Below are 121,896 nucleotides of genomic sequence, written 5' to 3'. Positions count from 1 at the left end.
GGGTGGGCTGCAAGGTCTGGCTGCCTTGAGGGAAATGACTGGCACCAGCCCAGAAGGATTCTCCTGCTGGATGGTGGGAAGGAGGACCATGCATCAGGCTGGGTTTGCTGCCTGCTGGCCATGAGCCTTTGGATGTCTGGAGTCCTCAGTAAAGGGCTGTAAAGGGCTTCTGTTGGGTTCCAGGAGGAACACAGAAAAGATGGCCAGAGAGTTGGGCTGGAATGGGCCTTTCGGTGTGTCAGACAGGTTTGGGTTCAATTCTTGCTTTTGCTGATCACCAGCCAGGCCCTTTCCTTCTCTAAACCCCAGTTTTCCACAGGGCATCAGTGCTCTGAGTCAGGGTCAGTACAGTAGGTCTTCACACAGGACTGGGAAGCTAATCCAGCCAATGACACTTGCCATCTTTTTTTTTTTTTTTTTTTTTTTTTTTTTTTTTTACCTTAAGTGAGGTAACTGCACCGATCTTCAGTGTTTGCATCTGTAAAAAAGGGGGAATGACAGCTGTGGATTGAGACCCTGGGTGTAGCACATTGTTATTATCCTTTTTTAAAAAAAAGATTTTACTTTATTTTTTTAAAGTTTGCTTATTTTGAGAGAAACAGAGACAGTGCTAGTGGGGGAGGGGCAGAGAGAGAGTGAGAATCCCAAGCAGGCTCAGCCCTGTCAGTGCAGAGCCCTAGGCTGAGCTCGAACTCATGAAACTGTGAGGTCATGACCTGAGCCGAAATCAAGAGTCTGGCGCTCAACTGACTGAGCCACCCAGGTGCCCCAAAAGATTTTATTTAGTAATCTCTACACCCATCATGGGGCTCAAAGGTACAATCCTGAGGTCAAGTGTTGCATGCTCCACTGACTGAGCCAGCCAGGTGTCCATTATTATCCTTAATGTAACTGTCATCCTTGTCATAGTTTGCTGAGCGCCCACTTTGGAGTAGGCCCTGGTCCCTGGGCCTCTCACTCTCCACTCCCCCCGCCCCGCACTCAGGCTCCAGACACAGCCCAGAGGTCAAAGAAGGCAGAGAGTCCAGTGAATGCCTCTGTCCTGTTGCGAGGGCCCCCAGTCAGTGCCCCTTCCCACCTCTTGCTCACTTGCTCACCCATTACAGCTCAGGGTGGGCCAACTCTTCATCCTGGGGCCTGGACCTGTAGATCGGCCTCCGGGTGGGCTCAGAGACCACGGTGGCTGGGTGGGTCCGGAGAGCCTGGTCCAGGGTTTGTCCTGAGTGTGGAAGGGATTGCAGTAGGGAGGGAGGCCAAAGGCCAGAGTGGCAGAGGCTGGACAAAACTGAGGGCCATAAAGAAAAGGGTGGGATGGCAAGGTCCAGAGCCACGAACCCGCCTGAGGGATGGGTCCGGAAGTGGGCATCCTCCTATAGCTTCCAGCGAAGGCCGCCAGGTAGGTAGGTGACCTACGGCCCCTGGAGCTCAGGCCGCGTCCCTAATGGGCCCCCGAAGGCATGCTCTCGGGCCGCTGCAAGTGGCGCGACCTCCTGAGGGCGTCCTCCAAGCTGGGGCGCCCGGAAGGCTGGGAAAGCCGCGGGAGCCCCGAGGCCACCACACGCCCACGCAGCCCGGAGGCTTGGCGCAGCCCTGGGGGCGGGGCGCCGGGAGGGCTGCAGACCCCGAACGACAGCGCGCGCAGCCAACGGTGGTCCGGGTCGCGTTATGTCGCCCCGCCCCTAACGGCGCAGCCCAATGGCGGGCGCTCAGAGGGCGGGGGGGCGGGGCCTGGGCAGCGGCGGCTGCGCGCGGGCGCGGCACCCGGAAGTCTGTGGCGGCGGAGGCGGTGAGTGCGTGGCTGGCGGCCCGGGCCTGCGGACTCCGCTCCCTGCAGGGCCGGCCCGGGATCGGGGGCGCGGGGCTCCGGGGGCGCCGGTAGGGAGGAGAGGGGCGGGGCCTCACCTCCCCGCCCTGCCTGTTTCCCCTTCCCGAGGCGTGGAATGGAAATCCAACGCCGGGTCCTGAGAGACTAAACCGAGCCGGAGGAAGCGCCCCATGCGTTACTGGAAGGCGTTTCTAGTGATCCCCGCCAGAATGGGAAGCCGGGTCCACTGGCAAGGCAGGGCCGGTCTCGCTGCAGGGAAGCAGAGACTGGCTGGGCTGGGAGCTGCGTGGTCGCTGCGTGGTCGCTGCAGGGTGGGTGGGCTACGCCCTCAGACAGCTCTGAAGCCCTGAGTCACGGTGCCACCTCCATGTGGCCTGCTGCGGGGCAGCCAGGTGACAGCTGATGTATGTCTGAATAGGCAGCAAGTGCTGGGTCATCCCTGCGCTTGGACACGCCTTTTCTGGGGTGGAGGAGTTGGTCAGACCATCTCCCAGGGCTTCGGGGGTGGGGGCTGGGCAGGGCTGCACCCAGGGCAGGGGCTAGCCCTGGTGCTGGGCTTTCAGACCCCCTTCCCTGACTGCAGCGTGTCAGGTGCTTCATGGCCTACCCCTGGGCCACAGCTTTAGACAGAGTCTTCTGCCCTTGGACCAATCCCTGAGCCTCAGCCCTTTTCCTCCAGCAGGGATATCACATGCTGGGCTCAGGCCTGGCCTGGCGTCCTGCTCCTGACCTGCTGACTGCTGTTTTGCTGCTGCTGTTTAGGCTCAGAGCTTTCTTCCGTGAGGCAGATGTGATGTGATGACAGCTATAAGAGGTGCCTACAGCTGGTAGCACTTTGGAATGCTTTCTCAAACTTGCTTGTTAATCCTCTGGGCAACTTTTTTGGGCAAATCTTCATTGATTGGATGCTGTCCACAGCGAAGAAAACTCAGGCTGAAGGGCAGATGGTGTTTCCAAGGTCACGCAGAGCCAGGGCCAGGTTCCAGTGCCTCTGTTCCACCTGGGCCACTGTCTCAGGATCCTGCCTGCTTTGGGTGACCTGTCTGGTGGCCTGGAGGCAGGAGGACGCAGTAGAGCCTCTGTCCCCTCCTCTCCAGGATCATAGTGCTCCTGTGTGGTGGGTGGGCTACCCTGGTGCGCCCCCCCCCCTTATCTGGCCTTTGATCATTAGCCCCATTCCTGTGACTTCATGATACTGATGTGTCCACAGACCGCAGGCCACTCTGACTGGGTTGCTGCCACTGCCTGCTTGGATATGTGGTGACAACAGCCTTCCCTGAATGAAGGAAACTGGCCATCAGCTCTGCCCTGGCTGCCCAGTCCCTGAGATGTTGTTACTGCCCTATGCTTCTTTTGTGACCTCATTTTGTGGGCTTTTAGTTATGTTTCACTGTGGATGTAATTGTGCAATGTCTTGGGGTCTCGTTCTTGTGTCTGGCTTCTGCACCAGAGGGCAAGCTCTCTGAAGGCATCCTTGGTGCCTGCCCGTGGAGGCTATTTCTCAGCCTGCTATTTCTGAGGATTTCTGTGGAGAAGTGAGGGGCCTCCAGAGTATGTCTGGAGTTAAATGGCCTATGGCAGAGAGGCTGGAAGGGCTTTTAGAAGTGGTGCCACACTTGTCATTGACACACCAGATGTGTGAGAACTGAGTCCATCCTTTGGTGACATGTCTGTTCGTGAGGACAGCACCATGGAATCTGTTGGTCCAGACCATGGGGGTTGGGTGATGGATTCCATGAAAACAAGGTTGCCTCAGGACACTGAGCTGCCTTTCCAGGTTATCAGTGCAGCCTTTTTTTTTTTAAATCTCTCTCAACTTTTCTTTTTTAGATTTGCAAAAATGATATATATATACTTAAAAGTAAAAAAAGACGTCCACCATCTCTTGGTGGCTACTGACACTCAGGGTACATCTGTGAAAGATTTCAGGACCACACTAATTTTAAGTGCTTGCTTTCACCCTCTTTTGATCTTTTGAGGGGTTGGTGGGAATACTCCTTTGTCCTTTATTAAGCATGGGGGCAGTGGGGCCACTGTGAGGCTGGGCTGGCCCCTGGCTTGTGGGGAAGCCAGGAAGGGTTAAGGTACAGGGGCTGTCCTGTGTCCAGGGCTTTCTGTAATATTCATTGTTCCCCTCATGTGTGTCACTCCTTTGAAATGCAGGGACAGTGACACTTGGTGTGGGGTTGAATTAGTGCTCCCTAAGCATCGTGGAGATCTTAGGAGAGAGTATCCCTGTGGAAAATTTGTCACGGTGAAATGCCACTCAACCAGAACGACAAAGCATAGATTGTAGAGTCTCAGTTGCTGAGCTGAGCTGGGCTGGCGTGCTGGCGGCGGCGGGGCGGGGGGGGGGGGGGGGGCATGTTGCAATGGGCCGCTGCTCAGAATATTTACAGACGTCAGGGCTTTCTCAGCCAAGGCCCCCAGAACAGCAACACTGTGTTCCCATGTGTGTTTACCTCCTCTGCTGGCAGCTGCTGGGAAGACATTACGCATCATGCGAAAAGAGCAGTGGATGCTTTCCAGCTCTGGCCCTGGGGGCTGCCACAGTGATAGCCTGGGCCGCATGGGGCGAGGATGAGGTGTCTGGCTCCTCAGCCCTGCCGTGTGAAGCCGGAGGGCCCCTGTCCTCTGCATGCTCTAAAGAAAAAGTCAGGCTGTCTAGCCTTAAAAATTATCCCAAAACGTGTAAAGTGCTTGGCAGAGTGAAATGGGGCTGCAGATTCTTGGGTCCAGGTAACCTCTGTGCAAAGCCTTAACGTGTGCAGCCAGCCTGGTAGGAGACTGATGTGATGTGAATCGGAAGCCTCAGTTTAACGAGTGTCTAGGCCCCCTCGGCTCTGTTGAGGCCAGAATACCTTCCCATTCATTCATGTGCATTCCTGTCATCCTTTGCTGCATTCTGGCCTAGCATGTCGTCCAGAGGCCTGTTGGCCTTTTTTTTTTTTTTTTTAATTTTTTTTTTTAACGTTTATTTATTTTTGAGACAGAGAGAGACAGAGCATGAACGGGGGAGGGTCAGAGAGAGGGAGACACAGAATCCGAAACAGACTCCAGGCTCCTAGCTGTCAGCACAGAGCCCGACGCGGGGCTCGAACTCACGGACCGCAAGATCATGACCTGAGCCGAAGTCTGACTCCCAGCCGACTGAGCCACCCAGGCGCCCCCCTGTTGGCTTTTTTAATTGACAAAGGAAAGTGATCCCACGGAGGGCTTAGGCTCCCCTCCTCTGGCACCCCGGTTGTCAGGTGTGGCTTTGCTCTCTGCTCATGTGGGTTGTGTGTCATGCGGAACTCACAGCAGCTCAGCTGCAATGGGTCCTGCTTTGAAGGGTTTGAGCCAGGGCTGGGTCCACTCTTGCCCAGTCTCTCATAAACAAACAGCCTCTTCTTCAGCCTTTCCGGAATTCCTCCCCACGCCAGCCTGCCTGTAAGAGTGCATATGCTTTAAATGAGCACCTCCATGGGTTGTACAGTGGGCCCAGCCATACCATTAGCATCCATGTCAAGAAGCTATGCCAGTACCCCAATGTCCCCTGTGTCCCCTCTTGTCCCCCAGACCAGGTGGCCCTGCCCTGACTTCTGTCCTAATGGATGAGTCTTGCTTATTTCTGGTTTCTGTACGAGTGCTGAGCAGTGTGCTGTCTGCCATGGGGCTCGCTTGTGTCATTTCCTGGACACTGGCACACGCACAGTGCCAGGTGTGGTAAGCAGGGGTGGGGCATGGCCCAGCACAATTTGTTAGAGTTTTAGAAAATTCAGTGACTAGCCAAGAGGGAGACTTGTCCTCCAGACAGATACCAGAGCATGTGCCAAAGCTGAGAGGCTTCATGAATGACAGGGCCCTGCAGAGACCTGGGACTGGGTGTCTGGGTATGGCTGAGGTAGGAAGCCCAACATGGACCGAATGGACGCCCAGTAGCTGGGAGGCAAGGGGGTCCGTACCACACAGTACCCACCAGAGCAGACCACAGGCTGACCTGAGAACTAAGCCAAAATACAACCATACAAGGAAGCCCAGGGAAATGGGCTCTAACTTGGGGACAGGGAGGGTTGCTGCTCTGTAGTAGGAGTGGGAAAACTTGTGGTAAAGTAACACAGTTTCCGATAGGCAGTGCCACAGGCAAGGCTACGAGGCAGGGCAGTACGGGAAGAAAATATTTGCAGCTCCTGGAGCAGACAGGTTGTGAGCCTGCCCACACCACATGTACCTCACTACAGATTGCGCAATAAAAGCCCAGGATCCTGTACCCAAATTGGTGATTTGTGGACAAAGGCGTGCAGGTGGCTGTAAGATGCACAACCCCTGGGATTTGCCAGTGAAACCATGGTGAGGGTGTTTCCTGCCACCCTGAGGAGGGCTGCCATGGCAGGTTGTGGTGCTGGTCAGGACACTCCTCTTGCACAGCAGATGGTACCTGTGCCGGATATTTGGAGGGAGTTGGGCTCACCTAAGAGCATCATCCTCTCACTGGCCATTCTGCCTCCTGGGTCTCTGTACCCTCTTCAACCCATTTGCAGAGCATGTGCACACGGCTCCCCTGTGGCATTCTGCAGGGGGTAGAAACTTGATGGGACCAAAACACCGGGCAGAGCCAAGAGGTAGAGTGAAGGCACGTGTCCCCTGGGAAAGCTGTGCAGCAGCTAGCAGGCTGGGGGTCATTGCCCCTCAGTGAGGACAGGTGTGCACGGCCAGTCAGCAGGAAGACAGGCCGTCAGGGTAACCCCACAACGCATACCCATACTTTGCTGAGAAAGATCTGGAAGCATATAGCTGACCAGATACGGGGCTCTTGTAGAATGTGTATGCTTGGAAACTTTCCAGATGAGAGTGTGCTCCTGGGTAACCTGGCTGTGGAAACCACAATCATAGACTCCGCTGGTCCATGGGAGCTGCTGGTTGTGGCTGCAGGGGGCATGGAGCCTTGGGCTGGGGATGGATGAGAGGGCAGCAGATGTAGGAGGACAGGTGGGACAGGAGGAAGGGAAGGGAGCAAGCCTTGGTGCAAACGCTGGAGGAGAGGATGCTGGTCGGTGTGGGGTGAGTGGCTGGCACAGTCAGTGTGTGCTGCCCATTAGCCCCCAGGCAGTGTGGGGCCGGCGGCTGTGTGGCATCAGGAATACATAAGAGGGAGATGGGCGACCCAGCAGTACTGAGGTCTGTCCCATCCCCCTGCCAGGTCCTTCCCCGTCTGGGCTGGCAGTGACAGTGAGGTCCTATCAGTGTGGCCCTAGGCCCCTCTTGCCTACTCTCCCAGTGAGCCTCCATGAGGTTGCTGACCTGCCCTCCCTGGCCAGGGAAATAGATCTTCACCATTGGTCAGTCCAGGTGCCAGGCCTTGTCCCCACATAGCCCTCACCTGAGCCATTGCAGCCGTCACTACATCTCTTGGCATGTGGCCCTGGCCCATCTTTGGCCAGGCTATCTGCCTGCCTGCTTGAGTTGTTTTCTTGTCACGCTCTTGTTAGATGCCACGTGGAGTGAGGTTTCGGGCTTGACTCAACTGAGGAGCCTGGTTCTTCTGAAAGAGGGAGTTTACCTGGCTGAACTTGGCCATTAGGATAGTGCTGTTGGTTTCTCTGGGAGGCAGGGGAGGAAGAAGGAGGCCTCAGCTGGAGAAGGCAGGTTTCAGAGGCAGCGGGTGAGCAGGCAGAATGGAGCATGCAGAGAACTCTCGAAAGCCTTATCAGCAGATGGGCTGGGAGTGCCTGGAAAGCTTCCGTGCTTTGCAGCCAGCACCGTGTGCTAAGAATAACTGGTGCCGAACTCATGACCCATTCTTCCGGTTTTGCAGAATTCTCAAGTGGTTAGGGCAGAGGAAAGCAGGAGTTATGATCTGGGAAGACTTCCTCTAGGTTTTTCAGAGAGAAAGGGGAAGCCCTTGGCTTTGGTTTGAAGTAAACTTCTTGCTTTTGCCTCACACCTCGTAGGTCCTTCAGGCTGGGGCTCAGGTGTGCTGAGGGGCTCCAGGGGTGTGCAGGGAGCGCAGGCCTGTGCTGCACAGGTGCTTACCTTGGATCCGCCCAGGCTCCCGGTGGAAGACGGGGCAGAGGTGCACCCTCAGGCTGTCACCCCAGGGGACATGGTGCTTCCTTCCACAGGGCTGTTTCTAGGCAGGCCAAGGACACAGCAGGAGGCCGAGGCTGAATGGGTAGGTGTGAGGCGGGCGGTGGGTGTGCTGCTCCCAGTACAGCCTCATGCACCTGCTTGGCCTGAGTCACAGTCCCTGGGCTGGGGGCCTTTGTCGGATGGCATCAGAGAACGTACTTCCAGAGCTGCAGCCTTTCTGTTTGCTGCAGGACTTTATGCTGAGCCCTATTTAATGCCAGAAAAGTCCTGGGTAGTTTTGTACAACAGAGTTGTCTTGGCCATGCTCACAGATTTTTATGTGAAATCTTGGTTATGACAAAGATTGCCTGGTTGCTGTGTGCAGTGAGGAGAGTCTGTGTGAGCTGTGGAATGTGGCGTCGCTAGGAACCCGTGGTGAGGATGCTCCAGAGGCATGGAGCTTGAGCAACTGACTGCTGATGCCACCTCCTCGCTAGTGGGGCCCAGCCCCGTGGTTTTCTTTACCGAACAGTCCAGGCCATAGTAAGTGTCTCTTCCAGTGCACACAATTAGCATGAAGTGATTTGTTCCCACCCCCGCCAGCCACTGTGCCATGCAGGTATCTTGGACACTTGTCAGGACAGTTGGCCACCTGACAAGCTTCACTCTCTAGCCCCATTGCTCATGTGGCTTCCCCTGCACGGCCTGGGCCACTGTCTGGGATCTTCCATCCCTGTGGGCAGCTCTGAGGCCCGGCTGTACCCTTGAGTGAGACAGCAGCCCCAGTGGGACCGTGTGTGGACATGGTGACTTTTTTTGTCACCGATCACTAGCTTTCCCAGGGGCTTCTCAGGCCCTGGGGTGGGTCGACCACTGGGAGAATGGTGAGGCCACCAGGGCCACTGCAGTGGGCATGCCGGTTTCTGAGCATTTCTGTGATGTGGCTGGGTGGAGGGGGTTATGGATGTGCCAGGGCAGTGAAGATGTGCGGTGCTGGGGGTGTCTGGCCTTCTGGAGGCCTTCCTGGGAACATGTGCAGGGTCAGGAGGCCCACTTGATTCCAGCACCCCACATGTGCCTGCTCCTTCCCTCTGAGTACAGCATCAGATGGCTACCCCGTTACCAAGGCACATGGGCAAGGCTCCTAATCGGACCCCCTCAGCACCCTCCTGCCTGTCTCTTCCTCCAGCTGTGGGCTGGCCCTGGCTCTCTGGGGTGAGCCTTGGCTTATGGGCTTCCATGGGCATCCAGATACTCCATGAAGTCTTGGGCTTGCATGCCTCATAGAGGTGGGGACCAGTGGGGTGAGGATGTCATTGAGCCCAGGCATGCTTCTGCCCAGGACACCACCCTCCCTTACACATTTTACCAGCTCTGGTGTCCTTTGAGGGTAAGCTCCCCAAAACAAGCAGAGAAGCCACCTAGCATGGATGAACCCCAGCCCCACCTGGCATGGTGGGGTCTATTGAAGCCGTTCCCCCTCCCTTTCCCACGGTGCCAGCCTCAGAACTGTGGAAAGTGGAGAGCAGTGTTTTCTTAGTGTCCCAAGTTGCCAGGCAGGCAGGCATACAGCAACGGGGGCAGGATACTGTTTGCCACTGTTGGCGGTTCCAGCCTCCCGCCTATCCTGTGTTCAGCCCGTGGTGGCTGTCTCCAGAGCTTGCTCTGGGAGCCCGGAAAGTCAGCCCTGAAGGTGGCCCAACAAACAGAGTGTCAGGTAGCATTTCATCAGGGCCTGGGTGGGGGCATGCTGGGAAAAGGGCCTTGCACCCATGGGACCTGCCCAGGTGAAGGAGGGTGCTGGCATGGTGGGAAGTGAAGCCGCGAAGGGGTGGGGCCGGTGGGCAGCGGGCCTGGCTTGAGTGGGGGGTGAGGGATTGGAGAGAAAGGCAGTTCCTGATGGTCCCCTCCCCAGGGGCTGGCTTTCCTCTGGTCCTTCCCTCCCAATGACCACGTCTTCATCGAGGCCGCAGCCCTGGGCTTTGTGCCCACAACTCTGGCGCCAGGCTGCCTGGAGACTCATCAGTGGCCTTTCCTCCAACCGCAGAGCCCTCCCCACTACCACTGTCTGGAGGGCTGGTCTGCCACCCACACAGGCTGGCTAGGATGGTGAGGTCCTACAGCCAAGTTGGAGGGCTCTGCTTCTGGCTTGTGAGCTTCAGTAGCCAGAGCTGCTCCCGGCCAATGGCCTTGCTCAGTAACTGGGCACACAGCCCAGAGAGGTGCACAGCAGGCCAAGACATGATGACCTCTTCTGACAACCCAGAGCTGCATGTCCCTGGTGGGGCAGCATGTCCCTGGGGGAGCAGCCCTCAGAACAGCCCTCTGTCTCGGGGCTTCGGGTAGGTGGGATTTCAGAAGTGATGGGCTGGCAGGGTTTCCCCCACTGACCATGGTTGGTCTGGTTGCCATAGACAGTGCCAGTTGGCCTCCTCACCTGGAGAATTCTCGTTTGTGGGAGAGACCAGCTCCCTGGGGGTGAGAAGGCCTACGTCTTCGGTGCTGGGCTACAGCCATGTGGCAGGTGGGACACTTAGGTCCCCAGGAGGTGCCACATGCTTCCTACCTCCCTGTACTGCGTTCTGGACAAGTTGGTCTGTCTCATTAGCTGTGTCTAATCTGCTAATTTAGAACCCACCGCTGAGGTGGGGGTTTTTTTTTTTTTAAGTTTATTTATTTTGAGAGAGAGAGAGAGACACAGAGAGAGAGAGAGACAGAGAGAGAGAGACAGAGAGCGCACAGGGGAGGGGCAGAAAGAGGGAGAGAGAGAATCCCAAGCAGGCTCTGCGCTGTCAGCACAGAGCCCGATGAGGGGCTTAAACTCACAAATGGTGAGATCATGCCCTGAGCCAAAGTCAAGAGTTAGGCACTTAACTGACTGAGCCACCCGGGTGCCCCCATTGCTGAGTTTTAATTCATGGTTACTATAGCTTCTGATTTCTCAAAGTCCTCTCCAGTGCTTTGTGAACCTCCTGATTTACTCTGTCTCATGTACTTTTGCTGCACATATTCTCAAGCTTTTTCTGCAGTCAGAGCATGGTTGGTTTACTAGACATGTGGGGATCACTTTTTGCTGGCTCTTATGGTGCTTTGTTTCATTATGTGGTTCTTTCTGACTGTCCTTCTCTTTGTCCTTGAAATGATTTGTGAGCCTTCTTGGAGGTTTAGCATGAAGATGAGAACTTTGGCTTGCCAGGTGCCTGAGGGCACTTACCCGTGCAGGAGCCACTCAAACCAAGTCTTGGCATGAGGATCCCTGGACCCCCAGTGCGGACTGGCTGTGCTCATGTGGCTTCTCAGGGATTCTCTCCCCTTCTGTGTGCTGTCCCTGTGGCCCCTTGGGGTGGCTGTGGATATAGTCCATCCTTACGCTAGGAGCATTGCCTTTCAGGGGCCCAGCTTCACCCTGACGGGGTGGAGGGAGGGGGTGGGTTTCCTACTTCATTCCCATCTTGGGGCAGCCCTGGGCCTTGTCTTCGGTCTCACTTAGCTCCATGGTCACCAGAGTCCGGTTTGCCCAGATGGACCAGTGCCTCAGGACAGGAATCATAGCCAGGGTACTCTGCTTTCTTTCCTCTCTGGGTCTTCATGTTCTCTGAGATATTGCCTAAATCCTGCATGACTTTGTTAGTTCTTGGCTGCTTTTAAGATTTTTGCATATTGTTTTAAGCATTTTGAGTTGTTTTTGCTACAAGGGTCAGTCCCAACAGCCTGCCCACCAGTATTGATATCAGGTGACCCTACGATGATGGCCCTAGTGGGCACTACCAGGGCACCCAGGGGTGGGAACCCAGCCTGCTCCTGTCAACTTGGGGCCCTCTTCCACATCAGGCACTGCCTTTGGCTCTGTCCTGTGGGGGCCAGTGGCCAGCAGCCCATCTCACATAGCTGTTCATCTCCCAGCATCCTGCACTTCTGCAGTGGCACTGGTCACCATGGTGACGTCTCACCTGCACAGCCAAGGGCTTTGCTGAAGATAGGGATTGTTCCCCTGAGGTATCACCAATGTCTGTACCTTTGGGGACAGGGAGGAACTTGGGGCTGAGTTGTGGGGGTCCCTCGAGGGCCTGTGGGAGCCAGTGGTGGCTAGCAGAGTGGATCCTTTCTCCCTGACTCCCTCCCCTCACTTCCCATCCCTGCCAGACCAGTAAGCAGAAATGAATGGAGAGGTAGGGACATGGTGTCATCCACACAAAGACCTACAGGTGGCTCTGAGCTGTGGTTGTGTCCATAGTGCCAGCCTCAGGCTTTGGCCCCTCCTTGGCTCTTCTGTGTTCTGTCACCAGCTCCCTTGCCACCTGTCCACCCACCCTCCCACTCTTGGGTACTGCCACAGCTTCGATGGCAGGATTGTTGTGGTGGGAACTTCCTTCTGTGAGTCCTGAAACAGAAAATGTTTTACTTCACAGACCCAAGAACTGGGAGCAATTGCACTGGCATCAGAGAGGGGCTCTAAGCTCTCTTCAGTTCCTACCCACCCCCATGGCTGGGGTAGGCTTCTCTTGGAACTGTTGTGTATGGATGGAAGGGACCCTAGCTTGGGGCAGTGAGCTGGAGCCATCCTTGGCCTACTCCTGCTGCTCCCATGCCTGGGGGGTGGACTGTGCCAGTGCCCCTCATAGCAGGCTGGTCCCCTCCCCTGTGTGGCTGCTCCAAGGCTTGGGGGCAGAGGGGCAGGAGAGGCAGAGTGTTCATGGTTTATGTTGAAACCTGGAGCGAGGATGGGCAGTGTCTGGGCATCTCATTCTACCTTCTCTATGAGCTGGGGGCCAACTCATAGACCTTCTTTACAGATGTGATCCCTCTCCCACCCAGGGCAGAGCCCAGACCTTGCTCTGGTAGGCACTGTGTGCTTAATACTCTTGGGGGACAGGCTACTGCACAGACCCTCCCCAATCCTAGGGCACCCCAGGCTAACGTGCTTGGAGCTCAGTTGCCTCCTCTAGACACACACATGCACACAGTCACACACACACATGCAGATGTGCAGAAGCACACATGTGCACACATACACAGACATGTCCTTATACTTACACATGTGCACAGACCTTCAGGCCTCACATACATGCACATACTTGCCCGTGAGGTTCTTTTGGGGGCATCTTTTTGGTCAGGGCATCTATGCAGCCTCTTTGCTATCCATTTCATGGCTGTAGGAGCTGGCTGTGCCCTGGAGTGGTGCCCTGGCTCATGCACACATACAGGACTAGAGACCCTCAAAGTCACCTCATCCCAGGTCAGTGGCCTCAGGATCTCATCTCTGTTCTCAACTTCGTTTGGGAAAAGACCTGCTGGTCCTAGAGGTCCCCAGGCACAGGGCCTGCGTGTGCAAAGGTATGCACTGAGTCCCCACTCCCCAGCACCTGGATGCATGTCCATATCACTAGCACATGTGCTTTGCCTCTTGTCTGCACCTGCTTACATGGGTGTGCAGGGTCCTCTGGGTCCTCTGGGTCCCCTGGCTCTGTATGTGCTGTCATGAGGGCATGTGCTGAGGGCCTGCTGTGGTCACTGCTGCAGAGCATCCCCAGGCCGGTTAGATATGATACAGCCCTGCCTTGAGGGGCTGGGGGGCTGGAATTGGTGCCATTTCCAGGGGCTAGGATGGATCAATCTGGGTGGTGGGCATGGAGCAAACCACAAAGCCACTCAGGTGTGGTGTGGGAGGGTACCCACCTGCTGCCCCCGCCTCACCACCCCCCCCCCCCCCCCACGTGGTTCTTGTTCTTGCTGCCATGGCCACTCTCCTGTGGTGTGTCAAGGGCCAGTGAGCATTGTAGGCATCAGGGGACAGTCTGGCCTGTGCTGATATGTGTGAACATTTAAGGAGATGGTTATGTAGTGCTGGTGAGTGTCACAGTGTCTGGCACGTGGTTCTGCCATGTCAGTGAGGGTCAGGGATATCACAGAGGTGGTTCTGTTCTGGGCCAGGGAGCATTGCAGGTTCGGGAGGGGGCAGTGTTCTGTTGTCTGCCATTTACTCAATGCATTTTTTTTTCCTTTTTTCGCAGACTGTGTGGCCCCGTGTGAACAAAGCTGCTCTCAGGGACCCATGTGCATCATCTTCTTTAAGTTTGATCCTCGCCCTGTTTCCAAAAATGCTTACAGGTAACCCCCTTGCTCTGTGTCTTCTGTCCTCTGTTTGGCATAGTGCCTGTGTAGGGACTGGCTCTACAGCCTGGGCCTGTCCTGTCCAACAGTGGTCACTCAGTGTGGGGCACAGCAGAGAATACCCCTTGCTGGTAGGAGCTCTGAACTGACGTGCAGAGGTGCTGAGACTTTGCTAACAGTCACTGTGCAGGCAGGACAGAGGAGCAATGGGGTCCAGGTGGGAGTGCAGTTCTGTGGTCTCTGTAGGGGCACCAGGGGCAACAGAGCTGGCATGATGATGACTAAGAGCCCAGTTTGGACTGGCTGGTCTGTGTTTCCAGTGGGAAGTGTGGGTGCTGGTGCTAACACATAGGGTCTGTCAGTCCTGAGCTGGAGAATGAGGATGGGGGGGGGGGGAAGCTGGGGGACCAGCAGAGGAGGTGGGGAACTGAGGCCAGAGAGGGGCGAGACGTGATCCAGTTCTCCCTGCTCCTCCCCATGACCCTGGGCTCTGGATGGTGCCCCTCCATCTCCCAGGTCACCCCAGTGGGAATCCATCCAAGTTTATCCAGGCTGAGGCTGAGAGGTAGCCCACAGCCAAAAGTGACATTCGAAACTGATCACTAGTACAATTGCCTGGGAAGTGTTCATTGTTTTAAAATCTGTACCAGGAATTATTTGAACGATTTTGACTAACTTCTCAGATTTGAGTCACCATGCAGAATTACACAGACACCATGCTGCCTAACTGTGCTTAATGAAACTCATTCCAGGCCAGGGGCTGGGGAATGAAGAGTTTCCAGTGTTTCCTTCATGCAGAGGAGTGGACAGAGGGGCCAGGCCAGAGTCCTGGAGCTGACCCTGATTAGCCCCCAGCAGCATGAGCTGTATGAGTCAGGATGCAGTGGGTGGGATCCAGGTGCAGTGATTTAAGCAGGGAAGTGTAACAGACAGAATTATTAACTGTAACAGGATTGGAATACCCTGGGCAGAGCCCTGTCCTCGCCCCCAGGCTGAGATTCAGACCTTGCTGGGGGCACAGCCATGGCGCACTAGATAACAAAGTAATCTCTGGGGTGCCACGGGTAGCAGAACTTGCTTGGAGTCTGCCTTCTAGGGTGCTGGCAACTGTTGCAAGAGGATGCTGGGGGAAGGCGCTGGCCACTGGGTGCATGCGGGAAGCCACAAGTGTATCTGGACTGATCTTAGGGAAGCCACACATGTTGCGGGAATGTCCTGAGGAAGCACATTGCATCCAGGAAAAGAAGCCTCTCCACCTGCGGTGTCTCTCCAGTGCCCTCTGCTGATAAAACCTAGTATGATACTAGCCACAAAGTTCAGCTCCTTTATCATGAGGAGAAAATGAAGGGCAAATTTGGGGCTGAGACATAATAAATGGATAACTGACACAATCTACCCCCTTGCTACTGAGGTTTCATGTGTGCCCTTCTATGCTCACGTGAACTCTTACACACTGATAAAATGACTCTCCTTCCACCTGACAAATGCAGAATTTCTCACACATTTTGATAGCAGTCTGACAGTTACTGAGTCTGTTGCTGGCTATATCATTACTTCTAGATTTAGGGGCAGCCTCACTAGATATGCTGTTTCTGAAGGTTACCTCCAATCTCCTGCAAGTGTGGGAGGAGGAAGGAGGTCTCTTGCTTTCGCTCAGGACCTGTGCATCACTGCTAAGCCCTCTCCTTATAGTGATTCATGGGTTGTGATTCAAGATGGCCTCAGTGTTTCTCTCCAGTGTATTTCAAAGCTCTAAGCCAAAAACTATATATGCCACCTCTGGTGACTGACCAAATACACTTGGTGTTTTCCCTGTTGTGGGAGGGCAAGAGGGGCTTCTGGTGGCTGGTCCTGTTCTTGCTGTGGGGCTGTCTGGCCCATGAGAATGGGTGGGCTGCAGGCCCTTGGTATCTGCGCTTCTGTACATTTGTGATGTGAGAAAAGGATGGGAGGAGCAAGGAGGAGGCTGCCTCGGGAGGTACACTGCAGCAGGGCCAGTGAAGAGACACCTGGTGAGCCGAGCCTAGGCTCATCAGAGATTACAGAGGGGCTCCCGGTGCCTGCAGTGAAATGGGGAGCAGGCCAGGCTCTGGGGCCATCAGCGTGGTGGGGAGATCCTGGCTATGCAGTGCTGCCAGGAGCCATCTGGGCCAGCAGGGCCTGCCCCATTGCCCCTTACTTGGGCTCCCTCCTGCTTTAGCCATCCCTGTCCTGGCCTGGGATGCACCAGCCTCTGCCTGCCGCCTTAACATCCGCTGCTGTGTCTTCATCTTACCCCCATCTATTAACTGGCAGGAATGGGAGTGCGTGCTGTTCTAACCATTTACAAGTGTCCAGCACAGTGGCATTAAGCACATTCACATTATTGTGCAAGCATCCCCACCGTCCATCTCCAGAACTCTTCATTGTCCCCAAATGAAACTCTGTCTCCACTGAACACTAACTTTCCATTGTTCCCACCAGCTCCTAACAACCACAGTTCTAATTTCTGTCTCTATGACCTGGACTATTCTGGGGACCTCATTAGTGGAATCATAATATTTTTTTGTGACTGGCTTGTTTGACGTGGCATAGTGTCCTCAAGGTCCATCCCTGGTGTAGTATTGTCAGAATCTCCTTCCTTCTTACGGGTGAGTAACAGCCCATTGTATGCATGGACTGTATTTTTATCCATTCATCCATTGATGGACACTTGGACTATTTTCACTTCTTGGCTGTAACGCTGCCGTGAAGATTAGCGTTCAAGTGTCTGTTCGAGTCTTGCTTTCCATTTTTTTGTGTACGTACCCAGAAGCAGAATTGCTGGATCATATGGCAAGTCTGTATTTGACTTTCTGAAGAACTGCCCAATTGATTACCTCAAGTATCTTTGATGGCCATGCAATAGGCTTCCCAAGCCATGTCAGCCCGTGTCCTGTTTGGTGGCAGAGTTATGTCTTCACAGTGTGTCATCATTGAGTGCTGTCCAGACCAAGTCCTTTTGCGCCAAGCCAGACAAGCCAGGTGCTAGTGCCACCATCCACTTGGACTCTACTGCCCATAAAGCTGGTACACAGGGCTGGGACCCATTGAAGACCCTGTGCTCCATGCGCTCTCTTGGGCGCCCTCAATATCATCACGTGTTCAGTAGCCTCTTGACCCTCAGTGTAATGGGAAGTACCTGTTTTTATTTGTGGGTTACGCTCATCCCTGAAGTCAGTGTTGCTCCAAGGTCAGATGATTGTAGAGGGGACTTTTTTAAAAAAATATTTATTTATTTATTTTGAGAGAAAGTGTGCATGAGCGGGGGAGGGGCAGAGAGGGGGGAGAGAGAAGCAGGATCCATGCTGTCAGTGCAGAGCCCAGCATGGGGCTCGATCTTATGAACTGGGAGATCATGACCTGAGCTGAAATCAGATGTTCAACTGACTGAGCCACTCAGGTGCCCCAAAGGGGACTTTCATAGCTGGAATGGTGGCCATCATTGCCATATAAAGTTGACCTTTAAACAACATGGATTTGAACTGTGTAGGTCTACTTACATGCAGATTTTTTAAAGTACAGTACTGTAAATGTATTTTCTGTTCCTTATAAATATTTTTAAGATTCTTAATTGAAAAAAAATTTTTTTAATGTTTATTTATTTTTGAGAGAGACAGAGCATGAGTGGGGGAGGGGCAGAGAGAGAGAGGGAGACACAGAATCCGAAACAGGCTCCAGGCTCTGAGCTGTCAGCACAGAGCCTGACGCGGAGCTTGAACTCACAAACTGCGAGATCATGACCTGAGCTAAAGTCGGATACTTAACCTACTGAGCCACCCAGGTGCCCTTAAGATTTTAATTTTTTTTTTTTTTAAAGTAATCTCTATACCCAATGTGGGACTCGAACTTATTGCCCCTAGATCAAGAGTCGTGTGCTCCTTTATTTTCGGTAGCTTACTTTATACTAAGAATATGGTATGTAATACACATAGCATATAAAATATGTGTGAATCAACTGTTTACATAATTGGTGAGGTTTGTGGTGAACAGTAGGCCAGTAGTAGTCAAGTTTTGGTGGAGTCGAAAGTTATATGTGGATTTTTGACTGTGCAGGGAGGGAAGTTGATGCCTCTAACCCCTGTATTCAGCGGTCAACTGCATATGTAAATATTAACTTAAACGTTTCCTCTCTGCCCTACAGAAAAGACTGAAACATCCTCACTTTTGATGCTGTGGGCAGTGTCATCCATGGCTCTGCCGTTGCCAGATGCTGATCTCATGGGAATGTGTTTTTTGGCTTCCCAGAAGTCAGTCTCTGGAAGACGAGCCTGTCCCTGTCATGCCCTCCTAGGACTGACCCAGCGATGTTGCCACTTTGCTGGCCTGTTGTGAAAGATGTGGCTCCTGAAGCATCTCTTCTTCTCTTGGGCCTCATTCAAGCATCATATCCTCTGTTTTCCCACAAGAGAAAGTGTGGCCCATTGCACAGCATGTATCTTGTGATCTGTCTGCCCAGATGTAGCAGTTATAGTCTGTTGCTGAGTGGCACTCAGGGGGCCCAGGAAGGGAGGGGGGAGCCAGCGCAGCACGTGCTCAGGGAGTGAATGTGAGCATGGCACCTTCTGCAGAACATCTCCAGGCCTGATACTGGGCTGGGCCCTGGTGTCATGGATCCCACGGGTCTACACCTCCCATCCGCCATGTCACTGCATCTCGCTGTTGGGGATGCCCATCCCTCCAGAGGTGGCAGCCATCCCCATGTCACATTCCACTGGTCCCTCCCCTCCAGGCACTTCCCTGGCATGACCCTCCAAGAGCCCTTGGGCCTTCCTGTCTGTCTTCTTGGTGCTGAGCTGGCCCTGGAAAGGTGGGCTCCTTGAGTGTCACTCTCTCCTGGGGTCACCCCTGACATGGTGCATCATGACCCCTGCCAGGGGTGTGATTCCCCTGGGTGGTCCCAGCCTCTGCCTTCCATGCCTGTTGTTACCTGCCACTTAGAACCTCCATTTTTTGGTGACAGTTACCCAGTGTGAGGACTGTCTGAGTGCCTGTTGGTTCTGCTTGTTTTTAATTTTAGTACCAATATCTGCAGCACTCCAGCAGGGAGCATAACAGATAAGAAATTATGTTAGCAGCCTATAAGATGCTGACTTAGAAGTTTTGTGTGGGCTGCAGCCTTGCCCCAGGGTCCCAAGTGACCTTACTCCATAGAGGCAGCTGTATTCCCATGGGATTCCAGTTATTTCCCTGATTGTAAAGGGGTATATCCTCTTTCAAAAAAAAGTCATACCCTACAAGCTATACAAAGTAAAATGGGAGCTCCCATAACCCTTGTGGCAGGCTGATGGCCACCAAGATTTCTGCCCCTGCGTACATACCTGTGTCATCTGTTCTCGTAGTTGTGTGTGGGACCATGGGGCTAAATGTGAAGGGATTTTGCCAATGTAATACAAGTCCCTAATCAGTTGACTTGGAGTTCATCAAACGAGAGCGATCCTGGATGGGTCTGACCCAGTCAGGAGAGCCCCCAAGTGGGACCAGGCCCCTCCTGAAGAGGTTAGCTGCCATGCTTGGAGGGGCCCACAGCCGGGAACCGGGGGTGGCCTCCAGGAGTTGAGTGTGACCCCAGCCAAGGATGGGAATTCTGCAGTAACCTCAGGAACGTAAGGAGGATGCCAAGTCTCAGTGAGACCCTGCCAGTCGGCACCTCGAGTGCCACCTCAGGGGGCCCTGAGCAGAGTACCCAGCACAGCCTGGCCTGCACTCCTGACTGCAGACTAAGATAAGAAGTAGGTGTTGCTCTAAGCCGCAATGTTTGGCAATTTGTTAGGCCACATAGAAAACCAGTACACTCCTGATCAGGTAACACCGTCCTGGCTATCACCTAACCACCATCTTTATCAAAATGTTTGTTTAGACTCCAGAGCTAATTCCCTTTATTGGCTCCAGACTGTAGAGGCTGCTGGGTGAGCTGTCACATCCTTCTGGGGGCTTCCATGTCACTGCTGGTGACATCACTAGGCCATGGGCCCATGCAACTGCTACCTGACACTGAACTGTCCCCAAATGGTGCACAGACTCACCCCCCGCCACCAGATGGTGCATAGGCCCACCCCAGATGGTATACTGACTCAGCTTCTAGAGGTGCACAACTCATCCCCCAGATGGTACACACCCCTCCCCCAGATGGTGCACTGACTCACCCCCCAGATGGTGTGTAGACTCTACCATCCCAGATGGTGCACAGACACCCCCCCCCTTCAAGATGGTGAGCCGACTCCATCATCCCAGATGGTGCACACTAACCCCAGATGATACACAGACTCATCCCCCCAGATGGTGTGTAGACTCACTCCCCCAGATAGTGCGCAGACTTACCCCCTCAGGTGGGACACAGACCCACACCCAGGTGATGCACAGACACCCTCAGTAGCAGGGTGAGGAGTGCCCGTTGGTGATGAATAATTAGCAGTTTCAGTTATTAGAACAAAACAAAGCCATGGGTGACTTGCTGTCCTCAGAGCCCCTGACTGTGGTTGGCCTGTGCCCTGCCCCTGGGTGCTATGGCACAGATAGACTTTTATTGGTATTGAAGTACCCAGAAGTGGTGAGTGAGGGAATACTTTCTCTTACTTGGAGCCTTGATGTGGGTACTCATCACACCCACATGTTTCCGAATTAGGTATTTAATGAAATCCCCAGCAAACCACTAGAAATTGAGCTAAATAGCGACTCTTGCGACAAAAATAACCCAGCAGTTAATATTTCTAGTTAATAACAAATGCATGTCACTGCTCCATGTTTAAAAATAGGAATTGAGAATCATAGGACAGAAGGTTCTGCTCAGTCAGCTTTTTTTTTTTTTTTCCCCTCAATTTTTCCTTTTCTGGAGACTTATGTAAGAATCAGAACCAGAAGCCAACATCACCAGTCTTAATTCAGGTGCTGCCTTCCTGGTCTCCCAGCCTCCTGGCCTCTGCAGCCCCCTCTCCCCACAGGTATCGGGATGAGTGAGCAGAGGAGGGGTGCTGGGTGTCTGAAGGAGAACACTGTTTCCTGACCACAAGAAACAAGCTCCACCCACAGGGGTTGGTGGGATGCCCGGCCCACAGAAGCAACCTGTGGGAGCAGTGCCAGCCAGGTTGGATCTGAAATTCAGTCGCAGAAGAAAGGGACAGAGTAGATGTGGCAGGAGGCAGGGGTCTGGGCCCAACTGGCTTCTCCCTAAGGCTGACTGCCTCAGCCAGGGGCTGGGGTCTGGCACGTGGAGCTACAGAAGATTGTTCTATGGGTGGCTGGGGTTCGTATCAGGGACAGTGACCTCCCCCCCGCAGGGGCCTATCCCTGAGACCTGGACCACTGTGTCGGGATAGAGAGCTATCGCAGGCCAGACAGGTGTCTTTAAGGTGGTGAGACTCCCAGGGCAGACCCAGAGGGTTTGATGGCCATCCATAGTCCTTGGCCATGTTGGTGCTTGTGGAGGTGCAGAGTTGGGTGCTCACCCTCTGTGCACAGGATGAAGGCACATCTGTGGTCCTGGGCTGTGGTGCCAGTGCCAGTTTCACTTTCAGTTTTATGAACTTCTTTGTTAACTCACATTTCACCACAAGCAAATGTTCATAAAAATCTAAGATTAAAATCAAAAATTATTTTTGGAAACTTTTTAGGATCTGACCACATATTAACCCCAGCATGGCCACAGGCTGCCAAGCCATAGCTCCTGGCTCCACGTCCTCTGTGCACCTGCCCAAGGTGTTCAGGACCCTTTGGCAGTCACTTCCTAGACCCAGAGGTCTCATGGATGTAGCAGGGGTGGACCCCTTCCATTCAGTCACTGTCTATGGCCTTATTATATTTTAAATGGCAAAGCTGACTAGAAACTTTTGAAACTAGAACTAGAACTCTTTTGAAAACACGGACATCTTTTCTACTTGCCCACAAAATACTTGTTTGATTCATAATGCAAAAATCTAGAGAAACGCGGAAATCCTTACGTTATGCGCTTCCTTTCCCCAAACACCCCAGAACACAGGACAGCAGCTTCCAGAGTTCCTGCGCTTGGCTGCCGGCTACACGCGTCCCCAGGGCCCTTCTGAGAGGCATGCTTACACTTCCAGGAAGTTCACGGGCTCACTGGGGGTGGCCTCAGGGGAAGGAACACATGGACAGAGGGGGAGTACCTCTGCCACCTGAGCACCTGGGACATGCTTGGTGCCAGCTGCTCAGAGCCCTCCCCCGAGTAAGCCCTGATCTTGTGGCCCTTTTTGGGTGGGTAGGAATATGCAGGGTGGGATGGGATACGTACCTTCACCCAGCATCTGCTTGTTTCTTTGGCAGGGCCCTGGGGCACAGTCTTGGCCAGAGGCTCCCTAGGAAACAGCCCTATCTGGTGCCATCACTGACCTTTGTCTCCTGAGGGTTCCTGTCCTCACTAGGACTTGCCTATGTTGCTACTGAGGCGAATTCTTTGGTAACAGGAGAAATAAAACATGGCTTTTCTGTTTTCCCCTGAGACCCTTAGTCATCCTTTCTCTTTCAGGCTCATCTTGGCGGCCAACAGGGATGAATTTTACCACAGACCATCCAAGTTAGCAGACTTCTGGGGGAACAACAATGAGGTTCTCAGTGGTGAGTTTTTCCTCCCAGGGGGGTGGCCACAACATGGCAGAAAGTAGGCGCCCCCAAGTGGTTTTATCTGTTCCTGGTGCTGCTTCTGAGTATAAATGTGGAATGAGTAAGTGGACACTCATGGGGCAAGCTCCCAGTTTGGGGTCTGAGGCCAGCATCGGGGCAAGCAGCCCCAGAACTGTTTACCCAGCACTGTCCACATGGTTTCATGTGTTGTGGATTCCCACAAAAGTAGCTGGAAGGATCGGTTGGTTTTATTTGGATTCATCTTTTCACTGTGGGCATATGGTTGGGTGTGTATGAAATGCAGGTTCACACTCGATCACTCTATGAAGCATCATAGTTGTGTGTGTGTGCTTGTATGACTGCACTTATGCCTCCATGTTTTTGTTTTTTGTTTTTTGTTTTTTAAATTTTTTAATGTTTTTTCATTTTTGAGAGAGAAAGAGAGAGTGTGTGTGTGCACGCGGGATAGGGGCAGAGATTGAGGGAGACACAGAATTTGAAGCAGGCTCCAGGCTCCGAGCTGTCAGCACAGAGCCTGATATGAGGCTCAAACTCACGAACCATGAGATCATGACCTGAGCCGAGGTAGGACGCTTAACTGACTGAGCCACCCAGGTGCCCCACACCTGCACTCATTTCTGTTTACACACCAGCACCCCTTGCTCCAGAACTGGCCTGAATTTGGGGAGTAGAGGCTTGGTTGGGGCATATTCAGATGGGAACTGCCTGAGGAGTTGTCATGGAGGTAACAGTCATGTCTCCTGCCAGTCCAGGTGGCAGCCTCCCTGAGTCCCTTAGAGTGCAGTTCCTGCCCATGGGGCAGGCAGGGGTCTACTTAGAAAGATGTGGACAGGTGTTGGCCAGGCCAGGGGTCCATCTGTCTGTAAGCCAGGCATCAGGGAAGCACAAGAGAGCCTGGCACAGCTGACAGGGATGCTCAGGTGCCCAGTGGGCTGAGTGGGTGGCCTCAGAGGCCTGGGGAGGCTGTGTGTGCCCTGCTTTGCCTGCGGTAGCTAAAAGCTCGACTGGGAGCACTTGGGTTGGCTCAGTTGGTTAAGCATCCGACTCTTTGGCTCAGGTCATGATCTCACAGTTCATGAATTTGAGCCCTACAATGGGCTCATGGCTGACAACCCAAAGCCTGCTTAGGATTCTCTGTCTCCTTCTCTCTCTCAAAATAAGTAAATAAACAAAACAAAACAAAACAAAAACTTTAAAAGTTTTAAAAACCTTAAAAAATTTTTTAAAAGCTTGACTGTGGAACTTCTATGGAAGGCCTCCTGTGTAGACTGGTCAGGTGGTTGTGTGAGGAAAACCCTGCCCAGGCTGGATCGTCCTGGTGCCATGTGGGAGGACAGGAGTGGGGAGACTAAGGAAGGCCAGTGTTGTGGACAGGAAGTCTGGCAGGTGGTGGGGAAAGTTGTTGTGAGTCTGTGAAGGAGGCTCCACTCACTGAGTGCAAGAGGGAGAAGAGGCTGGGGCTCTGGACTGTGTATTGGCCTCATCAGAAGCTGCACAGGAGACATGTGAACTGAGGGGTGGGCTGGGACTGGCAAGGAGACCCCTGTATGTAAGCTCTAGGCACCGCAGGACAGTAATCTGTGTGAAGGGGGTGGCTTGTGTGTGGGGTCCTCAGCTGGGCCAACCACGGCTCTCCCAGAAGTGAAGGGGCAGGCCTGAGGGGCTATGTGATGAGGTTCTGAGGGGAACCTACGGGCCTGGCCAGTACCATGCTGGCCATTCTTGGGCTAGGATGGAATGGGAGGGGGTCATGGGGATGGGGCAGTCTGTGCATGTCGCTGTTGCAGGGCATGATTGGGAGGCTGTAGTGGGGGGGGGGGGGGACGAGGGGGATGAGGCCCTGATGGCACTTTTTTTTAATGCTTATTTATTTATCTTGAGAGAGAGAAAGAGCACGTGCACGCGCGTATGGAAGGGGCAGAGAGAAAGGGAGAAAGAGAGTCCCAACCAGGCTCCAGGCTCAACATGGAACCCAACACGGGGCTCTATCTCACTACCCTGAGATCATGACCTGATCCGAAATCGAGATTCAGACGCTTAACCAACTGAGCCACTCACGTGCCCCATCTTACATTTTCGTACATGGTGTGAGGTAGGGTTTGAGGTTCCTATCTCCTACTACATCTCCCCAGTTCTTCTAGTCTTATTTATTGAATAGATACTCTTTCCCCTGTTGCATTCCTAGGGCAACTTGGTTGAACACATGTGTGTGGGTCTATTCTAGACTCTCTCATGTCCCATTGATCTGTTCCTCTGTCTTGATGCCAACGCCACACTGTCTTGATTACTGCAGGTTTTTAAGCAAGTTTTGAAATTAGGCAGGATTAAGTCCTCCGGCTTTGTTCTATCTCAGAACTTCTTTATCCATCCTGACTTCTTTGTGTATGCACATAAATTTTAGAGTCAGTGTAGTAATTTCTATAAAACAGAAAGCTTGCTGGAATTTGAATTTCAGTTCTGTTCACTCTTTTAGTCATTTGGAGAGAACTGTCATCTTACCGATATTGAGTCTTTGGTTGAAGAACAGGACATATTTTTCTCTCTTAATTAGAGCTGCTTGACTTCTCTCAGCGCTGCTCTGTGGTTTTTAGTCTTTAGGTGTTACACATTTTTCTTTAAATGTTTTCCTACTTTTTGGTTTGGTTTGGTTTAGTGCTATTGTAAATGGTATTATTAAATTTTCATTTTCTGATTTTGCTACTATTTACTTACTAGTTCTCGTAGATTTTTAAAAATTAATTTATTATTATTTTTTTTAATCTCTACACCCAAAGTAGAGCTTGAATTCAGGACCCTGAGATCAAGAGTCATAAGCTCTTCCAACTGAGCCAGCCAGGCGCCCCCTAGATATATCTATATCTATATCTATATCTATATCTATATCTATATCTATATCTATATACCTATATATCTATATATCTCTATATCTCTATCTCTATCTCTATCACCTATATCTGTACATCTATATCTATATCTATCTATGTAAATATAAATTTTTTTTTGGTTGAGGGGGTAGATTCCTTTTGGATTTTCTTTATATGTTATCCTGCTGTCTATAAACAGACAGTTTTACTTCTTCCTTTCTGATCTTTATATTTCTTATTTCTTTTATTGTTATAACTTATTATTATAAAAATGACATTTTAATGACTTAGTTGCTTTTACCCCAATCTTCAACTAAAATGATCCTCTAGTCTAGTAAGATGCTTTCCTGTGGCCTTAAGGGCCTCACTGACCCTGTGGCGAGGCCCCTTGGAGTACTAACCATGGCCTGGGCCTGTGGGGTGGGGATGAAGCTCACAGGTGGGCCTGGATATACCCCGGACTCCTAGTGAAGTACCCACCCTAAGGACCTGTGTGTCCTACTGGGAGAGGACAGCCAGTGGCCCTGCACCTGATCCAGGGTGTGGGATTGGGGCATGGTGCCGTTTCTAGGACAGAGCTGACACCGTGCTCCCAGCCCAATGCCGGTCCAGGCACCAGCATGCATTCTGCATGTGCCAGGTTTTACTGCAAGCTTTCAGGGACTCCTGTGGGTATCAGATGTCATCCTAGGGGGCAGGGTCTCTCTCATGTGCCCTGTGGGCTTTGGGGCTGTCTTGCAATGAGGAGTTCAAGCCCCTGTCCCATAGCTAGGACTGCTGGACTGATTATGTGTCTCCCTAGGACATAGGGACAGGGCCGTGGTAAGTGCTACTGGTGGTGACACCGTCATCTGTCACAGGACTTGACATGGAGGAAGGCAAGGAAGGAGGCACGTGGCTGGGCATTAGCACACGGGGGAAGCTGGCCGCGCTCACCAACTACCTGCAACCACGGCAGGACCGGGATGCCCGGGGCCGAGGTACCATGGGGCAGTGGTGGAGCGGGCAGGGCAGGGGGTGGGCTTTCCTTGGGCACATGTAGACACAGGAGGTGGAAGAAGGGGAAGAGGGGTGTTTCTGGTCCTGAGGCCCACTGGCTGCCATTACTGTGGGAACCACCTGCTGCCCGGCCCACGCAGCACCCACCTGCACAGATAGGGTTTGCCCCTCTCAGGGAACACTCTCCACATTTGTGCCCCAACCAAAGTGTCACTTCTGACTGTCGTCATTGTTCCCCACCTGTCAAATGTTTGCAGAGCAATACCCCCTTGGAAGACATACATTGTTCCCACGGAAGATTTTTTTCCCTCATGCTGTACTTCATTAGGGGGTATAATTGAAGAAAAAAAAAATTAAAACCCAACAAAAACAGAGTTCTTGATGCAGACCTCCTTAGCTGCTAGGTCAACGAGACATGGCTGGCATGGTGGTGTTTAGCTCGTACCAGCCCCATGTCAGTCTCCCCATGAAGAGGGACTCAGCCCTGCTGCCTTGGCCACGTGTGTCTGTCCCCTACCCACAGGTGAACTTGTGACCCACTTTCTGACTACAGACATGGACAGCTTGTCCTACTTGAAGAAGGTCTCTGCGGAGGGCCACCTGTACAACGGCTTTAACCTCATAGCAGCTGACCTGAGGTGGGTCTGCTGGGAGGGGGATGGCAACCCACTGGGTGCTGCCACAGAGCTGGGTCATGGGCTTAACAGGAAGTGGGGTTCCCACCCTGCCACTAAGCTTGGGGTACTGTGGTGGCCTCCCCAGGGACATTGCTCCTGTTGGACATGGTGAGGGTCCCGAGGACCAACCGACTATCATGGGGACTCAACGAACAGAGCTCGGGCTTTCTGTGGTGCCGTGAGGGCCACCAGCTCCTGCACGACAGCTGTAGCATGACTCCAGTGGGCATCTCCAGGCATGAGGTCTCCCCATGTCTGTGGCGAAGGAGTCCCCTGTTTTGGCGCTGCCCCTCACATGCCCTGCTCTCTGGTGGCAGAAGCGTCCCAGGCTAGAGAAGGAAGGTCCAAGCACCGCTGACTGGTGTGGAGCCCGGCACCACGGTGTGGTCGGGTGCTGCTGAGCACTGGAGCCTCATGGCGGCTTCTCCAGGGAGGCGTGTCTGAGCCTGCAGCACAGCTCATTTCAGGTTCTGCAAGGCACTCAATGGATAGCTCCCTCGGGAGTTGTCAAGGGGCAACAAAGCTGTCCCAGCTGCCCACGGGCCCTGTCACCGGAGGACATGGACACTCGCCTGTACAGGCGTTTGGGGCAAGTCTTTCCCTACTTGGAGTCAGACAAGTAGGCAAGGAGCAGAGGCAGGTGGAAGGGTCCCCAAGGAAGCACGGGCCTGGAGCCTCAGGGGTGCCTGTGCTGGCTGAGAGTTAGGAGTCTGGCTGCTGGAACCCAGCAGAGGGCCTGGGCCATGTGGGAAAGTGGCATTTGGGGATGTTGCCAGGTCCACGTGAGGCACACAGAGGTGCAGCAGCCAGCAGTTACCTGCCTGGCTGTTTGGGGGATGTGCTGAGCCCTTCATGTGCAACACTTGGCACGTCCTCACAGCCACCACCCTGTGTACACCTGATGTGGCTGAGCTCCGACAGGCAGCTGACATGGCTAAGACCCCTGCTGGAGTGACATAGGGCTGGGGTCTTGTGGTGCTTCTCTGGGCACCTGGCTGGGGGGTCCAGGTGCCTCTGGAGACAGTAGTCACATCCCATCAGGTGGGCACCAGGTTGGGAAGAAGCACTGCACGCACGGCCGTGGTGCCACTGGACACCAGCCGGTAGCATCTGTGTTTCTGGGCCGCCAGTGGCTGTAGCCTGGCTTCTCAGAGTGTGTTTATCTCTGTGACTCCCATGCCTGGACCCTGGCCACAACCCTGTATTAGCTCAGACACCAGCTACCCTGCTCTGGACCTCCACAGGGCTGCCCGTAGCCCAGGGCCTATTGGTCAGCAGCATTTGCTGAGTGTCAGTTGAGAAGCGGGCACTGCCTGTGGTCCACTTCCCACTGCGGACACTGAGCTTTGTGGTGAAGTAATTGTTGGTGTTTGGTGCAGGTTAGCAGGAGTCATGCGGGACCCATGTCCCTGGCGGCGGGGATCCCAGAGCCCGTGCCTAGGGCTGGCGGTCAGATGGCAGGCAGAAGCAGGGGGATGGCTGGGGTTGCATGTTAGGTGCCAGTCTCCCGCCTGGCCCTGTCTACAAGCGTGCAGACAAATGTGCAGACAGAAGAGTAGACGCTATTGACAGTCTTGGTGTATAAGGCAGATCACGTCAGGTGGGGGAGTGGTAATGTCACAGCCACGAAGGATGGCCAATGTGGAGAGGCCCTGGCTGGGTGTTCCCACCTCTGATGCCCCAGGGCCCATGTGCATTTCTCTGAGTAGGCCTTGCAGAGCTGCTGGAGGATTCAGGCATTTGTGGGAACAGCCCGACAAGGTGGGTAGGGTGTCCTGTGCTCCCTTCCACAGGACTTGTGCTTCAGAGATGTGGCCCAGGAACTGTAGGCGTTTTGTGTATTTTGCCCTTCGGTGAAGTGGGCATCCATCTCTCACATTCTCCCTCCCTGCTGCCCTCTCCTTGTGTGCCCCTGCTGCCAATGCCCCAGAGGTCAGTGGAGGTCGTCAGTTTCCATCAGGGTAGGTGGTCAGTGCCCCATGGTTTGCCAATGACCAGATGCCTGTCCTGAGCCTGTTTCCTTCTACAAGGAGCCCTAGGCCCACTGTGCCTTAATTGTCCACTGCATGTGGACACACACCTGCCGCGTGGATAGTCGCATTGATGTGGAGGCTGAAGTGTCCATGGGAGGAGGTGGGTGCTGGCACAGACACTTGTTCCCTTGCCCTCCATGCTCCCCCTGTACAGGGACCACTTTGCCTATCTGTCGTTCTGTGTACATCTGATCCAGTCTGGGAGACCAGTAACCCAGCAGGACTTGGTGCTCAGCAGCCATGTCAAGTGGCTGGGTGATGAGGGCCCTGTGCTCTGAGTGGATGCATGCATGGGCAGGTGGCTCCTATAGGTAGGACTTGGGCCCATCAGTGCCTGAACAGCTCTCCTGGCTCCTGGGGCCACAGGGTTGGACCATATCTCCCTAGACACAGCCCTCAAGGACGGGTGGCAGCCAGGGGAACCCAGCGGGTTATTCCCGAGGGCCAGGTGTGCAGGGCAGAGGCCAGAGGGAGTCAGTGGTAACCAAGCAGCCCTGGCGATAGGTGCCGGGAAGAAGTCAGGGCCGAGAAGAAAAGAATCCCATCATCTTCATAGCTGGTCCCTAACTAGGCATGGGGAGAGTTGGTGTCCAATCCATGGGTCTTCATGCTTTCTAGGTTTTTGCCTACAAACAAAATTCCTGAAGTCATTAGCCAGATAGCTTAAGAAATGAGCCAGCAGCTGTGGGGAGGAAGAAGATGAGCAGAATGTGAAGCCATGTGGGGCCAGAGTGGGCATTGCCGGTGGAACTCCCCGGTAGCCCCACCTGGTCTTTGCGATTGTTCATCTTGAAGGCTCAGGTCCCATGTGTGGTGGTCTCCGTGCCTCCAGGAGGGCGGCTCACAGGCCAGGAAGAGTCCTTCTCCAGTTTGCAGAGAAGGCAATTCTAAGTCTTAGTAGGAAGATTTGCTATGGTATTTAGTAGGAGTGGGAACATTTTCAGCTCTGAGCATTTTGAACTATTTTTAAATGTACATGCAGTGCATGAAAGTAGGCAAATGTGATCTTTGATGCTTTGTTCTGAAGCCTCTGTTACCCTGGGGCATCCCTCTCTGTCTGGAGGTATCCAGAGATGAGCTGTGTGGGTGGTGACCGGTGTTTATGGGTACAGAGCAGTTATCGACACATGAGCCTGCAAGTACCCATGCCACGGGAGCATTCAATGAGGCAGGAGGGTCTTTTAGATGCTGTCCCTCCCAGGCTGCTCCCAAGCCATTGGTCCCTGCAGTGGGCCGGGAGTCAGGAGCCAGGAGACTCAAAGCGCCTACCTGAGAGGCCCCTGAGAGGCTGGAGCCCTGACTAGCTCCTGCCCTGGCTATGGCGAGCCATTGTCCCTGTGCTGGGAATGGGGCCGTGGGGATTGCCAGGCAGTAAGAGATCAGAACCCCCCATGGCTCCCTTCTGACCCTCTCTCTCCTCCTGTCTACAGCACAGAGAAGGGAGATGTCGTTTGCTACTATGGAAACCGGGGGGAGCCTGAGCCTGTCGTCCTGGCACCAGGTAAGCCTCCTCTGGTGGATGGTGACAAAGTGGGGGCTGCTTCTATAGGGACACCTGTATACTTTTCAGAGCCTGGGTCCCTGCCACATTTCTCTCCTGGGACTATGCTCTTCTGCTGTTTGTGTATCTTACGGCCCCAGAGTCCACATGTCAGGCTGCCTACAGCCAAGGCCACCTGCCCACAGCTTAAGCCTTCCCTAGCACTGAGCTCTTAACTGCCAGAGAGAATCAAAAACTAAGAGGCAAAAAAGGACACAGGCCCCTCTTACCTTTCTTACACAGGCCCCTCTTACAATTCTATGCATTGGCTCAGAGGCCTTTGTGGAAGCATCTGGAAAACACCCCTGTGATGCCCTCCCTCAGTTTATCAGTACTTGAGATTCTGTGACTGGAGATGCTTGTTTTCTGCTCAAGAAAGGAAGGATGGGATAGAGGGAGGGAGGGAAATCATTTCAAATACATCATGTTGTTTCCTTGAGCTTGACCTTGCCTGATCCGTGTCACTTTTTTTGAATAGCAGCTTTGTTGGGGCGCCTGGGTAGCTCAGTCCATTGGGCATCCGACTTCAGCTCAGGTCATGATCTCATGTTCCATGAGTTCGAGCTCCGGTTCAGGCACTGTGCTGACAGCTCAGAGCCTGGAGCCTGCTTCAGATTCTGTGTCTCCTTCTCTCTCTGCCCCTCCCCCGCTCACACCCTGTTCCCCCCGCCCTCAAAACATAAATAAACATCAAAAAAATGTAAATAGAAGCTTTGTTGAGATATAATTCATGTATCATATAATTTACTCATTTTAACTGTACCATTCAGTAGGTTTGAGTCTATTCTCAAAGGTGTGCAATTATCACACCTGCTGTTGAACTGCTATTGAATTCTGTCACATTTTCATCACCCTAAAGGGAAACCCCCATCCCCATTAGCATTTACCCCCCACTCTTCCTACCCCTCAGTCCTAGGGAGACGCAGAATCCAAAGCGGCTCCAGGCTCTGAGCTGTCAGCACAGAGCCCAATGCGGGGCTCGAACTCACTAACTGTGAGATCATGACCTGAGCTGATGTCGGATGCTCAACCGACTGAGCCACCCAGGCACCCCTCTTTCTTTCTTTCTTTTTTTTTTAAGTTTATTTATATTTTGAGAGAGAGAGAGAGACAGAGAATCCCAAGTAGGCTCCACACTGTCAGTGTTGAGCCTCATGTGGGGCCCAGACTCACAGACTGCGAGATCATGACCTGGGCCAAAGTCGTGTGTTTAACCAACTAAGCCACCCAGGCGTCCCCCACTAAGCTACTTTCTGTCTCTGTAGATCTGCTTGTTTTAGGTATTTCATATAAATGCAATCATACAATATGTGGCCTTTTGTGACTGGCTTCTTTCATACCATCATGTTTTCAATGTCCATCCATGTTGTAGCATGAATTAAGGCTTCATTCCTTTTTACAGCTGAATACTAATTCCGTTGCCCAGATATTCTATATGTTGTTTCTCCATTCATCTGGTTGATGGACACTCAGGTTGCTTTCACCTTTTGGCTCTTGTGGGTAATGCTGCCGTGAACACTTGTTACAAGTTTTTGTGGGGACCCGTGTTTTCACCTTTCTTGTTTTTATACCTAGGAATGGAATTTCTGGGTGGTAAGGCCCCTGTGTAGCCTCTTTTGGGAGCTGCCAAACTGTTTTCCAAAGTAGCTGCACCATTTATGTTCTCCCTAGCAGCATGTGAGTTTCCGATTTTTCCACATCCTCACCAACAGTTATTATTGTCTTTTTTTTTTAATGTTTATTTTTGAGAGAAAGACAGAGCATGAGTGGGGGAGGAACAGAGGGAGAGGGAGACAGAGGATCTGAAGCAGGCTCCACGCTGACAGCAGAGAGCCTGATGTGGGGCTTGAGCTCATGAACTGTGAGATCACTACCTGAGCCGAAGTCAGATGCTCAACTGACTGAGCCACCCAGGTGCCCTGTCTGTCTTTTTGATTATAGCCACCCTAGTGGATATGAAGTATCTTATGGTGGTTTCGATTTGTGTTTCTCTGATGGCAAATGATACTGAGCCTCTTTTCGTGTACTTATAATTCATTTACCTGTCTTCTTTAGTCCTTTGCCCATTTTTTAAAATTGGGTTCTTTGTATTTTTATTATTGAGTTGTTCTTTTTTTTATTTTTAATTTTTTTCGCATTAAAAAAAAACTTGTTGCTCTTGATGGATAAAGCACAATGATAACCCAGCCTGGTGGCCCAGCAGAGCCAGGGCTGTCTTCCTTGGAGGTGGCTATGGCCACCTCAGACTTAGTTGAGATCCTCACCTGAAAGCTTGTGGCTCCCTGTCCTCAGTGCATCTTTCAGGGTGCATGACTCCGAGTTCACCTGCCACTGCTGCCTGCGGCTCCAGGGGCCTCTTCACTTCAAGGCCGTGCCTCTCCTTTTTTTGACATGAGAAACCCTTTTCTTTCTTGTCACACATTCTTTTAACCCACTGAGAACTTGTTCGGAGAAAGTAGCGCTGAGACTCTATGGCTCCCCCTTCAGGGTCCTGGCCAGTATAGAGTAGAGGTGGGCCCTGCCCACTCTCACTGAGTGAGGCTCTTGTGATGTTGGCAGGCTCCCTAACCACTGACATATCCAGCATATACCCCTCTGGCCTCAGGTTGCTGATTCTCCCACCCTTGACCTTCTCAGGTGGATCCATACCTTGCAGCTTTTTCCAGCTTAGAGATGGCGGTGAGATGGGGAGATGGTTCCTTCTTGAGTATCCCCTTGCCTGTGCCCAGTCGGAATTTAGGTTGTCTATTCCCTATTATTCTGCCTATCAAGGCCCCTTGACACCTGTGCCTCAAGGTCTCCTGTGAATGCCCTGCTATGTTGAGTTCTCCACTCCTTGCCACACAGACGGGTCAGAAATACACATAGAGAAGGTGCTAGAGTATGGGGTGGCCTGGCCTCAGTACCCCCGGACCATACTCTTGGCCCCTTGCCCAGGGTGGGTAGGTGGGTGGGTGGGAGTTTACCCTGAATTCAGACAGTGAGGTCTCTGCACCGGCTGGAGTATCCCCCTTTCTGCAGGGACCTATGGACTAAGCAATGCACTGCTGGAGACACCCTGGAGGAAGCTGTGCTTTGGAAAGCAGCTCTTCCTGGAGGCCGTGGAGCGGAGCCAGGAGCTGCCCAAGGATGCCCTCATCGCCCAGCTCCTGCACGTGCTCAACAATGATGAGGCGTGAGTGGGCAGGTCCAGCTGGGGCAATCAGAGCATCCCTCTTCTGCCCTAGCCCTGGACATAGAGTCAGGCAGACTCTCCTGTCCTGGGAGGCTCATGGAAGGGACTGGGACACGTTCCTCACCCTGGGGTAGCCTGTACGGACACACTGTTTTTTGCTCTTCTCCTACCTGCTCCCCTCCTGGGACAGTGCACTTGGAAGCTCAGTGCTCTCAGAGGCTTGATGCAGGCCTTTGTGGGACAGAGAGTAGCTGGAGGTTCGCCGCGTCCGCACACAGCTACTGGGAGATTGTAGAAAGCTCCCCGGTAGTTCAGAAACCACAGAAACAAGCAGACGACCTAGGGGTATGTCATCAGGTTAACTGTCCTTTCAACATGCTGTCCTATCAGTGCTGTGGCACAGACATGCCTGTCCCAGGAATTGCCTGGGGGAAAGTTGCCCCTGACCTGACTTCCTTTAGGCACTTCAGTGGCCTCTGCACAGGGCACCTGCCCTAAGGACACCACCCCCTGGTGTGTCTTGGCCATCAGCTGGGGGTCAAAGGTGCTGGCAAGCTACCTTCCTTCCATTCAGTAATGTGGCCCATACTCAGGCCAGGCCACTATCCTGCCCAGATGCCCCTGTAGCCCCTCAGAGGAGCCTCCACGGGCTGCCTCCCACTGTTCTCTCCTGGGACCCTCCTGGCCCCTTGCTTACTCTCCCTCTCTTCTCCAAACCACAAACCACGGCTCCTTCTGCTTCAGCACAGCCGCCCCTCAGGAAAGTCCTACTTGGGCTGGCCCAGCATCCTATGCTCAGCTGCAAGTCCACGTGGCCCTTGGTCACTGTCTTCCATCCCCTCTGGCCTGAAATGGGGTCCTGGCTGCCTAGATTGACAGCTGTGGTCCCAGCACCAGCTTCAGTGGCTGGTAAGCCACAGGGCTTGAATGGGCTCCTGTCACATGGAGGGATGCCCGTGGGGTACCTCTTGGAGTAGGCAGGGAGTGTGTGGGGCCAGTGACTCCCTCAGCCAGGCCCCCACCCCTAGCACCCCAACCACTCAAACCTCACCAAGACAGGAAGGTGAGTTTGCTCCGGGAGATGGCTTCTGTCCTTCCTGTGGGTGGCCCTGTACAGCTCTGACTAGATGGACCCCTGACATTTGCAGATTCATCAGAGCCTTCCCCAGTGCTCAGCTCACAGGTGCTCATGTCCCTGGGTCCTAGGGAAGGCTCCTGGTGGTTCTGGAAGGGGGACTGGCCCGGCAATCACTATCTGGCAGCCGGGGCTCAGTGATGGAGTCCCGAATAAAAAATTGGACTGAGATTTGAGGCCTTCATCAGGAAAGTGCACAGAACAGTCCTCATGGATTCCCCAACCACTTCGTGAAGCTGGTGGGCTCCTTAGACACCGCAGGCTTTGAGGACATCAGGAGGGGCTGCAGGTTGGGTGGGTGGAGGCAATGGTGACCCCTCCTCTTTCCTTCCAGGCAGCTGCCAGACCCAGCTATTGAGGACCAGGGCAGGGAGTATGTGCAGCCCTTTCTGAGCAAGTACGCAGCTGTGTGTGTGCGCTGCCCAGGCTATGGCACCAGGTACGAGGGGCTGCTAGGTGTGTTCAGTCCTGTCCCATGAGGAACCCGGCCTTCCCTCAACTCTATGGATCCCAGAGCCTCTGCCCTGTCTAAAAGCAGGTGCTATTTCAGCTTGGGGGGTTGTGGGGCCAGCAGATACCACATTAGTTAATGTTAGCATGAAATGCCTGCTGGCTCCCATGGGTGCTGCAAGAATGGTTCCTGGGCTGTTTCCTGCTCCCTACACAGCCATAGGGGAGCTGGGATGGCTACGGGCACCCTTGGGTTGGCAAATCCCTGTGGGCGCAGAGGTCCCACTGCCCGGCACTTCCCCTCGTTCGCCCTATGTCCTTGAGCCTGTCACATTCCCTGTGTGACCAGGGCAGGGATTATTAGGTTATCTCAGCCTGGGGACATCACCTAACGGAAGGGCAACTACTAGTCTCAGCTGCAAGGAGAGAATGCCTGGGAGGGAGGAGCTGTTGGCATCAGTGTCTCCTGTGCCAGCAAGTTCCTTCCCTGTCTCTCTCCCTCCTGGGCAGAGGAAGATTGGCTCCGTGTGTGTCAGGGAGGCCCAGTCCGCCCATGTGGTTCTGCCCAGGGTAGCCCATATGCTATACTTGGACCTGCCTGGGAAGTACAGAAGAGGGTAGGCTTCTGGACCAGCCAGGATGCTCCAGGAGTGCGCATCTGACCCACCTGGCCTATAGGCCGACTGTAGCCGTGTGCACAGCCACATCTGCCTGGACTTGGCTTACACCAGGCCCCGTGGGTACCAGCCTCCTTCCAGGCTGGAAGCTTGCTGTGACTATGATGGATAGGCCAAGCTCTTAGGGGCCCACAGCCGTAAGGACTCAGGGATGGGGTGCTTGGGTGGTGGCAAGTGCTGAGTGATGCCAGGGTGATGTCACATGTACTCTGAGTGCATGGTGATGTTGCAAGTGTGCTTGGTGTTCGGGTTCAGGTCAGCCCAAGTCTTCCATCCTCCAGGAAATGACAACTTCAAGCCCTCTAGCTGGGGGATAGGATGGTAGGCAGGGTCAGGGTGGTGTCAATGCCCAGCCCTGATGCTCCAGCACCTGAGTGTTATAGACTTGAATGGTGGTCTTTCCATTGGGCAGGGTTTTCCCTTAGCAAGTGGCAGGGCATCAGTTTTTTTCAAGCTTGTCTTCTGTCATAGACTTATTTTCTTATTTTCCTGCTCACGTGTACTCATGTGCATGAGGCAGAGTGCCAGGTCTGCTCCCTGGCTGAGTGTGTGGCTGCTGGGTCCAGCTGCAGCTGGACCAGTCTTCAGCATGTGTGTGCCCACCCTGGGTGTTGGCCTGTGCTCAGCTGCTCAAGGACCTGGTGCCTGCCCTCTGTCAGGGGGAGACAGGAGCTGACTAAGTGAGGTATGGCCTTGGGGAGGGCTGGCAGGAGGAGAGAAGGTGCACTGAGCATTTGGGATGGGTAGTGGGGAAGGAGGACAGGAGAGAGTTCCCGGTGACCGAGGCCTCATTTGGGGCTCTGACAGGCAGGCAGGAGGCTGAGGGCAGAGGGCTAAACGTGGGCCCCTTGCTCTCTTTCAGAACCAACACAGTCATCCTCGTGGACGCGGATGGGCATGTGACCTTCACAGAACGTAGCATGCTGGACAAGGACCCCTCCTGCTGGGAGACCAGCACCCACGAGTTCAAGCTGCAGAGCTAACCCTTCCCCCTGGATGTGGCCACTGGGCTCCAGGAAGGCCCTGCCTCGAGGGCTAGTATGGATAGGAACTATCACATGTACTGCCTGTGACTTGGCCAGCATCCCCCAGGACCAGGGTCCTCTGGTGTTTGTGTGACCTGTCTGTGTTGTCATGTCCAGCTCAGGGTCCACCCTCATGCCAGTGGGAGTGACAGAGTCACATGGCCAGGTCTGAGGGGGGCTCAGGTGTGCTATGCATGTGTGAAGGCACCTGGGCCTACCCCCTGCCCAAGCACAGAGGCACATACTCAAGGCACATGTTTCCACGCATACCTGCAGGTGCATGGTCACACACACACACACACACACACACACACACACACACACATGAGCAACAGAGAGGTACACACACACACTCCCAGGCATACCCACACATGCGTGCCACACAGGCAGAGGTGTGCCTCTCACATCCACATGTGCTTCTGGCTAGTGGGTCTTTGCTTTGACCAAAACAACAGGAGTAGACTGTTATTTAAGAGTGGCTCCTCCTCTCCTGGCTGTAGTCCACTTCTGGACAACCAGACTTGCTCTTAGAGAGGAGAGGCCCCATTTGGAATGAGAAATGAGAACAACTCCAGAAGAACCTGCTTTCATAACAGAAGCACCGCCTGGTTGGTTGTCCTTTGTGCTCTGGGGGATCTCCTATGTGCATGGGGTGGTCCTGTGGGGGAGGGGAGCAGTCTTGCATGCACCAGGGGTCCTGTGTATGCTGAAACACCTTGCCACGCTCTCAGGCACCTACTTGCCTGCCCACTGGGATCATGGGTCCTGAGCAGGCCCATCTCAGCGATGGGACACAGCCAACCCTTGCTATTTCCCTTCTCCTTGGGGAGTCGGACTTCATAGGAATCTGTCCTTGAACGTGAGACCTTGATAATAAAACTCTGAGGTGTGGTGAGTCCATGCATTTCAGATCCTTGTGTGATGGGGGGACAGCTGTGCAGGGGATCAGTGGGGTTGCTCTCCTGGCCTGCAGGAGCTGCCAAGACATTTTCTTCAGAAGGAGCCTCTTCCCACTTTCTTCTTTTGCTCATGGGTTCCTGAGCACCATGATGGAAACCTGAGGGTCCGTTGACCTATCCATCCATCTGTCCTTGGGCAGAGGCTGGGGTCTGAGAGAGCTTGTGTGTATGGGACACGGTAGGTACCAGATACAGGGCCTCCTGAGCTGGACTGAGGAACCAGGGACTCATCTGGGTGAAGAGGAACCTCCTGAGAGTGTAGTGTGATCAAGCCTGCACTTGGGGTGGACTGTGGAGGCCAGGGGATGGTAGGAAGGAGTGGGTTTCAGGGCAAGAGGACAAGTGGAGTGTCTCTTAACCCCAGGATCCTGGTTTTGGACAAGCACTTGGGAATTCTTGTCCCTAGCCCCAGCTGAGTATCAAGGAGTCCCACGTGTGTCCAGTGCTGAGACCCAGGCTTCCATTGCCTTTGCAGCTGACCCCCAACTTGGCCTTTTCAGAGCCAATGAGAGCTTGGGGTAGGGTGTGGACCTGCACTGGGTCCTACTTGCGTCCTCAACCCTTCCCTCTTACCACCTCAAGCACCCCTCAGGGGCCCAATGTCCTCCTTGGCTCATTTTGAACTCAGGAAAAGTGTCTGAGCACGGTCAAGTTTGAATGGGATCCCCAGCAGCAGCATAGCCCATGCCTGCAGGCCCAGGGGTAAACTGGCCCCAAGTCCCACGTTTGCTGGTTGAGCCTACTGAGCCAGGCTCCTAGCCTGGGTACTGCTGATGCCCTTCGTCTGCCTCAGTGGGCCATGCCACATCATGGACCAGTGCTCCACACCAGCACTCACCCTGGCCAGGCGTGTCGGCCCTCATGGGGCACCACTGGGCTGGTGCAAAGCCATCTGAAGACTTTCCTAGTTGTTTGCCTCTACCCAAGGACAGGGCCTTCATGGAATACTCCTGCCCTCAGCCTGTCCTGAGCTCCCCAAGGGCCTGAGCCCTCTGAAGATAGGGCAGCCCAAGATGTAGTTCTATCATTATGGGTTGAGTTGTGTGCCCCCTGAAAGATCTGTTGGTGTCCTAGTGCCCGTGCCTCAGAATGTGACCTTAATTAGGGTCTTTACAGAAGTAATCAAGATAAAATGAAGTCATTAGGGTGGGCCCTAATCCATTGTGACTGATGTCCGTATCAAAAAGGGAAAATTTGGACACAGGGACAGACATGCATGCAGGCAGAATGGCCTATAAAGACGAGCTATGCTGCATCATGCTAAGAAACTACCAGAAGCTGAGAGAGACCTGGAACAGATCCTTCCCTGGTGCCTTCCAAGGGAGCGTGGCCCTGCTGACACCTTAATCTCAGACTTCTGGCCTCCAGAACTGTGAGACAATAAATTTCTGTGGTTTAAGCCACTCATTTGTGGTACTTTGTTATGGCACTCTAGCAAACTAATACAATTGTGACCTTCGCTCTACAGATGAGGAAATTGAAGCTTGGGGAGATACCATAATAGTGTGTCAGTCCCCTGGCAGGTGGGAAGGCAGAGTCATGAGGCCAGGAGGGAGCAGGATGAGGACAAGGTACATCCTGGGGTGTCTTCCCTTGGGCCATGGCCCTCCCATGTTGGTCTCATCTGCTGCCCTGTACCACCCCCATCACCTCACTTACCTTGCCCTTGCCCCTGTCCCCACCCTTGGCCATGCTTTCTGCACAGCTCCTGCCCCGGGGCCTTTGCACTTGCTGTCCCTTCTGGTTGAAGAACTCTTCTCCCCCTATATCCAAACCACACTCTCCCTCACATCCTGCAACTCTTTGGTAAAGTCTTGGGAGGCATCCCATGTAAAGTTGCATTCTGCCTTGCCTTGGTCCCTGCTCTATTTTCTATAGTGGTTAGCACTGTAACGTGCTATACATTTTGCTTGATTGTTTCTTGAAAGTCTCCCTGTCAGAATGAGAGCTCCAGGAAGGCAAGGCCTTTCCTCTTTTGCCCATCACTGTATCCTCATGCTCAGGCCAAGTAGACATTTGAGCCAAGTATGATATTGCTGGCACTTCCCAAACTGCCATTCATTTAGGCCTTGAAGTGAGACCCTTTTGCAGTTAGAAGGGACCCTAGGAAACTATCCCTTCTAGAAGTGCTTTTGATGTGCCACACGGAAGGCTTGGACCTGACCTTGGCATAGCTTAGCTAGTCCTCTCTGCTCATCACCAGATGCATCGGATCCCTGAGTCCCCTGTATGGGTCCTCTTTTCCCAGATGGATGGGGAATTCACTGCCTCTTCAGATGCCCCTTCCCAGATGAGCTGCTTCTGCTCTCTAGCTCTGAACAGCCAGTTGAGGTATGTTGGCATGGAGTCTGGAGGTGTGGAGCTGACCAATATGGAAGCCAAATCTGTGAGTAAACAAGACCAGTCCAGGAATGCAGCTTGGCCTTGGGGCTTGTCTTGGCAGGTCTGAGCTGCTGGCCTTCTACCTGCAGAGACACCCTCCCATCCCTCTCCCTCCCCCGACAACCCCTCCTCTGCCCCCCTCCAACACCTGGTTTTTTGGTCTCATCTGCCAGCAGATAGCATCATCTAGGCTCTTTAGCAGATACCTGGTTCAGCAGATACCTGGTGGAAACAGGAATCCAGAGAGAAAAGTTTCCTCCCACAGCTTGGGCTAGAATTCCAGCTTCTAGGCATCCATCTGAGGATGGAGTCAGATGGAGACTGTGGGAAGCCAGCTGTAGTGTGTCTGAGGTCTCAAGGCTGAGGCAACTTGCCAAGCAAATGACAAAGTGTGGAGAGGTTGCTAAGGCTGGATGGTGCCATGCCAATGGATCCTATGAGCTCTGACCACTGGGCCAGGGCCAGCAGCTTGCCCAGCCACAGGGAAGCTGGCCTCCCTTGGCCAAGTCCAGGAGCCAGAACCTCATGGGGCTCGTTCACATTTTATTGTGAAGTAGCTTGTGCTAACCACTGGAGCAGCCAGGTGAACAGAAAAGGGGTAGGAAGGGACGGATGAGCCTGGGTAGGCCTCTAGCTTCCTCACTTGCAATACTCTCTCTCACCACCTTTTTGTTTTTGTTTTTCAAGTTTATTTTTTAGTAATCTCTACACCCAACATGGGGCTTGAACTCACAACCCTGAGATCAAGAGTCACATGCTCTTCTGACTGAGCCAGTCAGGTGCCCCTTTCCCTACCTTTTAAAATATTTTCATTTTGAAATGATTTCAACTTAACTAAAACCTTGAAAAAATAGAACAAAATATTCCAGTGTCCTTCACCCCAGTTCCCCAACTATTAACACCCTATCATTAGCTCTAGTAATATAATTACGACCAGGAAATTAGTGTTGATATAATACCACCAGCTACCACCTACGTTGAATTTTTTTGTTTTTAATTTGAGAGAGAGGAGAGAGAGAAGGGCAGAGGGAGAGAAAGAGAATCTTAAGCAGGATCCACCCTGGGATCATGACTTGAGCTGAAATCAAGAGTCGAATGCTCAACAGACTGAGCCACCCAGGTGCCCCAGATCTTATTTGAATTTTACCAGTTGTTCCACTTATATCCCTTTCCTGAGTCAGGTTCCAATACAGGTTCCTGAGTCATGATCCCACATCACACTTAGTTGTGTCTCCTGTAATTGAAGACAGCTTCTCAGTGTATCTTTGACTTGAATGATCTTGACACGTGAAAAGCACCTGCCAATTTTTTTGTAGAATGTACCTCATTTGGGTCTGATCTTTCTTCATTCAGGTTTTGTCTTTTGGGTAGAAATACCCACAAGTCAGTCATGCATGTCCCTTCAAGAGGCCCACAATATGTCCCTTTGCTGGTGCTGACTTTTCTCTTTATTTTTATTGAGGTTACATTAGTATACCACAGAAGGTACATTTTAAAAAATGTTTTATTTATTTTTGAGAGAGAGAGAGAGAGGCAGAGAGAGAGAGAGAAAAAATGCAAGTGGGGGAGGGGCAGAGAGAGAGGGAGACGGAATTCGAGGCAGGCTCCAGGCTCTGAGCTCTCAGCAGAGAGCCCTACCTGGGGCTTGAACCCACGAACCATGAGATCATGACCTGAGCTGAAATCCTAAACTGAAGTCGGACTTAACGGACTGGGCTACCCAGGAGCCCTCAGAAGGTACATCTTTAAAGTGTAAATTTTATGTTAGGAGGTGTATACATTTGCTGGTGATCTCTTTCATTTGGCTAGGTGGTGTCTCAGGTTTTTCTCCACTGCAGTTACTATTTTACCTTTGAAATTAGTGTCTCGGGGAGAAACTTTGCAGCTCCCTAAAACAACAAAAAAAGTCCGTGCCAGTTCTCACACTTTTGCCCGCTATTTTTAGCATCCATGACTTTTGTCTGCAGGTTTGTGCAGGCTGCCAAAAGGGAGATGTTCTATTTCCATTTATTCACTGGGATTCTGGTCTAAGGATAAACTGTCTCTTCTCCCATTTTACTCATACCCTCCCTTTTCTTAAGTTTCTGAAACGGTGTGTGTTATTACCGAGTGGAAAAATGCCGGACAGTTTAGCATATGTCTGGTTTTTTTTTTTTTTTTTTGTTTTGTTTTGTTTTCCTCATGATTATGTTTAATGGTTTTAATTGGAGACGTGTAATGCCGGTCTGTGTACTGTGTCGTCCGCATTATCTAACAAAAAATTTTTAACGTCTATTTATCTTTGAGAGAAACAGAGTGCAAGCAGGGGAAGGGCAGAGAGAGAGAGACACAGAATCCTAAGCGGGGTCCAGGCTCAGAGGTGTCAGCATAGAGGTCCACGCGGGGCTCGAGCCCACGAACCGTGAGATCATGACCTGAGCTGAAGTCCGAGGCTTAACCGACTCAGCCACCCAGGCGCCCCCATTTTTTTTTTTTTTTTTTTCGAATGTTTTCCTCCGCAGGATCTAAAGCAGCTAGGCGCCCAGTGCTCCCGGCGCTTCCCGCGCTCTCCCGTTCCCGGCATCCTCTGTGCTCCTCCTTCCCCCGGCATTCCCTGCGCTTCCCGCGCTCTCCTGTTCCCGGCATTCGCCGCGCTCCCAGTTCCCGGCGCTCCTCGCGGCCGCCGCCCTCCTCACGGTGAGCCCCGCCCAGGAGGCGACCGTTAGCGCGGCCGGGGCCTGAGCGCCTGGTTCCGCCCACGCGGCCGCGCTATTGGGCCTAGCGCCGTGGTCGCTAGCGCTGCGCTTCGCCGATTGGCAGCCTCCGCAGCCCGCTCGGCGGTCCCCCCCAATGCGGGGTGGCCGCGCGCAGGGATTGGCCGCGAGCCGCCAAGGCCCTCCCTCTGCTCGCCCCGCGCGGCAGGCGGGTCCCGCCGACCGGAGAGAGCTTGGGCGGCCTTTCTAGATAGCGGTATCCGTGGCGGTAGCGGCCAGGCCGTGAGGGTCTCCCTGCTTTGGTCGGGCTGCGGGCAGCTCGGGCAGGCCGCGGGTGCTGGAGGTAGGTGCGGGGCGCGAGGGGCGCCCCGCGGGGTCGGGGCGGGCGCTGCGGCCTGCGCGAGGGCGCGCCCTTCCCCTCCCTCCTTCTCGGGCCGAGGGCTAAGGGCCCGGGCAGCGAGGCGGGGCGGGGCGGGAGGGCGCGAGGCGGGGCAGCCACGCGGAGTCCCAGTCTTTGTGAAGCATCATGGCCGCGGGCCTCAGAACGCGAGGCGGAGGTCCCGCTGTGGGGGGTGGAGGGGGGGCGGGCCCCAGGCCCAGGTGACGCCGACTCCGGTCGCACTCCCGCCCGGGTAAACAGCCCGAGTGTAAAGAGGCCCCTTACTCTGTGGGCCCGAAGCTGTAGCGTCGCTTTCAGGCGGGAAAGGTATGAACAAGAGTAGTGTTCGCCCAGGACCCTGCCGGGTGTAACAGTTTGGGAAATCTGAGAAGTCGCCCAAGTCTTTTTCTCCACCAAATGCTCATGGATTGAGTGTCACGTAGATGAACGGATTGTGGTTTTGTTGTAACAATGGTCGTGGTAAAAATAAACGGAGCGGGGCAACCTGTTGATAGTGATACCTGTCAAGTATCATTCGATGGACTTGGGTTGCTCATGGTAGGAATTTGATTTGCTGTTCTGCATGCTTGCATGTACCTTGTTATCTGATGCACGGCAGTCCAGGCTAGGGCTGGTGACTGTGAGGACAACCACCAGGTGGAGACCCTCTGTTTCCTGGCCGCAGACTGGACTCCCAGTCACGGGGCTTTTGGCAGACTGGCCCAAACCCTGCCGCAGGCTGTCACTCACCAAAGAGAGTGAATGGCCAGTCAGCGGTGCGCCTGTGAGTACAGGATGTGAGGTCTGTTAGAGGATGACAAAAGGAATGGATGAGGTCATACTGCTGCTGGGTTGGGCGGGAGGCTGCAGTGTGAGAGGCTTGACCGAAAGGCAGCAGCCCCAGCATTGTACATCACAGCTGCTGCCTCGATGGCCACCCCAGCAAGTGGACTTCAGTGAAGGGTGCTATCCAAGCCTGTTGGTTTTACCCTATGTGCCAGGGATCCAGGGGAGCCTGCTGCGAGTCTCCTGATGGCTCACAGTCCACTTGGCAACCAAGGTTTACGTCCATATGTTCAGTCAGCTGAGGCAGTAGTGGGGCCGATGGCAGGAGTCACTCTTTGAGCCCCTTTACGGCCAGGCACTCTGTAGGGCACTTCCTGGGGATGATTTTATAATCTGACCATGACCTTGGGGGTAGGAAGCCTGAATTTCACTGGTTTGCCTGGTCTTGGTCCCTCATAGTAGTTGCCCTCCCCCTTTTGGTGGTCTCATCCAGGTTCCTGGCTTTAATGCCCTCTTCCTGACATCTCCCATTGCCTTCTCCAGCCCAGGCCTCCCTTCTGAGCTGCTGCCTCTTCCATATATCCATGTATTACTTTGATGTCAAGTAGCCACGTCCAAAACCAAACCCTGATCTTCACCCACCCCACAACATTTCTCATGCTGCCTTCATCTCCTCAATGCATGACAGCTTTGTTCTTGAGTTTAGAGTCACCTGGATTCCTCTCTTAGGCTTCCGTGCAACACTCAGGACCATTTCTTAACACCTCCAGCTTATCACGCTGCTCTGAACTGCCTGGTGAGCCTCTTAGTTCTTCTCTTTGCTCTCACCCTTGCTCTTCCCTCTACTCACCCATGGTAGTTTTTCTGGACACAGAATGGTACTTTTAAACTGTAAGATAGTGTAAAACCAAGGAAGTGAGGAGGGGAGCCACCTAGCCTGGGTGGTAAAGCAGCTTCACTACTTTCTAGCTGTGTGACCTTGAGCAAGTTGCTTAACCTTTCTGTCTTTAACCTCTCTCTGTGCTTTGTGAGAATGCCTAACACTCTTAGAACAGGGCCTGGCTGAGTGTTGGCTGCCACTGCTGTCCTTGGATCATGTGACCTCACTGCGTGGACCCTCTTGTCCAGTAGCCCATCTCTCAAGATAAGGGCTACAGTTCTTGTCTCACTCCACCCTTCAGCACACTGCTTTTACCTGCACTTCTGCCCCAGGGCCTTTGTTCTTCTCTGTTAACCTGGAACATCCCTCCTCCCACCCCCCTAGCTCACTCTCTTCTGCCTACAGATGGACTCTGGCTGTGCAGCCTTCAGTCTGCCCTTTCTGAAACTGCTTCCCCTCCCCCAACTCCTTGCTTTGTTTTCTCTGGAATACTTCTCACCATTTCTTAGTTGTTTGTCCATCTCTCCTGCTAAAATGTGAGCTCTGTGGGGCAGAGATTTTGTCCATTGTGTCCTTAGCATCTAGAATGGTTACATGTGCCACATGGAAAGCATTCAGCAAACACTTGTTGAATGAGTAGAACAAGCTTACTAGAGGAAAGTAAGGAACTTACCCAAGACTGCTCCATTGTGAGCTCTGAACCTTGAGCTGCTGCCCGCCCCCTCCCTCCCCCCCCCCCCCCCAAGGGCTGGGCAGGCTTTCCTGATCTCCCAGGGAGAAAGAATGGTCTCTTTCTCTACAGCTCTCTGACTCCACCTTCTGTACCTCTTCCAGGGTCATTATCATCTTTGCTTTGTGCTTTGATCCTGGCAGCTGCTTGGCCTTATAACATGGTGGCAGGTGTCCTCCTCCTGTACCACCCATTGTTTTCAACCCCCCTCCCCCCGCCATTTTCAGCCCCGAGAAGCACAGATTGGTTCTTGATCTGTGTTCTGTAGTACTGAACATGCTGACCTGTCTGTCCTTCTCTGAAATGATCTTTGTTGGTTGCCAGGAGACTGGCCTTATTCCACTTGGTGCTCCTCCTGCCTGTTCGGCTGTAGCCACCTTAGCGTTTACTGCAGTTCTGTGTCTTGTTATCCGCATGCTGTATTCCCTTGATCTTTAGCACCTTTAACAGATAAATCTTTGGGGGAAGTATCATTAAATTTCCATTGAATTCAGAAATGTAAGGACATCTTAGAATCTAGGAAACAAGAGTGACAGTTCAGTGGTCATGGCCCTTCCAACTGCATCCAGGCAGTGGGGACCTTGTTTCTTGTTCGTGGTAGTACATCCCTTAGAGTAGATGGCCAGTGAATATTGATTGAATGAATTAATTAAATCTAAACAAATCTCTGGTTTGTATGTTGCATCACCTTGAAACTACAACCACCACCCTCTAGTCCTTCACTGTAAACTTCTTAAATGTGTGATGTCTGCTGTCTTCTGTTCTATCTGTGCAGCCAGTCAAGCTGCCCTGGGTGGGCATGGGCATGCATGTGCATATCTGCACCCATGTGCATGGCATGTTCATGCGTGTGTGTGTCAGCATGGCGTGGGAGTGTGTGTGCATACACATTTGCGTCTGCACGTGCTTCTCCTGCTTTGATGTCTGGCCCTCCCGCGGACCTCTGGGTTTTTGGATTGTCCCTCTGACCTGCCTTTTCATGTCATCCCTTTTGTTGTCCTTTCTCCGAAGGGAAGCTTCCCAGAGTGACATCCTCAACCCTCTTCTTGGTCTATGTTGCTTCTCTGGGCAGCCTCTCTCCTGTGATTTTGGCAACTACCACCTCGCTGATGTGTTCTGGCCTTCTGTTTCTGGGCCAGTCACAGTTGCAGAGCTGCCGCCTCAGACCTGTTGGACAGGTCTGCCTGGAGGCTCCGTCCATTCTCCTCTGCAGGCTTCTGCCTGAATACTGGAACACGGGGGACCCTCCAGGGGAGAAGCCTCATTCACCTTCAGTTCCCTCTTGTCTCTGCTCTCCACCTCTGCACGGTCAGCAGTGTGGTCAGTTCTGTGTCTTCACTGTTCTTGAGGGCTCCAGCCCTGTCAGCAGAGCCTCTTTCACACCTTTGTCCTCTGGCTTGGAGGACTGCCTTCTATGCCTTGGGCATAGGCACTGGGCCTGGCACAGCAGTCAGTCCCCTTTTTCAAATAGGGACTGAGTTGTGGTGTGTGAATCACTTGACCCTTGGTGGCTCCTTATTGCCCCCAGGATGGAGCCAGGCCCCAGATGGCACCCAGGACTTCCTATGCCTTGGCTCCAGCTGTCTCCTGAGGCTCCCCCGACCGACCCTGGCCAGGTTCCCTTCCCCACAGCCACCACCCCCTCCTCTACTGGGAACAGAACCATGCCACCTCTGGCGACCTCAGCACGCTGCATCACTGTCCCGGTCCACGTGCCACCTTGTGGGCCCAGGAGAGCCCTGGGGTCCCTGGGTAGCAGAGCGCCTGGCCGTATCTCTGAGGCCCTAGTGCCGCAGAGTTGAGCTGAGGGTCTCGCACTCGCCCTCTGACTGACCCAGCCCTAGCAGGTGAGTGGATCCATGTCGCTCTGATGGCCAGAGGGAGGCCACACACCTTATGTGTATTCTGGAAAGGGCAGCCTTGCACCGCGAGCTTGCTTACCTAATAAACTGAGTTAGGGGAATGCTGCGGTGAAGTTTAGCCTAGTTTTTTAAAATCTTTTTTGAGTGTTAAGATAATACTGTTTTTGTGCTTCTGAAGTAGGAATTACAGTGGACAATTAATATATTTAACTTTGGACTTAAATTATAATTTAGGTTTTGAAGGAAAAGCATAGAGCTAATTTGTTTTGAAGCCTAGAAGGTTCTCTAAGGCAGTAGTATTTTAAGTTCTTTACTACACTGTTAATAGCACTTGGTTCTCAGTGCCAATGAAGCAGAAGGTTTCTGTCATTTTGTGACGATGTTTTTAAATCTCTTTGCAGGTGGAAGAAGAAAGGTGCCACTTTGGCATGAAGACAGACTCGCTTAGTCGTCAGTCATTTAAGCTGAGTGCATTGTGATTTCCAATAATTGAGGCAGTGGTTCTAAAAGCTGTCTACATTAATGAAAAGAGCAATGTGGCCAGCTTGACTAAGCCGCCAGCGTGTGCAGCGCGGGCAGGACGGTACCCGGGTCTCAACGGACTTGTGCATGTTAGCTGTATAGATTTATGTAAGGTTTTTTAAAACTCTGGTCTTTTAAAATAGTCTTAACCACTTTTACTATGGAGACATATGAGAGTCCCTCTCCTCTCCCGCGTGAGCCCGCAGGAGAAGCAGTGATGGAGAACCGAGCTTGCCCCCTCCAAGCGCTGCCCCGTGAACAGTCTCCACCACCTCCCCTGCAAACGTCCAGTGATGCAGAGGTAATGGACGTTGGCTCTGGTGGTGATGGACAGGCCGAATCCCCTGCTGAGGACCCGCTCAACTTCTACGGAGCTTCTCTTCTCTCCAAAGGATCCTACTCTAAGGCCCGCCTCCTCATAGACCCGAACTGTAGTGGCCACAGCCCGCGCACCGCCCGGCACGCACCTGCGGTCCGGAAGTTCTCCCCTGACCTTAAGTTGCTTAAGGATGTAAAGATTAGCGTGAGCTTTACCGAGAGCTGCAGGAGTAAGGACAGGAAGGTGCTGTACACAGGAGTGGAGCGCGACGCTCGCGCAGATTGCGGTCTGGCCCTTAGCCCTGTCAGTGGAGACGTGCATGCTTGTCCTTTTGGCGGGAGTGTTGGGAACGGGGTAGGCGTAGGGGGTGAGAGTGCTGATAAGAAGGATGAGGAGAATGAGCTGGATCAGGAAAAGAGAGTGGAGTACGCAGTGCTCGATGAGTTAGAAGATTTTACTGACAATTTGGAGCTAGATGAAGAAGGAGCAGGCGGGTTCACGGCTAAAGCAATCGTGCAGAGAGACAGAGTGGATGAAGAGGCCTTGAACTTCTCCTATGAGGTATGTCGGCGACCCCTCCTTTGGAGCACTCTTAGCAAAACCCAAAGAGAGGTGTTGGGAACTGCAGCATCTTTTGAAAGCTGATGTTGCAGAGAAAAAAAACAAAACCAAAAACCCGTATGAGGTGGAATGACGTTAATGTGGAAAAGAAAAAGCCGTAAGAAGTCCAGGTTTTTAAGTTTTCCAAAGGTTTGGCTGAGTAGTCGACCTTGTACTCTTTATGCAACCTGAGTTGGAAGGTGCTGCCGAGAAGCACTTCCTGGTGGGATGTGCACCTGTATCAAGCATCAAGCATGTTGGTTGCAGTTGTCAGTTTCATCCTGTTTGTTTTTCAGATGATCACGCAACATAAAGGCATACCGAGGCCCCACTTGAGAGTGCCTCATTTCTGTGTCTGTTCTCACTAATGCTGTTAAATTTGCCTACGGTACAGGAACGCGGGCTCCGGGGGCCATGGTGTCTGAACAGCATGTTTTGCAGGATGATTTTGACAACGATGTCGATGCTCTGCTGGAAGAGGGCCTTTGTGCTCCCAAAAAGAGGCGAATGGAAGAGAAATACGGAGGAGACAGTGACCATCCGTCTGATGGAGAGACAAGTGTGCAGCCAATGATGACCAAGATTAAAACCGTGCTAAAAAGTAAGTCAGCCGGTTAGAAAGTAGAGTGTTTGTGGGACAGCAGAAGTGTAGGTTTGAGAGCCCTCGGGTGCCAGGTGGTGGTCTGGGCAGTGGGCACATATTTGATGGAGGACGGCCATGTCTGATGAAGGGGAAACAGATAAGACACAAGGATGTAACAGATGCATGACAACCCAGGGGCAGGTTGGGGTGTCGGCTGTGGATACACACCACAGAGTGGCTGGTGTTGTGGAGAGGAATGGGGAGGGCACTTCTGATGGGGTGAGGAGGAGGGAATGTTGTATGCTGGGAGATGACAAGATAGGCAACTAGAGAGTGTGGAGGCCGAGGCCAGAGGCAGGTACAGCACCACGGCAGGGGATGGTTGCAGTCTGGGTTCTGGATTCAGTAGAGGCAAAGGTATTCCGAAGCCGCACTTGGTTTTTGGGGGTGGTGGAGGGAGTTGGGAGGCACCCAGTGACATGCTTGTGCTGCTGCTTTGCCAGTGTGGTATAGGTCAAAGAGAAGTCGGTGTCAGTTTCTAGCTTTCCTGGCCTGGAGGTACCTGTGAGTGTCCAGGTGGAGATTAGGCAGTGGAAAGGGGCTGAACAGATGCGTGGGGACTTGGACACACAGTTGAGACCTTAGGCTGGGGGCCGGGTTGCAGAAAGTGGCCTGGTGTGATGGGAGGAAATTGAGGGGCCTGTGGTGTCCTGTCTCTGACTAGAGTGGACGTGTCAGCAGTGCTGGCTGCTGGCACGTGTCTGCCTGGGTTAGCTAGTGGTTGGAACAGAATGGGTGTTGGGTTTATCAGCTGTAGATGGGGATAAGCCTAGGGCCTCAGCTTCTGGGAAGAAGGGGTGTGGGGGCAGTCTTTACTTCGGTGCCTCCAGATATTTGCTTTGTACTCTTTCTGTGGTTTCAGCAATCTGAGCAGACAAAGTCCTGTTCATCCTGAGTGGCCCACAGGTTCACAATATGCCTGTGACTGCAGGCATGCCACTTGGCCTGCCTGCACTGGGCAGTCCTGTACCTTTCTCTCTGCAGCCTTCTCCGCCTCACCCACCTGGCAGCCTGCCCCATAGTGCAGCCTCCCAGGAGCTGCAGCATGGGCCTCATGCTCACAGGCGGCGTGTGAGCTGCATGTGAGCTCTTCAGATGGCTGGGCCAACTTTATGACTGCTGGTTGTCACAGATGAGTGATCCAGGTGCACCTGCCAGTATTGCCATGTTCTGGTATCAGGTCAGGGGTTAGCACTGCTGGGTGGGGACCTGGCACTGGGATACCACTCCCTTTACCATGAGAGTCCCTGGTGCCATTTTATTGTATGTGTATTTTTTAGATTTCATTTGCTTTTTTCCTTTTGTTTCTAAATTTCTTACTTGCACCCAGTACCTGTAAGATAATTAAGTTTCCGTTGAATCTTTGTGCTTTTCCCAGTAACCAGGCCTGTCAGTGGCAGATGTCAAGTGGGTAACAAGTCTTGAGTCTTTTTCTATGACTGCATGTTTACATGGTTTAGCAAGAACTGACTTAGAAATTTATGAATTGTGAGTGTTTCACATGCTAGTGAGAGCATGCAGCTTAGGTACAATGAAGGCATGTTATCCAGTCACAGGGAGCAGTGGTCGACAGACATGCAATTTATTAGCAAAGCTAACCCAGTCCCTGGGGTGCCTCTGGCCACAGCCAAGGCAGGCAGTGAGGAATTAATGCCCTTGATGCCCACAGCTGTGCAGGCAGCAGCTGAGGCTATGATTTGTGTCTTATAGAATCTCATCCCAGGCTCCTTCACGCACCACATGCTATTCTAGGTCTAAGAGTACAGCAGTGAACAAGGTGGACAGCTTCCTGTGTTGAGGAGGAACTTAGATTCTATGGGTTAGAGCTATGTAAACACAACAATTGAGCAGCGTTTCATGCATAGGAGGTGCTGAGCAGCAGATGGGGCTGGGACAGGCTCTGAGGAGGGCAGGGTACTCCCCTACTCTCCTAGTTCTTAGAGGTTTTTTTCAATACTTGGTTGGCTTTACTGTTCTCATCTGCTTGTAATTTTGAAGACTTCCATAACTCGGAGAGTTTTTGAAGTGATTGTGGGATGTTCTTGTCTTTATGTAGGTCGTGGCCGTCCTCCTACGGAACCGTTGCCTGATGGATGGATCATGACATTCCACAACTCTGGAGTCCCCGTGTACCTACACAGAGAGTCTCGGGTGGTCACCTGGTCCAGGCCGTATTTCCTGGGAACGGGAAGCATACGGGTAGGGGATGCATCAGTCATGAATTTAGTCTTGTAAGTTTGCAGACTGAACACACACACGTTGCACTTGCATCGTAGCCAAGCAGAGGCAGGTGGAAGGCATCGGATGTTCAGACCTTTGGGGTCATCCTTGTAATCTGTGTTGCAATTTCACTATCCGCAGAAACATGATCCTCCTCTGAGTAGCATTCCCTGTCTGCATTATAAGAAAATGAAGGATAATGAGGAAAGAGAGCAAAGCAGTGAGCTTGCCCCCAGTGGGGAAGTGTCCCCTGTCAAGCCGCTGAGCCGATCTACGGAGCTGGAGTTCCCCCTGGAAGAGCCTGACTCCATGGGAGCTGACTCAGGGCCCCCTGATGAGAAGGACCCACTGGGGGCTGAGGCTGCCCCTGGGGCCCTGGGGCAGGTGAAGGCAAAGGTCGAGGTGTGCAAGGATGAATCAGTTGGTAAGTTTCCTTCCTTCCTTGTTGGTTGGGACCCATCTGCAGGGATGTGGCTATATTCCACGCCTTCCCTGCAATCACATTCCTACTGCTGAAGGCCACTTGTTCCTAGTTATGTTTGTGAGGAAGGGGCTTCTGGGGACCTGTGTCCACTCTTATGTGGCTAGAAAGGTGCGTCTCCCTGATCTTAGAACCCGCCTGGTCTGCAGGCCCCACATGGCCAGTGCTGCCACAGAGGTGGCTACAGTCAGTGCAGATCGGCCTTTTTCTCCAGTCACTTTTGTGACCTTTCCTGAAATTCTGGTTTTTCAGCAGGATGTGCTCTCCTGGCATTGTTTTGATTTACCTTGATGGGCCCAGAGTGAGCTTCGTCAGTCCATGGACTCAGCACTGGGGGATGGCCACTATTCTGTGGACATTTCCTGCTTCAATCCCACTATTGTTTTTGGCTGTGTTGGTGTTTCTCTTCTTTTTTTGTGTGTTTTTTAGCCTAGGCCTCCCCATTCAGTTTCTTTTTCTTTTAATGTTTGTTTTTGAGAGAGAGAGAGAGAGACAAAGTGAGAATGGGGAAGAGGGAGAGAGAGAAGGAGACATAGAATCCGAAGCAGGCTCCAGGCCCTGAGCTGTCAGCGTAGAGCCTGACGCGGGGCTCGAACTCATGAACTGAGAGATCATGACCTGAGCCAAAGTTGGCCGTTCAACCGACTGAGCCACTCAGGCGCCCCTAGGCTTCCTCATTCAACTCTTAGTTTGTCTCTATAGTGGTGGCAGATCCGTTTCAGCCCACCTGCTGAATCTCATTTCAAGGAGGACTTTGTGTTTCTGAGGATTTTTGGTAATTGCTGTTTGGATATTGTCAGTATTGCTGCCCAGCCTGTCTTGTAACTCTTATGTAGGAGGAGCCTAGAAGAGCTGGGATCAGGGGAGCACCACTGCTGAAGAAGGGGAGGGTGTCTCAGAGAGGGGTGGCCTCTGTGGAGAGAGGTGTCTGGGGAAAGGCAGGGTGTGTCACTAGCTCCCAGCTTCCCCAGTGGACAGACTGCGTTCTCCCCACGCCTGCCTGCCTGCTGTCTCCCTCCTTATCCACGTCAGCCTCCCCTGTCTTCTCTCCGGGTGCTGGAGCTTTTCTCAGGACCTGTCTGAAGGGAGCTTTTGCTTTCAGCCTTTATCGTAGAGGTTTTTTTCTTCATACTATCTTTTAGGCACACAAACACCTGAATGTGTTCCTGTTTTTTTGAAAACACCTGCCTTTTATTTCTAATTTCATTCCCATGGGAGAGGTTGACCACTTGTACTTGTTTGCAGACTCACTTCCCTGCATTCACGTGTAAAGAAATATGTGGTTTTGGTGCATAATTAAGTAGGTGCAGGTACGTTGTTTCACAGCTTTGTGTTTTAACCGTATATTCCTCAGTCTTCACACATGGAACTCCTCCCTCCGCTTCCACCGGCACTGCTCTTTGGGCTGGCCATGAGCCATGACAGTCCCTGCCTCAGGGCTTACACTTGAGTAAGAGACCAGTTAGGCTGACATGATTCTCTAGGATGTCCTGGGAGGGAGAGGGGTAGTGGGTGCAACAGTAAAAGCAGGAGGCCCCTGGGAACTTCACTGAGTGGGGTGGGTGGTGAACAGTGGGGATGGGCCAGGGACTGTGTGGGGCGAGGCATGACAGGTGCCAAGGCCCAAGCCACCTGCTTGTGTTGCTGAGTGTGCTTGGGGCCAGGGTGCCGGAGGGGAGAGTGCAAGGTGTGCACTGGGTGCATAGCGCTTTGGCTGCCGTGGTACCTGTTTTGATACAGGGAAAAAAGGCTTGAAGGCCATCTGATTTTTTGTTAGTTTTTAAAGCTTTTTCTTTTTCTCCTTTTTTCTTATTGTTCTTTTTCCAAATAAACTAAAAGAGCATCCTAGAGGTTTGTAACTTGAGTAATTTGAGGAGCTGCCAGAGTGAAGGGACCTGATCCTTTGCTTTCTTTGCTCTTTGAAAGGAAAAGTGAAAGAATGGGGACGGTGTGGTGGGACCTGTTTGATGGGCAGCCCGTTGCTGCCCAACTTAGTGGGCAGAGAAAACATGACTCTTATGTTGGAAATTAGCAATTTTGTTCTCTGGTAAATCCGCACAGATCTGGAGGAATTTCGGAGCTACTTGGAAAAGCGTTTTGACTTTGAGCAAGTCACTGTGAAGAAATTCAGGACTTGGGCTGAGCGGCGGCAGTTTAACCGAGAAATGAAACGGAAACAGGCGGAGTCTGAGAGGCCCATCTTGCCAGCCAATCAGAAACTCATCACTCTGTCTGTGCAGGATGCACCCACAAAGAAAGGTGAGTTGGGGCTTGTAAATTTTATCATTGGCAGATTGATTATACTGTTGTTTTTCACTTGATGGTCTTAGAACATATGCTTTGTGTGTGAATTGCGTTTACTTCAAAGCTTATGTTTACCCTATGAATGCAGAGGTGCACTGTGTTCATGGTGGTGAGCCCCTAATTGTGAGTGAGTCGCTAACTTGGTGGTGCCAGGTCCCAAGTGCTAGCTTGCGGCAGGTCCTCATGCTGTTGCTGAGATAGGCCTTCTTGTCACAGAGTTTGTCATTAACCCCAACGGGAAGTCCGAGGTCTGCATCCTGCACGAGTACATGCAGCGAGTTCTCAAGGTCCGCCCTGTTTATAATTTCTTTGAATGTGGTAAGTTTGACCTCCCCCATCTCAGCCCCGAAGAATCCTACACCTTGCTGGGGTCATGGCTGGGAGGCGGGAACTGACCATTAGCCCCACTCTTTGGGATAGGAGTGAAAAGGCAGGGCAGGGAGAAGGGCACTGCAGGTGGGCAGGTCATTTTCACAGTAGTGTGCCCCTTCTGAGGGCCAGTGCCTCTGCTTCCCCTTCCATTATCCATGCTCCCTCCACCCCCACCTTCCGTTCATTCCTTGCTCCAAGGAAGGCCTCCCTTGCTGTGTTTCCACCTGCCCCCAGGTGGATGGAGTGGCCTTAGGCCTGCACTTCCCACCAGCTGTCTCCTGTGGCCATCCTCATCACACCTTTGTGAAAACCAGTTTATCCTTTTCTTGGAAGTCTGAACCCAGGAGTCACGCATTGTTTTTCATGTTGTTTCTTTGACTTAACTGCATCTGTGTGTCTCCGCTGCTCACAGCCCTCTGTCCATCTTTCATAGACATTGATCCCTATCCCGGCTTGGCCTCTGGCCTCCTGTTTCCCCTCCAGCTTATGAACCCGTAGTCTCCCATTTCCCAAAATTTTCCTGGCATGCTCTTTGCCTGCTGACTAACCCTTGGCCCTGTCTCCATGCCTCGGGAGCCCCTGTCTCTGCCCTCCAGCAGCAGCCCTGACCCTGCCTTGTCTTTTGGTGCCAGCAGATTGTATGTATACGTGTGTGCATGCTTTTAATGTCTTGGCAAGTGTTTTTAAAACAATAATTTTAATTTTAAGAGAACCCAAGTGAGCCTTTTGGTGCCTCGGTGACCATTGATGGTGTGACCTATGGATCCGGAACTGCAAGCAGCAAAAAACTTGCGAAGAATAAAGCTGGTAATGTGCCTATTTGGGTGTCAGAGACCCATGCTACCTACTGTGTCTGCCTCTCCCCTTAGCTGGGGAGGGCTGGGGGTAGAGCAAATCCATTTTATTTATGTAATCATCTACCTTGGTTTTTTAAAAGTATGTGCTCTTTGGAAAAGACTCAAGTAGAGGAAGTGAAGTGTGAGAAATAAAAGTAGAAAATGCAAACCTCTGCTCGGTGGAGGCTGGGCCTGAATCTTCCAACCTTGTCCCCACCACTCACAGAGCTGACTAGGCTGTGCCTAGCACGCATACTAGAGCGGGTTTGTATTTAAACTGAGCAAAACGTGGGCATCTTAGGAGATGACAAACAGGTGGAAACGTATGCAGTCAGCATTCTCCTTGAGTGGTTTTGACATGTGCGAGGACGATTTCCTGAGTCCTTCAAACTGCCATTCATTGAACATAGCCTGTCAGATCCCTGGGAAGGCCTATGTTTCTGGTTAAAATGGAAACCGTTCTGCCTCACCATTAGGATTACTTGACCTCTTCTTGGGAGTAGAGCATATTGCATGGTGCATGTTGGGTGTACCCAGACACTGGCACCCACAATTCCATTCTTGAGGTTTCTCTGTTGTGTCTTCCAAAGCATGAAGCATGTTGGTTTATCACATTCTCACTAGGTCTCGAGGGTGGTGAAAGTGCTTTTTTTGCTCACGTGACTCAGAATTTCCTTTGGAGTTGCTTTCTTTGGTGATGTATGCTGAGGATGATTGGGAGAATACGTTACTTTCTATCCTTTCGTCACGGGTTCTCCCTCAAGGCCTGCTGTCCATCTTAGGCAGAAAACTGACAAAAGCCTTTTTCAGCTCAACAAACTGGTGCTACTAAGGTCATGGGGCACATAACCAGCAGAGTGGGGCTCACTGTGGGAGTGGAAACGTCCTGGCAGTGGGGCTCTGCTCTCCCCATGTGCAAGGATCCACTTCTCTGCCCAGACCCCAGCTGCTCTCTTGATTCCTCACTCGGATGTCTTGCCAGCACCTACAACTCTACAGGGTCAGACTTTTGCCCCTCCCCTGTTCTGCAGCACCCCCCACTTCCCCACCCCAGTGGTGAGTGGCAGTCCTGCTCACGCAGAAACCTGTGCTCAGCATTGAGTCATCCCTCTGCTCCATCCTGCAGATGCTTTCTCCAAAGTATCTGTCCAATCGCTCTGCTTTTCCCTGCCACACTCAGCAGCCTGTTCACTCCTCAGGCCTCGCTGCCTGGCCTGCTACAAGTACCTCAGGGCAAGAGTACACACAGCTCGGTGTGGCTTACAAGGCTGCCCACAGTCTTAACGCTTGTCCCACGGCCTCTTTGTTTAGGATGTGCACCTCCCGTCCTCTGCTCTCCCTGCCTGTGAAGTGCTGCTTGCTGTTCCCCAGGGCCCTTGCTTCCCTCTGAGCCGTGGGTACTCTGGCCCTACACAGGAGTCAGCATGTAGCTTGCTCTGGAGTTAGGAAGCAAGCTGGGCCTGAGCCCTCACCCTTGGGGTTTTTCTTTTCATAGCCCGAGCTACGCTGGAGATCCTTATCCCTGACTTTGTCAAACAGACCTCTGAGGAAAAGCCCAAAGACAGTGAAGAGCTTGAGGTGAGTGTTGTGATCCTGCCCTGTTTGGAGCTGTGGTTCCAGTGCAGTGTCCGCACCCCACCCTCCTCACTAGTGCAGGTTATGCTCACGGATTTAGTCACCCAAGCTCTAGGTGATTTTGTTTTGTTCATACTTTATAAAAGGGGAAACTAGCTTGTCTTTGTGCAAACAGGGGGAAAGGTGTTATTTTTGTCAGAGATTTTTGTCCCATGTCTTGCAGTGAGTGGTAAAGAATGTGCATAATAAGTGTATACGGGAGTTCGTCAGCTCTACCCTGACTGGAGATCCATGGTGAGAATGAAACTTTGAGACTGTCTGTAAAAGTTATGTTGTTCTTTGTATTAAGAACTACTTAAAACTACTTGTGAACTTTCTTGGGTAAATATGATAAAATGGATATTTGTAGTAAGGGCTTCTCAAATTCTGAGGAAGGTGTTCTTTTTTATAAGTTCATTAAAAAGATTTTTTTTAAAGTTTATTTTAGAGAGAGAGGGCGTGAGTGAGGGACAGAAAGGGAGAGAGAGAGAATCCCAAGCAGGCTCTGTGCTGTCAGTGCAGAGCCCAATGTGGGGCTCAGACTCACAAACCATGAGATCATGACCTGAGCCAAGATCAAGAGTCGGATGCTTAAGCAACTGAGCCACTCAGAAGCCTCTCTAACAGTTTTATTGATGTGTAATTTATATACCATGAGTTTTGCTCTTTTAAACCGTACTGTTGAGTGGATTTTTGTGTATTCAGAGTTGTACAATCATCGCTTGCAGTGTTCTAATCTTAGAATATTTTCATCTCTCTGGGAGGAAACCCCATACCCATTAGCAGTCACTCCTAATTCTCCCTGTTCCTTGCCCCTCAACCCCTGGCGACCACTAATCTCTCTGTCTTGATGGATTTACTAGTTCTGGACACTTCATACCAATGGAATCATATGACATGTAGTCCTTTGTGACTGGCTTCTTTTACTTACCATGCTGTCTTAGCTGTAGGTTTTATCAGATTGAGGAAATTTCCTTCTGCTCTTGGTTTGCTGAGAGTTTTTTTTAGGAATGGATGTTGGATTTTGTCAAATGTTTTTCCTGCTTGTACTGAAATGATTGTCAGGTTTTTGTTTTTTACTGTAGTCATGTGGTGGTATATTGCATAGGTTTTTGAATGTTAAACCAACCTTGGATTTCTGGGATAAATCCCACTTAGTCATGGTGCACGTAAGTTTGATGTGTTTGCTGGATTTAGCGTGCTGGTATTTTAAGGACTTTTGCAGCTATATTTATAAGGGATACTTGTTTGTAGTTTTCTTGTGATGTCTGGTGTTGGTGTTGGGGTAATACTGTCTTTACAGAATGAGGTGGAAAGTGTTCCTTTCTCTACTATTGGTGTGGAATATTTCGTGAAAGGTTGGTAGTAATTTTTTAAACATTTGATAGAATTCACCAGTGAAACCATTTGAGTCCAGACTTGAATTTGTCTGAGGTTAGTTAATTACTAATTCAATTTTTTCACTTTTACCTCTGTTCAAATATCCTTTTCCTTTTTGAGCTGGTATGGAAACTTTGGGTTTTTATAGGAATTTTTCATTTTGATCTAGACTAATTCTTTGGCATACATTTATTCGTAGTGTTCCCTTATGATCCACGTTGTTTTGGTAAGTTTGTGCTGCTCCTGCTTTCATTACTGATTTTAGTAGTTGAGTCCCTCTTTTTTTCTCTTGGTCAATTTAAAGTTTGTCAGTGTTGTTGATCTTTCAATGATCTAACTTCCGGTTTTGTTGATTCCCCACCCCTCCCCACAATAGCTTTGTTACTGTCTGTTTCATTTATTTCTGCTGTAGCCTTTGTTTCCTTTCTTCTGCCAACCTTAGGTTTAGTTTGTTTTTCTTTTCTAGTGTCTTCAGAGTATGGATTGGAGATCTTCTTTTTATTCATTCCATTTAATGTTATTTTTTATTTATTTATTTATTTATTTTGAGAGAGAGTACACATGAGTAGGGGAGAGGGGCAGAGGTAGAGAGTGTGAGAGAGATTCTTAAGCAGGCTCCATGCTCAGGGCTCAATCCCACAACCCTGGGATCATGACCTGAGCTGAAATCAAGAGTCAGGTGCTTAACTGACTCAGCCACCCAGGTGCCCCCTGAGATCTTCTTTCTAAATATTGGAGCTTGGGCTATAAATTTTTTTCTATGTACTACTTTCACTGCGGCCCATAAGCTCTAGTGTGTGTTCTATTTTTTGTTCACCTCAAAGTGTTTTTCTCATTTCTCTTGTGGTTTCTTCTTGAACCATTGGTTATTTTTGGAGTGTCTACTTTCCATCTATTTGTGAATTTCCCGAATTTCCCAAATTTCCTTTAGTTATTGATCTTTAATTCCAGTGTGGTTCAAAAACATAGTTTGTATGATTTCAGTCAGTCTTTTAAATTCATTGAAGTTTGTTTTATGACCTAACATACGATTTGCCCTAGAGAATGTTTTATATGCAAGTGTACTATGGAGTGAACCAGATGCCTGTTAGGTCTAGTTGGTGTATAGTGTTATCTTCCTTTGTTGGTCTTCTGCCTAGTTCTATCCGTTCTTGAATGTGGGTATTGGAGTCTTCTGCTGTTGTTATTGAATTATAGCTTCTTTCAATTCTGTTTTTGCTTCATGTATTTTGGGGCTGTTGGTAGCTACATATATGTTGGTGGTATTGGGAGGTAATTAGAAATGTATGTTTGGTCTTTGTTCTTGGTTCCTGGTGCAGAGCTTCTAATGTAATACAGTACATTAATGCGTTTTTTGTCCCCATTTCTTTAAAAAGCTGCAGGTTGATAAAGGTGAATGTTTTTTGTTATTTTTAACAGACTCCTTTTTTTAAGATTTTTTTCCTATTTATTTATTTATGAGAGAGAGGGAGAGAGAGAATCTCATGAGGGGCAGAGAGAAAGGGAATCCCACACAACAATGACAGTGCAGAGCCCGAAGTGGGGCTTGAACTTGCCTGAAGCTGCGCTCAAACTCACGAACTGTGAAATCATGACCTGAGCCTAAGTCAGATGCTTAACTGACTGAGCCACTCGGGCACCCCTTAACAGGCCCCTTTCAACCACATCTGAGTTTATGTTAATGAAGTAGCTTTTGGACCATTCCTTTGGATGGGAGCTGGTTGCCCAGGGAATTTACCATCTAATTAGAGGGTTGGGACTTTCAGGGCTTCCCCCTCCCGTGTGTTTGGGGGGAGTCACTGGATGTTGAGCTAATTGCTAATGGCCAGTGAGGTAATCAGTTATGCCTGTATAGTGAAGCCTCCATTAAAAAACTCTTAACTGAAGGGGTTCAGAGAGCTTCTTCGTTGATGAACACATTGAGATGCTGAAAAGATGGCAGGCTCAGAGAAGGCATGGAAGCTCTGTACCCCTTCTTTTATACTTGCCCTATTTATCTTTTCCATCTGGGCTGTTTCTAAGTTATATCCTTTTGTAATAAAGCAGGGCTCTAGGAAGTAAAACGGAGGAAGGGTTGGGAACCGCCAGTATATAGCTGCTCAGTCAGAAGCACAGGTGACAACCTGGACTTGAGGTTAGTGGCAAGTGGTGGCAATAGTCTTGTAGGACTGAGCCCTTAATCTGCAGGATCTGCTCTAACTCCTGGCAGTTAGCATTAGAACGGCTTGGTGTGGAAACACATTCATTTGGTGTCACAAGTGTTCAAACCAGAAGTCAGTTCTGTTTAATGTTTATAATGGTTATGTCACCTTGATGGATGAACTCTTTGTCATTATTAAATATCTTTTATCTTTAGTAATATGTTTTGTCTCAGTGTCTTAGAGTCAGTTTTCTCTGATACAGTCATTCCTACGTTTTTTGTTTTTTGTTTTTTTTTTTTTTTTAATATTTATTTTTGAGAGAGAGACAGAGTGTGAGCAGGGAGGGGCAGAGAGAGAGGGAGACACAGAATCTAAAGCAGGCTCCAGGCTCTGAGCTGCCAGCACAGAGCCCGATGTGGGGCTTGAACTCACGAACCATCAGATCATGACCTGAGCTGAAGTCGGACGCTTAACTGACTGAGCCACCCAGGCGTCCAGTCATTCCTACTTTCTGATATATCTTTCCATCTTTTTACCTTTAACCCGTTTGTGTGTTTGAATCTAAATTGTGTTTCTTCTACACAGCATAAAACTGGGTTTTGTTTCTATGCATTCTGTCAAATCTCTGCCTTTTGATCAGACAGTTTAATCAATTTGTTTTTTAAAGATTTTATTTTATTTTTTTTTTAAATTTTTTTTTTAACGCTTATTTATTTTTGGGACAGAGGGAGACAGAGCATGAATGGGGGAGGGGCAGAGAGAGAGAGGGAGACACAGAATCGGAAGCAGGCTCCAGGCTCTGAGCCATCAGCCCAGAGCCTGACACGGGGCTCGAACTCACGGACCGCGAGATCGTGACCTGAGCTGAAGTCGGACGCTTAACCGACGGAGCCACCCAGGCGCCCCAAAGATTTTATTTTTAAGTAATCTCTGCACCCAATGCAGGGCTTGAATTTATAACCTTAAGATCAAAAGTCACATGCCCCACCGACTAAGCCAGCCAGGTGCCCCTTTTATTTTTTTATTTATTTATTTAAAAAAAATTTTTTTTTTTTAACATTTATTTATTTTTGAGACCGAGAGAGACAGAGCATGAACGGGGGAGGGTCAGAGAGAGGGGGACACAGAATCTGAAACAGGCTCCGGGCTCCGAGCTGTCAGCACAGAGCCCGATGCGGGGCTAGAACTCCCGGACCATGAGATCATGACCTGAGCCGAAGTCGGATGCTTAACCGCAGGTGCCCCTTTTAATAAAGTTAATCAACTTTTTTTTCATTTTGGAGGGGCCTTAGTCAATTGAAATGTAATTACTGATAAGGTAGAATTGATATATACTATTACACTGTTTGCTTTCTGTTTTATGTCTTTTTGTTCCTCAGTTCCTTTGTTACTGCCTCTTCTGTTTTAAATACTTTCTAATGTACCAGTTTAATTCTCTTGTTTCCTTCACTGTATATACACATATTTTTAAATTTTTTTTAACATTTATTTATTTTTGAGAGACAGCGTGAGCAGGGGAGGGGCAGAGAGAGAGGGAGACACAGAATCTGAAGCAGGCTCCAGGCTCTGGAGCCTGACGTGGGGCTTGAACTCACAAGCCATGCGATCATGACCTGAGCCGAAGTTGGACACTTAACCAACTGAGCCACCCAGGCGCCCCTCCCTGTATATTTTTAAGTTATTTTCTTGATGATTGTCATAGGGTATAACTGTAACATCTAAACTGAAAACAATCTAGTTTGGACTAATGCCAACTAACTTCAGTTGTATATAAAAATTTTGCTCCTATAGCTCAATTTACCTTCACCTTTATGGTTATGTTGTCACAAATTACCTCTCTGTATGTTGTGTGTCCACAAACATGGATTTATAATTATTGTTTTACGTAGTTGTCTTTAAATCTTTTTTTTTTTTTTTTTTTAATGTTTATTTTTGAGAGAGACAGACCGTGAGTAAGGGAGGGTCAGAGAGAGAGGGAGACACAGAATCCGAAGTAGGCTCCAGGCTCTGAGCTGCCAGCACAGAACCTGACACGGGGCTCTAACCCACGAACTGTGAGATCATGACCTGAGCTGAAGTTGGATGCTTAACTGATGGAGCCACCCAGGCGCCCCTATATCTATTTTTTTTAATGTTGGTTTATTTTTGATAGACAGAGACAGACTGCTAACAGGGGAGGGGGAGAGAGAGGGAGACACAGAATCCAAAGCAGGCTTCAGGCAGAACCTGATGTTGGGCTTGAACTGACAAGTTGTGAGATTATGGCCTAAGTCAAAATTGGACTCTGAGTCAACTGAGCCACCCAGACGCCTCTATATAGTTGTCCTTTAATTCAGAAAGGAAAAACAGAATTAGAAACAATATATGTTTATATTGTTTTTTATTTACTGTAGTTAGCTTTATTTTTTGTAATGCCCTCAATTTGTTTATGGTCTACAGTGTCCTTTTATTTTGGCCTGAAGGCACATCCCCCGCCCCCCCCCCCCCCCCAATCCTGAAGGCTCTTCAGTATTTCTTGGAGGGCAGTTCCACTAGCTGTGGATTCTCTCAATTTTTGTTTATCTGAGAATGTCTTAACAATTCCCTTTAAAAAAATTTTTTTTTTAAATGGTTATTTTTTGAGAGAGAGAGAGTACGAGTGGGTGAGGGGCAGAGAGAGAGGGGGAGACAGAATCTGAAGCAGGTGCCAGGCTCTGAGCTGTCAGGACAGAGCCTGACGTGGGTGCTCAAACCCTTGAACCATGAGATCGTGACCTGAGCTGCAACTGGACGCTTAACTGACTGAGCCACCCAGGTGTCCCTTAATGATTCTCTTTTTGAAGCATAGTTTTGCTGGCTGGGTATAGAATTTTTTTTAAGTTTATTTATTTACTTTGAGAGAGAACCAGGGAGGGGCAAAGAGAGAGGGAGAGAGAGCAAGAATCCCAAGCAGGCTCCACACTCAGTGCAGAGCCCTGTACGGGGCTCAAAGTTAATAACCGTGAGATCATGACCTGAGCCAAAATCAAGAGTTGGACGCTTAACTCACTGAGCCACCCAGGCACCCCTGCGTATAGAATTCTTAGTTGACATTGTTTTTCTTCATAGTGGTGATCTGTCTGCCTTCTGGCCTCTATAAGGAATGAGAAATCGGCTGTTAATCTTACTGAGAATCACGTTATTGATGAGTTGTTTCTCGTACTGTTTTCAGATTTTGTCTTTGGCCTTTGACAGAAATGTGTAGGTATAGATTTCTTTAGTTTATTCTTTTTGGAATTTGTTGAGCTTCTTGGATACGTAATGTTTTCCATCTTTAAGAAGTTTCAGCCTTTATTTTCTCATAATTTTTTTTGCCCTTTAGTTTCCTCTTTTTCTGGGAATCCCATTATAGGTAACCTAGTACACTCAGGGTATCCCACAGGTCTATGGGCACTGTTATTTATTTATTTATTTTCTTTGTCTTAATTGATAGTCTGGTGAGATACTGTTCTTATGCTTTCCTTTAATTCTTTAGATGTGGTGGTTTGTTTTAGTTTTTTGAGCATATTATAGCTGGTTTATTTAATTTATTTTTTAATGTTTATCTTGAGAGAGTGTGCAAGCATATGCATGAGCACTTGAGCGGGGGAGCGGCAGAGAGAGGAGAGAATCCCAAGCAGGCTCCAAGCTGTCAGCGCAGAGCCTGATGTGGGGCTTGATCCCACGAACTGTGAGATCATGTCCTGAGCCAAAATCAAGAGTTGGACCCTTAACTGACCAAGCCACCCAGGTGCCCCTCCTCAGGGATGGTTTGTATTGACTACTTTTCTTTATCTTGTATGGCATATACATTTGTGTTTTAGTTCATGTCTCGTTAAATCTGGGCATTTTAAATAATGTGGCAGCTGTGGATATCAAGATTACCAGTTAGAGGACAACTTTTTAAAAAAAATATTTATCATTTTTGAGAGAGCACAAGCAGGGGAGGGGCAGAGAGAGAGGGGGAGACATAGAGTCTGAAGCAGGCTACAGGCTCTGAACTGTTAGCACAGAGCCTGATGCAGTACTCAAACCCACTAACCACAAGATCATTCCCTGAACTGAAGTCAGACCCTTAACCGACAACCACCCAGACATCCCAAGGATATATTTCTTGCCTCACAGCTCTGGAGACTGGACATCTAAACTCAAGGTGTCAGCAAGGTTGGTTTCTTCTGAAGGCTAGGAGAGAAAGATCTCTTTCAGGCCTCTCTCTGTTTGGAGATAACAGTTGGAGATAACTGATAACAGTCCTTCTCCCTGTACTGTGTGTTTGTTTCTGAATCTGTTTATAGGGACAGTAGTCATATTGGATTAGGGCCCACCCTAATGACCTCATTTTAACTTGATTATGTCTGTAAGGACCTTATCTGCAAAAAAGGTTATATAATGAGGTACTGGAAGTTAGGATTTCAGCCTATCAATATGTGGGTGGACAGAATTGAACCCATAATAGTGACTTTCCTAGACTATTTTGTGAAATCCAAGTCAGAGATTTCCTGACCTAAATCAGTAAGTCTCCCAGCCTTTGCTAGGGAGCTCTTTATGCATGTTGGGGTCACCTTTAATGCTCTAGTAGTTGACAATTGTGCCTTAGCCTTTACTTCCTTCCCACTTGCACAGAGCTTCTGAGTCAATCAGGAGATTTGGGCCTTCCCAGGACTTTCCTGGGCATGCAAGTGGCCACCTAGATCTCCAGACAAGTTGGAGCTTTTCAAAGCCTTTTAAGGGCATCTCATTCTCTAGCTTTTCCTTTTATGTTTTCTGACCTGTCTCTTGCTTGCCAGCTGGTATCCCAGCCTCAGGCAACTGCCGTATGAAACAGTTGCCACTGATTATTTTTGATAGATTTCCTGGGGAATTGGGCTGTTTTCACCGAATGAACTCTGAGTTGGGTCGCATAAAGGCAAGTTTTACAATGAGCTTTTCTGTAGAGCTGCCACATGGACCAGACAGCAGTGGTTCTCTGGGCTTGGGTTGTTGGGGAACCAGTTTGCCTTCTTCATTGAACCAGCCTTGCTGGTTCCCAAGGCTACCACAGAGCTGGGAAGAGAAGACAGGAATGGGCCAAATTTTATAAATAAAATGCTACAAAGCTCATTGTTCTTAGCAAAATTCAGCCATTTTTTTCTTGAATAAATGCTCCCCAGATTGTTGTCTTTAATTTCCAGAATTCTGAAAAAGTTGATTTTGACAGTTTTAGTCAGTGTTCTTGTTGATCCTGTGGAAGAGCAAAATTTGGAGGTTTTTTTATTCTGTCACCCTAGAACTGGTATAGGATGTGTTTAAAACTTTTTTTCAAAAACAAAAAAGACAAAATATAAAACAGTATTCACCTGGGTGGCTCAGTTGGTTAAGTCTGACTTCAGCTCAGGTCATGATCTCATGGTTTCAAGCCCCACATTGGGCTCTCCTATCAGCGAGGAGCTTTTTTCTGATCCTCTGTCCTTTCTCTCTGCCCCTCCCCTACTCGTACGCGTGCACACTCTCTCGAAAATAAATTAACGTTAAAAAAACTAAACATTTTTTCCAATCTTTTTAGACTGAGACTATTCTAAAATATGGTAAAGTGCCCATGGCAGTTTAAATTACACTCGGGTGTCTATTTTTTGTGCTTTATTGTCATAGATGGGCCATAGACAGATCACAGAGCCCACTCAGCAAACAAAATCTCAAAAAGACTAGCTCCTTCAGGAAAAATCACATTTTCAACTTTATTTCTCAATAACCTAACTATGGAACAGTGGTTGTTGAGGGAGGCTTCCAAGGCATGTTGGAGAACTTGTTACCTACACCTCTACCCATAGCCTGCCAAGGCCCTTAGGATTGGTTGTTGCAGTTGATGATGCATGGGCTGTATAGGTTGCACGCCACCATTCTCTGATACGGGGTAGCAGAAACTGGAAGGGGTAGCTATGGTTCTGGTGCTGGGAGTCAGCTTGGCCTAGGCAAGTAGGGGATGTGCGGCTCCAGCAGCCTTTTTGGAAGATGGAGCTTTGCTTTGTCATAGCAGCTCATCTGAGTAGCCTCTGCTGTTGGCCAATGCGGTGGGGATGTGTGTCTTACCTGTCTAAGCATGCAGCACCCACGCCCCACTGCCTGTGGCTGTTGTGGTAAAGTTTAAAGTAACTCAGTAAATTATAGTTGATTTAAGAAATTTTTGACATGTTGAGATAATGGAAAATTCTCCAGGGTTAGTACAGCAAGTGTTAGGAACACCTGGTTTCAAGATAAGATCCAAGACGGTCTCCATTTAGTGTTGTGGCCTCTAAGATACCAGCATCTGGCTTGGTTGGTTATTAACTGAATGAATTAGCATTTCAGTCCAGTTTTTAATCTGAAAGTCTCTGTGCTTACTGTTGGCTTTAGTTCACTTTTGTATTTAGCACCATTGTAGTTCCCTAAGCAGGGACCTCCCAGTTTCATTCTGGCCAGCTTAGGGACCCAGGGGTGTTCCATGGCTCTCCCAGCTTTGTGTGTTGAAGAATGGTCTGTCGCTCCAGTTACCTGCTCTGTCCCAGCTGCTTTTTGCAGTCCCACCACCTGCATGTGGCCTCATATGTGGCTGTCTGGTGGTATACACTCTTGGAGGGCTACAAGCTTGCCCCAGACTGTGATGTCAGCCCGGTCTCTACCTCATGCTTGGTGGTCAGAGACTGGTGGTTACCTCTTCTCTAGAGTGCATGGTTTTGATGATGACCAGCTGGCAGTCTTTGTGCTCATTTCTTTCATTTTCCACCTTTCCTCCTGCCCTGTACAGTCTGTAAGGTCATTGTGGCTGCACCCTTGTCCCTGGAGCCTTTTACATTAGCACCTCTAGTGAGGCATCTGCTGTGACAGAGACTGCAGGTTTCTGGAATTTGTGCCTCAGGTTGTGCTGGATAGTAGTAAGATTCAGGATCTGGCCATGTACTCTGGGGCTCTTCTGGAAAGTGAGGGATCTTTCCAGAAATAACATCAGAAAGTAGCCTGAGAGGGGTGCCTGGGTGGCTCAGTTGGTTGGGTGTCCAACTTCAGCCTAGGTCATGACCTCGCTGGTCCCGAGTTCTGGCCCCACAGCAGGCTCTGTACTGACAGCTCGGAGCCCGGAGCCTGTTTCGGATTCTAGGTCTCCCTCTCTATCTCTGCTCCTACCCCACTCACACTCTGTCTCTCTCTCTAAAAAATAAATAAACATTAAAAAATTAAAAAAAAAAAAAAAGAAAAGGCAAGCTTGAGAGAGGAGGTCTTCCCAGGTAGAGGAGGCTATGTGGGCAGCTCGGAAATCCCAGGTATAAAAGTTCCCTTGTACACACAAAGGACTTTTTCATGTTGGTTCTCCAATTCTCTGACACCAGCTAGGTGTCTGCAACTTTGCTCAGTTCTCACACTATTTACATGGAGTTGGCTCAGTTCCAAAAGACTGCCCACACTTCACATTCCAGCCACAAATGGGGTGCACAGGCCACCCACATTGACCAGCCAACTACAGATTCAGGGGTTTCCATGACTTCCCTTGGGTTCATTAATTTGCTTGAATGAGAACTTTTTTAGAATTTGCTCTCAGAACTCAGGGAAACTTCTTTACGTTTACTGGTTTATTATTAAGAATACAGGGGCGCCTGGGTGGCTCAGTCGGTTAAGCGTCTGACTTCGGCTCAGGTCACGATCTCGCGGTATGTGAGTTCGAGCCCCGCATCGGGCTCTGTGCTGACTGCTCAGAGCCTGGAGCCTGTTTCAGATTCTGTGTCTCCCTCTCTCTCTGACCCTCCCCCGTTCATGCTCTGTCTCTCTCTGTCTCAAAAATAAATGAACGTTAAAAAAAAAGAATACAAATGGACAGCCAGATGAAGAGGTGCTTAATCATGGTTGGTCTTTCTGGTGACCAGCCCCATCATGAAGCTGTCTAGGCCCTGCCCCCCACCATGCCTAATTAGCATAAACTCAGATGAGGTCCAGAGGGACTTCTTTGAATAACAAAAGATACTCCTATTAGGAAATTCTAAAGTTTTAGGCGCTCCCTGAACTGGATACAAGGACCAGATATGTGTCTGATGACCAAAAATGTCCTCATCCTCTGGAGAGGTTTTTTTTCACACTTAGAATTTAATTGTATATGTGTGTACTTATTTCCCATTTTAAAATTTGTCAGAGAAGAAAGTAGCTTTTCTGTCAGGTTGAAAGTACTAGAGCAGCACAATCGTGACTGATAGGAATTGCTGTCTTGCTCCTGAAAAATTGTGACGGTGTTTCTGTCACATCCTTGTCAGTAGCTTGGTGGGTGGGTGGCAGTCCCCCTTCCCCATGGTGCCCTTGTGGAGGTGTGGCTCCAGAGTTCCAGCTGTGGGGGCAGGATGCCAAGGTTGGCTGGGCAGGCCCTGGTTCTTTGGGAGCTCTCGCTATGCACTGCTGTCCTTGACGTACAGTGGCACAAAGTCCACATGCAATGGTGGTGTGGATATAGAATATCCAGAATTCTAGAATTGCCATGGAAGCAGAGGCTCAGGGCATAGCATGTTTGGTGTTGATTAAAAAGGCAAAAACAGATGAGCAGAACTGGTACTGAGCCTTTTCACAAGACCTGGGGTGATTTCTTCTTAGTATTTTATAGCTTTTTAGGTAGCTGTGGGTTGTGGTTGGTTCATGCTTGTTCTAGAATTTAGGCATTAGTGACTTGGTTTTTTTGGCTCCCTTCCCCCGCCCCCGACTAATTTAGGTTTTAATAGAGAGTTCGGGGCACTTAGGTGGCTCGATTGGTTAAGTGTCCGACTCTTAATTTTGGCTCAGGTCATGAGATTGAGCCCTCCATCAGGCTCAATACTGATAGTGTGGAGCCTGCTTGGGATTCTCTCTCTCCCTATCTCTGTGTCCCTCCCCTGCTCGTGTGTGTTCGCAGTTGCTCACTTTCTCAAAAAATTAAAAAAAAATTATAGAGTGGTAAATGCACTTTTTGGTACACTTCTGTGAATTTTGAAACGTGTAGTTTTGTCATGTAACCAACAGCGCAATCAAGACATTTTCAAATGTTCTCCCCCTCCCAGTTTTCTTAAACTGCCCCCTTCTGCCCCTTTGTAGTCAAAACTTTCTTTTTACCCAGGTAGCCACTGAGCTATCTCTGTAGGTTAGCCAGTTCCCAAATGTCTTATCAGTGGAGTCACAGGGGAGGTAGCCTTAGAACCAAGCTCCAACTCAGTGATGCACTTGAGAATCATCTGTGTTGGTGCTGGTGTCGATGGTTGGGTAATTTTTGCTGCTGAGTGTGCCTACTGCAGGGCAGTGCCTAGTATGTTCTTACTTGAGGGGTGTTGAGTGCATTTCCATTTTTGGGTGATTAGCATTTGGCTGCTGTGAGGCTCTCCGGTTTTCCACGTGAGTGTAGCTAAGCACCCAAGATGGCCTTGCTGGGCCGTATGATAAGTATATGTCCAACTGGGTGCCTTTGCATGTCTGTCGAGCCAGATGAGCATGTGTGTGTGGGTCTATCTCTGCACTCTGTCTCCTTGATCTGTGTGACCTTTCACCAATGCCATACCTTCTTGATGACATGAATTCTTGGAATCCGTGCGAACCCTCAAACTTTGTTCTTTTTCAAAAGCACTTTTTGGTTACTCCAGCTACTTTTCCCTTCCGTATAGAAACAGTATGTCAGTACAAAAAGTTCTGTTGAGATTTTGATTGGAATTGTGTTACATCTGTAGATAAATTTGGAGAGAATGGACTTCCTAACAGTATTGAGTCTTTCAGTTCACAAACCCAGTGTATCTCTCCATTTATTGAAGTCTTTGATGTCTTTTATTAGTGTTTGGTCATTTTTAGTATGCAGATCTTTCACATGTTTTACTAGATTTGGACTTGAGTATTTCACATGTGTTTTGGAACTGTTGTGAGTAGCACTTTAGTTTCAGTTGTGTTGATTGCTAGTGTATAGCGATCTCATTTACTGTCGTATATTGATCGTATGTCTTGTGGCTTTGCTGAACTGCTTTATTAGTTCCAGTAGTTTTTCTGTAGATTTCTTTGGGATTTCTATGTACCGACCAGGTTGACTGTGATGGTTTGATTTCTTCCTTTCCAATCTAGACGCCTTTTGTTTCTTTTTCTTGCCTTACTACTCTGACTAGAAGCTCCATTACATGTTGAGTAGCAGTGGGGAGAGTGGACATCCTTGTCTTGTTCCTGATCTTGGGGTGAAGCATATAGTCTCTGACCATTGAATATGATGTTAGGTGTTAGTTGTTTGTTGATGCCCTCTATCAGGTTGAGGAAGGATTCTTCTATTCCTAGTTTGTTGAGTATTTTTGTCATGAAAGGATGTTGCATTTTGTCAAATGCCTTTCCTTATCAATTGATATTACAGACTTTTTCCTCCTTAATTTGTTGATATAATGTATTATGTTGATAGATTTTTTTTTTTTTTTAACGCATTCCTGGGCTAAGTAAGTCCTTTCTTGGGCATGGCATAGATTTGTTTTTATGTGTTAATGGTTACGAATTGCTAATACTCTATGTAGGATTTTTACACCTGTGTTTGTGAGGATTATTATTTTGTAGTTCTCTTTGGTGTTAATAAGGGTACTGCTAACATCATAAAATGAACTGGCAATTGTCCCTCCTCTTGTGGTGTTTTGAAAGATTGTCTAGAATTGGTATAATTTTTTTTTTCTTAAATATTTGGTAGTTGTTGCCAATGAAACGATCTGAGTGTGGAGTTTTCTTTGAAGGGACCTTTTAACTACAAGTTCAACTTCTTGAATAGAGCAGTTTGGGTAATTTGCACTTTTCAAGGAATTGGTCCATTTTATTTAAATTGTTGGGTTTATGGGTGCTGGTCTGTCTGTGGTGCTCTCTCAGGGTCTTTCAGTATCTGTTGGGCACCAGTGATCCAAACTTCTTCTGTACTGTTGGCATTGGGCCACTTCTGCCCTTTGTACTATAGTCTCTACATGCTCCTTGCAGGTTAACCTGCAACATGTGACTGTGGCTCTTGGTGCAGGTAATTGTGGTATGGGCCTTTGCCAGCGTCTGTTGGATATCTTTGGGCTTCTTAGTGTGTGTTCTTCTGCCATGTGTGTGTCTGCCTCGGCTCTGTCAGGGAGGATCGTGGGTACACAGGTGGTCTTGCTCAGTCTGACTACAGGTCCACAGCCCAGGTGCCGACTGCTGGTTAGAGACTGGGTTATCAAAGGGCTGAAATGAGAGAGCCAGCCACCATGGATGGGTCGGCTGCCTGGCTAGCCACTAAGGATTGGTCTAGGGCCTGATGTCTTGGTGAATAACTTTCCCTGGAAACTGATCCATGCTGATGCAGATGCTCGTAAGTGGAGGTATCTTGTGGGGACCTGTTGGAAACTGTAGCCAAATGAGAGTAGGGAGATTTCTAGCTCACCAGAATCAGCAATTCCCTTTAGAAATGTCACCTTGCTTTCCTTGACTCAGTCACAGTCCGCTGAGAGAGGAACCCCTGCCTCCCTGCCCAGAGCAGTGTTCTTGTAAGTGTTGTGTTCTTGTAAGAAGAGGGAGGGAAGTGGAGAGAAGGCTGGGTGGAGTTGGGAGTGATGCTAAAGAAAGCTTGGTGCTGCCAAAACCTGGGAAGGTCCAGAAAGAATCTCTCATAGAGGTTTCAAAGGGAACGTGGCCTGCTGACACCTTGCTTTGGGACTTCTGGGCCCCAGAATTGTGAAAAAATAAATAAGCCACCCACTTGGTGGTACCTTGCTATGGCAACCCCAGAAGCCCAGCAGTCCCCACCAGGGAGGTGGGCTGTGCTGAGTGAACTAGGCCACATCCTCCGTTCACAGAGGGCGGCTCAGCAGAGGCCCAAGTCTGGTTGGGGTCAACGCTGCCTCCTGGCTGCTGCCTGCCTCTGTTGTGCAGAACTTCTCTTTTTCCCCCTCAACTGGTTAAGTGGTTTCCCATTAACCCTTTAATTGTTCTGTTCTCTGGGCATAGCAGTTGGTCTCAGAGCTAGGACAGGATGACTCTGTGTTTGAAACAGGAGCCAGGCCAGGCCCTTCACAGCCTTCAGAGAGCTTGGCCTTTTTAGAGTGCATCTCTTTTGTCTGATTTACCTTTTGTCTTCTATAATCTCACTTATGATGATCTTCAAAATTCTTTTCTAAGGTTGTCTGTCTTTAGATTTCTGACTAATTGATCAGACTCAGATTCAGAAAAGGCTCCCAGGCAGCACCAAGCTTTGCCACCCCGTTGCAGCATACTCTCCAACCTAGCACAGCACTGCTTGTCCTGTCTCAGAGGGGCTGCTGGACAATGAGGTGGGGGCGCAATGTGCTCTTCAAGGCAGTAAAGATGACAGGAAGCTTCTGGGGGAAGCAGACAGCATGGGGAACAGCTCCGTGAGGCCAGCAGGCTCGGTCCAGCACTTAGGAGTGGCTGCTTTGTTTTGTAGTATTTTAACCACATCAGTATCGAGGACTCACGGGTCTACGAGCTGACCAGCAAGGCCGGACTGTTGTCTCCCTATCAGATCCTTCACGAGTGCCTTAAAAGGTAGGGCGGGTGCTTCCCCTTCTGAGTAGGGTTGTGTGGGGGCTTTTCTGTTGGTGCCCAATGTCTTTACTAGCTATTTATCCTGGTTCAAGAGGTGATGCTAAAGGCCAAGCCATTGCAAGTATTCCCTGTGTGCACAGAAGCCCCTGTGCCTGCTGGTCAGTCAGAGCCTGTGAGATCGGATCAGGAGAATCCCCTCCTTTTCAGCTGAGAAGTGCGGTTTGGGGAAAGGGTTGGCATTGTCTTCAGAGAGCCTTTAAAGCCTTTCCTGAAGCTGTCATTTCTTTGTCCTCAGCCGATGGCACTGGTTGTCTTTGTTTTTTCTTTAAGAAACCATGGAATGGGTGATACATCCATCAAGTTTGAAGTGGTTCCTGGTAAAAACCAGAAGAGTGAATATGTCATGGCGTGCGGCAAACACACAGTGCGCGGCTGGTGTAAGGACTGCCTCCCTCCTCCCTGTCACCCCACTGCAATTTCCCTTGACCACTGGGGAGGTTGCACACTGCCATGTGGCCTGTCTGGGAGCCCTGAGCCTCTGGGGCTTAGTCTCAGGCCACTACCCTGGCATCACTCCCAAGCTCCTGCCTTGTGTGCTGACCACCCGCAGTCCTCCGTGTCCACTGGCATCTCCTATCGACCTCTGTCTGAAAGCCGGTCAGTCTGAGGTGGGACTGTGGTAGTCCTGCCTGTACCAACCCTATCCTCCTAGTTCCTGGGCTTGGGCTGGTCACTTTGGCTAGGCCATGTTTTCCCCCTCCTGCCACTAGTGCCCCATCCAGCCCATGGTCCCTGTGGTAGGAGGAGGGATGTCCTAGAATGGCAGCAGAGCCCTTGCCCTGCCCTACTCTGTGTCCCTGTGCTGGGTGATGTGCCTGCCCCATTTCTGGTCTTTGTGTACACCACCTGCAGTATTTACCAAATTTGGTTGGTTATTTATTTTTAACTTCTTTATTTAAAAAAAATTTTTTTATGTTTATTTTTGAGAGAGAGAGAGAGAGTGTGAGCAGAGGAGGGACAGAGAGAGAGGGAGACACAGAATCTGAAGACAGGCTCCAGGCTCTGAGCTAGCTGTCAGCATAGAGCCTGATCCAGGACTCAAACTCACAAACCATGAGATCGTGACCTGAGCCAGTGGATGCTTAACTGGCTGAGCCACCCAGGCGCCCCACTGAATTTGGTTTTTGAAATAACTACGTTTTATTTTATCTTATCTTTTAATGTTTACTTTTGAGAGAGTGTGCCATGTACGAGTGGGGGGAAGGGCAGAGAAAGAGGGAGACAGAGAATCCCAAGCAGGCTTTGCACTGTCAGTGCAGAATCTGACGTGGGGCTCAAGCTCACACATTGAGATCATGACCTGAACTGAAATCAAGAGTCAGATGCTTAATTGACTGAGCCACCCAGGCACCCCTAAAGTAACCACTTCTGAAAACAACTTTATTTTAAAAGAAAATTTTGTATGACTACTATAAACACAAACCCAGTGCTGTGTAAACTAGAAAGTAACACACAAGTTGACCTTGGGAAAATCACAGAACTCACAGACCTGGGTGTCCCCTGTGATTCAGCAGATATTAGTCCTCACTGAGCCCCCTTCTGGAGCAGACAGGTGTGGCATAGAAGGAGTGCTGGGACCATTGACCTCCCTATCTGGGAAGTGTGGCCACCTTGGTTTGTCTGGCCATAGGCATCTCCTGGCACTCAGACCCACTCTGTTCTCCAGACCCACTCTGCTCCCCGGCCCCACCTTCCCTCTGCATACATAGAAACTCCTCTTTCAAAGTTCATACACCCTCTGGAAACTCCTCTGGGCTTTCTGGCAGAGCCTCCCTCCCCTGTGCCTGTCCCCAAGGAGCCTTGGGCCATGTGCTTCATGGTGCTCGTTTTGCTTGTCTGTATCTCTGGAAGTGTAGGGTGTGGTGGGAGGGAGGCCTTGTAAGTTATGACCTTGGGCCCATTCTGATTTTCTGAAGCCTTTGAGGGAGCTGTTCTGCTAAATGGGGTTAGGGTGGGTCCTGGTCTCAGCTTTGTGAGACTCCAGTGCCGACTGCAGTGGTGGAAGACGTCTGTACCCCCTCCTGTAGAACATGCCGTTTGCTGGGTGGGGGAATGGCAGGTGTGTCTCCTCTCTAGGCAAGGTGGCCATGTTGACAGCTGAATGTTCTAGTGACTCCCTCTCCACATTTCCTCTTCCTTCCTCACAGGTAAGAATAAGAGAGTTGGAAAACAGTTAGCCTCTCAGAAAATCCTTCAGCTGCTGCACCCACATGTCAAGAATTGGGGGTCTTTATTGCGCATGTATGGTCGCGAAAGCAGCAAGATGGTCAAACAGGTAACCAGGCTCCTCCCTAGGACCTAGGGCAGCCTCTGTGCTTATCATCCTCTCTCCACCGTGGCACACCTGTTTGAGGTCCTGCTGTCACCGGAGATAGTGTTGGGCAGCTCTGCTCTTGTTCAAGGCTGCTTCTCAGGCGCTTTGCTGGGCCATGTCTGTGACCTTGAGGGTGGGAGGTGGTCATTCATGCTGTGTCTCCCTCCCTGAGAAGCCTGGTCCTGGCTCTGGCTGTGTGGGGTGAGCCTGTCCAGCAGGACGTACAGGTGGTGAGTGCTGCCAGCCCCAGTGGAGAGGAAGCTTCTGAGCTGAGACCTGGTGTCTCCCCTTCCCCCACACTGGAACTGCAAGCCCTTGGATTAATTTGAGGACCCCTAGAAGCTTAAGGGAGAGTAAGAGATGCAGGGCACCTTTTCCTGCTTATGAACACCAGTTTTTTTTTAACTAAACACCTGTACACATCATCTGTTTAGTTTCTGCTGTTTTGCCGGGATCGAGAGATTTAAACCAGTACCCTTAGGTTTGTATGTTTTGTGGGGTGGAGGGAAGTCCTGGGAGGTGTTTACGTTTATTTTTACCCTGATGTTTCCAGAAATAGTCTGGGTTACCTGCATCCCAGTGAGGGGAGGGGTGGCCATGTGGCATCTAAGGAGGTGACACTGGGCCCCCAAGGTGCTTAGAGAGGAACCTCCAGATATGTGTTGCTGAGAAAACTCCAATGACTGCAGATGAGGTTGAGTTCTGCCTTCACGTGCCTTTACTTTTGTGCTGTATCTTGTTTGGGCTAAGATTGAGAAAAGCCTGCTTTGGCCTGTGAGTGGGAACTCTCCCTAAGTTGGAGGATGAGCGTCCAGTCTAGGCACAGCCTCAGCCTGTATCTTTTGGAGGACAGGTGGAGTCTGACACTCGAAGGCACAGCAGGCGGCCTCAGAGATGGCCTTTTCAGACAGGAAGGGCCTCAGGACAGCTTGATCCTGTTCTCAAAGTTGGAGGGTTTGCAGATATGCAGAGAGCGCAGTGTCTAGGGCTGATGGGCTCCCAGCTGGGCCCCAGTGCCAGGGTTTATCCCATTGGGCAGCACGCTGTCCCTGCTGGCGGAGGCCGTACTCTGATCGTTCCACTCTGAGGGTCTGGGCAGTACGAGTGCCCAGCCGATGGCAGGAGTGGAGGCAGCTGGGTGCCAGGATGCCTTTGCCCCATGAAGGGAAGAGGCTGTGGCTTCTGCCTGCTCAGGGTGAGGCAGAAGTGGGGGTAGTATGGTCAGAAAGTGAGCTGGGCAGCTGTGGACTGGTCTGCGTTCTCTGTGGCTGTGTCAGCTGCCAGGTGTGGGTTGGGAGTGCAGCTCTGGCTGCTGGCCGTAATATGTCTGTGGGGCCTGCCCCAGGCAGTCCTGAGAGCAAGGTGCTGTGCTCCCCAGGAGACCTCGGACAAAAGTGTGATTGAGCTGCAGCAATATGCCAAGAAGAACAAGCCAAACCTGCACATCCTGAGCAAACTACAGGAGGAGATGAAGAGGCTGGCTGAGGAGAGGGTGAGTGTGCAGGCCCGGCCAGCACCAAAGGCCCCTCCGCACCCTCATCCTCTTGCCCTCAAGGGAGGGGAGGGGCACCTAGCACAGCCACATTGGCAGCTATGGGAGGGAAGTCAGCCTCAACACTTCTAGGGTAGATGTGCTTTTCCTTGCGTTTCAGCATTCATGACATTTGCATCAGATCAATTCACTTTTTAGTTACATTATAGAACTCTCAGCCCTGGCCTGTGGTTGTGAAGGACCTGCCTTCTGGGTATTTCCACTCAGTACTCAGTTTGAAGGCAGGGACGTTATACCAGCCAGGCCTCCCATTCTCAGGGTCTTGTGGGACACAGACTGCCATCCTGGGCCTCTTCTTCTTTGGGTCCTTGTCATTTCTGTGAGGGAGGAGCATGGTTCACAGAACATTGAACCTGGGTAAGGCTTAGTCCTGATGAAGCTTCCTAAAACCACTTGCCTGAGGGTCTTCTAGGCTAGGACCTTGTGAAGCTGTGGTATTTGCCTGGAGGCCTATATAAAACCCCAGGGAGGGGGAGGTGGGGAATGAGAATCTGTTGTATGTTTGGCCTTTCTGGTCCAGGAGATGCCTCAAGTTGGGGCGGGGAGAGAGAACCTGCCCTCAAGTTGGGATGGGGAGAGAGAACCACCTACGTGATTGTCCCTGGTGGCTGTAACTTCCTTGGCCCTTCACTTCTGGGTGTGTGGTCTGCTTCCCAGGGAAGCACCAGCACACAGTTCTCTGAGATGGCATCCAGGGAGACCCAGCCAGCCCCCATCTGGTCCACTCCTCAGACCTTCCTTCTCATGTGGTATACTGCAAAGCAGTGGTGCCCTCCTACTCCAGAGGCTACCTGGCACCAGTGTGCTGAGCTTGCCCCCTCACATACCCACCCTGCCTCAGGAGCCTCTTGCCTGAAGTTGCGCTTGGCCTCATGTTCCTACTTTGTTGGCATCCCTGACCTTTGTTGTTCTTTCAGGAGGAGACACGAAAGAAACCCAAGATGTCTATTGTGGCGTCTGCCCAGCCTGGTGGCGAGCCCCTGTGCACTGTGGACGTATGAGGGAGGCAGCAGGGTCAGGCGCGGGGACTGCCAGCTCTGCTGCCAGGGAGACCTCACGCCACTCACTCTGCAGCTTCGGGCCTCCGATCTGAGTTCCTCCCCTGCGGCCAGGCATCTGCCGTCAGGGCCAGAGGGGTGGGGCTCTGGTGCAGGGGGACAGCAGGGCCACAAAGCTCTTCCTTGGGGGCCGCCCACAGGTCTGAGTGGGCGTGTTCAAGGATGGACTCTGCTTGTCCACACAGGTGGAAGCCAAGAGCTTGACAATAACTGTGGATAACCTCTGCTTATGTGGACTTGCTGCAGACTGGTTTGATGAAGGTTTTCATGTGTGTCAGTACATAACATGCACTGACAAATGTCAGATAAAATGAGAAAGTGGTGGCAAAGTTCTGTGGTACCCTGTGCCCAGGGTTCCCGCAGACCACTGCAGGGACCTGGTCAGAAGGCGCACGCTGGGACCCCCATCCCCTTCCCTGCCTCTTGTGTTTTCCCTTTTTCTCTGAAAAGGTTATAACAGGAAGGAGTATTTCAGACCTTTTTGGTTTAAAATAAACACAATTTTAGAATCAGAACTATTTTTCAGAGATTGTAGGCAAACCCTCAAGGTGATTATTTACCATCCTTGAAATGCATTGCCAGTGTATGCCTGGCTTGTTGCCCTGGTCCTGGGTTGGCGTGCGGTCCATTTTTCTGAGTAAGTCTTAATGTCCTAAAAACACGCCTTCTTAAGACACTGAGGCCCCTCACCTTCACTGGCCTCTGGCAACTTTTTACTAATGATTTTTGCACAGTCAAGTCCATCTGTCCACCCATCAATTTTTAAAGCTTTTATGAAATTTTAGCATTTGGAAAGAAACTTTTACAGTGAGAGTAGAAGGTAGATTTGGAGTCACGTAGCAGATATAAACAAGTTAATGCATTTTAGCATGGGGATTTTAAAAGAGGAAATAAGGACCCTCAGTGCAATCCATCCGTGATCACAAAGTGGCACTCTTCTCCAGACCTGGCATAAACACATGGATGGTGGCTGTCTTCCCTGTGACAATGGCTTCACTGGATTTCAAGGGCAGTTGCCCTATGCAGCCAGACCTGGTGGCCAGCCTGTTACTTTGACCAGTAGCCTGTGTTTTCCAAGTGGCTCCTGTGGACCAGTGCAGGGATAAGTGTGTTCCTGCCCTGAACCCCAGAGGATGTGGGTGTGCTTAGGGCCCTTGGTTGTCCCCATGTGCATCGTACAGGTAGTCATCAGTTCCCTATCACCAGGGCCTGCTCAGGGTGCTGTGTGCTCCTGGTGCACTGTCAGCTGCAGGAGCCCAGTGCTGGGTTGCATTGTCACATTCCACGGGTGTGCCTGTTCTCCATCATGTCCCCCGTGGTTGGTGTTGATGGCATTTGTTTTCAGGAAGACAATGTTGGGTCTTGTGTGCCACCCACAGTGTATCCCTCCCTTGCCACCTATGCGACTGAGGTTGGCTTCTGTGTTGACGTTTATAAACAAAACCCTTAAATCAAGTTGCTGTAATTAGACACTTGCTTCTGTCTTGCCTCCTGTCTGCAGCTGTGAATAATCATTTGACTGTGACTGTTTGCTCTCAGAACAGCCAGATGCGCCATTGTGAACCAAAGCTTCGTGCACACGTTACTAGAGGCAGCGAGCTTTGCTGCAGCCTCCCCGTGTCCTTCCTCTGTCCCTCCTATGTGGGTGTGAGTGTTGTGTGCACACAGCCACGCTGTGGCTGCAGAGGGCAGGTGGAGCCTGTACTGATGCCACCTCCATGTGGCCACTGCCTGTTGTGTACCTTCCAGGTGGTGGCTAAGCTGTGGCTTTAAGGGTGAGCCTTGATTGTCTGAATGCATAAAGCAAAACTGTCCCAAAAGGGAATGACTGGCGTTTGTTTCTTCTAACCATGTGAAGCTATGGGGCTTTGTGGACCCTCAGCTGGCCAGTATCCCCCTCTTTAGCCTGTCTCACAGGGCTGAGGCATTTGCCTGGGGACACTGCTTTTGCAACATCTGAGCAGTGTCCCAGCCTGGCCTTTGGTCATAACAGTGGCCTCCCTTCAGAGCTCAGGGCCAGATTGGGGATGGAACCTCCCCTCGGGGTGCAGTAAGAGTGGTGCAGCCTGCTGGGCTGACCTGCAGCAGATAGGCCTGGCCCCCTGCCATGTCTCCACCCCACATGCACAACTGGCTCTGAGCCATGAGCTCCCGGTTTCTTCTCTTAGGATAATAAGCATGAGATCTGGCACTGTTGGCACATTTTCTGTGACTCCCGGCCATGTGGAGGGACTGGCAGCTGGGGGGTCAGACTTAGTCTTGGCAGGGTTCTCAAGGGGCCCTGCTGGCTTCCCCCCGCCCCCCCACTCCCCCACCCGCAGTAGGGGCTAAAGTAGGGGCAGGCCCCATCTGCCAACCTTGAATGCTCATCAGTCATGCCAGTAGTTCAGCAATGGTTTATTCTGACCCTGTGCCCCAGCTAGCCCAAAAGGAACTTGGGAAGAGGAGTGTGGGGGGGTGGGGGGGTGGGTGGGTAGGGAACAAGAGCGTAGGGTCCATGGGGACAGGCTGACCCTGGTTGGGGCAGCTGTGTCTCATGCTCTCAAGGTGCTTGCCTGAGCATCCTGAGGTGAGGCAAGGACTTGGGGAGCCCCTTGGCTTCTGCCCCAGTGATGAAGACTGGGCCCTATTCTGAAAGGGCAAGTTTCTAGTGCTTCAGGGACCTAGGAAGAGGTGGAAGCCCCAGTTTCCTGCAGGGTATCATCTGGGGACCCTGGTGGGGGCTGGGCTGGAGGGTCCTGGGGCTCCAGGGCCCCTGTGCCATTGGGGTACTCCACCCTCTCAAACAGGATGAGCATCTCACAATGCGGGGTCTGCGGGAACAGGTCCACGGCCATAGCCTTGACAGGCCGGAAGGGAGTGCCCTTCACCCGATTAGATGGGGCCCTGCAGAGGCTGTGGTGAGAAAGGAGTGTCAAGATCAGCCACGTGAGTCTGGAAAGGGCTCCTGTGGAGGAGGGGGAGGTTGTGTGCAGGGCCCCAATCCACCCCAGATCCCCCCACCTCACACTCACTCGACAAAGTTGCCCATGGCTGCCCGGGGGTTGCAAGAGACATACAGGAGCCGTTTGAGGTTCTCGGCTCTTCGGACAGCCAGGATCACTTTGGAATCTGAGGAGACCCAGATGGGATGGGCATCAGGTCTGAGGCTGCACAGCTTGGTGTGCCATCCCAACATCCCTGCCCACCGTCTTCCCCTTAACAACCCCCAAATGGAGACCACTTACGCAGGCCAGCACGAGGAGGGTCCAGGATGGCAACGAGCCGCTGGGAGGCCAGTCTGCTCACCAGAGCGGGTACCAGGTCCTCGGCTCTCCCACAATGGAACTCAACATTGCTCAACTCTGGACATGGCATGACAGCCCTGTCAGGGGACCAAGGACACTCTCCCCCACAGGGCTTTGCCTGGTGTCCTGAAGTCCCTGGCCAGAGATGTATTAGGAAAGCCTGTTGTCTAGGGAGCCTGTTCACCTTCCCCCATCAGGCAGCCTCAGGCATCCTGGACATGTGTTAAGTTCACGTAATAGGAGTCCTCCTGTACTCTGCCCTCACCCCACCCACCATGGGCCCTAAGAACCACCTGGTGGGTCCCAGGTGCTGTGCTGAGGTATGCAGCAGAGGCATCTGCTGCCCATCTTTGTGGGGCGCTGGCTCTCACCATTGTCTTGGGCATTCACCCGGGCATCTTCCACAGCCTCCTGGCACAGCTCAATTCCTACAACTCTCTTCACCTTCTGAAACCAGTAAAGGACAGACTCATGGCATTCTGACCCATCCTGGGGACTTCTTAGGGAAGGGAACAGCAGGAGGCATTTGGAGAGTGGAAGAGAATCTGGCAGACTACGGTTAACCTTAGTCTTCGGGCTGGGGATCACGGAGGATCATGAGGCAGGTGACAATATGGGTAGTGTGGGGAGGGTATCCACAGGCAGGGCAGGAGGGCTCACCGGGGCCAGTGCCAGGCCAATGGTGCCAGTGCCGCAGCACACGTCTAGCACTGTGCTCCCTGTGTCCAGCTGGGCCCAGTCCTGGATGACTGTGTAGAGCACCTCGGCTGCTGGGGTGTTCACCTGGAGGGTGAGCCGGCAGTGTCAAGGATGTCAGGGGAGCCCTGCTGCCCAAGTTGGCTTCCCCTCCTGCCCACCTCCCCCACTGCCCCATGCCAAACACTTGCATTCCCTGGGCATCTTTCTTGCCTCTGTGGCCCAATTCCTGGCTCGCTCACTTTCTTCCTAGGTCTCCCGATCCTACCCCTCCCCTACGTCTAACCATCAGGGAGCCAGAAGCCTAGTCCTCAGACTGACCCTCAATCCCATGAGGGTTGCCTGGCAACCTCAGTCTCCTAGCTTTAAAAGGCAACGATGCTGATATCACCACCCCTCGATCAATTTTCATAATTGCTCTTTTCTGAGTACTAGAGCTCATACCAGAGCCCTGGCATTACTCCAGCTCCTGTTCTCACACCCCACATATGGCTCTCCAAGAGGGTTGTCAAAGAATCCAATGGCAAATGATCTTTCATCTACTTTACAATCCTTGTGGCTCCCCTGCCTGGACATTATCCCCAGGTCTCTTGCCAGGCTAATCCTTTGTCACTGCCCTAGCCCACTGTCTCCATCACATCTTGATATCATGTCAGGTCTCCCTCCATGTGTCCTCATGATCCTAAGAAATTTGGGGCTACCTGAAAGAAGGCATGAGGGGAGATCCGGAAGGTCAACCCCAGCAGGTCCTCGTGGATGCATCGGTCTCCAGCCACGTGCTCCAGGGGCAGGCCCTCCAGACTGGGAGTCTTTCTGTGGATGGTAGGGTAAGGTCCATCAGTATCACTAGCCCTTGCAGAGACCCACCCCATCCCTACCCAGGGTCCTCACCGCTGTCCCTCCTCTACAAAGTAGAGGCAGGTCACCCCAGTGGCCTTGCCTGGCCCTGCCATGAAGTGCTGTGCCAAGGAGGCCTTCAGCCCAGCCAGTTCCTCAGGGCTCAGCTTCTGGGTAAGCAGTAGAAAAGGCCTTGTAAAGTTGCATCACAACTCACTGTGGCCCAGACACCCTCCCCCAGCAGGGCCTCCTTGCCTGAGACCTGAGGGTGGAAGTAAACAATGGCCATGGCTTGGCCACGGCGGCTGGTGCGCACAGTCAGCTGCTTCCAGTGGCCTGAGTATGTCTCTGGGTTGTACGCTGAGTATGGAGTGGACCTGTGGTGGGAGCCATGAGCGGCCCTGAGTCCTCAATATCTGCCAACCAGGACTGGGCGAGCAGTCTCCCTGCTCTCCCCTCCAGCGCCACCCACCAGATCACAATCCCAGGATCCCCCAGGCAGGCCCTCTGCTCCCACCACCTCAGGACTTCTTGGGGCCCCTAGCCCAGCCATAAGCCCTCACCGGATGAACTCCTGGAAAGCCTTCACCACTTGCTTGGTGGCCCCAGGGATGTGCACGGTGTCAAAGGGGGCTGCCACAGCACATGTCCCGCCCTTGTACTTGCCAAGCCGACAGCCGACTGTGTTGTCCTCCCCATCCACCCCGACGCCAACCAGAAACTCACACTTATTACGATATTCGGTCTGCAGGGAGGGTAGAGGGAGGCAGAGAGACATGCCTGACCTTACCCTGGCCATCCAGCACTTGTGAGTGGACAGAACAGCTCATCAAGTGAGATGGTGGTGAGCAAGAGGCTCTAGTTCCCCCACAGTGCCTGGCAGTCCAGGAGATGGGGCTGACAACAAGTAACAGTCATGTGAGAAATAGGAAAAATAAATACAAAGCATGAAAAGGGATGGCAAAGATAAGTGAGAAGAGCTCCTTTAAGAACATGAGGTGAGTTTCTGGCCACACCAGCCGGGCCTGACCTGCTGGGGTGATGGCCTAACCCCCTCCAGCGGGCAGCAGGCCTTGTTGTGCTTGTGCCTCTGTGAGAGCAGCCAGGGCAGCAGGGCGCGGTTGGTGCTCCCAATTTCCCTGCAGGATGAGGTGGGGCCAAGGTTGGACTCAGCCCGCTGCCCCTGCAACCCTCCCCAGCCACTCTCCAAATACCCAGGTCTTCTGGGCCCCTCCCTTGGGATCTCAGTGTCCCCACTGGTTACACATGGGTCTCAGTGGTTAGCTACCCAAGAGACCATGCAGGCCTTAAGGATGTCTATACAGAGCACGGGATGGCTGAATAAGCATAGAGCTGAGCAAAGTTCCAGGGCCAAGAGGGTGATCACCCGCACTCACTTGGCGAGCTTCTGTAGCACCTGCTCGCACTCCAACCGCTTCCGCTCAAGCTGCTCAGCATAGGGCACGGTCCAAAATGGGGTCACTACATCTGCGATGCATGTGGCCGTGGGCTCACCCTCATCCTCACGCCGCCTCTTTCTGGCCATGGGATCAGCCTTGGGTCGGGCCAAGCGCACGCTGAGTGGACGGCCCTTCCAGAGGGCACCGTGCAGCACGCGCAGGGCCTTGTCCCGCTCAGCGGCGCTACGGAATGTCACAAAGGCGCAGGGAGGTTGCCCAAAGAGTTTGGTCTTATGAGGCTGTAGGCCAAAGCGGCCCAGAAAGCGTCGGACATCACTGAAGCTGGCGTGGCGAGGCACATTCTGCAGCTCCAACTTGAAGATCTCCGAGGTAAACAAGTCGTCCCTGATGTAGCTGTAGAGCCCAGGCTGAGGTACAGACTCTGCAGACACCCCAGCCCCACCTTCCTCCTCCTCCTCTTCCTCCTGAGGGGCTAGGGCTTCAGGGCTGCCCTGGGCACTGTTGCTGTCCTGGCTGCAGCCCTCCATGGGCACAGGGCCCTGTGTGCAGACAGGCAGGGGCTGGGCTGCGGGCTGCACCCTAGAACCTGAACGCCCCAGTTCGCTAGCCCCACATCCAGACCTCCATTAGTGGACCCTATGCCCAGCCTCACCCCCCATTCCCTTCCCTCCTCTCCCAACTCACCTCCGATCCCACTTTTCTCCCAGGGGTTTCCCCCTCCGCCCCCATCTCCATCCCTTCCCACCCGGTCTCCCATCAGAATCTCCCTTCACTTTACTTCACTGTCGAGTTTATCACTCATCGTCCGCTGCCCGGACTGGGGGCTCCACGAGGGCTGCCTCCGCCACCTCGTCCTGGTCCTGGCAAAGGGAGGCAGGCGCTCAGAGGGCGGGTGCGACGCCGCGAGGTCTATCCCCGGCTCCACCCCGGACAAGGCGGGACTCGAACCCTCCGTGCTCAGGTTCGGGCCTCGGGCATGGGGTGTGCCGCCTGCCCGCCAGGGGCCTGCGCCGGCCGCTCACCTAGCCGGCCGCTCTCCCGACGCCAGCGCGTGCAGCCGAGGCCGCGCGTCTCTATCATCCTGGCTTCCGGTGACATCATCACCACGCGTCACCTCCTACCCCCAGCCCTTTTCTCGTGCTCGAGGGGCACGCGCTGCGGTGGAGCGGAAGCGCGCGCGGGGGCCGCCGGGAGTACTCACTCCCCTGGCTGCCGGGAGGGCCGGGCATGCGCCGCGGGCGTTTTGGCGGGAAGCGCGGGGTGGGCTGGACAATGAGATGTCCGCCGTGTGAGCCAATAAAGCTGCACTGGTTTTGAATCGCGTCGCGTTTCCCGCCGCCGGGGTCAGGGGTCGGGGTTCGGGTCGCGGGGCGGAGGGAAGAGCGGGAGGGCGGGAGGCGCCGGCGCCAGACGCGGAGGAAAGGAGCCACGACTAGCCGCCGAGAGGCCGCGGAGCCAGCGACGACCGAGCCAGCCGAGCCGCCGCCGCCGCGTCCCCATGGCGGCCGCCAAGGTGCGGCCGGGCTCGGGTGGGGACTGGGCGGGGGCCGGGAGGCCGAGGCCGCTATCGGCGGCCACGTGGGCGGCCCGCGCCGCCGTTGCCAACCCCCGCTGGCCTGTGGGCTCGGCTCCTGTGGGGCCTCGGTGGCGCGGGGTCGGAACTTTGGGGAGCGCGGCCTGGGGGCTGGAGGCCTTCGGAGCCAGGTCGCACGATGGCTCCGCGGGCTCGGGGGCTGCCTGGCGCCCGCGTGACCTTGGGGCGGTCCCAAGTGGGGCCGGGAAGCTCCATCCAGGCGTGGGGCGGCCCGCCGCCCCGACTCCTCGGTCTCGAGTTTACTTCGCCGCTCGCCTGAGAAGTGGGGCGGGTGGCGGGTTTTCCCTGGCTCGGCCCACTTGCAGGCTTCCCACCAAAACCGTGCGTCCCTTCCTCCCGTCGCCTACGCAGTACTTCATTCATTCTGTTCTCACGTCTTGAGCCGCCACAGGCCTCTGTGGCAGAAACTCACGTTTCAGCGGGGTGGACGGGTCCTGGTCGAACCGACCCAGAGTCGGGGTGGCTTTGTTGTCCGAGGGCATCTGCTCGGGTGAGCTGACCCTGGTGGAGCCGCAGTGCTTATCCAACCAAGGAAAGCAATGAAAGCTTATATATTTTCTTTTTTGGCTCGAGTCTGGTAGGGAGGTCTCCCAGCTTACGGATTTATAGATCATCAAGCCACGTGTTCTGTGAGACTTGAACCTCAAATATGATTCTTTGTGCCCTGTAGTTTAATAAATTGCATCAGAATCTTAGGGTTCATTGTACGATTTCTGTTGACACATCAACTTTCTGATTTAAGATCAAATTGCTGATAGAACTGTGAATTGCGTGTAAGCACTAGCCATCCTGTAGCAACCTTTTTCCTTTCTATTAAGCAAGAGCACAGATTTTTCTCAACCAGTAAAAACCCAAATGGTTGCTTTTTGATTAAAGGGTGACAACTCCACTTGAGACCCTCTTCTGTCATTGCATCTTTTAATCATTTGCCCTTGTGATTATCCACATTTTACAGATGAGGAAACTGAGGTTCAAGTGATGAGGCAGTTTCTCATCTGCCAGTAGGTGGCTCAATTTAGGAGCCCCAGTATGTGCACAGATATGATTGATGCATCTGGGGAGGGTGCTGAAATTCAGCATCTTATTGCACTCTGTGCATGCAAACCCTTATATGAAAGACTGTGGGCTTAATCTCTTGTTTGGGGATGAGGCCGTTCACTAGGAGGGGTGCCCACTGCTGAGCTCTGGGTGAGGGGCACGCTCTGGCACCAGCAGAGTCACCTCTCTGCACCTCACTCCACAGGACACCCATGAGGACCATGACACTTCCACTGAGAATGCAGATGAGTCCAACCATGACCCCCAGTTTGAGCCTATAGTGTCTCTTCCTGAGCAAGAAATTAAAACGCTGGAAGAAGATGAAGAAGAGCTTTTTAAAATGTAAGTAAGCTCATGTTGCTCCAGAAACATGTATCTTTTTTTTTTTTTTTTTATGTTTGTTTTTTGAGAGACAGAGTGTGAGCAGGGGAGGGGCAGAGAGAGAGGCAGACAGAATTTGAAGCAGGTTCCAGGCTCAGAGGTGTCAGCACAGAGCCCGACGCAGGGTTCGAACCCATGAACCATGAGATCATGACCTGAGTCAAAGTTGGAGGCTTAACCAACTGAGCCACCCAGGCATCCTGAGAAACACGTATCTTTTAATGTAAGATTGAAGTTACAGTTTTTACAGGTGTCAAGGTCTTGGCCTGACCTTAAATTGGACTGGGGCTGAAGAAAGGGCTTGGAATTGTGTGATGACTAATCCTACGTGGAAAATCAGGGCTGCTGTTAGAATCTACTCTTTGGATAACTCTTCACTGGGTGCCCCTGTTTCCCAGCGGCCAGTGTTGTGGAGAGCACAGGTGCTCCCTGGTGTCCTGTCCCTGCTGCTCTGCCCACCAAGGTGCATCTCCACAGCCTCCTGTTCATGTCACCTTACAGGCTTGCTACCTCCCAAAACTCCCATGGCCCCCTTCTTCTGGTTGAATAGGGAGTCTCTACCATTATTAATATTATTTTTCTTTTGCACGCCAGACTTTGGCATCCTGAAGTTTGTGAACTCCCAATTCAGCGTTTTTAATGCACAAAATAATGCCTGGAATTACAAATGAAAATGGATGTGTTATGCTTATCGAGATTATTTTCTAAATACTATCCTGCATGTGTTTGACACCTTCAGTGTGAGGCTATGACGGCATGTGTCGTTTTTAAGTATTACTGGCACCAGCCATGTGTTGAGATGTCTGCGACAAAATCCACACTGCTGAGACTGACCTGTTGTCTGTACTCAGAATCACAGGAAACGTTAGACTCAGTCACAAGTTAATGGAAACAGGCTGGAGCGTTTTTCCTGTCCAAGTGGAGTTCCCCCACCTTCTTCAGATTCTAACTAAGAAGCCAGATGAGGATTTGAGTGCTTTGCTGTGAGTGGGGGGCAGGAACAGTGATCCCTCCCTCTGAGGAAGGCAACTGGGGAGACCAGCCCTTTCCCACCACCCCCAAAGGCCTGGGGAAGGAGAGTCATATACATCCTCTTGGTCTCAGAGTGGTAGGTGAGTCCCTGAAGATACTGGTTTTCCACGTCTCTGGTTTGCCCGGAAATGGTGCTGCAGCCAGGGGCTGGCTCCTCCCAGCAGCTGGTGCTGCTGTTCTTACCCTCTTCAGCCCTCACAGGGCCGAGAACTGCTTTCAGTGTCCTGGACACAGGCCTTTCCTGAGGGAAGTGAGGCCAGCAGGTCAGGCCTTTGCGTCTGGGCCCTTGGGCTCCAGGTGAAAGCTTTGGGGGCATCCTTGTGAAGGCACTGTCTCCCGTAACGGAATTGAGTTTGGGAGAGAGAGCAGAGTGTGGTGCAGGAAATGGACCAGCAAGGCTGGGGTTCTGTGGGTAAGGCAATGGAGGACATCAGCCTGAAGTCCTAAAGGCAGGACTGCTGGGCTCACCATGGGAGCCCATCTGGGTGGGAGCCTTGGCTGGGCCCAGTGTGAGGTGCTACTCAGAGCAAAAAGGCAAGACTTTTGGCCAGAGCCTCGTGGCCTGAACAGAGAGGTCTGCAGAGGTCTCTCTGGGTTGGGGGGCCTGGGAAACACAGGGTGCATCTCACAGCAGAAGGAAGGGCTGGCCCTGTGGAGGGCAGGGGTCCTCAACCTCCATCTGCTTCCTTGCTACCCTCTGCAGCCCTATGGGACACCAGGGGCTCCCCTGCACTACGGTCACAGGCAAGCCCAGCATATTCAGGAGGTGTCTTTGTTGAGAAGTTGTGTCTTTCTGTTGGAAAGTTTTGTGGTTGTTGTACTTGCTTCGGCAGCACATATACTAAAATTGGAAAGTTCTGTGGTTGTAGAAATCCCTTTTCTTTTTCACTTCATTATTCCAAGTAAATACTAGGAATGTTGTTTTGCTTTTTTGGTAATTTTTTGACTTAATCATCCTAGAAGTACAAAGAAAGGAAGGGGCGTCCGTGGAGACGCCAGGTACAGGAAATAAGTGTTGTTTGCCAGCAAACGTTTGACTGTTTATTCTGTCTTCACACACATTTAAGCTCTCTTGTAATGGCTTTTCTTGAAGGCGGGCAAAGCTATTCCGATTTGCTTCAGAGAACGATCTCCCAGAATGGAAGGAACGAGGCACAGGTGATGTCAAGCTTCTGAAGCATAAGGAGAAAGGGACCATCCGCCTCCTCATGAGGAGGGACAAGACCCTGAAGATATGCGCCAACCACTACAGTAGGTGGCCTCTTGGGAGTGTGTTTTCACTCTAAGTTCCAGCGCTGCACATGAGGATACCTTTCAGATCTTTGGGCAGGTTGCTTTCAGTGCTGGGCTAGGAATCTGGGAGTGCATTATGACATAGAGTGCATATTTGCAGTGTGTTTTGAACTTAAAATAGGAAATGAAGTTTTCCAGCATGCTCTGTACTCAGAGCAGACCTGCAGAGAAGCTTATAGCACACAAGATGTGGAGCCCAAGCAGAAAGGACATGATGGGGTGGAAGCAGAGCCCCAGTGTGGGCTTAGGTCCGTGGAGCACCTGCCCAAGGATTGGGCAGTGCTGTGAGGATGTGTGCTCCCATTTGTATTTTGATGTGCCCAGTAGGCAGCCTTCCCACTCTTTGGTGTGTTCTGTCCCTGCCGGGTGTTCCCTGGTGAGAACACAGAGGGGAAGGGGTGCAGAGAGAAGGTGGCTGCCTCATCTTTAGGTGTCTGTGAGACCAAACAGGTAGTGGGTGGTGACAGGTTGAGGCCCTTGAACAGGTGTGATGCATTAACCCTGGGCTCAACATGGTTGGGGGATGGGAGGGTCTGGGGAAAGCCACACCAGGCCTGGCCTGTGAAGGGGTGACAGTAAGTCCCCGCCATATCAGTCTTTTGGCTGCTAGGTTGTTCTGCAGTGCTATGTGTGTTTGGAAGTAGATGTGTCTTGGGCTCCATTCCTGATCCGGTGCTGTGTCTGTGTTACTGGGTAGAATGCATGTCTGGCAAGGGAGGGCCCCTCTTCTGGACACCTGGGGTGACCTGGCAGGAACCTGAGCAGAGCAGCTCTTGAGGGTGATGTGGAAAGATGGGCGGGTTTGCAGAAGTCCTGAGAGGTGGCAGGGAGGGGCTTTCTTGCCTTCCTTAGGGGCCATTCTGGTAGTCCTCTTGTGTCTCTCCCTCTTCCCCCACCTGTCTGCTCTGGCCCGTGGCCTCCACTCCAATTTGAATCGCTCCCCAGGGGACTTCCTGACACCCTATGCTTCTTCAGGAGCCTTGTCAGATCACTGGGTTGTTTCTGAGTTGCAGGTGTGTTCTGGGACCCCTACATACCATAGACCCTTAATGTGCCAGGTGGGTGGTGGCAGCAGGAGGCCATGGCATCTCTGTGCTCTGTAGAGGTCAAGGGCTCGCCAGGTGTCTGCATGGGGATGGTGTGACTGTTCCCGGTTCAGGTGGTCAGTATATGCTCAGGTCCCTGGAGACCTCTGCCAGGGGCACAGGGGTGCACAAGTGTGCTCTTGTTCTTTGCGCAGTCAGTTTCTCCTTTTGGGTCTGTGCAGAGCCTGAGGACATGGGTGTATCTGCTTATTCCAGATTCCTACTTATTCCATGGTGTATGTGCATGTCACTAGGGCCCATGGTATCTACTTGTGGTGGCCTTGTCTCCTAGGGACCCTGGCAAGTGCAAAGCTGACTCCATGTCCTCCTGGATGATTACCCCACTTATGGCTTCTGTCCCCCACTTCCCAATGGGCCAGCTACCTGATGGTGTGGTTGAGCAAGGACATAGCTACATGATGGGTGCTCCACAGGAAGGGCTGGGCATGAGTGGCTCTCTTGGCGTTGGAGCCCTTGTTCCAGTGGGATTGGAGATCCTTTCTGAGGTGTTCTTCTCGTCAGGGAGCAGGTCACCCTGTTCCCAGATTTAGGACAGTCCTCTGGGTTTTTTTTGTTTTTTTTCTGTTTTTTTTTTTCAATGTTTGTTTATTTTTGAGAGAGAGAAAGAGACAGTGCGCGAGCAGGGCAGAGAGAGAGGGATACACAGAATCAGAAGCAGGCTCCAGGCTCTGAGCTGTCAGCACATAGCCCGATGTGGGACTCGAACTCACAAGCCTCGAGCTGTGAGATCATGACCTGAGCCAAACTGGGCCACTTAACTGACTGAGCCACCCAGACATTCCAGGACAGTCCTGGTTTTAAGTGAACATGGGACATTTTCAAAGAGGTTTGAGTAAGATCCTGTATCCCACAGGAGTTTGTCTAGGCCTGGTTGGTGGACCCCAAGGCGGGACCTCCTGTTGGCGGGGTAGTCTCGCAGCAGTTGTCAGGATCCTCACATGGCTCTTCTTCCCCAGTCACGCCAATGATGGAGCTGAAGCCGAACGCAGGCAGCGACCGTGCCTGGGTCTGGAACACCCACGCCGACTTTGCCGATGAGTGCCCCAAGCCAGAGCTGCTGGCCATCCGCTTCCTAAATGCTGAAAGTAAGCGGAAGAGCCACCAGGCCCTTGGGTACTGCTTTTCAGGAAGAACTGATAGTGCCTGTGAAAAGCTTGTGGGAGGGACCAGTCTCACTGTGCTGTCTGGTGCTCTCTCAGGGGCAGGAATGTGAGTGCTGCAGTCGATCTGTGTACCCTTGAGGCTTCATGTGGGCTCTGATGAGAGCAGTGCCTTTTCCCTCTTAACCTCAAAGGGAGCTGGGCATCCAGTCTACCCAGGGCAGGCATGTCCCCTCGCAGCCACCTGACTGCCAGCAGGTGCTGGGATCCCAGGCCCATGGTGACCTCTCCCCAGCTTGGATGTCTTTTCCAGCCCTGATTGTCACAAGTGCCCAGTGGGCCTCATCTAGTAGCTACTCTGACATGAGTGGAGAGCAGAGTGTCTGGCCAGGAGGCTCCTGACCCCTTGGTTTTACACGGCCACCAGTGCTGTGTACCATTCTGCCCAAATTGTCACAGAGTCAGGTGGAGGGAGGTGGGCCAACCTAGCTACCAGTCCCTGGAGGGACTTGAGAAACAGTCACTGCTTGGTCCAGGCAAGAGTGAGCCCAGGGCTGTGTCCTTAAGTCACCCATGGGACGAGCCCTTTGTGAATCTTGGCTCTTCAGACCTTTTAGGGCTCTTAGGAGGTCTCTTCTCTTCTTTCTGCAGATGCACAGAAATTTAAAACAAAGTTTGAAGAATGCAGGAAAGAGATTGAAGAGAGAGAAAAGAAAGGTGACGTGGAGTTGGGGGTGGGGACTGCCTCGCAGACTCACTCTGCACCTGGCTGCAGCCCCAGGCGGGTGCTTTTTCCGTCTGCCAGAGTAACATCCCAGGGTGCTGTGACCACCTTGACCTATCAAGGGTGATGCAGTTGTCTGGGGACACGGTGCTTCTGGGGAGTGAGGTAGCCATAGAGGCCCCAAGCATGTGCTCACTGGCCTGGCCTCACAGCACCCAGGCTGGCCGTCAAGTAAAATGACGTCTGGCTAGAGCCCACCAGAGGCCAAAGGGGCTTCAAGAGGTCCTCACAGTCACTTGCTTACTTGGAGCCCGATATAACTGAGCTGCCTGACCATGGTCCTAGGTGTGAGCTCTTAATTTGGGTGACCCTGGAGGCTGCCTTGGCTGGCACATGGTGAAGTGGCCTGCCCTGTGGCCTTCGCCCAGGGTCACAGGAGGTGGGTGGGCTGGGAAGAGTGGTGCTTCTGTTTTCTTACTGTGTCCCCCTATGTCTTAGCAGGGTCGGGCAAAAACGACAATGCTGAGAAGGTGGCCGAGAAGCTAGAAGCTCTCTCGGTGAAGGAGGAGAGCAAGGAGTCGGAAGACGCCGAGACCAAGGATAGAGCGGAGGAGGAGCAATAAGCCGCCTTCCCTTGTTTTCTCTTCCTTCCATTCTTTTCCTCTTTTTTCTTTTTTAAAATTTTGCCCTGCCCCTTCTTTTCAGTTTGTTTTTATTCTGTTTTGTTTTTACAAGGGACTTTATATAAAGAACTGAATTCCAACATTCAGGTGGTTTTTTTCTAAGTTTTTGCCCTATTGAAGATGACTTCAGAAAATCCATTCCCCAGTCATGAAAATGTACTGTGCTAACTTTCTTTTCCATAGTGGAAACACTTATTTATAGTCATCAAAAATAGTGAATAAACAACACATTTGAAACCTGCGCGGAGGCAGGACCATGTGTGCGCCGGCCCTGTCCTGGGAGCAGTGTGGGTTCCTCCTGGCTCCAGGATGTTGGAGCAGCGCTGCGGGTCTCACTCATCGCCTCTGGCTCTGCTGTGGGCTCAGGGCAGCTGTTGGTCCCTGGGGCCATGATGCAGCTGAGGTGGGGCAGGTGTGCTGGGGGGGGGGGGGGGGGACTCATGCGGTTCTGCCCTGTGGCAAGGAATAGGCTTTTTTGTTGTTTTTTTGCCTCTGAGGTAGGGAAAGGAAGACTGCCAGAGTACCCTGGCTTTTGGTGCAAGACGGCCAAGTGTGTTTCCAGGCTTTGGTTGAGGCCGTGTTTGGTTGGCCCTCTGCCCTGGTGGAGGGAAGGGCCAGTCCCATAGCACACATGTCCAGTCTGGTGCACTGTGTTGGTGGGACTCGGCCCCACAGCCCTTGTTGGACAGCTCACTGCCATGCTTGGAGAGAACTGTCTTACCCGCTCACTCAATGGTGTCTCCATCTGGGTGCAATTTTGGACATCTGCAGTAGCTTTAAATAAAGGGACGTTTTCAAGAATGCAAATGGGTTAGTGCCATTTAGGGGTTTGTCTTATAAAACAAATGGTCTCTAAACATTATCTTAAGTGGGGGAAAGGCTTTTCAGTGCACCAGCAGGCTTTTCAAAAGCATATGTGGTAAAGGGTCCCAGGAGACCGCCTGGGTTATGAAGTGTGGCCATACTGCCCTCCAGTGGGGGAGGAGCAAGTTAGGACTGGGGTCTGGAGTGGATGCACTCTCACTCAGCTATTGGTCATTAACACCTGCTAGAGGTGCTTTACGTTGTGGCCAGTCTTTTAGCCGTGTCCTGTTCTGTCCAACTTCCCAATGTGTCCTGTGACTTGTGTCTGATTCCAAACCTTGGATCCTTGTTCCCTCTGGGGGATGCACCTCCAAAGGAAGCTGCTCTTTTTTTGAAAGCCAAACAAAACTTTGCTGGTCAGCATTGTGTTCTGGCAGCCTTGGGCCTCTAGAGGTACAGGTCTGGATGCTCTTGAAGTTGGTGTTGGCACAGAGGTCCTTCCCGCCAAGGAAGGACATTGAAGCTTGTGAAATGCACCCTGCCTATCTTGAATTGGAATTTTGGTGTTGTAAAGGACAGGTGTTGCTTCTGTATGGGCCTCTGTTGGATGCACTGATGTGTGTAAGTCTGCCCAGGGCTTGATCCTTCAGGGAAGGGCAGTCAGACATCCCTTTCAGCACAGAATGGTTGTTTAATAGTCTTTGCTTTGGGCTCCAAAACAAGATAAATCCCACTTGATGTAAAACCACAGGCTGACTTCTTTCCTCTTGGGTGATGAATTGTGTCTCCAAGGGGTTAAAACCCTGACAGCGGGGTAGGCCCCTCAGAATGGCTGGGGAACAGAGCTGTGCTGTGACCAGGCTACATTAACGGGGTGCATTTAAAGGTGTGGCTTGCTAAAAAATAAAATAAAAAATAAAGGTGTGGCTTGCTGACAATGCAGAATGTGCTGCAGAAAGGGAGACATGCAGTCCTGACAGTGGGTCTCACCAGTGAGCAGGGATGTCAGCAGGGGTGTGTTGGGGGGTAGGGGGGGCTCTGCCTTGCTCCCCAGCCAGTGTTTTTTCAGCTGGGTTCCTCCCTGTGGCAAAAAGGCAATGGTAAAGTCAGAATTGAGATGCTGACAATATTGGGGATGGAGTAAGAAGTGAGATGATGTACCTTTCTGTTCCAGGTCAGTCCACTGGGCTGCAAATTGGGCAAGCTTTCTGCTGTGGTTTCCTTCTCCTGGGCATCTTAGCTCCTTAGGAGAGGACTCCTGGGCCGGAGGCCTCACTGGTTCTCCCCCCAGCACTCCTCTCCCCCACCAGGACCCCCCTCTGCCCAGGCAAGTCTGCAGGGATGTCACCAAGGAGGTAACAAGCACCCCTTCTTTCCATGACCAGTGCTTGGCACTCAGAGCTCTCAGCCATCCTGGTACCCCTACACAGACCTGGAGTCAGACCTGGGCAAGAGCCACCAGTTGGGAGCGTGTTGGGAGGAATGCCTCCCCAAGGGTGGGCCTGCATCCAGAGGCTTCCGGGGGCCTGGGATCCCAGTGCTGGGGTTGCAGAAGGGCAGGAACAAAGGCGAAGCTGTGGGTGGGGCATGTATTGGCTGGAGTCTTTCTATGTGAGGACCCTGGATCTTCTATCTGGTGACCTGAGGCCACTAGAGTGCTGAGGCAGAGGTAAGGACGTGTCCGCTCAAGCATCCGTGCTGCCTTAACCCACTTAGTGCTAGGGTATCCCTCAACCCCATGCTGGGCCCCCTGGAGTGGGCTCCCCACTGGGCAGAGGTTACAACTGGGATGTTATGGGAAGAAAAGCCCGTTACCATTTTTACTGTCAGGCAGCAGCATTAATGCTCCAGTTCCGGCCCCCAGCCTGGCATCTTTTCTAATGGCTCACAGCCAGCAGCTTGCAGAGCTGTTGCTGGGGCCTTCATAAGGCTCTCACACAGACAGGGAGGGCACAGGGTGAAGAAGCCCCAGGGCCTGTGGTAGCATGGCCTGAAGAGGTGGCCCCTGGGCAGCAAGGGATTCTGGCCAAAATGTGGAAGTCAGGCTGAGGAGGGTGGGGACCATTCCCTCCCTGCCAACCCCCCCGCCTTGTATTCCCACCTGGGGAGGCGGCTGGTGGGTCTTGGTTTTTGGGCAGAGGGCTCTGGGAGCGTGTAGGAGGGAACAGACTGGCTGGTCCTCACTGTGGAGGCTTCAGAACTTGCCCCAGGTCCCAACCTCCCAGAGGTTCTGCACTGCTGCCAGGCTGCTCAGCCCACTCCAGCCATACCGCAGCTAGGCACTGCAAAGCTTGCAGGTCCACCTTAAGCGGCAGCGGCACTGGCGGGTGGGATTTCCTGCAGGAGGTGGGCCTGCCCACAGGCCTATCCCAGGCAGGGGCAGGGTGCCCCGCGCTTCCCGAGGGGCACTCCACCCTGCTTTGGGGAGGCTGAGGGGCTCATCCGGCCCTAGCTCTCCCACATGCACACATTCCCAAGCATGCAGCTTGGGCCAGGATCCTGAGGCACCAGCGCCCCCTGCCCTCCTTACCCTGCCCACTAGCAGGACAGTTCAGTCGAGTGGCCCGAGGGCTGTGGGATGGACAGGAGATAAACAATGAAGGTGCCCATACAGTGTCACAAATATTCCACCCCCTTGAATGCTAGGGGGGCTCCAGGTGAGAGGGGTCTGGCCCTATCCGGGAATAGCAGGGACATCAACCTGATCCCAGGGACAGGCTCCAAGGTGTTTAGGGAAAAGTCTGTGCAAATAGAGGCACAGGAGGCGACCTACAGGCCACAGCGCCAGGGCCTGCGGAGTGGGAACAGGGGCCCTGGCGTTTGCCGCGGTGTCCACCCGGCGGGCAGGGACTGCAGGTGTGCGACGGCTGGGTGGCTTCACAGAGCCGCGGGCACACGCCTGGCTGGGGCACCAAGGCGAGGAACGGCGCCGCCAGGCCCAGGTCCCGAACGCCACGCAGGACGCCAGCACAGTCGGGGCCGATGGAGCTCGGTGGCTCCCTAGTCTGGGCGGTTCCAGCACGCAGCGCCCCGGGAGGAGGGCGTGGGGCGGGGCGGGGGCCGGGGCGTCTGCCTTGGGTCCGAGCTCCGCCCCGCCCCGGCCCCGCCTCTGGCCCCGCCCCAGTCCCGCGGCCCCCCTTCCTCCCCGCCCGGTCCACCTTAAGGGGCGCGCTGACATCAGCGCGCCGCCGCCGCCGCTACCCGTGGGGTGGGATTTCCTCCGCCGCCGCCGCCGCCGCCGCCGCCGCCGCCGCCGCCGCCGCCGCCGCCGCCGCCGCCGCCGCCGCCGCGGGTCCTGCGCCGCGTCCAGCCCGCCCCGCCCGACCCCGGCCCGACCCCGGCCCGACCCCGGCCGGCCCCGCCCGCCCGGCCCCGGGGAGGGATGCGGCGGCGCGGCGCCCAGGATGCCCCGCAGCCCCGGGACGCGCCTCAAACCCGCCAAGTACATCCCGGTGGCCACGGCCGCCGCGCTGCTGGTCGGCTCCAGCACCCTGTTCTTCGTGTTCACGTGAGTCCCCCGCGTCACCGGGGGCACAGGCGACCACAGCCGGGCCAGAAGGGGCAGGGGTCGGTACAACAAGGGATGAAGCTTGGCAGGGCTGGGGGGACAGGGCCCGCGGGCTGGGCAGGGCAGGGGGGCAGGGGCAGGGAGGGCTGGGCATGGCAGGGCTGGCACCAGGGCTATGCGCACGTGAGCCCCCTGCCTGGGCTGAGACAGAAACAGTGAGTGTACCTATCCTGGGGCACCAGGGACAGGTGAGTTCTGTGTGTGGGGACACTAGTGGCTGGTGGGCATCTCATGGGTGTGCCAGGCCCTGAGTGTGAGGAGCTGGGCCCGAATAGGGGAGTGTGTGCTGTGGCTGCCCAAGGTGTGGCTGCAGCCCTCCCCTCCCAACAGGCTGCATGAGGGGACAGGGGCTGTAGAGAGCCACCAGCCTCCAGCAAGGAGCTGAGGGCAGCTCTTGGGTGTCCAGCCCAGGGCCAGAGCCAAGTTGTTCCTGCGTAGGTGTGGCCTGGCCTGGCTGCCACGTGCCTGCCCCAAAGCCACCCTTGATGCTGGCTTGGCAATGCCCTCCACCCTCCCTTGACCTTCTCAGGAAGGCTCAGGGTCGAAGCAGGAGGGCCCAGACCAGGTCACATCCAGGGACACCGGTCATGTCAGGCACTGGGACCCTTGAGTCAGAAGGTAGGCAGAGCCCTGGGCCCATGCAGCCATAGCTTCTTCACCTGAGACAGGTTGGCTCACACATCAGCCTGTTTACAACACAATTGTTGTGGGGCACCCCCCACCCCAGGTACAAGTAGGGGTTGGGGGTTCCAGGCTTTAGCCGTACAGATTTGGGACCACCCCCTTCCACAGGTCCCATGCCGAGACAGCCCAGGTAACTAAAGCTATGACCGCTCAAGCCTTCCTGGGAACCTGAAGCCTGACAAGTGGCTGTAGCCAGTGAGGCCTCTGTTCTGAAGCAGGTCAGCCCTGGAGTGTGAGCCCAGAGCAGGAGTGAGCAGGAGCTGGCTTGGCACCCTTGGCCTTAGCAAGAGCGCGGAAGAGTGCGGATAGCAGCTGTGAGGATAGCGAGTCTGCACTGGGTGCCCATGGAGGTGCGGGAGCCCTCTACCTGGAGGCCGGGACTGGGTGGGCACCACAGGCTGCCAAGAGTGTGTTTAAAAAAGGCCTGTGTGGACGGGCTTATTTCTGGCTTTGGCAAGCAGGCATGTTCTTGTTATTCAGATGCTGCTGGCTGTGGGGCAGAGAGGAGAGGGGCAGGTGGGCAGTGGGTGCAAGGTCTTCTGGAGGTGTGGGGCCCAGTCGTCCTGGCCCCGGGGCCAGTGTCTGGGACTTGGAAGGGCCTCAGGTGTGCTTCCTGGTAGCCTGACCTCCACTTACTGATCCTGGTTTCTCACTCCCAAAGTGCAGTTCAGTGTTTTTCCTCTCTAACATTAAAAGTAATACGTGTTCTCTTTCAAGAACTTGTGAAATGCACGGAAATAAATCTTTAAAGAAATTGAAATCAACCTTACCCCAGAGAGCCCGCCTGTATCTCCTCCTAGGCTCACCTAAGCCCCACTATAGTGAGTTTGTTGTGAGCCCTTCCCGTGATTTCAGAGGGCCCCTACAAGACTGCCCTATGAACTCGACTCCCAAGATGTGGGCGCTGATGCTCCTGGACCCTGCCAAGTTTTTCCTTCCTCTGTTCTCAGAGCTGGGGTTCTGGGTTCAGGGTTCAGGAACAACAGCCCAGCGAGGTGCAGGTTTCCCTCAAGGGCACTGCAGGCCTTTTCCTGTGTCCTGCCTTGTATGTGACCCACTCTGCCTGAAAGAAGGTGGCATGTGTCCCTGCGGTAAGATGGGGGTGAAAGGGCACTAGCTGGGGGCCAGGCTCAGTGACCATCTAGCCAAGGGAGGCTTGATTGCCCTTGGGACCGGGCTCCCCTGAGCCTCTGAGGCCACATTCTCCGGGCCAAAAGGCCACTGGGGGCCCTAACCCACCCCCACCCCTGGCTCCCCTGGAGTCCTCCAAGACAACTGGGCTCCTGAGAGGGGTTCTGCCAGGCAAACCAGGCCTAGTGACACCACTCACAGCATGCAGATTCCAGGCAAGCAGGGCTCCCAGTGGTCCCCTCCTTGGGACAAGCCTCTGGTCACCCTAGCCCCCACACTTTCACTCTCTTTCTGCAGACTTAGACATGTGCTCAAAAAGGAGCAGTCTACTCCTGTGTCCTCCCCACCCTGCCCTTGGGGCCCCCACAGGGTTCTTCTCTGTCTCTCCCCCTTGAACTTCACTGGGTGCTGTGTGGCCCCAGGCCCCCTCTCTGTTCAGCAAACAGGAGTTGCCCCCTTTGAGGCAGGTCTACACTGACATCATACAGGGTGGGGAGCCAGGAGCCTAGAAGACCGAGGACCCCTTCCTCGGGCCAGTTCACTGAGGGGGCTGGGACAAGCAGGATATTCAGACATGTTGCCCAGGAGAGGCTGGGGTGTGGATAGGATGACCAGAGGTGGGGCATCCCCCTTGGAGGATGGGGAGCATCACACTGAAGGGCAGGTATCCAGAGGCATTTCTCCTCCAGGAAGCCTTCCTAGGTTCCTGGTACAGTCGTGTCCCCTTGGGCTCCAGAAACCCTTCACATTGTGGCTCAGTGCCAGGTTGGGTCAGGTGCTGGGGTGGGAGGTGCCGTTTCTGAGAGCCTCCACCTCAGCCCCTTTCTCCTCCCAGAGCCAGTCTGCAGAATGACAGAGGACCCTGTAGACATCAGAAAACTGGAGCTGCTTTCAGACTACCAACACCTGGGGCCAGGCTAGGCCATCTTATGTCTGTCCAGGACCAAAGGTTTGACTTCTGGGATGTTGCAGTTAGTTCCCAGGATGGGCCTGAGCCTTCCCCATACTCAGAGGCCCAGAAAGGACAGAAGGCCCAGGTGGACAGAGCTCCTGGCAGGGTCCACATGGGAAGGAAGGAAACTTGAGGTGAGCCCCTTGGCAGGCTTCACTACCTGTGGCCTAGGGTATCTTTGGCCTCCTGAACCTCAGTTTCCCCATCTGCTCAGATGTCTGCAGGGACTGGAATGGGTGCACAAGGACAGAGGCCCTGCCTGGCCTGACCAGGGCAGAGTGGCCACAAACCCTCTGGTCCCAGGTGCTCCCGTGTGTGAGCATTATTCTTAAACACAGTGTTAATGAAGAACCCGATTTAAATGAAAACTCCTGAGGTAAAATTTTCCATTCCACATTTAGCTGCGGTGCGCATACTGTCCCTGCAGAACCCCCCACCCCCACTGGGTGGTGTCTCCCTGCTGGGCCAGGCAGACTTGGGGCCTCAGTCTGGGTGGGGCCCATGGCGGTGGCGTGTGGCCCTGACACTCAGGAGGCGGGGGCTGGATGGGGAGGAGGGCTTCTAGCTTCAGAGCTGGGCCATCCCCCACTCGGGCCCGCCCTGGGCCCAGAGTATGGCTGCAGCCAGCAAGGGGTGGCCATCCTCTGCCCGGAGTATACAGTCCCCTGGGTGGGAATGGAGTGTTGTACTTGTGGGCAGAGGGGCCCTCCTGGAGCCTAGGATAGATTCAAGGTGGACTGAGCAGTTCTGCCTGCCAGGCCTTGCCCACAGAGCTTTCATGTCCTCACATGTCCTCGCACTTGCCTGGTCCATGGGAAGCATAGGGAAGGGGGTCAGTGTGAGGAAGGGCACGTCTGCATCTATGTGTGTGTTTCTGCACGTGTGCCAGCATGTGCACAAGCGGGCCTATCTGTCTTTGCAAATATTTATGCATGTGTGTCTTGCGTGTCAATACGTGTCGATGTGTGCTTGAATACATGTGCCTTTTGAATGTGGTTATGTATGCACATGCGTCTGTGTGCATGCATGTACGGACATGTATTCACACAAGTGTGTCTTGGAGCATATTGTGTATCTGTGTGTGCATTGCTTATGTGTATGTGCGTGTGTCCCTGCATGTTCATGAGGATATGTATTCCTTAGGCATGACCCAGGCTAGGACCCTCCTTATGGCATGGCTTAGGGGCAAAGGCCCCCTGAGGGAGGATGGGGAGGACAAGAATGCATGGGGAATGCCTGATCCTGCATCTGAGTCAAGCCTGGGGGCTTGGCAATGGTGGGCAGAGGGGCCAATGGCTCAGGTCCCTGTTCAAGAACCTGCCCACTACCTCCCCAAAAGCCTGCCCAACACCAGCTGAGGCCCCACCCCACTCTCCCTGGTATGTGTGGCCCAGGCATGCAGGGGGTTGGCGCCCACGGTGAACAGAGGCTGCCCACCACCTCAGTGCAAACGTTGCCCCATCACAGTGCAGATCCCAAACATGGGCCCATTGCTGTGCAGGTGCTGTCCACTCCCCCCAGCCCCAGACATCTCATTCAGGGCCACCCATGCAGCCTGGAGGGATCATTGAGGCTCAGGGAGGACAGGCCACCTGGGCCACGGGAAACTCTGGTCAGTGTGGCTGGGGCGTTGCCCATGGGGTTCAGTCCCTGCCTGCCTGCATGATGGTTAGAATCCCAGCCCAGACGTAGGTTCACCCCAAGGCCTTGATATGTGACAAGCTCTCCTATACCTATTCCTTGCCTCTAAAATAGAGAAAACAGAAAAACACCCACTCCCCACAGCTGGAAGGGTGGATTTCATGTTCTACTGCACAGGGCAGGTAGTATCCACTGGCAAAATCTGGACAACAGTAATGGACAGGGCCCTTGCTCTGGCCTCCCCTATGTGTCCTCTTACCTTCAGTGCCCACCCACCTCCACCTTGTGTGTGCACATCTGCAGGCCCTGGAGCACCTCAGGACCTCTCAGCTCCTTCCTCTCCCAGAGCAGGCTGGCCCCACTGATGCCACGGGACTCACAGGTGCATGAGAGCCCACACTTGCCCTTAATGATTTTGCTGTCAGTGTCTTGAAATTCTTGATACTTTTTAATTTTTTTTAATGTTTATTTACTTTTGAGAGAGAGGGAGAGACAGAGTGCAAGCGGGGGAGGGGCAGAGAGAGAGGGAGACACAGAATCTAAAGAGGGCTCAGGCTTGGAGCTGTCAGCAAAGAGCCTGACATGGGACTCGAACCCACGAAACACGAGATCATGACCCAAGCCGAAGTTGGACCGACTGAGCCACCCAGAAGCCCCTTGATACTTTCTAAACAAGGGCGCCCGCATTTTCATTTTGTATAGATTGCATAGCTAGCCCTTCCCAGAAGGCATCATGGAGAGCTGGCTTGTACCACCTGAGCGGGGCCCACAGTCCCGCACCTCTCCCTGGCTCCTCGGAGTACCTGGTTCTCTTAAGCGGGCAGCTCTCACTTGCCTGGAGAGCCCATCCCCACTGGCATTTTGGCTTCTGCCCCCACCCCGCCTAGCTGAGCAGACCATGCCTCAGGAGCCCACTGTCACTTTGCTGAATGGGATTGGATCAGAGACCACAGCATACATTCAGCACCATCTGTATGCCAGGCTTCAGCCCACAGGGATGGGGAATGTGGAAGGCGTCTACTGGTGGGTGCTCTGGGCTGCCTGGGTAGGGGGTGGTAGAGAAAAGCCCTCCCGGCAGAGGGGACCTGTGTCCTCGGGGAGTGCATCCACCTCCACAGCAGGTCCTGGAGAAGAGGATGGGGTAACTTGCGGCTCCTGGCCCGCTGAGCCTGCTGCCGTGGGAAGTGGAATCTTTAAATAGCCTCTCGCTTTCCACTAAAAATAGCGAAGTTCTGCTACCATGGAGGTGGTTGCTGGGGTGGCAGGGCTGGCTCCTGGCCAAGACAGGCGTGGGTGCGCCAGCGTGGCCAGTGTGCGCTGGGGCGGTGGGTAAGGCCATGAGTACTGCTCACCCTGCTGGAGGCCACGATGCCCTGTCCTCTTAGGGCTACCGTAGGGGATCTCCTCTGGCACTCCCAACTCCACAGAGGGGCTAGTTATGGGAAGGGGAACAACCCCCCCAACTCCCAAGTGGGTGCCCCCCACTTGTCAAAGCAGCCAGGAGCCATGGGAGAGATCAGGAACCTGAGGCCAGAGGAACTTTATGGGAATCAAGTGAATGGACTCAGGGACCCTGCTGCAGGGTCAGGGCAGGGGACCACAGGCCATGTGCCCAAGTACTGGTTGTCTCCAGGGAGGGGTCTCTGATCAGGTCCCAAGAGGGCTGAAGAGGACACTCTCTGTGACAAAACACCCACCAGGGAGGTGTGTGTGACCCTTATGGGGTGCCAGGAGTCTGGAAAGGCTTCCTGGAAGAGGGGGCAGCCTTGGAGCCAAGGGCTGAGGGGTAGAAAGAGATGATGAGTGGTTGCGGGGTATTGTGCTTTTCTAGAGTCTCCAGGTATTCTGCACTGCCATATGGATAGTAAGGTGACAAACTAAAAAGAAGGGAAAAGAAGGGGCTGCCTGGATGGGGATGTGCCCAGTGGCCCAGACACTGAGACTGCACCCCTCAGGGAAAACCGGGGGTGACAACCCACCGTGCATTTACTGACAGAATTTTCCCTGGTGAAGGGGCCTTGCTGGGCTTGGGGACAGGGCTGGGTAAGGGCTGGGGCTGGCCTCTGTCTATCATAGTACACAGGCAGAGTAGGCTCATTTCTCATCCTGGGCTCCCGCCCCCCAGTCTGCCACCCCTCCGGCCCACGGGCTGCTCTGAGCCTCAGTTTCTTCAACTGTGAGTTGAGCTCCTAATAGCCACCTGGAGTATGCTGGAGTTGGTGTTGGCATAGAGGGAGCCAGCACACCATGCACAAGGTGCTCAGCCCCAATGGTTGAGTAGAGGAGCAGCAGGCTGATGTACAGGCGTCTCCCAGCAGGGATTTGGCAGCAGTGGCCTTCTTGACTCCCACGCTGAGCATTGATGGTGGTCTCAGTGGCCCAGTCTTCCTATGTGTGGCCATGCCTAATTCATCTGCTGCCACCTCCCCTCCCCACCCGGCTTCAGCACCCCCAGACCCACCTCTATCCTGCTGTCCAATGCAGGTGCCCATGGTTGACTCGAGCTGTGTCCCCAGCTGTTCCCGTCTACAATGGCATCATCTTTCTCTTTGTCCTGGCCAACTTCAGCATGGCCACCTTCATGGACCCTGGCGTCTTCCCCCGAGGTAGGGCCCTGTACCGGGCACATAATCTGCTCACTTTCACTAGAGTGTAAGTGGCTGACATGAAAGAGCCTGGGGTGGGGTGGGTCCTGGTGTGTGGGCTGGCAGAGATTCGGGAAGGGCTCTCCTGCCAAGGAAGTCACTTTCCTGCCACCTTCCCCTGGTTCTGGCTCACAGCGGATGAGGACGAGGATAAGGAGGATGACTTCCGGGCCCCGCTGTACAAGAATGTGGATGTACGGGGCATCCAGGTCCGAATGAAGTGGTGTGCAACCTGCCACTTCTACCGTCCACCTCGCTGTTCCCACTGCAGCGTCTGCGACAACTGCGTAGAGGTGACCATCCCACCACCCTGTCCGCCCCCATCTCCATGTCTCTCCTCTCCCACCCACTTTGTGCCCTGACTCATTGCTCCTGCCCAGGACTTTGACCACCACTGCCCCTGGGTCAACAACTGCATCGGGCGCCGCAATTACCGTTACTTCTTCCTGTTCCTGCTGTCGCTCAGTGCACACATGGTGGGTGTCGTCGCCTTTGGCCTGGTCTATGTGCTGAACCACGCTGAGGGACTGGGAGCCGCCCACACTACCATCACGTATCCTTGGCCTAACCGCAAAGACAGTATGGGCTGGGGGCACATTCCACGGGGGAAACTGAGGCTCGGGGTGGGTTGGGGACTGCCTGACAGTGTGGGCTGGGGACTGCCTGGGAGTCCCCAGGGGGTGGGTTGCCATTCCTGGTTGGGTGGTGGTGGGAATAGTTTGTTCACAGGCACCTGCTCCATGTTTTTGCCTATGGCCATTGGCCTTAACGGGCCAGCATGGCCGTCATGTGTGTGGCTGGCCTCTTCTTCATCCCTGTCATCGGCCTCACTGGCTTCCATGTGGTGCTAGTCACTCGGGGGCGTACCACCAACGAGCAGGTGCTGACCTTAGGAGAGGGCCATGCAGTGATGGGAATGGGGGGGGGTCCCCTATGGGCCAAGAGGGCCAGGACTACACCAGGACCATGTGGGGGTGGTGTCAGGGAAAGGGCTACTGGAGCCCTCTAGTGAGGTGGACTGTGCAGCTTCTATAGGGGGAGGATCTGGCCCTGGAGACTCTGGGTGGGGGAATGGAGTATGGGACCTCACCTGCCCTGTCCCCCTGCTCACTCCTACCTGTGGACAACTGTACTGGCAGTAACTCAGGGCCCAGAAATTCTACAGCTTCCTGCAGGGACACTCGGGGTAAATGGGTGGGGGGGGGGCACTCATGGGCTGACCCTGCCCAGCCTACATCTGAGGAACCCCAGCTGTCCCTGCCTGTCCCCTGGTCCACCTTGGCCTGGACCTTGGGTGGCCAGGCTGGCTGAGGGGTCCCATGTCCACAGGTGACGGGGAAGTTCCGTGGGGGAGTGAACCCCTTCACCCGAGGCTGCTATGGGAATGTGGAGCACGTGCTGTGCAGCCCTCTGGCACCCCGGTGAGGCCTGAACGGGGTGTCAAGGGACCCCTGCAGGGTTTGGGGTGGGCAGGTGCGGACCCTCAGCCTGGTCTACTTTTGCCCTTGGCAGGTGTGGCCAGCCTTGTCTTTGGTGAGCGTTCAGGCCAGGTCACCCTGGCCATTGACCCCTTTGCCCCTGGTGCAGGTACGTGGTGGAGCCTCCCCGGCTGCCGCTGGCTGCTCGCCTGAAGCCTCCCTTCCTTCGGCCTGAGCTCCTGGAGCGAGCTGCCCCACTCAAGGTCAAGCTTAGTGACAACGGGCTGAAGGCTGGCCTGGGCCGCAGCAAGGTGGGGGCCCTGGGGTCAGGTAGGGGATGGGGTAAAGGCAGACCCTTGAAGGCAGGAAGCAACTATGTTGGAGGGGACCTAGAAGTGGAAGGGGGAGGAATTGGGTAGATTCTGGGGAATGGTCTAGAGCTCAGGGCCCAGGGAGGAGTCCCCATTATGCCCCACCCCTGGCCCATGCCCTGCCTACCACTGACCACGCCCCCTCCCAGTCCAAGGGCAGTCTGGACCGGCTGGATGAGAAGCCGCTGGACCTGGGGCCGCCACTGCCCCCCAAGGTGGAGGCCGGCACGTTCGGAGGCGACCTGCAGACCCCACGCCCAAGCAGTGCTGGTGAGGTAGGGGTGGCCAGACAGAGGGAGGGACATGGACTGACCCCAGCCTGACCGCGGTCCATCTCCCCAGAGAGCGCCCTGTCGGTGCAGAGGACCAGCCCCCCGACACCTGCCATGTACAAGTTCCGGCCTGCTTTTCCCTCGGGTCCCAAGGCTCCCTTCTGCGGGCCTGGTGAGCAGGTGAGGAGGCCTGGCCCCGCCCCAGGAGATCCTGCTCTACCCCTTCTGGAGACCCTGTCCCCAGAGGTCCCACTCCTAGAGGCCCCACCCCTGGGGCCATAGGGTCATAGAGAGCCTTGTGGGTACCAGCAGGGCCTCACCCTGTGGGCATCCCTGCTAGGCATGAGGGAAGGCCTGGCACAAGCAGTCCTGGCTGGCCCCTTCTCCTTGGCTGGCATTGCCCACTGGCCTGGTAGGCGGCTGCCCCCAGGAGCAGTATGTGCCAGGATGCCTGAAATTCCACCATTAGTCACTCTGTAAGGCCCACGGGAAGGCTTCAGAAGAATTTGAGATTGTTTAAGAAAGCACATTTATTTTTTCTGAGTTGTATAAGTATTCTACAATCACTGTGGAGCGGTTGGCAGCCCTGGACAGCTTGAGGAATGATCCAGAACCCTGAACATTCCCAGGCTGCCCACCCTCCTTCATGGCTGGCTGAGAGGCTAGCCTGTGACTGGGCCAGTATACCTGGACCACTCCCCTTTCCTCAAGACCCCTGGCCTGTTTGACCCTGCATCTCAGGACCCTCTGGGCTGGGCAGGGCATCTGGGCTTCCCTGGCCAACATGCCATAGCCCTGCCCCAGGAGGAGTGTCCTTGGGAATGGGAGGCTTTAGGTACCCTTACCTGCCTCATCTCCTTCCTGGGATTGTCCTCGATCCCATGAGGATTCTGGCTGGTTGGCCAAGTACCCCAAGGCCACATTTGTCCCTACCAACACCCTGTCTCGGCTTTGAGGTTATGCAGGCTCTCATCCCCAGCCCAATCCGGCTGCGGCATGCCTTGATTCCGGGAGAATCAAAGAGGCCCCTCCTCCCTATTGCTGTGGCTGCCCCCCCGCCCCTCCCCAGGAGATCCTGCCCAGGTGGGCTCTGAGGGTACTTCCCTGGGTGGATGTAGCAGCCAGCTCTGGTCTTACCCTGCAGAGACTCCAATCCTCAGCTGTGAGGTGCCCAGCAGAGGGCTCTGGGCCACTGTGTGGTTATTGTGTCTCCTCAAGGTCCAGCTCCTGTGGCTGTTTCCCACAGCCCTCTCCTCTTCCCCGGGGAAGTAAGAGCAGGAGCAGGGTGCAAAGCCTTCTCTGGAGAGGCAGCATCTGGGTGCTCTGGTCTACCCTGTACCCACTTGCCTCTGTGGTGGGCAAGGAAGAGGTAGTCAGGGGATGGAGAGCTTCCAGGAACAGCTTGTTGGTTGCACGTGTGGCTACTTTTGATGTCACCAGGATTGTAGCTTCTGTGTGGACACAGAGCGCGTGGTGGCTGGGTGGGACATGGTGGCTGGGCAGTGGTAGAGGTGTGCCCTCTCTCCTTGCAGGTCCCGGGCCCTGACTCCCTGACACTAGGGGAGGACAGCATCCACAGCCTGGACTTTGCATCAGAGCCCAGCCTGGACCTCCCCGACTACACGCCCGGAGGCCTGCACGCAGCCTACCCGCCATCCCCGCCACTCAGTGCTGCTGATACCTTTTCGGGTGCCTTGCGCTCCCTGAGCCTCAAGGCAGCAAGCCGGCGGGGCGGGGACCACGTGGCCCTGCAGCCTCTGCGCTCTGAGGGTGGGCCCCCCACACCCCACCGCAGCATCTTTGCCCCCCACGCGCTGCCCAACCGCAATGGCAGCTTGTCCTATGACAGTCTGCTTAACCCTGGATCTCCCAGTGGCCACACGTGCCCAGCCCACCCCTCGGCTGGCATGGCCAGCTACCGCTCGCCCTACCTGCACCCGGGGGCAGTGGGTGACCCGCCACGACCCCCGCCCCGTAGCTTTAGCCCGGTGCTGGGTCCCCGGCCACGGGAGCCCTCGCCTGTGCGCTATGACAACCTGTCCAGGACCATCATGGCCTCCATCCAGGAGCGCAAGGACAGGGAGGAGCGGGAACGGCTGCTGCGCTCTCAGGCCGACTCGCTCTTTGGCGACTCAGGCGTCTATGATGCGCCCAGTTCCTACAGCCTGCAGCAGGCCAGTGTGCTGTCCGAGGGCCCCCGGGGCCCTTCCCTGCGCTATGGCTCCAGAGATGACCTGGTGGCAGGGCCTGGCTTCGGTGGTGCCCGCAACCCCGCGCTGCAGACTTCACTGTCCTCGCTGTCCAGTGCCGTGAGCCGGGCACCGCGGACCTCCTCCTCCTCCCTGCAGGCTGACCTGGCCAACAACAACGCCCCTGGGCCTCGGCCCGGCAGCGGCTCGCACAGGTCCCCGGTGCGCCAGGGCCCACCCTCCCCACCCAGCACACCCCGCTCACCCTCCTATGCAGGCCCCAAAGCTGTCGCCTTCATCCACACGGACCTCCCGGAGTCGCCACCCTCGCTGGCCATGCAGAGGTGGGTGCCAGGGGGCAGGGGGCTTCCCAGCACCAATCAAGTGTCCAACCGCCTGTGGGGCCTCTTGGCTGAGCACGTGGGGGTTGTCCAGGAAGCCAATGGCTGCCTACAGGGGTGAGCCTCACCCTCCTTGGAGGCTCCTGGCCAGCCTATATGGGGGTCACCCAGCTTTAAGGACACCCCGGCATGTCCCAGGATGGGAGGCAGGAGGATTTGCATCTTGAACACCTTCTCCCCTAGCTGGCATGATCAAGTGTAGCAGGGACCCCAGGGCTTCTTCCTCTGGAAATGGTGTCTGTCCAGGAGGCTGTATCTGGGGGACATCACCCCATGGCAGAACATGCTGCCCTGGGTGCACATAGCCCCAGGAAGTAAGGGCCTTTGCTCAGAGATGGGGAAACCGAGGCCTAGCAGGGCAGGCTGGTTCTAGGTCCCTAGCAGACGGATAATTGGAAGTTAGGCTTGCTGCCTTGCCAGGTCGGGTCCAAGTATATGAGCTGAACACATGGTGTGTGCTGAGCCCCGCAGTGGGTGCATGGGGATCGTCAAGGTGTCACCCCTGCCACCTTGAGCACAGGCTCAGTCAGGGAGGAGGTCCCTGTTGTGGGTGTAACTGTCCCAGTGGGTGGCAGTTAAAGGAGGGAGTGGCTCCCACCCTTGTGGATGTTTGGGCAGTGAGATCAGAAATGCTATTGGTCAATACTAGGCAGGCTGGAGGGCAGAAAGACCTCCCCTCATCTTCCTAGGAGGTAGTAGGGAAGGGGTCCCACAGTCACCCCTGGGCTCCCCAGCTTGGGGCGCTAGAACAGTGCAGGGCTTGGGGTTTTGGCCAGTGTCCACCTGGCCTCCCTGCACTCTGTGATCTGTGCCAGTGGGAGGGACCAAGGGACCTGGGAGGGGGGTGATGGCCATTCTGACATCTGTCTGTCTGTCCTGTGACAGCAATAGCCCTCCCTCTGCAGGCCCTGCATCCCCACCCATTTGCTGGTGGGACCTTCTGGGCTCAGAGGCAGGGGCTGCCCTGGGCTCTATCTACGTCTGCGTCATCTGTCCTGTTGCCTCCGCTGGCCTCTGTCATGCCGTGATCCCGTGTTCACTGTGGGTGTGCGTGTGTGTGCTTGTTTTGATGCAGGGACCACCCTCAGCTGAAGACCCCCCCAAGTAAGCTTAACGGGCAGTCCCCGGGCCTGGCCCGCTTGGGGCCTGCTGCTGGCCCCCCAGGGCCCTCCGCCAGCCCTGCCCGGCACACGCTCGTTAAGAAGGTGTCCGGCGTGGGTGGGACCACGTACGAGATCTCAGTGTGAGGACTGACTGCCATCCATCCGCCGTGGAGCCCCGGGGACCAGGACCCCCAGCGGCTGCCCCCCCTCCCGACTTCTCTGCCCTGGGAGATGAGGAGGCCCAGTCCTGGTGTGGACACGTCAGCAGAAGAGACCACGCCTCCACAAGCCTGTCCCTCTTCCTCCGCCCGTCCATCCACCCATCTGCTCTCCAGGGCACAGCTGGGCTGAGGGCCCCCAGGCTGCAAGATCTGTGTGTTGGTACCCCTGTTCCCACAGGTGGGGGCGGCAAGGTGGTGCGGACTGCATCTGCACCGACTGCACCCATGCCCCTGAGGTTGTCCCCAGGCTGGTCCCCACCTACTCCCCTTACAGACGGGTCACTGTGGCCTAGAGATGGACAGAGAGGCCTGGGTCCCTGGCTGTACTGGACCGAGGCCCCACCGCCCGGCTGCTCCTAACTCGTTGCCTTTCAGGGACCTGCTGGAAGCTTGTAGCTTGGCAAGGCCAGTTCTTCTTCGGGGAGTCCAGCCCCGGCCTCCAGGCACCCAGCTCTGGGACTGCTCTGGGTTCTGACAGACAGGTGGACGATGGACAGACAGACAGCCAGCTGTGGGTGGGGTCTCGGCTCCGTGTGTCCTGTCTCACCCAGCTGGTGGGTGCGTCCCCGTGTCTGTGCGCTGCGCTGCCATGCCACGTCCCATGTGTTAACGCTCGGGCCCCCGCTGCTCCCACTGCCGGGAAACTCGCTTTCATTGAAGCCTTAACCTCTGCTTTATGCTCTTGTGGGAGGCGACTGGGGGCAGGTGGGAGCAGGCACGGGCCGGACGCTGCTACAAGGTGCCCATGAGACCAGGAGTCCCCTCCCTGCCAAACTGGAGATTCCCCACCCCATGGCATGCAAAGTCTGGGCCCTACTGGAGCCTCGGCGTCCTTGTGGGAAGCACATCGGGGAGGGGGTCAGAGTTTTGCCTGGCGCCAGGGACCCGAGAGTAAGCACACGGCAGCGTCCGCTTGCGTTGTGTCTGTTTTATGTTTTTATATCTACATCTATATATCTATAATTTTATTAAAAAAAGAAAAAGAGTCATTTTGATCCTTTCCTTCAGCAAGGCCAGGGCTGTTGCTGCAATGCGGGGGCTCCAGGGGCAGGGGGCAGAGTGGGTCAGGCTCTGGGAGAGGTGTTGGCCAAAGGTGTGGGCATTCCTCGTGGGTGTTTCCACTGACTTAAGCTGAGTTGGAAGCCTGGAAGGTGGGGGCTGGCCGATGGGTCTTTGGCTGCCAGGTATGAGGCTCCCATGGGTCTGCGTCATCCCTGGTAGTAACAGGCCATTTAGAGAAAGGTTGGGGTTGCAGCCACCCTAGGGCCCCCTGGGAACCCAGCGGCTTTTGGGGGAGATGGAGTAAGGGAAGTAGAGGGTGCTTTGGGGGCCACCTGCTAGCTGAGGGCCCTGTGGGTGCCAGTGGTGCATCCTGTAGCTACATTTACTAGAACTCACCCTCCTGGCAACCTGAGTGCCTCCCCTACTCCCCCACCTCCCACTGCCAAATGTTGGGGGTGGGGGAATTGGGAATTCACAGCTTTTTAGGACTGAGACAGCCAGGTCAAAGACTTGGGGTCTGGGGCACGGGCTGGCCCAACATGGGAGGCTAGCTGGGCCTCGGACCCTGCACTGGGCAGCTGTGCCCCATGCTGACCTCCACCTTTCTGCTTCTCTCTCATGGGACGCTGCGGCCCACAGGGGGCGGATCGGCACCTGCAGCCGTGGATGGGGCCGGCGTGGCCAGCCCAGGGTGCCCCCCGGCCTGCACCTATGCCACCTTGGCCTCCCTGAGGACCGCCCGCCACTGCGGGCACCCTGGAGCCCGGCCGCCAGGGCGCCTCCCCGAGGGGCTATGTGCCGCCTGCACTCAGCCGCCTCCAGCCTTTTCCCCGGTCTCTCGGGGCCTGAGCGGGACACCAAGTAGGCAGCTCCGGGGCCCCGAGAGGACAGCCCAGGAAGCCAGGCTGCCACAGACCCTGGGCTGTGGGCTGGGGGTCCCTTCTCCACCAGCCGCACCTTGACTGACTCCCAGCCCACTGGGGCTTGTGACCCTGTGCCCACCCACCTCAGGAAGTCCCCACCTGCTGTAGGGGGTCCAACACCCCAGGCAGGGGCCCTGGAGCTGCTGGGACCAGCATGGCCTTCCCGGGGTGTTGCACTAATCACCCCGATCTCCCTGCCTGACCAAGCACTTTAGATGCCACTTCCTCCCCAGGGAGCCCAGGCCTCTGTGGGTTGGGCTGGGGTGGGGGTCTCAGGTTGCCCCTGCAGGTCACTGCACTCCCCCCTCCCCACACCCAGCACATGAACAGATGCCTTAACCTCTTGGAGCCGCCAGCCTGGTGAGTCATCCAGGCCCTGCCTGGGCGGGGAGGAGATCCTGCCAGCCCAGTGTGTTCCTGGTGACAGCTCTGCCTGACCCCACCCAGCAGTCTTCACTCTTTCACTCCGAGATGTGGCACCTGGGGGACCTCAGACGGCCTGGTTGCCCACAGCCCTACAGTCCCTGCCAGCCAGCCAGGGCCTGGACGCCCCCAGGGGCAGGGCAGAGCTCTGGCCAGCCCTTTTCCTGCCTGGGCGGTGCCTCTAATTCTCCCACTTGGGGATGAGCAAGCCACAAAGTTACTCTCTATTGTCCTAAAAGGTATTTCCCCCAACCCCATTTAATGCCCTAAATAAAATTTTTGGTGTTTACCTCCATGGCTCTGTCCACCAACGTGGTCCCCCTGTCCTCCGAGCCTTGGGGCAGTGCCAGGAGGCTGGGCTGGACAGGGACCCTGGGTCAGGGAGGGGACAGGAGTGGGAGGTGGGAGGGTGATGGCCGGTCAAGTGTGGGGAGGGTAGGGTGGTCGGCTAGATAAGGACAGAGGGTTACATGAGGGGTGTGAAGTCAGTGGGTCAGCAGATTCAGGACTGAGAACCTCATCCCTGAGGTCTACTGACTGGGCCCAGCCCCAGGGATGAGGCCTGAGGATCCTCATCCTCACTTTCAGTGGAGACCCTCCTGCTACACCCTCTGCTCAGAGCCCTCCCTGGTGGCCAGGGGTGGGCTGGGGGCTTCCTGTGGAGGCGCTGATGACCAGTGGACAGATGGGGTGTGGGCACTGAGGCAGGGGCACCACTCTGAGGAATCCCCACTGTGAGATTGCCCTCAGAAGGCTGCAAAACCTCCTGCCCCTCTCCCCTGTTTCCATGGAAACAAGCTCACGCGCTGCCGTGTGTGTCACGACTGTATGTCCAGCCGCAGGCCCAGCCCTCAGGACAGACCCCGCCTCCACCCTTCTCCGCAGCTCCTGGTGGGGATGGCGTGTGGCAGTGCCGTGGGCAGGGGCCGGCGCGGCCGCTGGGCACCCTGGGCCGCGCCGGCCGCCTGGCCTCCTCCTCGCTGGGGCCGCTGGGCCTCCGGCCTAGAAGGGCAGGAAGTCGTCCACCTCCAGATGCAGGAATGGGCCCAGCAGGGCCCGGAGCTTCCAGACAGCGGCGCGGCTCAGCAGGGGAGGCACCAGCCCCTCGAAGGGCGCGGGGTCCACCACGTACACGTAGGCGGCGGTACAGGCCAGCAGGGTGCCCAGCAGCAGCCTCAGGGCCAGCAGCCTGCGGGCGGCGGCGGTCAGGGGGCGGGGGTGCCCATGGGGATGGTCCCAGGGGACTGGGCTCTACCAATGCACTCACATAGCCACCTACCAGAGCTGGCTTTTGAGGCCCTCGGAACATCCCAGCTGAGGCCTTGCCTTCTGCAGGGGAGGGGCTGGGTCAGAGCTTGCCCCCAATGGCAGGGGTCCCTGTGCTGCGAGTTCTTACCTTCTCCCCACTACCCCACCAGTGCCCAGGACAGGCACCTGCAGCCATGTCTCAGGGTCATTTGGCTCCTGGTGTGGCTCCCTCCCTGGGGCCTCCTCCATTGTAGCCTGCATCTCCTCCCTGAGAGGGGCCTCCAGGGTGAGGTCAGACTGGGAAAGGGTGTGGGGTGGGGGGCTTACCGCTATGCATGCCATCTGCTGCTCCTTCCTGGCCTGGGTGCGGCACTGGGCACGCTCCCTGGGGACGGGGGCTGTATAGTCAGGGCCATGTACGTCCCCCACCCCAGCCTGCAGCACCTCTCGGTCTGGTGTAGTGGAACTGGGGAGGGGTCAGGGGTTGATCCACCCATCCTGGTCAGAACACCAGCCCCTTTCCCAGTTCAGCCAGGGCCCCAGACCCCTGACCCTGCACATCACCCTAGAATCTCCAGCTGAATGTCCTCCATCTGGTCTAGTACTCCCCGGATGTCCTTCTTAAGGTTCTGGCGGGGGGCAGGGGGAGGCAAAGGAAGTAAGACAGGTCCTTTAACCCTGACTATTCTGCTATATTCCCCTGTTTCTCAAAGCTCCCCTGCCCCTGCACACTTTGCCTAGTCCCTGTTCCCTTCATTCTCCAGGTGTCACCCTTTGAGTACCTACCAGGAGCCCAGTGGCCTGGTTGTTCAGGGCCATATGTACCTCGGCCACGCCATCCCATACCTGGTGGGAGAGGGGAGGCTGGGTCACATGCTCCAAGGAACAAGACCCATGGATGTGTCCCACCAGGTGGGTCCCCCAGCAGCTGTCCCATCCCAGCCAGGCAGGCACCTCGGTAATGGCCATCTTCTTCCTCTCAAAGGACAGTCGGATCTGCTGCAGTTCATTCTGGAGGATGGTCACCATGTGGGCACAGGCAAGGCCAGCAGTGTCAGTTCTTTCTTCCTCTAGCCACTTAGGACTGCTGCATAAAGAACCCCTGCCCCCCACCTCTGGCCCAACTCCTGGAGACCCACCTAAGACTGCTGCATGAAGGACCCTGCCCCCTCAGCCCAGTTCCCAGGGACCCACCTGAGACTGCTGCACGAAGGACTCTTCCCCCCGGCACAGCTCCTGCCGCAGCAGCTGCAAGGGTGCCCCGTCCTCCAGGGGCTGGGCACTGGTCTGCTCAGGGGTCTGTGGAAGAGCCCTTGGGTCAGCCCCAAGGCCATGGGCAGCATCTGTGGTCACGGACTGCTTGAGAGCCAGAGCAGGGGTATGGTACATGGAGTCACTGGGTCATTCCTGACAGCTGCCCTCTGTCCAGCTGGGGCCAGATGTCTGCCATGCACTTACCCAGGCCAGGGCCGTGCAGCTCGAGTGCTCCGGGCATAGGGGCAGAAACTGCTGCCCTGGCCCCAGGAGGGCCCCCAGCTGCTCTCGCAGATCCTGGTTCTGTCTTTTCTGAGGATGGGAGGCAGAAAGATGGGAGTGCTTGTCATAGCCACTTCTTGGGCAGGGGACTGAGATAGCGGGGGCTGGGGCAGAAGCTGGGGCAGAAGCTGCGGCTCTGTGAACAGCTTCAAACCCATTGCACAGATGGGCTCTGAGCCTGGGCTGGCCCCACAGCCTCGGTGGGCTCTTCACTTACCAGATTCTGGTTTTCCTGCTCCAGCTGGAAGAAGGACTGCTCTGCAGGACCCAGGGGCACGTTCTGGAGCTGGGAGGGGGCTGCCTTGGGTGAAGCCCCGGTTCCTGCCCCTGTTGGCAGGGGTGGGCAAGGGCCGGGTCTGGGCCCTGAGCTGGGGGATCCCCCTGGCCTGGAGGCCCCTTGCTCTCGTCCTGAGTGCAGGGGCCAGCTCCACCCCAGCCTTGCCTCCTCTTGCCCTCGTTTTGTCCCCGTTGGGTCTCTCGGTCTCTGTTGCTGCATCTCTCCCTCTTCGTTTGCCATAAAGCTCCCAGGTACCTCAGCCCCTACCCTGGGCCCCCCGCCTCCTACCCCCGGAGGTGGGAAAGGTCTGGCCGACTCTATTGAGAGAGTGGAGCTGAGAGGTACCAGGCAGGGCCATCTTACAAACCCCTGGCAGGGTGGATCCAGGCAACCTGCATGGCTGCTCGAAGCTGATGGTTGGGGGCATTGGGGGTGGGAGTGGCCACAGGGACCCAGGGTTTTTGGCCCCTCCATAACCCCTTCTAAACCCCAGGTCCAGGCTCTAGCCTGGCCTGACGTGCCACCCTCTTATTGAGGGCCCTCTAGGTGTCATGGCTCACAGGTCTTCCTCAAGGGTGCCTGTCACAAAGGCCTGGGCACATCCAGGGAGGTCACAATGGGTCAGGGCGGTGGCCAGAGCCAGGGCTGGTGGGGCCCCTCCCACCCCATCCCTGTTTTTGAAGTACCCTCCTCCACTCACCCCCTCTGCCTCTTCTTCACCCTAGCTCACTCACCAGCCTTAGCTATTTTCTGAAAACATAAAACAGATCATGCAGACACAAGGTTAAAACAAAAACAAACGCCAAACAAGGTGTCCAGTGTGACTCTCCCACCTCAGTCCCCCGCCCCCCACCACCCATAAGCCTGATCATGAAGCTCTTTCTGGGGTTGGCTGCACATTCTGCACAGCTGAGCGCCCTGTGCCTTTACCTCCTCATCACACAGAAGAGGTTAGCCCACCACCTGGCTTTTTTACCTGACCTATCTTTGGGATTTTACTTTTAAAAAATCATTTATTAAACATTTACTTTAATGGTTCTGTAAGGATGATTATCATCCTCTTTATTGGTGGGGAAACTGAGGCACAAAACATTGTGTCACTTGCCCAAGGTCACATCACTGTTAAGTGATGGAAGCAGATTCAAGATTGTTCTTCAGCATTTCAGAGGCCTTCCCCCACCTCTCAGAGAACTTTATTCAAAAATTTTTAACTGGAGTATAGTCAGCATACAGTGTTATATTAGTTTCAGGGTAAAATATGGTTATTCAACACATCCGTAACCACCCAGTGCTCATCACAACCAGTGCCTCCTTAATCCCCATCACCTATTTTCCCATTCCCTGCCCCCCCACCTCCTCTCTGGCAACCATGTCTCTTTTCTATAGTTAAGAGTCTGTTTCTTGGTTTCTCTCTTTTTTTCTTTGTTTTGTTTCATAAATTCCATGTATGGGTGAAATCATACGACATTTGTCTTTGACGGACTTATTTTACTGAGGGTTATATCCTCTATATCCATCCCTGCTGTTGCAAATGGGAAGATTTCACTCCTTTTTTTTTTAATGGATGAGTAATATTTCATTGTATATATATACCACATCTTCTTTACCCATTCATCTATTGATGGACACTTGGGCTGCTTCTGTAGTTTGGCTATTATTGATGATGCTGCTGTAAACATTGGGGGTAGATATATCTATGTATCTTTTCGAATTGGCATTTTTGTATTCTTTGGGTAAATACCCAGTAGTGGAATTACTGGATAATATGGTGGTTCTATTTTCAATTTTTTGAGGAATCTCCACACTGTTTTCCAGAGTGGCTGCACCAGTTTGCATTCCTACCGACAGTGCACGAAGGTTCCTTTCTCTCCACATCCTTGCCGGCACTTGTTGTTTCCTCTGTTGTTGATTTTAGCCATTCTGACAGGTGTGAGGTGATATATCATTGTGGTTTTGCTTTGTATTTCCCAGAGGATGCATGATGTTGAGCATCTTTTCATGTGTCTGTTGGCCATCTGGATGTCTTCTTTGGAGAAATGTCTGTTCATGACTTCTGCCCATTAAAAAAAGTTTTTTTAATCTTTATTTATTTTTGAGAGTGACAGAGATAGAATGCGAGTGGGTTAGGGGCAGAAAGGGAGGGAGACACAGAATCCGAAGCAGGCTCCAGGCTCTGAGCTGTCAGCACAGAGCCCGACGCGGGGCTCGAACTCACGAGCTGTGAGATCATGACCTGAGCCGAAGTCGGACGCTCAACCGACTGAGCCACCCAGGTGCCCCTACTTCTGCCCATTTTTAAAGTGGATTATTTATTTTTTGGGTGTTGAGTTTTATAAGTTCTTTATATATTTTGGATGGTAACCCTTTATTGGATATGTCATTTACAAGTATCTTCTCCCATTCAGGAGGCTGTCTTTTAGTTTTGTTGACCATGTCCTTTGTTGTGCAGAGGCTTTTTCTTTCAATGAAATCCTAATAGTTTGTTTTTGCTTTTGTTTCTCTTGCCTCAGGAGACATATCTAGAAAAATGCTGCTATGGCTGATGTCAGAGAATAATTACTGCCTGTAATTAAAAAAAAATTACTGCTCTCTTCTAGGATTTTGATGGTTTCCTGTCTCATATTTAGGTCTTTCATCCATTTTGAATTTGTTTTTATGTATAGCATAAGAAAGTGGTCCAGTTTCATTCTTCTGCATGTTGCCGTCCAGTTTTCCCAACACCATTTGTTGAAAAGACTGTCTTTTTTCCATTGGATATTCTTTCCTGCTTTGTCCAAGATTAAATGATCATATAATAATGGGTTTATTTCCAGGTTTTCTATTCTGTTCCATTGATCTATGTGTCTGTTTTTGTGCCTGTACCATACTGTTTCCATTAGTACAGCTTTGTAATAAATCCTGAGATCTGAGAGTGTGATACCTCCAGTCGTGTTCTTTTTCAAGAATTTTTTGGTTATTTGGGGTCTTTTGTGGTTCCATGAAAATTTAGGATTATTCATTGTAGTTCTGTGACAGAGATCTTTTAAAACATTTTTTTAATGTTTATTATAATTTTTTTGAGAGAGAGAGAGAGAGAGAGAGAGAAGTTCGAGTCTCAAGTCAGGGGAGGGGCAGAGAGAGAGAGACACACACACACACACACAGAATCCAAAGCAGGCTCTAGCACAGAACCTGATGTGGGGCTTGAACTCACGGATCGCAAGATCATGACCTCAGCTGGAGTTGGATACTTACCTGACTGAGCCACCCAGGCGCCCCTATGTAACAGAAATCTTTTTAATGGCTGCAGATCACACATCCAATGCTAGGGCCAGATTCAGGCCCCAGGTTTGCTGCTCCTCCCTTCTTTCTAGCAGAGCATTATGTGGCCTGTCTTACCACAGCCTTCCCCACTGCTCCTGGAAGTCCTGATTCCATGCCTTCCTCTTTCTCAGTGTCTTCCCTTGTTCTGTGGAAGCCCATCCTCAAGTAACATCGTCAGAAAGGTGGATCAGGCAAAACTTAAGTCCTTGAGTGGTAGAAATGGCCACAAATCCATTCTCTCCTTGCCCTTGTCCCTCTCCTTGTACTTTGCCCTCCTCACATCGAGACAACGTTCCTACCCTCTTGCACTCTTGATGGAAGTGCAAACTGGTACAGCTACTCAGGAAAACAGTGTGGAGGGTCCTCAAAAAATTAAAAATAAAACTACCCTATGACCCACCAATAGCACTATTAGGAATTTATCCAAAGGATACAGGAGTGCTGATTCATAGCGGTACATGTACCCCAATGTTTATAGCAGTGCTTTCAACAATTGCCAAATCATGGAAAGAACCCAAATGTCCATCAACTAATGAATGGATAAAGAAGATGTGGTATACCACATCTTGTGGTATGTGTATATATATATATATATATATATATACGCAATGGAATACTACTTGGTGATGAAAAAAGAATGAAATCTTGCCAATTGCAGCAATGTGGATGGAACTGGAGGGTATTATGAAGTGAAATAAGCCATTCAGAAAAAGATATTATATGTTTTCACTCATATGTGGAATTTGAGAAACTTACCAGAAGACCTTAGGGGAAGGGAAGGAAAAATAAGTTACAAACAGAGAAGGAGGTAAACCATAAGAGGCTCTTAAATACAGAGAACAAACTGAGGGTTGATGTGGGTGGGGAAAATGGGAGATGGGCATTGAGAAGAGCACTTGTTGGGATGAGCATTGGGTGTTGTACGTAAGTGATGAATTGTGGGAATCTACTCCAGAAGCCAAGGGCACACTGTATACACTATAGGTTAGCTAACTTGACCATAAATTATTTAAAAAAAAAGAGAGAGAGAGAGAGGGAAACAGGGTTCCTCTATTCACCTGGATTTTGGGCTAAACTTGTACATCATTTGGGCTTGTGTGTTGGGCCTCTTTTGCTGCCCTGAGGACCCTCTGCCACTGGGAAGGCATGGCCTTGTTGTCAGATGAGAGGTAAGGGGGATAAAGGTTTCTGTCATTACAGCCTGTCCCCAGTGGGGCCCAAAGGTGGGTTGACTAGCCCAGGATGACCCTCAAAGAACTGCTCTGAGAGGTGAGCCAGGTCTCCAAGCCCCAGGTTACGTTGTGATTATTTTAGCCACTAAGTTTTGAAGTGGCCAATCGCATGGGAATAGATAATGAGACAACTCGCAGGTCCCAAAGCACCTTACTCTGACCTCGGGCCTTTTGGGTGTCAGGCTGAGGAGAGAATGAGCTCAGAGGGTGCTTTCCCATGGGAATTTGAGGAAGGCCTCAAGGTCCTCAGTGCTGCTAGGAGCGTGGCTGCTGGGCTTTTGAACATCAGCAATTGTGTTTTAAATTTCCAAGATATCGTTATTGTTCTTTGAATGCCCCTTATTCTTTTTCCAGAACATCCTGTTCTGTTTTAGGGATATAGTAGGTTTAGAGGTGAGGGGAACTTTTTGCTTCCTGCATTTTTTTATTCTCTTTGTGGTTCTTTTCTTCTTTGGTCTTGGGAACTCCTATTAGACACTGTCCCCAAATGTCTGACTTTCCTTTTTATTCTGCTCCTGTGTATAAGTGAGGCAGGAAAGAGCTGACTGGCATTATTCTCTCCCCATTAACTTTAGGAACTGCTGGAGCATCCTAATGTCAGGTCCCTGAAAG

The 121,896-nt window shown here is 53.0% G+C and overlaps 6 protein-coding genes and 1 non-coding gene across 20 annotated transcripts; 5 read left to right on the top strand and 2 right to left on the bottom strand.

Annotated features, from left to right (window-relative positions):
• Positions 1-1,721: 1,721 nt before the first annotated feature.
• On the top strand, positions 1,722-38,073 carry TANGO2 (transport and golgi organization 2 homolog). Of its 5 annotated transcripts, none has more exons than XM_019435610.2 (10): positions 1,722-1,786; positions 13,888-13,984; positions 22,488-22,576; positions 26,328-26,447; positions 26,990-27,104; positions 30,607-30,677; positions 33,354-33,395; positions 33,738-33,891; positions 35,361-35,465; positions 37,016-38,073. In XM_019435610.2, the coding sequence occupies exons 2-10, from the start codon at positions 13,929-13,931 to the stop codon at positions 37,134-37,136; spliced, it is 873 nt and encodes a 290-aa protein (XP_019291155.1). In that variant the 5' UTR covers positions 1,722-1,786; positions 13,888-13,928; the 3' UTR covers positions 37,137-38,073. The 5 variants fall into 5 exon arrangements, with proteins under 5 accessions (XP_019291155.1, XP_053758228.1, XP_019291154.1 ...); XM_019435609.2 differs by lacking the exon at positions 1,722-1,786 and adding an exon at positions 1,896-2,125; XM_053902253.1 differs by lacking the exons at positions 1,722-1,786; positions 37,016-38,073 and adding an exon at positions 1,886-2,125 and having other exon boundaries at positions 35,365-35,465.
• A 5,325-nt stretch (positions 38,074-43,398) lies between these two features.
• On the top strand, positions 43,399-80,573 carry DGCR8 (DGCR8 microprocessor complex subunit). Of its 2 annotated transcripts, none has more exons than XM_019435588.2 (14): positions 43,399-43,555; positions 48,251-49,251; positions 49,732-49,891; positions 51,990-52,132; positions 52,295-52,577; positions 54,696-54,893; positions 55,155-55,256; positions 56,019-56,117; positions 57,642-57,724; positions 73,664-73,764; positions 74,095-74,201; positions 75,972-76,099; positions 77,517-77,630; positions 78,608-80,573. In XM_019435588.2, the coding sequence occupies exons 2-14, from the start codon at positions 48,532-48,534 to the stop codon at positions 78,689-78,691; spliced, it is 2,322 nt and encodes a 773-aa protein (XP_019291133.1). In that variant the 5' UTR covers positions 43,399-43,555; positions 48,251-48,531; the 3' UTR covers positions 78,692-80,573. The 2 variants fall into 2 exon arrangements, with proteins under 2 accessions (XP_019291133.1, XP_019291134.1); XM_019435589.2 differs by lacking the exon at positions 43,399-43,555 and adding an exon at positions 43,769-43,918.
• A 556-nt stretch (positions 80,574-81,129) lies between these two features.
• Positions 81,130-86,121, bottom strand: TRMT2A (tRNA methyltransferase 2 homolog A). Of its 2 annotated transcripts, XM_019435590.2 has the most exons (13): positions 86,012-86,121; positions 85,768-85,849; positions 84,966-85,528; positions 84,599-84,707; positions 84,132-84,313; positions 83,831-83,945; positions 83,623-83,738; positions 83,433-83,544; positions 82,696-82,818; positions 82,407-82,482; positions 81,976-82,170; positions 81,763-81,859; positions 81,130-81,643 (listed from the first exon to the last, which is right to left on the bottom strand). In XM_019435590.2, exons 2-13 carry the CDS (start codon positions 85,789-85,791, stop codon positions 81,412-81,414), a joined length of 1,944 nt encoding a protein of 647 aa, XP_019291135.1. In that variant the 5' UTR covers positions 85,792-85,849; positions 86,012-86,121; the 3' UTR covers positions 81,130-81,411. The 2 variants fall into 2 exon arrangements, with proteins under 2 accessions (XP_019291135.1, XP_019291136.1); XM_019435591.2 differs by having other exon boundaries at positions 81,976-82,092; positions 85,768-86,066.
• A 221-nt stretch (positions 86,122-86,342) lies between these two features.
• RANBP1 (RAN binding protein 1) lies at positions 86,343-94,181 on the top strand. 2 transcript variants are annotated; one of them, XM_053902250.1, is made up of 6 exons: positions 86,343-86,502; positions 87,827-87,963; positions 90,128-90,285; positions 92,390-92,518; positions 93,185-93,250; positions 93,756-94,181. In XM_053902250.1, the coding sequence occupies exons 1-6, from the start codon at positions 86,488-86,490 to the stop codon at positions 93,878-93,880; spliced, it is 630 nt and encodes a 209-aa protein (XP_053758225.1). In that variant the 5' UTR covers positions 86,343-86,487; the 3' UTR covers positions 93,881-94,181. The 2 variants fall into 2 exon arrangements, with proteins under 2 accessions (XP_053758225.1, XP_053758226.1); XM_053902251.1 differs by having other exon boundaries at positions 86,345-86,502; positions 93,759-94,181.
• On the top strand, positions 93,282-93,407 carry LOC128777155 (small nucleolar RNA SNORA77). Its single transcript, XR_008422351.1, has one exon. It is a non-coding gene; the product is annotated as a small nucleolar RNA SNORA77 (small nucleolar RNA).
• A 3,799-nt stretch (positions 94,182-97,980) lies between the features above and the next one.
• On the top strand, positions 97,981-113,977 carry ZDHHC8 (zinc finger DHHC-type palmitoyltransferase 8). Of its 4 annotated transcripts, none has more exons than XM_019435628.2 (11): positions 97,982-98,252; positions 105,205-105,326; positions 105,501-105,658; positions 105,746-105,918; positions 106,143-106,245; positions 106,695-106,786; positions 106,953-107,094; positions 107,304-107,424; positions 107,497-107,606; positions 108,959-109,959; positions 112,982-113,977. In XM_019435628.2, exons 1-11 carry the CDS (start codon positions 98,149-98,151, stop codon positions 113,205-113,207), a joined length of 2,352 nt encoding a protein of 783 aa, XP_019291173.1. In that variant the 5' UTR covers positions 97,982-98,148; the 3' UTR covers positions 113,208-113,977. The 4 variants fall into 4 exon arrangements, with proteins under 4 accessions (XP_019291176.1, XP_019291177.1, XP_019291173.1 ...); XM_019435629.2 differs by lacking the exon at positions 112,982-113,977 and adding an exon at positions 111,092-112,329 and having other exon boundaries at positions 97,985-98,252; XM_019435631.2 differs by lacking the exon at positions 107,497-107,606 and having other exon boundaries at positions 97,981-98,252; positions 107,304-107,429.
• CCDC188 (coiled-coil domain containing 188) lies at positions 112,254-117,334 on the bottom strand. Of its 4 annotated transcripts, none has more exons than XM_019435635.2 (9): positions 116,690-117,333; positions 116,395-116,502; positions 116,131-116,235; positions 115,891-115,947; positions 115,723-115,782; positions 115,501-115,565; positions 115,264-115,402; positions 114,968-115,017; positions 112,254-112,554 (listed from the first exon to the last, which is right to left on the bottom strand). In XM_019435635.2, exons 1-9 carry the CDS (start codon positions 117,221-117,223, stop codon positions 112,467-112,469), a joined length of 1,206 nt encoding a protein of 401 aa, XP_019291180.2. In that variant the 5' UTR covers positions 117,224-117,333; the 3' UTR covers positions 112,254-112,466. The 4 variants fall into 4 exon arrangements, with proteins under 4 accessions (XP_019291180.2, XP_019291178.2, XP_019291179.2 ...); XM_019435633.2 differs by lacking the exon at positions 112,254-112,554 and adding an exon at positions 114,501-114,877 and having other exon boundaries at positions 116,690-117,334; XM_019435634.2 differs by lacking the exon at positions 112,254-112,554 and adding an exon at positions 114,501-114,877 and having other exon boundaries at positions 115,264-115,321; positions 116,690-117,334.
• Positions 117,335-121,896: the final 4,562 nt, after the last annotated feature.

Source organism: Panthera pardus, unplaced genomic scaffold (assembly GCF_024362965.1).
Source record: "Panthera pardus isolate Hobbes unplaced genomic scaffold, ASM2436296v1 HiC_scaffold_15, whole genome shotgun sequence".
Taxonomy (NCBI): Eukaryota; Metazoa; Chordata; class Mammalia; order Carnivora; family Felidae; genus Panthera; species Panthera pardus.
This window is presented reverse-complemented; position numbering and strand designations above follow the sequence as displayed.

Bases quoted from the DNA above. Each gene is read 5' to 3' on its own strand.
- TANGO2 (XM_019435609.2), top strand. From the start codon at position 1,996: ATGCGTTACTGGAAGGCGTTTCTAGTGATCCCCGCCAGAATGGGAAGC. The intron at 30,678-33,353 runs GTAAGCCTCCTC...TGACCTTCTCAG, and splicing joins GCCTGTCGTCCTGGCACCAG to GTGGATCCATACCTTGCAGC. The intron at 33,892-35,360 runs GTGAGTGGGCAG...CTTTCCTTCCAG, and splicing joins GTGCTCAACAATGATGAGGC to GCAGCTGCCAGACCCAGCTA.
- CCDC188 (XM_019435633.2), bottom strand. From the start codon at position 117,223: ATGGAGGGGCCAAAAACCCTGGGTCCCTGTGGCCACTCCCACCCCCAA. The intron at 115,948-116,130 runs GTGGGTCCCTGG...ACCATCCTCCAG, and splicing joins CCTTCGTGCAGCAGTCTCAG to AATGAACTGCAGCAGATCCG. The intron at 115,783-115,890 runs GTGCCTGCCTGG...CTCTCCCACCAG, and splicing joins AGAAGATGGCCATTACCGAG to GTATGGGATGGCGTGGCCGA.
- DGCR8 (XM_019435588.2), top strand. From the start codon at position 48,532: ATGGAGACATATGAGAGTCCCTCTCCTCTCCCGCGTGAGCCCGCAGGA. The intron at 55,257-56,018 runs GTAAGTTTGACC...TTTAATTTTAAG, and splicing joins TTATAATTTCTTTGAATGTG to AGAACCCAAGTGAGCCTTTT. The intron at 76,100-77,516 runs GTAACCAGGCTC...TGTGCTCCCCAG, and splicing joins GCAGCAAGATGGTCAAACAG to GAGACCTCGGACAAAAGTGT.
- TRMT2A (XM_019435590.2), bottom strand. From the start codon at position 85,791: ATGAGTGATAAACTCGACAGTGAA. The intron at 83,739-83,830 runs GTCTCAGGCAAG...CTGCTTACCCAG, and splicing joins TTGTTTACTTCCACCCTCAG to AAGCTGAGCCCTGAGGAACT. The intron at 82,483-82,695 runs GTGAGCCCTCCT...TACTGGTTTCAG, and splicing joins TTGGCCTGGCACTGGCCCCG to AAGGTGAAGAGAGTTGTAGG.
- ZDHHC8 (XM_019435628.2), top strand. From the start codon at position 98,149: ATGCCCCGCAGCCCCGGGACGCGCCTCAAACCCGCCAAGTACATCCCG. The intron at 105,327-105,500 runs GTAGGGCCCTGT...TCTGGCTCACAG, and splicing joins CCCTGGCGTCTTCCCCCGAG to CGGATGAGGACGAGGATAAG. The intron at 105,659-105,745 runs GTGACCATCCCA...GCTCCTGCCCAG, and splicing joins TCTGCGACAACTGCGTAGAG to GACTTTGACCACCACTGCCC.
- RANBP1 (XM_053902250.1), top strand. The intron at 90,286-92,389 runs GTAGGTGGCCTC...CTTCTTCCCCAG, and splicing joins GATATGCGCCAACCACTACA to TCACGCCAATGATGGAGCTG. The intron at 92,519-93,184 runs GTAAGCGGAAGA...TTCTTTCTGCAG, and splicing joins CCGCTTCCTAAATGCTGAAA to ATGCACAGAAATTTAAAACA.